The sequence below is a fragment of the Thermobia domestica genome, chromosome 1 (genome assembly GCF_964235325.1).
Source record: "Thermobia domestica chromosome 1, izTheDome1.hap1.1, whole genome shotgun sequence".
NCBI classification, from domain to species: domain Eukaryota; kingdom Metazoa; phylum Arthropoda; class Insecta; order Zygentoma; family Lepismatidae; genus Thermobia; species Thermobia domestica.
Window position 1 is genome coordinate 372,413,924 of NC_137454.1, and position 123,448 is coordinate 372,537,371.

The 123,448-nt window shown below is 36.5% G+C and overlaps 2 protein-coding genes across 3 annotated transcripts; one reads left to right on the forward strand and one right to left on the reverse strand.

The window, feature by feature from the left end:
- Positions 1–19,597: 19,597 nt before the first annotated feature.
- LOC145664377 (uncharacterized) lies at positions 19,598–121,632 on the forward strand (the record flags this gene model as incomplete). 2 transcript variants are annotated; one of them, XM_081731031.1, is given in 16 exon segments in its annotated part: positions 19,598–20,117; positions 27,814–27,987; positions 30,111–30,312; positions 32,059–32,237; positions 35,617–35,715; positions 39,661–39,876; positions 41,933–42,751; positions 45,681–47,152; positions 95,645–95,703; positions 96,801–97,036; positions 101,034–101,321; positions 108,621–108,785; positions 111,701–111,897; positions 115,004–115,211; positions 118,618–119,103; positions 121,366–121,632. In XM_081731031.1, coding segments are annotated over 16 exon segments (5,484 nt in total), but the record flags the coding sequence as incomplete, so codon positions are not given.
- LOC145664371 (peptidyl-prolyl cis-trans isomerase E-like) lies at positions 55,041–86,158 on the reverse strand. Its single transcript, XM_081731019.1, has 8 exons — positions 85,945–86,158; positions 78,244–78,345; positions 75,147–75,308; positions 73,464–73,592; positions 71,689–71,816; positions 67,821–68,074; positions 64,227–64,363; positions 55,041–55,216 (listed from the first exon to the last, which is right to left on the reverse strand). Exons 2-8 carry the CDS (start codon positions 78,286–78,288, stop codon positions 55,121–55,123), a joined length of 951 nt encoding a protein of 316 aa, XP_081587145.1. The 5' UTR covers positions 78,289–78,345; positions 85,945–86,158; the 3' UTR covers positions 55,041–55,120.
- Positions 121,633–123,448: the final 1,816 nt, after the last annotated feature.

The window sequence follows — 123,448 nt, forward strand, 5'->3', positions numbered from 1 at the left end:
GTTATAATGTTAAACAACAAAGAAAAAATCCGAATATCGCATTTCATAGTTTTCAGTTTTGGGCCATTCCATCGTCACGGGCAGGACATTTACAATACATTTTTGATGCTTTAAAGTTGTATATTTCTAAAAGTACAACATAAATTATGCTAATTGTATGATATATGAGCAGTACAGACTTAGGAGTATATGTAGCTGATGTTTTCAGTATTTTTTTCCGTTTAGAGTAAAAATTATTAATCCCTAAACGTCTGTCACGGGCGGGGACAAAAAAGAGAAGTGACTTTCGACACACCAAGTGAATGTTACAAAACTCTGTGAATTCTTAGCTCAAAATGTTTTTATTTTAACGGAAATGTATAAATGATGAAATTTTTAAACAAACTTCACATATAGTGCGTGGAGTTAGCGTAAAAATATTTCACTTCCGGCTACCAGTCTGCAATTTTACACAGTTCTTACATGTATACCAAAGAACAGAAAACCGCCGGGAGACACTCGATCCAATGTCCAGAACTCGTATGATGTCATCAAAATGGCGGACAGCTCGATTCATAAAATAAACCATATCTCCGTTATTTATGAACCGATTTTCTTCAAACTTGGCTCATTTTAAAGAAAATTAAATTTGCAATAAAACATGTTACCAAAATATTTTCTCTAAAATTAACCATTTCGAAGTTATTTAAGAATTTAATAAATTAATGAGTATTTATTGAAGAAAAATACAAAATAACTCCGAAACCCTTAGTTTTAGACGAAACACTTACGTAACGTGTTATTTTGTTAATTTCATTACCTTTAAAATGAGCTATTAACGAAGAAAATCGGCACATAAATAACTGATATATCACATATAACGTGCTAATTACATTATTAAAATGGCAGTCACGACTTCTAACAGATAGCGACAAATTCAGCCAAAATACTTCACTTCCATATACCAGCCCCAAATTTTACACGACATCTATATACATAATAAATAATTTTAAAATACTTGGGAGGCACTTGATTTAACACGCTGAACTCCTATGTTGACGTCATCGAAATGGCCGCCGGGATTAAAAACATAAGTTTGCTTAAATACACTTAACACCGTTACCAATCATTTTATTGAGTCTTCCAATTGTTCCATTTGAAAGAGCATGAAATGAGCTACAAAAATTTTATTCGATTTTAAATGGTTTATGGCGATGATAGCGTGGAAGGGGGTAAAAAATGAATGTTTTGAAATGGTTGCTGTTGGCTTACTATATTTTGCAATGACATTTCTGTTATTATAAGGGGCGTTCACTCAAGTAAATACACATTACATCCATTGCAATGTTGCATGCTTGTATAATTTTTTTATAAGCGATTCATGTTTAATTATAAATTATACCACAAAAGAGTGAACATGAAAATAAAAATAGTTATTTACATCTTTTAGTGGATCCAATGCTCTCTTTTTACTGATTGGCAAAAATAAAAAAAAATACTTTTCTTTTTTGCGAAGGGTAACAGATATTTACAAGTTTCTCACAATGAAAACATGCACAGTCCACATGGATTATTAATGCTGAAGGCACAACTGCTGAAAATAATGTAAACTTTAAACAAAGTGACAAGTTTGTAAGATTAAACTTAATTTCTGCATTGACCCTCACAACTACAAAGTAAAGTTCAAAGTATTTTTACACATCTACAGCGCGTGCAAATCTGTTTGCACTTGGATGCTATCAACTCTTTTAGCTTTTCAATGGTGAAATTTGGGCTTGTCGACCAGAGGGGCTCATAGTTATCTGCGAACTTCTTCCATCCCCACTCACAAGGATCCATGCGTTGACTGTTTTGTTGAAGATAGTTTGTCCACAAAGAACACTGTAGAATGGCTCTCTTCAAGTGTTGCAACAGAGCGTTGCTGGTTGGTGGGATATTTTCAATAGGTCTGTTTTGCTGGGTAAAGAGAATCCGCCTGGTTTCATTGACGGTCTCTGCAGAACTTGATGAATGGTACATAAGAAGTACAAAGCGTTGAATGAGTGAAAACGTGTCGTCATCTTCAGAGATGTTGTCCAAAACTTGAGAATATGCCAAAAAAGCTTTGTCTAGGTCTTGGAAAGTCATCCACGTTTTCCATGCAGTTGTTTTACCAATATTTGCAAAACTTGACACAGTGTCAGGCCCCGTAAATGCATGGAAGAAAGGCAAAAGATCTGGAACTTCTCGTGGAACTTTGTTGTGTAACTCGTGGATCGGAAGGTATTGGATGTGCTTTTCACTGTCGTACTCCATCCAAAATTCTTTCAGTGTATTGAGTCTAGAAAAGGCATACATAGCAATTACTACCACGTCACTATCAACAGTTTTCACAATGACCTTAGAACAACCCGAGTATTTCATGGCATGCCATATATGAAGTAGGAGAGGGGCATCGGCTTCTTCATGGAATTCGGAAAATATAGCTTCAAATGTCGCCTCCATTTGCGATCCAATTACCGTGTCTCTGTGGGTGCAAATGACTTTTTTTCTCGCCGGGGAGATCCATTATGACCAGGTTTTCAGCTGAAAATTCAAAGAGTTCTTTGTTTTTACTGTGAGCAAGGAACTTGCTGAAAGATTTGAGGATGACAACATTATATTTTACATTTATTCTGAGCCCAGCCCCTCTCGACTGTCTTACGTCATTTTTTAATCTTCCTTCTAGGTAGCGGTCAAAAACTAGGGCAACTCTTTCCACAGATCTTAATCTCATTATAATGTATGGTTTAACAATCTGGTTGCAGTACTCTTGAAATATCCGGCTGGATTTAGGGGCAAGCATATGGATCAAGGCTGCTGCATCGATTATGAGCAAAGAAACTTCGGGCTCATGAGCAGTGGTCACTCAAACTCCACTTGACTCGACGATACAGGACACCACGTCGAATTTTTTATTGGTTTTCTGAGCTTACCGCAGTCAGATATGGAAGGTGGACATGAGCTATTTTTATGGGCAAAGAACTTTTTGACGTCAATTCCCCTTGATTGACTAGTAACGTACAACTTGGCAAAAAGAGTACTGTCTTTTCTCAGGTCTACTATATTCTGCTTGTCTTTGGACTTAACTGTAACTTTCTTAGCACTCATCAAGGAAAGGTTGTTTCTTTTGATGACTTCATTGGTGGAAACTTTTCTAAGGATCAACCGATCTTCGACAAACATATCAAATTGACTTTTCCCTGTAGCATTTGCCGACATGACACTCATCGCATTTTCTTCTGGGAGAATGATTCTACTGCTGTTGAATGTAGTTAACAGGTTATCTACGAATGGGTTGCCGTGTGAGCCAAACACTTCAACAAGGGCAGAAACAAGGTTTTTGAATTTCTTATGAAAACTTGGAGTATTCTCACGATCCTCCTCGGAAGTGATGTTAGATTTCAGGTTCCGATCCTTTTCGAACTCTCCAATCATGCGAACAACTTCGGGTCCTGCAACCATCCATTGCAATAGCCCCTCCCCTTGACTTAGACAGGATAGGTTAATTGAAGAATTTTTAATTAGTTTGTTGTTCTGCTCATGTAACTGGTCATGCACCATCCTGGAAAATATTATTTTAGTTTTGCAGCCAGATATATTTCCGTTTTGGAACTCACGGAACATTGTTGGATGCATCTTTGACAGTTGCTTTAAGTTGTACAAAAACACTAGCAGCCATCGCGCATAGTTAGTATGATCGAGAGCAAACATCCATGTACAAATTTTCTCCAGAGTAGAAATAAAGTCTATCAAACTGCCCTGTCGAATGCTGCGGACCAAATCTAAAAGGAGACATTCTAGCACCATGGTGGTCTTCCAGTACATTGTGTGATAGAATATTTGTTTCTTTTCTAATAATTCGGTAAGCAACAGAAGTTACCACTAGCAAAAACAAAATAAATGTTTTTGCGTTTTCTTCAAGTAGAGACTTCTGCCATCTACTAGAAGAAAATGTACAGAACTTCTTTTCATCCACTTCCAAGTTGTCATTGCCATATATAGTTCATAAACCATTTACCTATAAACTAAATCTATTAACATTTTTGTAGCTTATTTCATGCTCTTTCAAATGGAAGAATTGGAAGACTCAATAAAATGATCGGTAACGGTGTTAAGTGTATTTAAGCAAACTTATGTTTTTAATCCCGGCGGCCATTTTGATGACGTCAACATAGGAGTTCAGCGTGTTAAATCAAGTGTTTTCCAGGTATTTTAAAATTATTTATTATGTATATAAATACTGTGTAAAATTTGGGACTGGTGTATAGAAGTAAAGTATTTTGGCTGAATTTGTCGTTATCTGTTAGCAGTCGTGACCGCCATTTTAATAATGTAATTAATACGTTATGTGTGATATATCAGTTATTTATGGACCGATTTTCTTCGTTAATAGCTCATTTTAAAGGTAATGAAATTAATAATATAACACGTTACGTAAGTGTTTCGTCTAAACTAAGGGTTTCGGAGTTATTTTGTATTTTTCTTCAATAAATACTCATTAATTTATTAAATTCTTAAATAACTTCGAAATGGTTAATTTTAGAGAAAATATTTTGGTAACATGTTTTATTGCAAATTTAATTTTCTTTAAAATGAGCCAAGTTTGAAGAAAATCGGTTCATAAATAACGGAGATATGGCTTATTTTATGAATCGAGCTGACCACCATTTTGATGACGTCATCATACGAGTTCTGGACATTGGATCGAGTGTCTCCCGGCGGTTTTCTGTTCTTTGGTATACATGTAAGAACTGTGTAAAATTGCAGACTGGTAGCCGGAAGTGAAATATTTTGGTGGTTTCTGACACTAACTCCATGCACTAATAAGAGAAATTTGTCAAATATTTATATTAATAAATAAACTAAACTTTACTGTGTCACGGGCAGGACACATCGTTGTCACGGGCAGGACACCGTGTGAATCAATACACAAAATCTCAATAAGAATGATTTCAAAAATGAAATAAAATCGAAAATAAGTCAATTTCTGCTGTTCTGTTATAGCATTGTACACAAATAATTCTATTTACTTTACTTGAGGCTCGATTTTATCACATAAAAATAATAATATGTCGTACACTTATTTCTCACCACCTACACTTTAGGAAATGGTTTTATTTGCCCATTAACACCCACCTTGAGGGAAATTCGTACAAAACACTGTCTAACAGTACATAAAATAGGTGCTGGTATCCAGTGCCCGTGCCGAGGGAAATCAGCGCCCGGGGCGAGAGTATACGACGGTCGCGACGGCGCCCCGTAAATATGAGTGAGGTCGACAGACCAGCCGCAAAGCGTCACCATGGTTGGCGCGACGCGTAAGAAAATTTTCAAAAATAAACCCTGCTTTTCCTTGATTTTGAGCACTTTTTAATACTTTTTTCCTTCCATTTTATATCTTTTATTTTTTCCTACTGAATTTTGCACCCCCTTACTTTGACGCCCGGGGTCGTCACCCCGCTCGCCCCTTCCCAAACGGCACGACACTGCTAGTATCACATGTACTATTTGATCGAAACGCACGTAAGACACATCTTCAACAGTCTTGAAAATTTTTACCGCAATCGCTTACGGTCTTCATACGAATTTCCTTGCTTCTTCATCCTCTTCCACTGGGCTTTGTGCGATAGTTGCATGTCTTTTTTTTCTTTTTCTATCCACTAGAGAAAAATTCCATCAACAAAAATGTTCCTTGTGTTATATTTTCAACAGCTGGTCTAACACAAGCCTTGTTAACATGCACACTTAAGTCGTCCCTCAGGATAGCTTCATGGCTTTCGGAATCATCATTTTCAGAATCTGAATAGAAGTGTGTTAGAAACTTAAAGATTTTACACGGATGAAGCTCTGATTTAAAAGTTCGACGAACTACCAAATTTTCGCTTTCAAATTCCAGGGAAAAACTGTTTTGATTGGAGACATTCAATTGACAAGAGCATTTTCCCGTCGTTTATTCAAAGCGTCTTTTTTTTTTTTTCAATTTCTGTTGATGATAAAACAGTTAGTAGTAAAACAGATATATTTTGAAACGAAGAGCTTAAAGCTACTACGAAATCAGCAGCACATTCTACAATTACTTTGTTTTGTTTCACAAAGTTCCATACTGGCCTTTTTGTACGTACTCCAATCCCATCCACTTCTCCCTTGAAACGAACAAAAAGGTGACGCTGATGATAATATTTATATGACACTTATTTTAAGTTAAAACATCATACTGACAGTAATAGATAATACTCTATTTAAGTAAATAATGTTCATGCTTAGAAAACTTTATTTTAGTGCACATGGAATCATTTTCTATAATGAATAACCAATGTCCACAAACTATCCCACCAGTGGCATGCCCACTGTCACGGGCAGGACAAGTTTTCAAATTGAAATAAATCGAAATACATTATATGCATTAGTTCAAAATTTGCTAAGTGTGAAGTACACGTGCAAATTGTTACTTCTACTAAGTACGAACCATATTCCCAAATTTAGTAATTCAGTACAATAATTTTTGGTAGTTTTCTGTCACGGGCAGGACACTCAAGTTGACGTTTATATCTTTAATGATATTATAAACAATTTTTATCCTATAAACACTTTTTCAACTGCAGCTTGTATAAAAAAAAAGCATCTTGAATAGCTCGAAGTTACTTCAGCCAAACATGCACAATATACCGTAAAATGTTGCCGATTACAAGAATAAAAAATTTCCTCGCAGCTGACATGTTACAAATGCACAACTTAGACTTAAAATTTTACGTGAATTCTAAGTATAAATAAGTTTTTCTTTGTGAAAAAGTAAATTTCGTTCTATTTACTTCATATATACGTAAAAATGCATTGGTTTTGACAGTTTTCGAAAATTTGGGTTCAAGCTCACTTTCGCGTGGAATGGCCCTTTTATAGACTAGTCATGCCACAGTTTTACAGACTACTCTAGTTTTCCGTAGATGCCACATTTTTTAAAAAACCTCCCGATGTATTCAGGTTATATGAGGTAATCATACCGAAATCAACTGATTAGCTGACCTCTAATTACCAAAAAGTACACCCTTCTTAGTACAGAGCTAATGCGGGTCTAAGTAATAGCGTGACGGACGCTTGATTTCGCTTGAGCTAAAAGTCCTTTTAAATGAAGGCACTCAATTACAAACGAAGATTCCTCGATGTCACCTGCATGCACTTCCAACAGAGAAGTCGCTGCTGTGGTGATTTCTTCGGCACTCAAGTTGTAAAGATTTGTTAAGAAGGAAAATCTACTGAGAAATTCATTGTAGACCACGATTCTCTTGTTCAATTCGGAAAGAAGCTTGTCAATGACCACAACAAAGGTTTCTTGAAGACGATGGTCTGGATTTTCTATCTCCTTTTTCTCTTCTGATTCACCAAATAATTTCATTTTTTCTTAATCTTTTAGACCTGTTTTCTATGCATTCACCATTAGTTTCAAGAACAGTCTGGACAGTTTTTAGTTTTTTCCCCTCACAGCCAACTTATAGAACTTAAATATACCTTTTACTTCAACCACAAATGTAATGAGAGATGTGTACAGACTCAACTGTTGCTACAGTCATATTATGGGGTTGTATCTTTTTACTCATAGAATTAAATCGACTCCCCATAAGGCTGCCATAAACGAAGTTTCAGGAGAAACAAGTTTTCTTAAAAGCCCTTTAGTTTTTTTTTTCTTTCATTCTAATCTTGGGTGAGAATCATACACTTGAGAGTCAATGCCTCAAAATCTCTGTTGAAGCTTTTGCATGCATCTTTCTCAGCGGACCATCTTGTTATGCTCACAAGTAAAGGGTCCCAAATGGATGAATCGAGTTGCGGGATGAGACATAGTATGTCTGATAGAGGATGTGAAAATATGTATATGTGCAAAGTTATAGCGGCTGAGCGCCATAAGAAACAGAGAGGGAGGGGGTCAAAGTTGATGGGGAAGGCCTATGCGATGTTATAGAAATACAGCAAATAAAGTATTGAGTCGTAAAAATAGTGAAAGATAGACAATAAAAACAGTAATAGTTTCACATATTGGCAAAAGAAGAATGGGCAGAGTAGATCATGCACCTCCGCCGCCATATTGAAATCCGCCATTTTGAAATATGTGATATTGTTTGAAATAGAAAGGTAGTCGTGTGATATATCAATTAGGGTCAGCATGTTCTCAAAAAGACAATTATGAACTTTAGTGATCATTATTTTTACTTATTTGGAAGATTTAGGATCAACTTTATAGCTAGGCCTTTTTACAAAAATCTAGGAGCTTGATACTTGTATGACGAAAGTTCGGATTATCACGAAAACAAATTTAAGTTAAACATATCTACAAGCCAAGAAAACTAACAGTGAAATTTGATATCCAAGGTGTATATTAGTGCATTATTATTTGACATTATTTCTGATTTGCTTCATATAGTGCCGAAGAGAACTGTTCGGAACTGTCTGGAAGAACCGTTTCCGCTTTGTTTTTCGCTTTTGGTTGAAAAGAATGTGGAGTTCATATAGCTACCTTTTGTTAAATGACATACTTACTAATATAGACCATAACACAATAAAATCTGATAGATTGGAATGCAATTATAACGTACTGTATGTAGACCAATATTTTTCACAACTTGCTATATTTTCACTCAACTTTCTTTGTCCACCTTCGTAAGCAAAAGTAACTTGGGACGAGCGTAACATGTGATATCTGGATGAAAACTGGGCAACTGCAGTTGAATGTCAACATATGAGTATCAGACTCCTAAATTTACGTAAATAACTGTAAAGATGATCCTAAATCTTCCAAATAAGTACAGGTAACGATCACTAAAGTTCATAATTGACTTTTTGAGAACATGCTGACCCTAATTGATCTATCACATGACTACCTTTCTATTTCAAACAATATCACAGATTTCAAAATGGCGGCGGAGGTTCATGATCTACTCTGCCCATTCTTCTTTTGCCAATATGTGAAACTACTACTGTTTCTATTATCTATCTTTCACTACTTTTACGACTCAACACTTTATTTGTTGTATTTCTATAACATAGCATAGGCCTTCCCCACCAACTTTGACCCCCTCCCTCTCCGTTTCTTATGGCGCTCAGCCGCTATAATTTTGCACATATACGCAACTCGATTAATCCATTTGGACCTTGTCAGTGATTTGATAGAAATGTTCTTATCATCAGACTTGAAAAATGATTCCAAAATGTTCCATCAATGGGTCGAGAAAGAAAAAATTATAGAATTCTTGTAACAAGTCAAAAAATGATCTAGAGATATTACATTCTGCTGCATCAGATAAATAAATAAGTAAATACACGCCAATTTGTAAAAGTATGAGTATCGAGCTGCCTACTTTGCCCTTTTCAGCAGATCCACCAACAACTGATCAAACCACCATAATAACCAATTGACTTATGACAACATTTGCTATGATTAATCTGCTACAATCTGCTATCTGCTACAAAATGGCTTTCGCTTATTTTATTGAGTCATTGGTGAAATATGTATTTTCAATAGTTTTATCGTTTTTATTTTTATTCTTTTTAAATTACTGCCCCTCAAAATTTGCCGCCCTGGTCCCGGGACCATACGGCCCATGGCTAAATCCGACACTGTGTGCAGGTCTCGATTATTAGCAGGGGTGGACTGGCTATGTAAAAAGGGCGCGGTCACATACTCTGGGAGGGCGCCGTCCATCCGAGGCTTTCGCTTGTGTGGAATACCCCCTCTTAATTAAAGGAAGAGGCGGGGGGCTTCCCCTGGTAGTACACAAAAAACAACAAAAGATTAAGTAGCTATTGCAGTTAATCACGATAGAATTATACTAATTCAATATTTTCATAAACAAAGAGACTTTGAGTACTAAATATATTAGGCCTATATAAATCTAAACACTTAACTGAGACTACAAAAATCACACCAGTTGTTTAAATTCTTCGGCTACATTTGTTAACAGCCTAATTATAACTGAAGATTTGAGTCAAGTTTGGGGCTTATGCTATTTTTCATACTTTTGTCCTTTTAAAGCTATGTTCATCATAAAATTAACTTATTTTTCATCTATTTTTAAAACCGTTGATAAAAAGTATACATGAAACATTTACTACAAATTAACAAAAGTAAATTTAGAATTATACAGAATTATATAGCTGTATACCTACCTAGCAAAAAAAGAAATTCAAAAACAAAACTGGAAAATGAAAGTAAAGTCACTGCTTTATGCTTGAAGGAGCCTTCGCATCTCCTTGCTTTTCTCACACATTTTGTCAATAAGATTGTTGTCTATTTTGGTCAGAATGTCTCTTTCTGAGTTCATCAAAAACAATAAGGATGCGAATTACCGGGGGATGAGGGGGATTTTCCCCCTCAATCATATTTTGTTCACCCCAAAGAAGTCAGCTGAAGTATCCTCACCGGGGATGCTCACTTTCTCCCCCAAACTATGCTCAGTATAAGTTCAAATTTCTTTGGAATGATCGATGTAAACTATTCAGTTTTGGTCATTTCTACTTACCACCCAATTACCCACTATTTTCAACGTTGTTTAGTAGAACTATATTATTATGACTACGGTTGTTACTTGCAACTGTACCTTCGTACCCTTCAGTTCGTCATCGTTTGTGAATTTGAATGTACTAATTGCGTATAACGAAGCCACATATGGATTTATAAATGTTCTTAGTGGTTGGCCAAGAAGAATAAATAAATAGCTTCTTCCACCTACTTGGCGAAGTTCGGACATGTCATATTCATCGCCTACATTTGTATCGATTATCATCTTATTTTAATTTTTGTTATAACATGTTATTTCATTTTCCAGTGTACTCTTTGTTAGCACATGGTCTTCATTCCCTAGTAGGCTGTGTGTATGCAACTCAAAAGTTGCATTTAATTTGTGATAATTAGCATAGTAATCATTGCCTTTTACAGTTTACCGAAATGAACTTTTGAAACTGTACTCAAAATCCGAGAAATAGGTATTCTCTCGTAAGTATATATTAACGTACACGCTGGGGATACGCTCCTAGTAAGCAGAAATGTTAGTGAAGGTGATTTTTAGATGAATAAGCGAATAATTCAAGATTTGTTTCAGTATTTGTTAATACGACCGGTTCTCCGTGTCATTGTTCGTGTCTGTATAAGCATTTCAACTGGAGCGGTATTTTTTTTTTTTTTTAAGTTAATCTTTCATTTTTCCATTTTTCTTTTCGCTGTACAGTTTGCTGTCCAGACTAATAATGTTGTCTGAAAAACTTTATTTGAATAACGTAGCCGATAGTGAATCAACTCATCTGCAAACTATCAGTAAAGTAATTGTAAGTGTTGACTTCCTAAGCCCCATCACGGAATCGATATTTGGAGGGAAAAAGTCGTGAAGAGCGCAGCTTTAGCGGGGAGTAGAAGCACAAGCTCGAAATTTGAATTGAGAGATTTTAAATATTTGGCCTTCGATTTGGCCTTGATGTCAGAAATCGGTACCAGCAACAATCCATTTCTTGTTTGATAGGCTAATATCTAGATTTTCTTTTTTAAAAAAATATGTCCGGTTTAACTGATAATTTTAGTGGTTTTCATAAGACTGAAGTTTTTTTTTTTCTACCTGTATGTAATAACGCAAAGTGGAAGATTTCAATATGAGTGGAAAAATTAACATATGCTTGTGATCATGGCTATCGCTGGAGCCGAATTATTAACTAAATAAACCTTAGAGAGCTACAATAGTGAGCTCATTTAAACACGTTCAGAAAGGTTTGGTGGGGGGTGTGTGTGTATGTCAGACAATATATACGTGCATAGTTATTGTCGGTAGATTTATTAAATTAATAAATCTCTATTTTATTACAGATGTCGCACACACACACACACAAACATACACATATATATATGGGGAGGGGATAAGGCATTATTGTCTCATTTTGAAATTTGCACCTTCAGACTATGTTCTGTTGGCCTAATTTTATCCCCCCCCCCCAATATAGATTATCTAATTCGCACACTGAGAACAATGATTCCAGATCTTTCTTTCCAGATCCAGATCCAGAACAATGATTCCAGATCCAGTTCATCTTTAGTCTTGAACGGAGTCTTGTTTTTATGTATCTGAGCTTTGAAAATGCTTGCTCACAGGACACTTGTGTTGCCGGTAATGTAAGGAGATACTTATAAACTTAGAATAATTCTGTGTAGAGTCTTGAGTACATATTGTACTGCAGAATCACATCGAAGGCGCACTTAAAGCAAGAATTGCACTTCACTCCATCACATTTTATAGACCTTAAATCCACAATATCGTCAGTCGGCCCCAAATATTCCTCCTCATCCTCCATGAAATCTTCAGAAAACTTGTTTTCTTCAATCAAATCTTCAATCGTACGAACCCCAACAGCTTCTTGATTCTTTTCTTGGTTCTTGTAAGGGGATTTTGAAAACTCTTCCCACATTGATGAAAACGAAAAAAAGCTCATCTTTAAGTTTTCCCTTTTCACAATCAGAATTAATTTCAGTGATTATTTTCAGTGACAACGAAGCCAGACTTAAACTCTTGAACTTCTTAGGATCAAAACACTCTAAATCTAAGTATAAGCTTTGATTTTCAGCAAATCGTTCCTGCATGCTGTTAGAAATTTGGTCTAGAACACAGTTGAAAACGGTTACTTCAAATCTGTATTCAATTACTTCATCAGAAGCTGATTCCTCTGCCGTTTTCTTTCTTTTTCTACATCTTATCTCAGGCAATTCTGTTTCTATAATAACTTTTTCTAGACTAGGAACATCTGTAATGAGTCCTGCAATACTATTTGACATTTCTGTTGCAAAGTGTTCTGCTGCTTTGTAGACTTTTTCAAACTGGTCCCTAGCTTCTTTCAATTTATTTTGAGTTGAGGATATCAGGCGCCAAGCTTGGACATAGTCTTGTGTTTTTTGTTTGCAAGTAATCTGATAAAGGTGTGGTATGCTGAAAAATCAATAAAAACATCATAGCCACAATGATAGTCTCAAAGGACCACAACTTTTGAATGAGAGACATTGCATCATGTCTGACTTTGGAATTGAATTCTTGCGAGTTACCAATCACACTTAAAGCTGCTACGAGTTCCACATATACTGGTTTTGATTGTCTTGGTCTGACATGCTTTGAGTCGGGTGCCCAGTAATGAAAGTGTCCAAATATATTTTACTGCAGCGTTGCTTTTACTTCTCCATCGAGTTATCCCAATAGCCTCAAGACGAACGATTGGGTTTTGTTCCAAGTACAGCTCAAGTCGTTTCTGGGATTCTTTCAAAAATATCTGGATTTCCTGGAGAAGCCCAAAGAAAGATACCGGTATACAAACACCCATACTCTGGACGATGTCAATTATCACCAAGTTCAACACATGTGAATAGCACCATATGTGAATGTGTTTCGGATTGATCTCTTTCAGCTTTGCTGTCACACCTTTATATAGTCCGCTCATATTTGACGCTCCATCCAAAGCGTCTGCCACACATTTTTCGATAGGTATTTTTACTTCAGCCAAAGACTGTTCGAGGGTTTGAAAGATGTTCTCTCCTGTTGTTGAAATCACATGTTTGAGAGCAATAATTCTTTCCTGAACAAATCCATTGTACACATACCGAAGCACTATGGAGCACTAGTCATATGAAGAGACATCTATGGTCGTGTCCATCATGACAGAAAAAACTCCAGCTTGGTTAACTTCTTTGGCAATTGCTGTTTTTATTTCAAGTGTATATTCTATATACATTATGTATTTGGGCATCATATAATTTTGTTTATGTATACTTTTTCAATGTGCATATACAGGGTTTGTCCGGGAAGTAATACGACTGATTTTACTCCGCCATGACTGTACTTCGGAGCGTGCGCGCACCGACTGGATCCGGTAGAGGGCGTTCCTAGCTAACAAACGAGCAGCTGGTCAGTTGTCTCCGAGCACACGGAGAGTCAGGACAGGCTTTTTTCGCGCGAGTGTTTCTGTGAGTGGTGCAAGCCGAAAATGCAGCGTTCGTTAGAGCAGAGGTACGCGATTAAATTCTGTGTTAAACTCGGTAAATCTGCGACAGAGACGTTTGATATGATCAAGCAGGCTTACCCAGATGATGCTTTAACAAGAAGTGGTGTGTTTCGGTGGCACAAGGCCTTTTCGGAGGGCCGGGAAGAGGTCGCCGATGAAGACCGTGCTGGAAGACCTTCGACTTCGACAAACACCGACAATGTGACTCGTGTGCGCGAAGTTTTGAACTCAGACCGTCGACTAAGTATTCGTTTAATTGCCCAGATGTTAAATTTACCAAAAACTGTGGTTCATGAAATTGTGACGGAGCATTTGAACATGCGCAAGGTGTGCGCGAAGATTGTCCCAAAAGTGCTCACTGACGACCAGAAATTGCGGCGAGTGGAATTGTGCCAAGAAAATTTGAACATGTGTGAAAGTGATCCCTAATTTTTGAATAACGTAATCACAGGTAACTAATCATGGATCTTTGAGTATGATCCCGAGACAAAGAGGCAATCTTCCGAGTGGCACACGCCGGCGTCTCCTCGCCCAAAAAAGGGAAGAATGAGCAAATCCAAAGTGAAAATGATGCTCATTGTCTTTTTTGACATCAAAGGCATCGTCCACCATGAATTTGTTCCTCCTGGACAAACCGTCAACGCCAAGTTTTACGTGGAAGTGCTCAATATACTCAAACGAAGGGTCAATCGGGTCTGACCAGACATCGGAGCCGACTGGAAGCTGCACCACGACAACGCCCCGGCTCATACCGCCTTTCTTGTGAACAGCTACCTGCCCAAGGTCGGCATCCCAACGCTTCCGCAGCCGCCCTACAGCCCAGATGTGCCCTCCCCCCCGGACTTCTTTTTGTTTCCTCGCCTGAAACGCCCGATGAAAGGCAAGCATTTTGAGACGACAGAGGGGATCCAAGCAGCTTGCACCGCGGCTCTCAAGGCTATTCCGGAGAATGACTTCCGTGACGCCTTCAATGCTTGGAAATCGCGCTGGCAGCGCTGCATCGACGCAGAAGGAGCCTATTTTGAAAGTTTTTAAAGAATTGTAACGATTGGCTCAATATTTTTTTTTTTAATCGACTCAGTCCTATTACTTTCCGGACAAACCCTGTATACGTAAAATAATACTGTATATCTACTACAGGGCCGGCGCGAGAGGGGGTCGAGCCGTGCCACCGCCCAGGGCGGCACGTCTAGTGGGCGGCAAAATTTGAAAAAGAAAAGAATACTATTAAAATATAATGCTTCGTAATAGGCCCACATGGAAAAATAAAATTATGTTCCCTGAGAATGTAATTAAAATTATTTCACTCACATTCAGGAAATTACTCACGAAATTCAGAGCATTACCCCTCATTTTCAATTATCAAACTACAAGCCACAGGTATCTCGTTCAAGATTTCCCTTGCAGCAGCGTAGATAAGATTTTCAGCTAGGGCGGATAAGATTGTCAAGTGTCTTTTATATTTTTTCTATTCAGCAATATTCTAACGCTCCACTCCAAATACGCAAAAGGTACACTCCCATTTGAGAGAGGCCGTTCTAGCCTACAGTACCTAGAGACATTTAGGTTCTAGCAGGAAGTTTTTAACCAATTTACAAATTGTTCATTATCATGTCTTATCAACAATATATATATATATATATAATTGTTTTTATATTTAAGCAATACAAATCATGGCCGAACACATTAAAAGAACCATGGGAGGGCAAAATAAATACCACCATTACTAAGGAAAAATGTCCAAAACTTTTTTATTCCTATTCTTAGTGAGTAAATTGAAAGTAAAATACTGTTTTTGTTGAGAGCTGCAACATATTATACTATAGTGCTAGACAGTACACCAGATATTTCTGGTACAGAGCAAAGGATCGTTCGTTTTGTACAAATTACATACAGTAATGGAGAATAGCTTATAAAAATTTGCGAACACTTTCTTGGTTTCGTACTAGTAAAAGACATCACTGGTCTAGCTAGAACTGACAGAAGTAATAATTAAACAGCTAAAAGAAATGAACTTCTATCGAAGATATGAAGGGCCAAACATATGACAATAGTTCCAATATGAAAAGCAAAAATAAATTCCCAAGCCTTCTATGTTCCTTTACTAAAATTTGTCGTTAATGGTGCAGCCACATCTCAGTCCACCGTTTCATTTTTTTGTATAGCTAAAAGAAAAGTTTATGACTTCTTTTCTGCGTCAGTTCAACGTTGGGCCATACTAAAGGAACATATGTATTAGCAGCCTCACTTTGAAACCATTCAGCACCACGAGATGGGAGAGTCGAGTTAATGCTCTGACTCCACTTAGATATCAAATAGAGGTTTATGATACCTTACTTCAAATAAGTAACGACTATATAGTAGATAGAATGATCGCCCATGATGCTCTGTGTATAGCAAACCAGCTGCGTGGCTTTAGTTTCTTTACTCACTCGTTATGTGGTATGACTTTTCACTCCACATAAACATAGTAAACAAAAGTATCCAAAGCATTGATTCTCATGTGTTTGATGCAGTAAGGTTTCTTTAAAACAAATCTGAGAACTTTCAGAGGAGCAGAAATGATGCAAAGTTTCAATCTTACTTAGTTGATGAGATGGAGTTGTCATCAGCATTAGATATGGATGATCCATGGATAGGTAATACAGTGCAAGCTCGAAGTCGAAAGAAGAGACAGTTTCAATAGAAAGCAGAAGATGAAGCTATTGAAGATCCACAAACAAGATGCAAGATCGATTTTTATCGATTTTAACTTCTAGACGTGATTGTGTTAGATTTAAGAGAAAGGCTTGGGCAACTTAAACATCACAGCGAGTATTTCGATTTTCTTTACGACATAAGTAATCTGAACGATATGCCACCTGAACTTTTGTCTGAAAAGTGCCTGCATTTTAATACGCGAAGAATTGAAAGATATTAACCCCAGTGATTTGAAAGACGAACTGAAACTATTAACCGCTATAATTAAGCCTAAAAGTTCACCAAAAGAGACTAAAATTAATTAAGGAATATTACTTTGCTCCCTATGTCAGTGTTGCAGTTATGATTTTGTTTACCTTACCAATAACCACGGCAAGTAGAGAAAGAAATTTTTCGAAACTTACGGGCTTCGGTGGCTCAGTGGTAGAGCGTTCACCTCTGGTGCTAGGGGTCCCGGGTTCGATCCCAGCCCCGGCCAAGTGAACTTTGTGGTGGACAAACACCGTGTGCGTGGGTTTTCTCGGGGTTCTCCCGTTTCCTCCCACTTTCTTCATTCCACCATTTCAATCATTACTCATCATCACCGTCTCCTTTAGCCTAACTGGCATAAGCGTGGGACGTAAAACTCAAAGATTTCATTTCATTTCATTTTCGAAACTTACTCTAAGCTTATTAAAAGCTATCTACGTTCTTCCATATCTCAAACACGTTTAAGTGGTCTAGTGATGATATCAATGGAACATTAATTGGCTGAAATATTGGACTACGCAAATGTGATAAAGGAATTTGATCATATCAAAGCAAGAAAAGTTTTTTCAATTAAAGTGTGTTAAATTTGAGTATTTCTATTGTGTTTTAGTACATTATAAGTCTTAAGCTAATTATTTACTTTTACCGTAATATTTGATTCACTATATTATCTTTTTGCTCCATACTCTATTGGAAACACCTTTTGATATAAAATAAGCTTAAACATTAAAATTCTTAGTTGGACTAAAGCATATATTTTTTTTAAAAGAAAACTGTATGTTCTGCTGTATATCACGTACAGCGAAATCGAGCATACTGAATATTGTCATATATGGAGTCGTTTAAATACTACGTAAGCATTCGAGAGAGGTAGTTCAATTTTTTGTTTACTTTTCCTTTTCATACAAGTTTTTAAATATGGTATCTTACTTTTCCTTATACCTACCTGGGCGGTCTTCTGTCAAAACAAGGGTTGTGGATTAAAGGGGCGGCATTTGAAAGTACCGCCCAGGGCGGCAAAACTGCTAGCGCCGGCCCTGATCTACTATATTATAAATGCCATTGTATGTTTGTATGTATGTATGAGTATGTTCCACATCTCCTCCTAGACGGTTCAACCGATTTTGAGCAAACTTGGCATAAATATTCTTTGGTACCAGGTAATCAACACTGTCGGGGTTAGCAACCCCCAAGTCTCCCCAACTTTGCAGAGGGGGAGGGGGTAGAAACTTGAACCCAATGGTATTTAAATTGGGGTTATAACAGTAGGAATGGTTTTAATGGTATAACGTAAGAACGAGAAAAATAATTTTAACGAAATTTTGAAAACATATAGCTTATAGTGTGACATAAAACAGCCTTGGTATATAACGCCACTAGCGCCCCTAACGGCGGGAGTGGGAGAGAGAGATATGTAAAAATGATCCAAAATGACCGAGATTAGAGTCAAATCAATATATTTCGAAGTCGCTGAGATCATTAATGGTACCACCAAAGCCTAAAACAGAAAGGGCAAGGCCGTAGGCCGAGTAAAGACGGGATCAGGGGGCGGAGCAGTGGGGGTGGGAGGGTTGATATATAAAAATCATCCAAAATGACCGATATTAGAGTCAAATCTATAAATTTCAGGGTCACTAAGATCATTATAATGACATTCCCAAAGCCAAAGACAGAAAGGGCGAGGCCGCAGGCTGAGCAAATACTGAAATCTAGGGGTAAATCTAATATCATTAATAGCATTCCCACGCCGAAAACAGAAAGAGCGAGGCCGCAGGCCGAACAAATACCAGGGTCTGGGGTGGGGCCCTAGCTGGCCAAAGGCTAGCGAATTTATAAAATAATTATGTAGCTTTGTTTTTTTTAATGTGTTCAGAGAGGAGGCTTCCCGAGGCTAAGACGGGTCTTAGTCCCTCCCGAGGAGGGCGCAAAGGCACTGATGTGAGGAGGGCGCAGCGGCCATCGGGCCGGTCCTTGATTATGGCCAGTCCACCCCTGATTATTAGCGTTTTGATTCAACACCTCAAAGCAAAGACTAAATAATATCAGCGATTTGTTATTTGTTGCTTCTATTCGTTAATCTATGAGTTCGCGCTTACCCATCTCGCAGCCACTCGCGTGGGAACGTTCAACCAAGTTCTTTCTACCTCACTGCGCAATGGCAGCAGACGATCTATCCAACGTACTTTGACATTTATTTACCAAGGAGCTCATATATGATATATGTGGACTGATGTGATACCTACAAATCAACTATTAAATTATCACTCGCGACACTATTACTTCTTTTGTACTTGAAAACATCTAGAGTACTTGAAAACATCTTACATAATGGACCTCATTCTGTGCCTATTTTCGCTAAATTTATGAACCGCAATTAGGATTATGGTACCGATTATCGCAAACCAAAACACAAATTTTGCATTGCGTAGACACAACCTAAAATCTGATTTTTGGTTTGCGATAATAGGCATAATAATTATAATTGATTTTTTTCAAAAGTTTTGCATTCCGTACGCTCCACAGGTTTTGTTAAGGCTGGTATGGAATTACGCCCAAAATATAACATAAATTTACATTTGTGTTTGGCACAGACACAGTTGCGAATCTTAAGCATGGCAACCCTGCTGGACTGTACTACCACAGTTTGGTACTGTAAACAAACAGAAGATGGTGGGATGCGTTTTGACATAGAGTCTGATATTGTTATAATTGGTAGAGCTATAAAGTAAGTTCCTAATATGAAAAAAGTGATTCAGTTTGTGAAAGGAAGACGAGAAGAAAGTAAATGTCGGCGGAGTACAAGTGCAAGTTCGGTTGAATCGCGGAATTCGTGTGGCGGTTTGGGGCTGTTAGATAGCAAACCAAGTAATCAATTACAGCTACATAGTTCCCTAGAGGATGTCAGGGGGTGCAGTATTGATATTAACATTAAGGACAAGACAATTAGCAAATTACATAAAGCTGCCCTGCAGGGAAATATTGACAAGTTAAAATTGAATTCAAAGAAAACAGACTTAAATGTTGTTGATAGGTTCAATAGAACGCCCTTGCATTTGGCAGCTTCCCAAGGAAACCGTAATGTTTTGGTGTTCCTGATAAGTAACAGAGCAAAAGTGAATGTTTGCGATTGTGACGGAAAAACTCCACTTTTAAGAGTAAGTCCTGGTATTTACATTTTAAATAAGAATTTCGGTGAGTTTTAAACTTTTTACCCCTTGGTTATGTGTTGTATCCTAAGGTTCATCGCCACAGGAATAATAGTTCACCGCTGTATTCCATATTGAACCAGTCGGTGTTGTTATAGCTCCACCAGGTTCAGCTGTACTTTATGTACTCAATATGCATAGTCTAAAGGTTCTCTTTCGACTATAGATGTAGATTGACATAGTAGTGACACCAAAATTGGTAATTTTATTATGATTATGATTTTGAGTTTAACGTCCCGTTCAGCAGCGAGGCTATATGAGACGTGGACCTACTGATTAACGTGGAATCCGAACCGCATGAGCTCCCGCCGGGAATCGAACCCGGGTTGGTAATTTTATGGTTCAAATATGGATAGTTAGGAAACTTAATGAAAATTCTAACGAATTAAAATGAAAAATTAAAACTATGTATTAAAATGCTAAGTTCATATATTTGTGGTCAAGAAAAGTTTATATGTTTGTGGCCGATTATTTTGACAGTGAGGTTTCGGAAACGACAAGCTCTAGGAAGGTGCCGTTTTCACTGGTTGATTTCGAATTTTGTGTAGAATTGCCACTTTTCATTGAAAGTTTAGAAAAGATGCCATTATTTTTCTTTTCAACGTTTTAGGGGTCAGTTTGATCCCATAAGATCAGCATTGTTGTTGTGGCGTGGCTAACGTAACGTGTATATCCATGTGTTCAGTAGAAGAGCTATGTATAGTGGGTTGATGGACATTGTAGGCGCTTTGCTTTAATATGAGTGGGAAAATTTATTGCATGCTGGTAACTTCAGAAGCCTGTAGAACCACAATGAGGCGTAATCGGACATGTATTTATAAGAAGAAAAATTCTATTTCACATCATATATCACTTTTCTAAATTTTTCACAAACTCATCCCAACATATGTATATTACAATGCTATGTGTATATGTTTGTCTATAGTAATTCACTTCTTTTGTGTGTCGTCCTGCCCTTCATTTGTGTCTGTAAAGTATAGATATAGTGAGAATTCATGCTGATATAAAAATAATGCACTGTGTAGACAGCGAAGATTCAGCTAGTGAAAAATAATTTGGCTTAAGTTTAGGAATGCCTCTAGGTTAGGGTAAGTTAGGTTACTCGGTAAAACTTTAAACTAGATTAGACCCGGTTCTCATAGTTTCAATTATCACTTGAATTCAGTAATCTGTGGTTTTCATAAAAAAATAATAGATTCTCTTCGTTATTCTTATATAATTCTGTAAAACTCAATGCAAAAATATTAGGGTTAAGTTTAGAGTTTCCCCTCCGCTTTTTATAAAAATCAGGAAAATTTACAAGAGAAATGAGGTAAGAAATGATAATTTGAAGTTTTTATTTGACGTTTAGGAATGTAAGTTCGGCAGGATAGTTATGTTTAGTGCGAGAAAAGATATGTGGAAGTTAGTACTATTTGCCGGATGCGGAAGCATTCGCGGAAGGTTTCAGCAGCATGGTGCTTGTAAAATATGGCGAATATGGCGAACAGGTGTAACGGATGCGCAAGAATAATGAAGAAAACCTTTTAAATTTTTGTGAAGCCCACGGAGTATTGAAGTCAAGTGAAATGTAAAAATTTTTCAAATTCTTTGAGCACTGTTTTTTGTATGTTGCAAAGTCCAAGGGCACCTTCAGACTGGAGGGGCAACTCTAAACTTAAGCCAAATATTACATTCAACGCACCGATTCGCCATCATGTACAACTATCATGTTGTTGAATCATTGAAATCTTCTGCGTCTTGCAAATAGTACCCACTTCTACATATCTTTTCTCGTATTAAACATTACTGCCAAACGTACACACCAAAACGTCACATACAAACTCCAAATCATCATTTCTTACCTCATTTCTCCTGTAAATTTTCCTAATTTTTTTTTTTTATAAAAAACGGAGGACAATCTCGAAAATTAATCCAATAATTTATTATATTAATATCTGGAAAAAGTAACGGTAATGTCAGTTTAAATATGAAGAAAGAAATTATAGAAAATGATCATGTTCTTCCCCTTTAAAAAAAAAAAAAAAAAAAAAATGTCCTCGTATTGACTGTATATACCGAGTTTCAACTTCCTAACTTAATAGGCTCAAGAGATACTGTCCTTTTGGCTGAATTTTTGAACCACTTCTACTTCAATTTGGATTCGCTTCTTAGTCACAGTAACATTAAAAAAAGAAAGAAAAAGATTCGAGGTAGGTACTGTGTTCTAAATTCATTTCAAACTGTTCAACCGATTTGCTGTGATGCAGTCAGAAACAGGCAACATCACTTTCAATGTGAAGAAAGGAATTATAGAAAATCCTCTCTCCCCTTAATACGAAAATTTTCAAACACGCTGAAACGCTTGTCTATTCATTTGTATTGGCGTGGGAGACCCGGGTTCAGTTCCCGGCGGAGCTCATGTGGTTCGGATTCCATGTTGATCAGTAGGAAACTCAAAATCAACTCAATTCATTTATTTGTAATGGGCAGTTTATATACCGAGTTTAGTCTTCCAAACTTGGCCTCGTGACATACTATATTTCTTTACATAAATTTTCAACCTGCTGTACGCCTGCCCCCTAGAATGTGCCCTTGAATCGAAGTAATATGATAAAAACAAAGCTCAAGGTAGTAGATTCTTTTACTATGTTCAAAAGCTCATTTCAAATTTTCAACCATTTCCTTGTAATGCGATCACAAACAGCAAGCAACATTGCTTTCAGTTTATGGAAAATGCCTCCTTTAAAACTTGTATTATCAAATACACTGGAATACGGTCCTCTTTTTTTCATTGAAGTTGTATACCAAGTTTCGTCTTCCTAACTTGACATGATCGTGAAATATTCAATTTTGATAATCCGATAATCTCGACATGACAAAAACTCAAGTTCAAGTAAGTGACAACTACATTCAAAAATTCATTTCATACGGTTTAGCCGTTTTCCTCTGATGCAGTGAAACAAAATCCTTTTTATTTTTATATAATAGATTACAGTTAGACACTATTACAGCGAATTTGATCGAGCACAAACAAAATTCCATGATTTCCGAACTTCTTTTTTTCTTCTTTTTCTTTCTTCAATAGTATTCTGTTTTGTTGATGATTTCTTGATAAATACATAGGCTATTTTAAGCCAATTCCGAAACTATGCGTGTACTAAGAAACACGGCTAAAGAAAGTAATTATGATTACGTTAATCTTATTATTTCAATCCAAGTTTTGAAGTATGTTTTTGGTAAGAGTTTTATTTTTTTATTTTTATTTTTATTTATTTATTTATTTTTTTTTTTTTGAGGAGGGGAAAAAAGAGGGGTTGTAGGTTTAAAAAGTTCTAGACTTCCTGATTTGGCTTGGCTTTAAATTGTAGATTGCCTTTCCGATATATATATATTATGGTCATATGTTCCTTTCAAGGGGGCGCGGTGGCTCAATGGTAGAGCGTTCACCTCCGGTGCTTGGGGTCCCTGGTTCGATCCCAGCTCGCGCCGTGAGGACTTTGTGGTGGACAAACACCGTGCTCATGGGTTTTCTCGGGGTTCTCCCGTTTCCTCCCACTTTCTTCATTCCACCATTTCATTCATTTCTCATCATCACCGTCTCCTTTAGCCTAATCGGCATAACCGTGGGACGTAAAACTTAAAGATTTCATTTTTTTCATTTTATGTTCCTTTCAGACTTTTTTTTTCTTTTTAATTCATACTTTTACAGTTTCTCATTTTTCTCCAGTTCTTACGTTATTTTTAAAATCAGATGATGTCAAATTTAGTAGGTTTTATTGTACTTTCTGAGTTCTGGAACGCTCCTAAGTTTCAATTTTAGAGTTTTATTTTGAAATTCACTAACATTCACCTTTTATATGCCCAGGGAATTCGTATTGGTTATATTCGTGGTAGGATTTCGACAGCCAGTCTTGCTACCATCTACTAAATAAAGAGCTTCGATTTCACAGTAATTTTTACATGTTATTTAAGTTAGTCATTGGGTCGCGGTGGCTCAGTGGTAGAGAGTTCACGTCTCGTCCATGGGGTGCGAGCGGTCCCGGGTTCGATTCCCGGTGGGTTCACTCGGTCGAAAAAGTGTAACAGCTTTTTCAGGCCAGCCACCCTGAATGAGGTTTTCCTGGGTTTTCCTCATTCACTCCAGGCAAATGCCGGGGTGGTACCTAACTTATAGGTCCCAGGCCGCTTCCTTCCTTTCCCAATCCTTTCTTCCTTCCCTTTCCCCGGATTGTGTGCTCGCCGAGGGACGTCATCCCTCAAATCGTGAAGGGCTACATGGCCTTAGATGCCGAAAGCCCAGAAATCCAAATCCTAAATCCTCCTCGTCCATGGGGTCCTAGGTTCGATCCCAACTCGCGCCAAATGAACTTCGTGGTGGACAAAAACCGTGTGTGAGAGTTTTGTCGAGGTTCTCCCGTTTCCTCTCACTTTCTTCATTCCACCATTTCCTTCATTTCTCATCATCGCCGTCTCTCCTTTAGCATAGCCGGTAACCATGGGACGTAAAACAAACTTAAAGATTGCATTTGTTAACTTAGTCAACTCTTGACAGGAAACATATTTTCTTCATTACTGACATTCATCTCATTATTACGGTCTCCCTTAGCCTCGGTAAATAATCTTGGGACATTAAATTTAAAAAATGCATGAAATCGATAGCTGTTCAAGATGTTCTTTATCACTGCACACGCTAACTGACAACTTAGCTTAGCTTTATCAATATAAAAACTAACCAATACGTTACTATTTACATACCTTTATATACATTTTTAAAAATAAGTTATTACTGATTTTGATGTTTTCTATAAAAAAGACTAACTAAATAACGTATAAAAAGCTAAACAAACTGTAGTACCCAGTACTTCTTTTTTTCTTTATGAGTTCAAACGTCAAGATATTTTCTGCTAGCTGGAAAACATTAATTTGACATCCTGTACTGTTTTCTTGTTTTGTAATAGAGCGCTTACTCGTGGCTAAGGGGTTAGCGCATGCAACTTTGGGACGCAAGACCTGGTTTTGATTTCCGTCGAAAGCTCATGTGGTTCGGATCTTACGTTAAACGGTAAGTTCACGTCTCATATAGCCTCGCTGCTAAACGGCTTTATGAGAATGTGCTCCATAGCACCTGTTAGTGATTATAAATAACATGCAGTTGTATTTGTCACGCCAAGTCTCCTGATCTTGTGTCTGGCTGTCGTAGGCAATAGGATTGCATGCCGAAATCATACCAGATAAACAATCGTGAGAAGCTACGCATTCTATAACTTCCATCAGTAAATATTTTCTCGAATGCCTTTTGTTTTGCATTTATCTTGCCCTCTCTTTACTTACAGGATATAATCACTGGTAAATAAACAAAATATTTAATTTACGAGGGACAATTTTTTCTCGCTACAAGTACAGTGAGGTGCCTTCCCAGTGGACGTTGAGAATTTACTTACATTCACCTAGGACCTTCATCTACAAATTAGGAGCGTTACTGGTAACGGGAACGACAGCAGTATCCTGTGCAGACCATTTCTTGATCCCTGTGAGTGTTACTAACGGACAACATGGAAAGTGATTATGGAGGACAGTTTTTCCTGTGGAAAGAGGGCATTACCGCTGCTGAAATCCATAGGCGATTTGTAGCAGTATATGGAGAACATGCATCGTCACGGAAAACAGTGTAAACTGGGTAGAAGGTTGGAAGGTGGGTAGCATGTTGACGAAAAACAGGAGCATTTCAGGAAGGAAAATGACAGTGACAACACCAGCCATTATCGCCATGGTAGAGAGGACTATTCAAGAGAACAAATTTGTCACATTTTCTGAAATGAAGGCTGCCACAGGACCAACAAGAAACAGAGCATCGTGTACAGTCACTTACAGTTTGTGAAGGTCAGTGCAAGATAGGCTCCAAAACTCTTGTCTGCAGAACAAAAACAATGTCTAGTGGACGTGTTGAGAGAACTTTTGCAACGCCATGTCATGATCCCGAAGATTTCATGTATAGGGTTGTGACTGGTGATTAGACCTGGCTCCGTTACCATGAGCCGACGGATATGAAGCCATCAACTCAGTGGAAACATCATGACAGTCCACCGCCAAAGATATTTTGAACAACACCTTCAGCTGGGAAGCGTATGACTACAGTGTTCTGAGATACGAAAGGCATTATCCTGGTCGACTGGCTGGAAGTTGGCGCCACGATTAATAGTGCAGCGTATGTTGAGACATTCAGACGCTTACTTCGTGCCATTCAAAGGTAGCGGCCAGGAAAGTGCATGCCCTCACACCAGCCGGAAAACTAATACTGCTATTGATGGACTAGTGTTTACAGTGCTGTTACACAATCTCTGCTCTCCGAACTTGGCTCGCAGCGATTACGATCTGTTCGAGACAATGAAAAGATCTCAGCTTGGTTGTCGATTTGGTGATTCTCATTAACTTGAACAAGCTGCGTGGGACGTCAAACAGTTGGTTTTAGGAGGTTTTCTGAAGCTAATATACCGCTGACAAAAGTGTATTAAAGGAGAGATTATGTTAAGAAAGTTGATATATCAGTTACTATGTAACGTGTATGCACGTGAAAAAATAAAAATGTAAATCATTTTAGTACGCTCCTCGTAATTTCTTTTCAAGTAAAGAAAGAGTGCGAGTATTCTATAATGTTTCACTTTTTGTGTAGTTGCAGTTCGCTTTCAACACTTGCAAGTATTTCTTCTCACTTGGCGGGAAAATAAAATAAGACATAACAGAAAGTGCTTCTCGTACAAAAACTATCAGTTCGGATTGTTGGGTATGACAGTAAGTTGGAAATTATATTAAGTTTCCCCTGCCAGCTATAGACAGAGATATCTGTGCAAGACAAATAATATGATTCGAGGATAAAAAAACAAAGTTTATTTTATTTTTTCACACAAGAACCAGACATTGATGGATTTGTCATAGAGCCCTACAAGGTTTTAAAAACCTTGCTTAGAAAAAATGCGTGTTGTGCATATATATTGAGAACATTCTTCAATGCTGGAAAAAGGTTGAAGTCTCTGGACATGTGGTCGGGATTGTACAGCGGATCGGCAAGGCGCTCCCAACCGAGGATGGTAAAAAAGTTTTGCATTCTCGCCGAGGACTGTGGTCTCACATTGTCGTCCAAAAGGAGAACGCCTGATGTCAGAAAGCCAGGACGCTTCCTACGAATAACACACTACAATCTTGTCAGTATATGACAATACAGATGAACATTGATTGTTCAGATCTCCATACTTAAGTTCCTGCTAACACTGCAATAGTTCCAGCTGCAGGATCGTGGTCGTAAGTCATCAAATGAAGTATGGATGACTCGCGCATTAAACTATGTCTTGTTTGCTCATTGGTTGACGATTTCTCGGATGGAAAAGGAGAGGAAATTTATTTTCTGACTCCTTCTCGTGTATTCAATGATCTATCCTAAAAAGTTTCCTTAGTACGAAACTGTTCCCTACCACACCCACTCCCGACTTTAAAAAAAAAAAAAAAAAAAGTGTTGAAAGATTTTTGCTTTATTAATACAAACCGCAGAGGTAAACAAATATTTTTTAAGAAAATTAAAATATTTTTGTGCGCGCCAATTACATTACATCGTTCTATAATGCTTTATGAGTAATTTGGTTTGTACTAACATTTTGTTCTCAATTTGCAGGCAATAGAATGTGGACGGAAGGACTGTGTGGCTCCGCTGCTGGAGGCGGGCGCAGATTGCAATATTGTTGATGTAGCTGGTAACAGTTGCATCCATGTTTGCGCGAAACTTGGATTTCATGACATAGCTGCAGAGTTACTGAAAAGAGGGGCTAGCTTTGATACGTCAAACATAGTAAGTATAATTTCATAAATATTATGCAAACCACGTAGTTCTTTAGATGTTATTACCGAAGTAGATACTGGGTTACCCAAGAATAATGAAAACAGACTTGGCAGCGCATTTAATGTAACGATTAGCGCATTGTTCATCAAAAACTCGTTTTCGATTGTTGTGATTATTAAATGTAGAAAATGTAGAAATTAGAGAAATATTGGAGGTTATTTCCAGTACACTGAACAGTAAAACCTTTTCTATCTAGTAACGGTTTTTGCAAAGGAATATTTCAACATTTTTGTCTTACATAACATAAGTTTGAATAAAATTTTATTGACTTTTATTTTATTAAAGTTACGAGATTTTCCAGAGTGAAATGATGCCAAAATACTATACACTGAGGAAGAAGTGAAAGAATGTTTGAAATTGTATTTATTATAATTTGATACAAGAATATTAAGATATAATGTCTTTGTCCTTTTAAATACGATATTTTATCTTAAGAGGCTTCATCCCGGCGAAATTAAAACACCGCTAATTTTACAGTAATTATGTGATATCTTCAAATAGATAAAATATAATCGAAATGTGGAACAAGAGTGTCCTAGACAATATCATTTTACATGAGATATCGTTATCACGTTCCACTTATCTGCTTTCGATTTCTGGCCATTTTGAAAATCGGCATTTATTTTCGCGTTTCTAAACGGTTGGAAACGGAAAGCCACTAGGTGACTTGTAATAACGGTACCTCACGCAAAATAATATTGTCTAGGGCGCTCTTGTTCCATATTTCAATTATCTTTTATCTATTTGAAGATATCACATAATTACTGTAAAATCAGCGGTATTTTAATTTCGCCGGGATGAGGCCTCTTGACGGTTACCCCTTTATACACTTATAATGTACATATGGACATAAACAGGTTAGTGAATAGGTCCTTTAACAAATATGTACCAGATGCCATCTATGTTACCCTATATTGCTGAATCCAAGATGACTCCAAGAAGACCCCTTCCATTTTTTAAACAAAGGATTACAAAAAAACATCTATAGCACATACCGCATATATTTTGGGAACTTAACCGCCTTTGGTGCGAGCAGTACCGCGGTCGATTACCGATGAGGATATTCGGTCGAAAAAGTGTAAAAGCTTTACCGCGGTCGAGTACCGATGGGAATATTCGGTCGAAAAAGTGTAAATGCTTTTACAGGCCAGCCATCCAAAGTGAAGTTTTCCTTATTTGCACCAGGCAAATGTCGGACTGTACCTAACATAATGGTCTCAGGCCGCTTTCTTACTCTCTAATTCCCCGGGTGGTATGATCACCGAGGGACGTCTTTCCTCATATGTAACGGGCTAACATGGCCATAGATGGTGAAAGCCTAGGCATCTAATTCCTAATCCTAACAAAAAAATCAAATGAGGTACATACTTCCCTTAGTCTTTCTCACTGGAAGGGCTACTGAATCTTCACTGTCATTATGGCTTGGTTTTTTTCTCACAGAGGACCGCCTTCAGTCCCACATCATATGTCTCAATAACAAGATGGCCTCATATTTTTCGGTATGAATTTGCGTCAAAAAACATTTCTTCTTGGATTTGGAAATATACGGTACGATGTTCTAAGTTTAGTATTTGGCTGAGATTATTAATTTAAATGTTTTTTTTTTTTTTTTTTTTTTTTTTTTTAATATTATCTTCCATATGAATGTTAATGGAAGAAAGTAGAAACGCTTTCAAAGTCTTGACTGGAAGACCAATCGGAAAACGACCATTAGGAAGACCTAGGCGCAGATGGGAGGACAATATTAAGATGAACCTCGCAGAGATTGGAATATAAAGTAGAAACTGGATGCAGTTAGCTAAGGATAGAAGTCAGTGGAGAGCTTTTGTGAACGCGGCATTGAACCTCCGGGTTCCATAGGCCATAGAGTTAGTTAGTTAGTTATATGGATGTTTCTTGGTTTGCTCAGTCGTCAAACTTGCTTAATGTGTGAAATTATCTATAGTAAGAAAATCCAACTGCAAAACTTTCGAAGATAAGAGATAGCTAATGACGCACATTATAATCTTGAAAATGAAGATTACATGCTGATGTAATTGAATATATTTATATGTATTATGTATATTTTGTAGGCTGGTGAATACCCGATACACATTGCTACCGTATGTGATCATAGAGATTTCGTAGAGCTTCTTTTGAGATATGGCACATCAGTCGGCGTGACCGATTCCCAAGGAAGGACTCCGTTGATGTTAGCTGCCAAAGATGGCAATTTGTACTTAGTGCAGTTATTTATGGAGTACGGTGCTCGAGTGAATGAAAGAGATAACAAAGGTAATTTTAATTTTATTTTATATTAATCTTATATTTCTCTTTCCCTTTAATAACGTATCAATCCCACAAAATTTTTAATCAGTACCGTGATATTTTAGGTGAAGCAGCAAGACTTCTTCTTTTAAGCCTTTTTCTCAGTTAGCTGGGATCGGCTTTTCGGATTGCTGTTGCTATCTTGTATCATATTCATTGTGACACCACACTCCACTGTATCGTTTATAACACACACTTCCTACTTCTGTGGCCGACCTTGGGCTCGTTTTCCACCCACTTCTGTGACATTTACTCGGTGAGCTACATATTCCAAAGGTGGTCTTCTTACATGCCCAAACCATCTCAGTCTACTTTCTTGCAATTTTTCTACTACTGGTCTCAACTTTACTGTTCTCCGGATCAATTCGTTCTTAATTTTATCCTTCTGTATCAATCCAACATCTTCATCTACGCACCATGCAACTTGTTCCTCTCTCTTCTTCGTCGTCCAACATTCCGCTCCGTACAATAAGGCAGGTCTCACTACTATTTTGTAAACTTTTCCTTTTAAGGCGTATTGGTACTCTGCGGTCATACAACATTCCTGCCACTTCTCTCCTTTTCGCCCAACCGCTACTAATTCTCCTGTTTACATCTTCTTCTACTCCTGCATTTTCCTGCAGAATTGATCCCAAGTACTGGAATTTCTTCGCCCTTACCACCTCTTGTCGTCAAATTGTATTCTTGTATTCTCTATCATATTTTTCCTAAAAGGACAGTGTAAGTATTCTGTCATAGTTCTACTAATTCTAAGCCCTTTGCTCTCCAATGCTTCTCTCCAGGCATGTAATTTCTCTTGCAGAACTGCCTTGAAGGAGTATGACTGAGGAATAATATTATTTATAATATATATCGAGATATGATTTTTTGCAATTGATTCAGAGTTCCGGGAATGGGTTCCATCTCCTCCATTAACCCTGTATTCAAACTGGAAGTGGTTTAGATTAACCATTTCTGGTTCCAACATTTATCGTCATAGAACAAAAGCGATACTGTATAGCGACTAACTGTTTTCTGCAATCGATTTTATGGTGTCAAGAGAACCTAGCATCACAACTTGCAACACACTACTACCAAAACCAGGAGTGTTTGAAATTTACCACTACTTTCGATTTCAGTACTGATTTCCGTACAGCAAAAATGGTAAGAGATATCGAGATGCAGTTTTTTTTTTTTTTTTTTTTCAATCGATTCAGCTTCCCAAGAGTTGGTTTTGTCTCATCCTTTAATCATCTGTTCAATCGAGAAGTGGTTCAAATTCACGATTTCAGGTTTCAGTCTCTATTTATGTAGAACAAAAACACTAAGGCAAAGCGAGTAACGGCTTCTTGATATGGATTTCGAAGAACAAGTTCTATCTTTAATCGTATTAATCTATTGTAACAAATAGTTATAGATGTACTACTTCAAATTTAAGTTCGTGTCCGTGGCGTTTTCTCGAGGTATTCCCTTTTCCTCCTATTTTCTCATTCAACCAATGCTTCCATCATCATTCACTTGCTTTAATCATCGTCTCCCTTAGCCTAACAGGCATAATCTTGGGACTTTAAACTCAAAGATTTCATTTATTATTTCTTTTAAAGTTTAAGTATTGAATTCCACAGTTTGGAGGTGTATCGTAGTTTCAGACTGTGAAACGAAATTTTACGTTTAAAAAGCTAATTACTGTGGTGAGATTTTACTTTTACTGAAAATAAATATTGGTTATTCCAGGTTGGCGTGCTGAAGACTATGCGTTAAATGGCAATCATCACGACATCGCAGCTCTCGTGAAACCAGAATCGGATGAAGAGACTCAATTTAGTGAGAGAGCGGTGGATGTTGGTACGATTGAATCTTCTGATTTGATACGTAGGACATCAAATACTTCCATTCCAGTTGAAGACAAAGAGGTGTGTAATGGTACAGTTCTTCAGGATACTAGTAAAACATGCACTGCACTGGAATCCTAAAATGCTTTTAACCCTTTTAAACTCTTTGGCATATACATATTACCACAGAAACATGTCGTCAGTTATCATCCCCTAAATCCAATATGTTTTCTTGAAACTGATTTTCTGTCTCATTTCTAGGGAATACGTATTACGAAATAACAAAACGCATTTTCCGCGCTTGTCGTACGAAAGTATAGGTTGATTAAAGGATTCGAACGGGGGCACGGTGGCTCAGTGGTAGAGCGTTCACCTCTGGTGCTTGGGGTCCCTGGTTCGATCCCAGCTCGTGCCGTGTGGACTGTGGTGGACAAACACCGTGCTCGTGGGTTTTCTCGGGGTTCTCCTGTTTCCTCCCACTTTCTTTATTCCACCATTTCATCCATTTCTCATCATCACCGTGTCCTTTAACCTAACCGGCATAATCGTGGGACGTAAAACTGAAAGATTTAATTTTTTCATTTCATATGTCGTTTCGAGCTTGGCCTTGTTTTGGGGTCGCGTAGCAATATTTGTCTTCGTTTTGCAACAGCGAAAGGAATAAAACATCAGTATTGTTTATCAATACTTTTTAGGTCCACAATCCATATTGAGAAATAAAACATATAGCATTTCCCCCATCCCTCCTGTTCTTGCATTTAGAAAGTTTTATTTATGTAGTTAGTTGTGAGCCAAAGGAAGAAGAGAGTACTGTTTTAGCTGCTCATATGTTGTATTTTTACTAGCGAATGGCAATTGAGTGGGTGATTTGAGTGTTTTGCGTAATGTATTAAAAAGATAAAAAGTGCTGTTACTGGGTTTGTTTCTCTGAAAGTATCATTGAAAGGAATTATGATGTTTCTTTCCCAACCGAAATTCTTGAAGCCGTCGTATATTATGTATATTACGTATAAATCGTAGTATTTTTCAAGATAGATAATATTCGGGTTCTGCTACCGGAGCTGCACCAGACGGAAAAAAACTGAAAACTTGTTTCACTCTGAATAGAATGACATATAAACCATGATAACTTCGATGAATAGTGTGGTGGACAAGCACCATGTGCGTGGGTTTCCTCGGGGTTCTCTCATTCCCTCCACTTCATTTCACCATTTCATTCGTTTTTTATCATCACCGTCTCCTTTAGTCTACCTAGCTTAAGCGTGGGTCGTTAAACTCAAAGATTTCATTTCATTTTTTTGGGATAAATAGTACTGAAACAGTAACTACTTAACTAAAAGTCGAAATTGACGTTAAACTTAAAAATTTAATTTAATTTCATTAAATTCGAAATTTTCTTCTAAAAAATGCAGGGATTTAAAAGTGTTAGGTGTATATGTAGTGCAACTTGATTCATTGCATTTACGTATGGATGCTATAGAATACATATCGAATAAGTGAAAGGTAATAAATTAAATTCATGGATTCTTCGTATGTTTTGCTTTCGATTGACAATATAAAGTCGTGTGATAGTGAAAAAAATCAATTAATAATAATAATAATAATAATAATAATAATAATAGGGGAAGGCGTTGTACCTGTGAACACTTTTAGAGTCTTCGAAATTTTGGTGCTAATATTCAGCACTTTTTCCCCAATTTTTGTCGTATATTTAAAGTGCCATCTCTTTGCTATCAGATAGAATGATTTTTAAACGTGTTACATAATTACACTAGCTTGTATAGAATATAACAAGAGCATATCCGTTTTGTTCACAGGTACATTATGGTCGTGTACCATTGAACAGACCCCCTTGTACCTTTGAACAAAGTGATAATTACAACGTTTCTGAGGCAATAATATGAAAAGAAGCCGTAAATATTAACAGTTATAAATTGCAATAAAAGGTTTAGCTATAAAAATTTCCCCAGAATTGAAATTTTATTAATTAAATTAAAAATTGAAGAGAAGTTCTAAGAAAAACTTGTGACCAATAAAGTTGAGCATATACAACTCTTAACTATATGTTATACAATAAGCGAATATATAGAAACTACTTAAAATTATAATTAATAACTTTATATCCTAACCTAACCTATATAAAATATATCAATTGTTTTAACTACTAACATTGTAGCTTTAAACAGTATTATTTATCATTCAAAGGTACACGATGCATTAATGTTCATAGATACAAGAGGGTCACCATTACGAGAAAAAGTTCTCCACTAGCTTAAATATTGAACAGATGTTAAAACTAAAAATATATTACTGTATTCACCAATGATTCTACCCCAATTTTGGACAAATACATATCACAAGTTGCGAAAACCGAAGAGCACAAAACTCAAAAGGTAACTACAAAAAAATCTTCGTTTTGGGGGTGAAAAAATTAAAAGGAACATTATTCGGCACTACACTCAATAAACAACAGCCAAACGCGTTTGTAGTGCTTTTTTTTTCATTTAATTTTTCAAACGAATTTTAATCACTGTACCTAGATAGCTCTGAATTCGAGAAAAGCACAGGTGTTCAAAGGTACATTGTTTCAAAGGTACAACGGCTTCACCTAATAATAATAATAATAATAATAATAATAATAATAATAATAATAATAATAATAATAATAATAAATTGAAAGCTTTCAGTTTAACGTCCCAAGATTATGCCCTTAGACGAAGGGAGACGATGATTGAAGCAAGTGAATGATGATGGAAGAATTGGTGGAATTAGAAAGTGGGAGGAAACTAGAGTACCTCGAGAAAACCATGGACACGATGTTGTCCACCACAAACTTACTTGGTCAAGGATCGAACCAGGTACCCTATGCACCATAGGTAAGCGTTCTACAGCTGAGTCACCGTGCTTTTGGAGTACAGTTGGGTTATTTAGAATCGATCACCGATGATAAGCCTACTCTACGATCTCTGCGCTAGAAATTCACTGTTCTTGACTGATCTTGAAAAATGACTACTTATTACCTTTGTAATTATGTTAAAACATATTCCAATCATATATCTTTATTAATTGCTTTCAACATTTTACGTAAAGTTGTCGAAGTTGATTGAGTTGAGTTGATTTTGAGTTTAACGTCCTGTTCAGCAGCGAGGCTATATGAGACACTTTAACGTGGAATCCGAACCACATGAGCTCCCGCCGGGAATCGAACGCGGGCCTCCCATGCCAAAGGCGCGTACGCTAACCGCTTAGTCACGGAGGAGCTCTATAAAGTTGTCGAAGTACTCCAGAGTTTGCCCGACATCTTGCTGTGTACTGTGTGTGCCTAAAACTGAATGTGTGTTTACAGGATTATTTTTTTTTCTTTAATTCTAACGTGTGAAATGAAATTGAACTTGTAGGTTAATAATTCCAGATTAACAAGAGTGAAAAAATAAATAATAATGTTTATTCTTTCTCGTAGGTGCAGCCTGATGAAGGAATGTCAGAAACTGATAAAGAAGAGGAGGACGGAAGTGACACGTGGAATGACAGTGCCTCAGACACTAGTTTAAAGAATAAGGTGTGTAACTGTAAAATAACTATTTTAATGGACGTACAGGAACAAGAAATCGTTAGTCGTTGGTGGGTGATGATGGAGTATAAAAACGAATCTTCCCGTAAACATTTTATTTACTGGGGCCGCGGTGGCTCAGTGGTAGAGCGTTCACCTCTGGTACTTGGGGTCCCGGGTTCAAACCCTGCTCCCGCAAAGTGAACTTTGCGGTGGACAAACACCGTGTGCGTGGGTTTTCTCGGGGTTCTCCCGTTTCCCCCCACTTTCTTCATTCCACCATTTCATTCATCTATCATCATCACCGTCTCCTTTAGCCTAACCGGCATAACCGTGGGACGTAAAACTCAAAAATTTCATTTCATTTTCATTTCATTTTATTTACTTACGTTTCTTCCATTCAACCAACTATAATTACCTCCTTCAGGGATATCGTTAGAAAAAAAGAATTTAGATGAAGAGTAGAGAAAATATTCAGGATCACAGCTACTCTACTCATGTTTCAAATCATGCTGGATGATTGAGGAGATATATTGTTTCTAGGTCAAAAAAAAAAAAAAAAAAAAAAAAATCCTTAAGCTATTGTTCGGTGAGCCAATGGTTTATTGTGCAGAAGGAAGCAACGTCAAGTGCAGTATGCCTGTGTTAGACTTCGTAAGAATCTCATAGGGATTCCAGATTACTCAAGTACCAATTAACAGTGACAGTTTGCTCTCAAAAACAAATTCATAATGGATAATTCCTGTGGTGTCATTAAAACGAAACAGCACTGTTTTCACTTTTGATTTGGAGGACAGTTTATCTTGTCTTTTTGTGATAATGGTGACTTCCATTTCAATTTTAGCATTTAATCATCAGGCAAAGAATGTAGCGCAAACTTTGGAAGCATTTTTTTTTTCTTTCTTTTCCAAGTCTTCCAGTAAAGTTGGATTAATTGTCTGCGGGTTAATACCAAACTCTTTCATCATCCTCACAGTCAAAGCGATTTTCCTTTGTCCAATCTTAAGATTTTCGCAATGTATTCGCCATTACGAACAGAAAACAATTATCACCATACACTTGACTTCTCAGAGCTTCCTCCTGGCTGTATGGTTAGCGTGCGCGCTTTCGGTGTAGGAGAGCCGGGTTCGATTCTGGTGGGAGCTCATGTCCGGATCCCATGTTAAGCTCCTGGTTCATATTTCGTATAGCCTCTGTGCTCAAAGGAACGTTAAATACCAAATATCCAATTAACAATGCCCGGAGTAACACTTTTTCCGAGTTTAAACAGAATTTCATGATTTCTGCTCTATGCTTCTTTGAAAAAATGAAATGAAATATTTCGGTTTTACATCCCACGGTTATACCGTGTATGCTACAGGAGATGCGATGTTGAGAAATGAATTAAATGGTGGAATTAAAAATGTGGTAGGAAACGGGAGAATCCCGAGAAAACCCATGTATACGGAGTTTATCCACCGTAAAATCCATAATGGCGCGAGCTGGGATCGAACCACGGACTCCACGCACCAGAGGTGAACACTAATACTGAGAGACCGCGGCCCCTTCCATTCTGCCTTCATAATAATGGTGAATCAATACCTAAACAACACCGTGGCGTATTTCCCATTAAGCGTAGAGAGCGGCGCTGCAGTGTTGCCAGACTGTAGACGTTTAGATAAAATGCATTGTGTCATTTGTATTTTTTTTTTTAAAATCTCGGTCGTAATAAAAATCAGTCTCATCATTTGTCACATGGTATATAAGTCACTTGAAGAACTGCGTTGTATACAAATCATAAACTATTCACATTTCTTATAGCTTAATGAAAGATGAAACAACCTATCTATTTTAACACACCAGATCCTCTGTAGATGTGAATTCTATAACGCACAAAGAATGAACAATTGACTGTCTGAACCGAGACTCGAACCCGGGACTTCCGGCATACCGTGCCGATGCGTTAAGCACTATGTCACCCAGTTCGCTTCCCAGAAGAGCCACTTACTCTCTCACTCTCGATGTCTGTGCTCTCCGTTCGGGCCACGGAGGCTGTACTACAGACCACTGTTGTGCTTGGACAATCCCTGTGTCACCTATGATGGTTGTAATTTCATATAAATATTAATGAAAGCGGAAACAACCTATTTATTTATTTATTTATTTTATTTATTTATTTATATTTATTTATTTTAACGTTCTTCATGGTCCGAGTGGAGAACACTAACCTCGAGAGTGAGAGAATGAGTGGTTGTTCTGGGAAACGGATTGGGTGGCATAGTGGTTAACGCATCGTCACGGTATGGCGGAGGTCCCGGGTTTGAGTTCCGTCCAGTCAGTCACTTTTTCACTCTTTGTGCGTTATATTCACATTTCTATTCTCTGCTGTGTTCGAATTTACACTCTGGCAAACTTTACAGAAAGTCACAAGATGATTTTGTTTGTATGTTGTAATGTGTTAATGCAGCTACTGGGCGCTGGGCTGGAATTTCGATCTTATGCTTGCTGAACGATTGCTCAGTTAACGCTTAGATATTTCTGCGTACATTTCAGGTTCTTGAAGAGCATTTCATAAGTGTGGTGATGGTATTTGTATGTTTTATATTACGTTCATTTATTTAATTTCCATTTATTGTATCCCGTTAATCATTACTTACATTTGTCGAAATAATGATCGTACGGGCGCCAGCGGAAATGCAGTTAATTTTGATTGATTAATAAATTCTGAACATAATAAAGAAAAGCAATGTCGCTGTTTATGTCAATTCATCTCACCTTAATTTACCGTGGGGAGTTCGTTGTTGAGTTTACAGTAGATCGTTTTCTCTCGTCAAGTTCGTGGATTTTTCAGTCTTACAAAACACTAGTTTTGTTCATCTTAAACAGTTCTGTCCGCTTCAGTTGAGTCGAATTGAAGAATTGATTATTCGCGATGGTGAATATTTTTGAATTTTTCTGATTTTTCTTTGTAGTACCTTCTTGTAGCACTTCAGGGTGACTTTACCATCGTTTTACCATTATTGGGGGGAGGAAAGAACAATTTTAGTTATTATTAAGAAGAGGAGGAGAAACTGGTTGGGACATATATCATAAATTATATCTTAATGGACATGGCTAATAAGAAATTATATCATGAGGGACGTGCTAGAGGGTATGGTGGCAGGAAAGAGAGAGAGAGGGCGAAGGAGATTACAGTTAATGGACGATATCAAAACAAAAAGTCGTACGTGAAAACGAAGAGGTTAGCGAAAGACCGTGAAGCATGGAAGCTTTTCAGTTGCGGCAAGTGACCTGCCAGTAATAGCAGAATACCTATGATGATGATTACCATTATTCAAAGTATTATACATTTTTGGGGGGACATATTTAATTTCTCTTATATTTTCAGCATGAAATATTACTGTATAGAAAGAACGTTATGAATAATATAATAAGGAAAGTAGCTGGCACATTATTATGAAATTAATAATAAAAACTAACCTTATTGTTCATTTTTGTTTGATCACGGTAAGATGATTTTAAGAATTCTTGCTGCTTTCTTGCACGGTCAGAGAAACGAGCAAGACTGCAAATGCTCAAAGGTACTCTTACGAGCAACTAGTCTTGGTTAAGTGTAAAGAACAATATTGACTTATTTATGCGAAGTACTTGCTGGATAGTGTGTGCTCTATTATGTTCGTTTCTCACGAGATATCTGTATAATTTGCTGTGTTCATGTTTCAAGACAGAAAGGTGACTGCTTTCTAGTCGATGAATTGTCGTTGTTACCGTAGATGATGTTATAATTTACTGTACGTTTACATGGACTGATAAAGTTGTGAGTTCTTGTCATCAGCAAGATTTCTAGAAATTTATCTCACTGTTATTAAACAAAAATGCACAATAAAGTTAGTTTTACTATTAATGGTACGAATAAATTATTTCTTTGTTGTTAGAACTATGTATTTTATCTCCTCATTACCTGTTGTATTTCAGGCTAAAATAGGGGCAAGGCTAAAGGATTTTCTTGAAAGTTCTAATGAAGAAGTTAACGCAGACTTGAAAGGTACATCAGATGAATATTTGGGAGACAGCGCTATTAGTTTGGAGGAAGTTAAAACATTAGCTTTGCCGGATGGTCTTCCACCTGCCAAACCTCCACGGAGCTATGAATTTAGTCTTAACACTGAGGCAGCTGAAAATGCGGATGAGGTTAGTATTAAGCCACGGGTAATATGATCTGATTTCTGTAGTACTTTCGTGATGAAAAGTCGAATGTCTTGGAGTTATTAGAATTGTGCTTCTGTTATTTAAAATTTGCAAGGTGAGGGTTTTATGTTCAATCATATCAAAAAATACACCAAAGAAACACACGACGAGAAAGGTAATAATACCCTAGGGAACTAATTACCCCCTGCCCTCACGAATTTCCATTTATTTGAAATGATGGAACGGAAAATCATACTGTTTCAAAAGACACATCAAGGAAACACTTAGACAAAGGGGTAATAATATTATTACCCTAGGGAGTTATTAGATCCCTCAAATTCCCATATATTAAAAAAAAAAAAAAAAAACAAACCGACGAGGGGAGTAATACCATAGAGAATTATTACCTCCATCTAATTCCCATTAATTGACATGCTTAAACGGAAAATTATGCATTTCAAGAGATACAGCAAAGAAATACACCGACGAGGGGTTAATAATAATACTCCCACGAATTCCCATTCAATTAAAATGTTTGAACAGAAAATCACTGTTCAGAAAGCTACATCAAAGAAACCAACCAACGAGCGGGGGGAGGGGAAGTAATAATACCCTAGGGAATTATTACCCATTCGAATTCCCATTTATTTGAAATTTTTGAACAGATAATCATGCAATATCAAAAGATACATTAAAAGCACACTCCGACGGAGGGTGGAGGTGGGGTTAAAACTTTTCTAGAAAATTAATACCCCCTGGTCGGGTCTTCGTTACTTCAAAAACAAACTCATATATTTCATTATAAATCGATGTCATTCGGTATTAACCGTTAACAGAAGCATTCATTTGGGCAAGATGACTTTATATCTGATAATTTAATAGGGCGTAATACTTTCCTGGGAATTTAAACCCCCCATCGATTCCTGGTTAGTTCAAAATTAAAGTCAAGTGTAACATTATAAATTGATACAATTCCGTATTTTGTCTTTCTAGATGCACTCACTTTTTGCAAAATGGCTTTATATCCGAAAATTTGATAGGGAATTATTACCCCCCCCCCCTTCCTTCTCAAAGTACAATTTATTTGAAATGCTTTAACGTAAAATCATACTTTATATATATAAAAAAATACATCAAGGAAACACCCCAACGAGGGAAATAACACCGTAGACGGTGTGTTTCCTTGATGTATCTTTTAAATGGTATGATTTTACGTCCAAACATTTCAAATAAATGGGACACCGAGGATAGGTAATAATTCCCTAGGGCATAATTACCCCCTCTTCGCAGTGTTTGCATGATGATCTTTTGAAATAGTATGATTTTGTTCAAACATTTCAAATAAATGGGAATTCGAATGGGCAATAATTCCCTAGGGTATTATTATCCTCCTCGTCGGTGTGTTTCGTTGATATGTCTTGATACGGTATGATTTTCTGTTCAAACATTTCAAATAAATAGAAACTCGAGGGGGTGGGGGAAAATACCCTAGGAAATTACCCCGCTTTGAATTCACATTTGTTCGAAATGACGCATTTGTGCACCGATGTTGGGTCATATATATATCCATTAATTAGTTTTCAGGATTAATTACCCAGTGTTTTGGTAATGTTTTCCAGCAACCTGTATTTATCTAAGTATTAATGTGATCTTCTCTGTTTCATGTAGCTCTGTTAGTAGGAAACTTAAATGTGTTATCAACTAATTTTATTTGAAATATAATCTATATGAACTTAGAAAAACTTGATACGCACATTTGTACAGGCAAACATGTTACGAACTTATAAATTAGATCTATACAAAGATGGCAAAGCATGCTATGTTACTTTTTTGGTCATTTTCTGACTTTTTACTCGGTAGTTGGTCATTGAAATCTATATACTGACAGCGAACTGAAAGTATTTTAAATGTATTTCATAAAGTCGTAATATTCTTGGCTGTACAAATGTACATATATTTTGTCATCCTTGTAGAGTTATATGGCTGTGGAATGAGTAGAAGTAAGTAAACCTTAGTTCGTTACCATATCTTAACTAGTGTGTGTACTTTCATATTTCAGCATTCATCATCTCCTTCACCACCTTTCCGGAAAGGAAAATTTGCTTTATCATCCCTGTCTGACCCAAACATCGCTAGCAAAACAGCCGATGTAGTAGATAACTCAACCGATAGCTGCACGGGTGGTAAAAGTTTCTTGAAAATTCCAGTTAATTTGCTTCAAAATACGAAGAATGAAGCTAGTGATTGCTCTGCGTATGTTCCTGAAAAGAAGTTAGGTTTGAGCAATAATAGTTCTTATGAGCATTCTACAACAAAATTCGAAGGTACGGAGTTGAAAACAATTCATGAAGACTGGAGTCTTAGTAGCAACACAGCAGACAAGGATGATAACTCAGAGAATGAAGAAAGTACGCAGCCTCTGCAGAATCACATTGAAGTGGATAATGCGGAGAAAAAGAAACTTCCTGTAGAAATAGCTGTGACTTCTAGTTCAGAAAGCGATTGGGATAGTGACGATAGTCTTCCGATTGATAATGGTGCTACTGAAGTTGAAAATAATGAAAACGAAATGAAGAATAAAGATATGACAGATAATGTTGTTGCAGATACAGAGGTGAAGGCTCAATGTGAAATGCCGCTTCCTAAACTAATAATACCGAAGATTTCTATTGAATCTCATTGTAGTAGTATTACCACGTCTTTAGATGAAAAGAGAGGTAGATTTTTGATGCGCACGCATTCTATAGAGCTATCTGACGGAGAGCTGGAGGAGGAGACAAAAGAACCCATTGAAGCTGATGAACCAATCCCTGAAGAGATTATTTCGGCTGAAGAGGATAATAGTCCTTTGCCGGAACCGGAGGCGAAGTCAGATGAGGTACTTCTTTGCCTATTTTAATTGCTTCTGTTACTCACACTGCGGAACTTCTTGTTTGTTTCTGGAAAGCTAGTTATTTGTAATTTTAAATATCTACATTAAAATACTGGGTTAGGTTCAATACAGTAAACTCTCCGTTTAGCGGACTAATTGGGACGAAAGGCTGAAAGCTCTTTTGATCACGAATTGTGCAGGGTTCACGCTGACCTTCGAAGTCAGGCAAATTAAAATGAGTCAGGGGAATGCTTTAAAATATGCTGAAAGTCATGGAGTGTTTGTATTTCACAAGGTCAGGGATTTTTGTTGTTGTTTGTTTTTGTAGTTGCCCACAGAAGATACGAAAAATGCCTCAAAAAATCAAAACAGATTCAAAAATATGTTTACAAGAGAGTGAAAAGCTAAAATTTTCTTTAGAAATAAAGAAGTTTGAGGAGCGCCCAAAGGTGTTAAAATCCGGGTTGTGAGAAGCGCACAAAGGGTTGAAAGAAGGACAACAAGTAGGTAAATAAAAAAAATTCAAATGTAGCAAACAAACAAACAAACAAAAAAAAAAGTTAAGTTTGTTGGTCGTAAAGAGATAGACGAAATTATGATGGGCTATGATTTCACTTGTTTATGTTTATGAGTATTCAGAAGGTATTACAAGAGGTATGTTTATGAGGTATTACAAGTTATCATTTATATCGATTGTGTATAATTATTTTTTTGATGCTATCGTTGTATAGGGACTTGAGTCACAATAAGTGTTTGCAGTAAGAAAATAAGCTTATATACTGTATTTTAAAAATTAAAAGGAGAACGTTGGACAGTAATATATTCTAAACCTAACTACAAATGAGTGATAACATTCGCGGTATAACGGGTCAGAAAAAAATTTACTTAACCGATTATGGAAATTCGGGGGAAGGCAATCAAATCAATACCAGAATTTCAATATGAACCCTATTGTGTTATAAACAATGTTTTAAATAGGATATTACACTTAAAATTATTCTAGATAATGTTTTTGTTAAAATATTTAATGGACGTGTCATATTATCGGTAGCTTTTTCTGGCGATAGGAAGTAGTTCAAAGGACCGGCTTTTTTTTTTTTTTTTTGTTTGTTTGTTTGTTTGTTAGGTTTCTTAAGTGCGATTTCTGTAGCCACTTGAAGCCAATCAGAACCACTCATTCGTAGTAGGTACTAGCACCGTGTTTTCCAGAAAAACAGTAACTACATATTAGTAACCTAAAAACTTACAACTGCATATTAGAAGGGTGGAGAAGGGGTGGCACTATTGTTCTGTGCGTGTCCCATACTGCTATATTACAAGCACATCCATCACCACGCCTTTAAAAAATCTGGTCGAAGTTCTAAATACATTTGTGACATTAGTTAGATTCTTCCCTTTAAATTCAAAGTCCATTAAGTCGAGGTCTGTTAAACCTTGTTTATTGTAGTTCGTTATCAAGGACCGTGATAAGTCAGTTGTTCATTGGACGTAGTCCATTTTCCATACCGATAAACATTCAGTCATTCAGACCATGTACCACTCAATCATTCTAAAATATCGAGCGTGACTGGTATGATTGATTGATTGGTTGTGGTATGGACATTATTTGTAGGAAAGACAGTATGAACTGAATTAAATGAACTGAGTGGTAGTTGCTATAATTAGTCGAGAAAGACAACACATAGAAATACATTTACGTGTGTTAGGTTTGGTTGTTTCATTTACTGATTGGAGTTTTACAAACCTTTTCAGCAACGACACTATATGAGATGGGGTCTTTTGATTGAGTTGAGTTGATTTTGAGTTTAACGTCCCTTCAGCAGCGAGGCTATATGAGACGTGGACCTACTGATTAACGTGGAATCCAAACCACATGAGCTCCCGCCGGGAATTGAACCCGGGTCTCCCACGTTAAGGTCTTTTGATTGAATTGGGATCCGAAAGACTAGTTGGGTTTATATATGAGGCAAGCATCTCAATCGCGAATCGAAACTGGGACTACACGACATAGCCACTTGACCATGAAAGGGCATTAGTTTTGATTTATTGGATATAGTTTGTTATGAATTATGTGTTTCTTCGTATGATATATTTAGTTGTAGATAAGTAAGTGAGTTTAGATGTGAAAGGGCCGGTTTGCCATAAGGACCAGACTGTGTCATGTGATCAGCTCAAAGTCACGTTGCGTGCTAAATCGAGTCTAGAGATTCGAAATCAAGACGCGAGATATTTCAAGCACGTAACTTCCGCGTTGGGCTCCCTGGGTAATTCGAAGAAGATGCATATACTTTTATCATTATTGATTTTACTCTAACAATTTGACTTTTGACAATGTTCTATCCATATTTACCTTACGTGCTATACATCGTTCTTAAGCTCTTCATTATGTCTTTGCAAAAGCTTTCAATTAGCCATCTCCTTATAGTTTTTCAGATATGTAGACGACTTCAGTTTTTTCATTGATTTTCCATTGACTTTAATGTGTATGTTTCATGATGTTTTTGATTATGTTCCATCCATTTTAGGACTATTTCTTTTTTGAAAATGTAGAATTTACATAGTCTCTTCTACATTTGAGCTGAATTTCAGCCATCTCCCCCCCAAATCTGTTTATATCATTGCAACTGGAGAGGCCCTTACATATTGAATGTCTATAGTAAACAGGGGATGGGCAATAGACATTGAACAGTCTAAGTATATGCATAATGAAATAAATTATTGGATAAGAGGTTCTTAATTTAATCGTTTGCAGTGGGTGTATCTATTTGCAATGTCGTAATTAATGAGAATTAAAGTACTAAGAACGATTCTATCTATTTTTACCGTTTTACTAAATGTTCTCGTAAAGTTATTTATTTATTAGGATTTTTCAGTGCATATTTATTGTTGTACTGATTAAAAAATAATAATCTTAAAATATCGTTATCATTTCCAGGCTGCACAATCAGTTTTCGGAACATTGGGAAGAGAAGGTACTTTACAAGGTTATGAAGAAGTTTGGGAATCAAATGCCCATCTATCACTGAGCCCCACTGTCTCCAGTCCTTCTTCGACTAAGGGTCCAAACGAGAAAAAAGAAGATAAAGTGGAGATAGGAGAAGTGGAAAAGACAAAACAAAATGATAAAGAGGTGTCTAGTGCTTGTGCTGATGACGACGACGATGATGATGTGTTTACTGCACCTTTTGTAGCAAGTATTTCTTCAGCCAATGAAAACTGTAATACAGTAGAAGAGAGAAAACCTCTTCCAGATGTCGTGGTTAGTAGAGAATCTGAATCAGGGGATAAACATGAGGAGAAAATTTTCGTCGATAGTGAAAAGGTGGATGTCACAACTGAAGCTAATAAAACCAGTCCAGACAGTGTGGAAACGAAATCAGAATCACAGTTACCAGTAGCGAAAGCACCTGAGGAACCATTGACAGTTAAAAAATCTGAGACAGTATCTGTAAAGGGGAAACCGAAAATTGGTGACAAGTCAAAGGTCTATGAAAAATTGGCTCTTCAAGAATCATTAGGTCGGGCAGCTCCAAAGAATGAAAATACGAAGTTAAAGTTGGAAAAGAGTCCAGAACAGAAGGAAAAGACAGTTGCGTTAAAAGCTACAACTGATGTCCAAAATGTGGGTGTGCAAGAGTCCGCCATGCCGAAAGAAGACGTTAAATCAACTACAACAAATACTATTGGACAGTTTTTGGAAGTTATGGTCGGCGAACAGTCTCTTAGTCATATGATTAATTCGGATAAACCAAAACCAAAGGTAATACTTTCTCCAACGTTATCAAGTGAAGCAGTCAGAACTGATATTCCTCCGAAGCCACCACGTCGAAGAAGGAAGTCTTTTACATCAACAAGAGAAACTGAGATTAATGTGATACAATCAGCAGGCGTCAGTTTCAGTAGATCCTCGTCATTTCATCTTACGCACAACAAAAAATTATCCCTATTACAGACTTCAACTGATCAAGCACCGATGAGTTTAGACAGCGGTACAAGTTTTCTGAATACATGTGGTGTAACCGTTGTAAAACCCTTATCTCCTAAGGTTCAGAGTAAGTTGTCTGATCTTCTCAGCGGCGACGAACAGTTAACAAGACCAGAGAGAAGAAAGAAGAAGAAACCGTTTGAATTAGCTGACAAAAGTGAAATTAACTTTAGAACTAGAAAGTCAAAACTGTTGCGAGAAGATTCTGTGAGCAGTCAAGATGAAGCTCTCTTGTCACCGAGGAAATTTGATACGAAGGACATTGTTAGTAGACAAGAAGTATCTCCATTTTCTTCTTTCGATAAAGGTGATTCTAGAAATTTCCTGCGGCAGAAGATGAATTATCCGAGTGAATTGTCACTTCATTCGTACATGCAGAGAGAGGATTTTTCGGTATCACCAGAAAGATGTCTCTTAAGAAGGTAGGTTGTTACATTTTTCCTATTATTTTTATGATATTTTATTAATAATAGATGATTACATTCAAGCAAATTATATCATAGTTATTTAAACGTCTTGCAGCAGTCGGTAAGTTGTTCGAATTATCATCTTTCATAATCAAAATGCAGTTACCGCCATGGTGGAATACTTGAGTGGAATTATATTACTGTGGAGTTCCTCTTCCGTACGTGCGAGCTTAGATAATAATCAGGGTGTCTATCGGTCACGAAAGTCACGACACACAATCATAGTCATACGTCTTGCGAATAAAATCAGAAAAATAAACACACTGCTGAACAAGACTGCACTTATTTAATATAAAAACACATTTACACGTGACGTTTCGATCTTCTAGCCAAGATCCTTATCATGAGTGTACGTCTGATGAGGATCTTGGCTAGAAGATCGAAACGTCACGTGTAAATGTGTTTTTATATTAAATAAGTGCAGTCTTGTTCAGCAGTGTGTTTATTTTTCTCAAAGTCACGAATGTTACGAAAAAGTCACGAAATCAGAAAATGGTCATGAAAGTCACGAAATTTAGCTTTTGGGTCACAATTTTTTTTAACTGTTCAAATGTAAGTACAGGTTGGAAAATTTTGTTCTATAAAAAGTAAAAATGTTCACCACCAAAAATGTCTATGGTCGGCTTTAGACGCTACCAAATCGCAAGCAAAGTACGTTTCTATCGCATGGATGAAAATTCAGCCTACTTCGCACCCAAATTCGCTCTTAAAAATACAGTAAAACCTGCCTTCAACGAACCCTTTATTAAACGGAAAACTGTCTTAAACGGAAATATTTCACGGTCCCATTAATTTTTTAGCACAAAACACGTAAAAGTCCCTTCATTAAGCGGAAACTGTGTTATGCGGACAACGGAAAGCAAAATAAATCTTTAACGGAAAATTCTTAGTTCCGGACTACAGCGTTTAGAAAATGTTTAGACATTCTGTGAGAGACTAAACATATACACACAATCTGTTCTTAAACCCCGCAACTTAATCAAAAATCGTACGGAAAGTCGGAAAGGAGAAGACGAGGTGGAGGAAAAAGAGGAATACAGTTCGAAGAAGAGTGTAGAATAAAGACGTATCAAGATGCTCTCAGAAGTTTAATGGAACTGCAACAATTTGCCTTCCTTTGATTCTGATCTCTTACCGTAGTTTCTCAGGCAAAAGGGTGTGCGGAAAGTCGGCAGCCAAGCACCAATGTATACAGAAACCCTGTTTAACTACTGGAAAAAATAAAGAAAACGTGTGCATAGCATATTTATTATTAATTTTATTTTATTTTATTTTTTGTGTATTAACTCCTAGAAGAAAGAAGTACTGAAATTGAACACGATACGTTCAGTAATATATTTTCTCAGTATGTCCCTTATCAGTGGCGGATCCAGGGGGCGATCGTCCCCCCAGAAGAGGAAACTTTCTTATTTTATATATATAAATAAAACACATCCCAGAGTTTGGAGCTCTTAAAAGTAGCTCTAAGTAGCAGTATTACAACCCACCGCCCCCCCCCCCCAGAAGTCCGTCCTGGATCCGCCCCTGCTCCTTATAAGCATGTAATTTTTTTAAGGCAAGGTCTACCTCCATTAAGCGGAAACCTGACTTTAACGGAAATTTCTGCGAGTTCCTCTCAATTCCGCTAAAGACAGGTTTCATTGTATTAGGAAATTTTATGATTTGGTTAAAAAAAAAAGTCACGAAATTTCATTTTGGAATTTTAGTAGACACCCTGATAATACTTTATATTTGGGAAGCTGCAAGTGCGTACTAAAAACTATATATTCTGTTTCCTGTTGAAGAAAATAGGAACGTTGATAAGTAAGATCACCCTAAAAACTCCTGGGTGTTCCTCGTTTTTTATTACCATTTGAATGTACGTTTATAAACTAGAATGTGTTTCGTATCTCCAAGAAAATTAAGCATCAAAACTCAAACTGAACATGGTGCTGATTGCTCAATTATTTCGGGCAGCCACCTAATGAGCAGGGGATCAATATTGGAGTCTCTCCACCAGCACATCGTCCTGATGATTTTTCTGTATAATATCACAGGGTGTCTATCGGTCACGAAAGTCACGAAATCAGAAAATGGTCATGAAAGTCACGAAAAAGTCACGAAATTTAGCTTTTGGGTCACGATTTTTTTTTAACTGTAGAAATGTAAGTACAGATTGGAAAATTTTGTTCTATAAAACGTCAAAATTCACAACCAAAAATGTCTATGGTCGGGTTAAGACGCTACCAAATCGCAAGCAAAGAAAGTTTCTATCGCATGGATGAAAATTCGGCCTAATTCGCACCCAAATTCACTCTTCAAAATGTTAGAAAATTGTATGATTTGGTAAAGAAAAGGTCACGAAAAAGTCATGAAATTTCATTTTGGAATTTTAGTAGACACCCTGTATCAGTTTCGTACAGGAACAAGACTAGAGTAAGTTATTGATAAACCAAAAAGTCATTCATACAAAAATTGAAGAGGTCATCTTAAGAAGGACATATAATTGAACGTGAAGTTCTGAGAAAAATAAATTCTGAATTTTCATTGGGTTTCTAGTTATAATGATGATTCAGTTTATATGTATGTACGGTAAAATATATCTCTGTCAGGGAATCGAAATATAATCGCAAACAAGACTTCTATTATGTTAACATGTGCATCTTAAGCTCGTTCTGTGTAATATAAGTAAAATTGAAATTTGTGTTCGTAATGAGTCAATTTGTTGCTTCTTCAGCAGTATTTATTCTACGAAGATTGTTAGAATTGTTTCTTGTTTCTATAAGTTTGTTGAATACTTCTTATTCCATTCTGTTTTATGTCTTCCTAACTTGATTTGTAAAATGTGCTTTTCTTTTTGTGGTTCGTACCATAGTTAAAGAATCAGAAGTTGTGACATGAAAACACTTTTACTCTATAATTGTTTGCACTGACTGGCTTCATATTTAATTGACATTTGTGTTCATAAGTCCCAATGAGATGGATGGTAATGGTGGAATGAAGAAAGTGGGAAATCACGGGAAAATCCCGAGAAAACTCATGCATATGCGTTTGTCCACCTCAAAATCCACTTGGCGCGAGTTGGGTTCGAACGAAAGACCAGAAATGAGCGCTCTATCATTGGGCCGCTTTTAGATCGAGTTAATAAGGGACATAAATAAGGGAGTATTCAACAAACCTTCTAGAAACAGCAAAAAGAAGTCTACAGAAGTTTCGGAAACAATAGTAATCACGCCATTAAGGCAACAAATTTCAGTTTTACTTATAAGGTTCCTAGTAGAGATAAAGTATTTAATCTCTTCACAATACCTATGCCTTTCATTATTTTATGAATATCAATGAGTGAATGATATTTAGATAAGTAGTAATTTATGTTTAAAGAGATCAATGAATCCATACTTCAGTAATAATCAAAAACTTAAAATTTGTATCAATATAGCCGAAAATAAATGCATTTCTTTTCTTTAGCACATAGTTCTCTTAAAGGTGAACGTTTCTGTTGTATGTGAAGTCAATTGCCATCCACCATTGTTTTTATATTCTTAATGTTTATTTTCATCCTGTATTCACAATGGCTGTTTCTGATTTTTTTTTTTAACATCACGTTTTCAGTATCTGGAAAAAAGCAATATCATCTGCAAACTACCGAGAGGCATACCGAAAGTTTTTAGATACTTTTTGAAAAAAAATATGTAAAATCCTGTACAATCTCTTAAAAATAGGTCTCACCAGCATCATTGCACTTTTGCATTCTTAAAAACCACGAATTAGGTATTTTATAAAACACTTTTTTTGGGGGGGGGGGGATATAAGAAATTTCATTCTTATACGCTGCGATAACCTCTTTACTTTTTGAAAGTAGCGTTCTCGAAGCTTTTTCTTGCGTTTTGGGAAGAAGACAAAGTCACACGAAACTAAATTTAGAGAATAAGACGGGTGCTGCAGAATACGGACTCCACTATCTTGTAGAAACTCCAAAATTTTTGCTGCTATGTGTAGCCGTACATTGTAGTGATGAAGAAAAAGTGAAACAGTGGAAATTTTCGGTGAGCAGATCTTCATGCTTCAAAGATACTCGGAAGGCAATAAGTAACGTATCATCTGCTGTTATCATACGTCGATCATCTAACCGTATAGTTGCTACATGGTTAGTCGTAGAGAAAAAAAAAAGATGCCACTATAACTTTACCCACGCTCCGTTCTCGTTTAACTTTCGAAGATGGAATGTCATTTTGAAAACACCATATTGTCAACTGCTATGTTTTGGGGTCATCCGTGTTTATTCACCTCTAACGATGTTATAAATGTCTTTACTTGACCTTGCGAAAGTCTTTTAAGTAAAGAGCGGCACCACTCCACACGGTCATCGTTTTGCTCAGGCGTAAGTACATGTGGGACCCAGCGACTGTAACGCTTCGAAAGGCCGAGATCATCTTTTTATTATAGACTGAGTTGCAGTTGATCCAATCTTCAAGTTTGACTGAATTTCCTCGTATGTGATATGGCGATCCTCTTTCACAAGATTTCTTACTGCTGCGACATTTTCGTGGGACCGCGGTGTCTCAGTGGTAAAACGTTCACCTCTGGTGCATGGGGTCTCTGGTTCGATCCCAGCTCGCGCCAAGTGAACTTTGTGGTGGACAAATACTGTGTGTGTGGGTTTCTTGGGGTTCTCCCGTTTGCTTCCACTTATTTCATTCCACCACTTCATTCATTTTTCATCATCATCACCGTCTCCTTTAGACTAGGAGCATAATCGTGGGATGTAAATGTCAAAGATTTTAATTTCATGTTTTTGCTGCAACATTTTCATCCGTAACTGCAGTGCTAGAGCGCCCAGAGCAAGACTCATCTGTCAGGCTTTGTCGGCCGCGTTTAAGTTCAGCAACTCGATTAAAAACGTTTGCGCGTGATGGTAGAGTCCCCGAAACACCAAACGATCATGGAACTGCCCTTGCATAAAACCGTACTTAAAATCATAAAAGATCATTGCACGAAAATCACGTTACGGGAGCTTCAGCATTGTTGTTGACTGACGGCGATCCTAACTAAGCCACACTTCTAGCCCTCTAATTTTCAAACAAACTTGCAATCTTGCGGTATACCTTTCACTACTAGAAAGCATCGTTTATAAACGTGATACGTGTCAGTACGGTAACGCTGTTTGAATTTTAATATCTAAAAACTTTCAGAATGCCCCTCGTACATACATTGAATTTTATACTTTAGTGCCTATGTTAATCCATATTCACTGCTTCTTATGAAGGCTCGCTTGTAGCTATATGGTTAGCGTACAAACTATCGGCACGGGAGACCCGGGTTCGATTCCCGGCGGAAGCTCATATAGTTTGGATTCCACGTTAAACTGTAGATCCACGTCTCATGTGGTCTGGCTGCTGAAAGAGACTGAACTCTAATGCAAGCTACTGTTTCTAATGAAAGATATTGAGTAATGTTGGTGAGGATCAACATTTCTGCGAAATTCCATCTTTAATTACACTTTCTGTTCTAATTCTTACTCATTAATTAATTATAAGTTACGATGGCCGTTCAATAAAGACTTTCCCAACAACGTAAGTTGGCTCAGCAATTGCCAGCCAGAGGTACAGACTTCTCTCATCATTCGGATACCATTTTGTAACACTCATCACATTAGAACAGAAGTCATGACTGCGCCTTAAGAGTCTTCATCCCGGCGAAATTAAAATACCGCTAATTTTACAGTAATTATGTGATATCTTCAAATAGATAAAAGATAATTGAAATATGGAACAAATGCGCCCTAGACAATATTATTTTGCGTGAGGTACCGTTATCACAAGTCACCTAGTGGCTTTTCGTTTTCAGCTGTTTAGAAACGCGAAAATAAATGCCGATTTTCAAAATGGCTCGAAATCGAAAGCAGATAAGTGAGTCGTGATAACGGTTTCTAATGTAAAATAATATTGTCTAGAGCGCTCTTGTTCCACATTTCGATTATATTTTATCTATTTGCAGATATCACATAATTACTGTAAAATTAGCGGTATTTTAATGTCGCCGGGATGAAGACTCTTAACAATGAACGTGTCGTTATACTGAAAATATCAGAACTGTAGGAAGGGAAAGAGGTAGATGTCAGTTAGACATACCATAGTGTATAGTTAGTCTGACGGAAACAAGTACTGAGTGTGTGTGTATGTCTAAAAATTCATGGGAGTAGGTGACATTTGTTTTCCTGAAAAAGCGAAAGTAAGCGAGGAGCCCGTCGTGATCTACAAATATGGATCATGTAGCTGATTTTTATTTCTATAGACCCTACACTAACCCTGACCAGTGAGCTATTTTCGTAATTGTTATTTGACGATTTGATGTTCGCAGATATTTAAGTTAACTTGTTAGTGCTTTTTAATGTGCGACAATGCATCTGGTCCATTACACGCCATTTCATGGGAAAATTATTACGGAGTGTTACATTTCAAAAATAGGAACTTAACCGTGTGTATATTTCCGTTTTTTATTTCATTCCTTGCAATCCCTGGCCAAGTGGGTTTGTGGTGGACGAATCGTCCGTGGGTTTTCCAGGGTTATATTGTTTCCTCCGACATCGTTATTCCACTAATTTTGTCATTATCGCTCATTTTCATTAATCATCGTCTCAATCATGGGGCGTAAAACTAGAAATTTCATTTCATTTCTATATTAAATATGTAAAAAACTGTCAGGGGGAAGCTTTTTAACAAACGCCTATAGCGCTTCTGTATCTCTAATCCTTCCAATTCTGTATAAACTTTTGTTCTAGTACTCCATTTAAAATTTCACAATCCATCGTTCATTTTTTTTTTCTAGATCAGTAAATTACTAGATTCATCCCGTATACTCTGTCAAACTTTTACATTGTCTTAAGAAGTCAGACAGCATACAGTATATCATACCCTTACACCTCTGAAATTATTCTTCGCTTCAACCATACCATGCAGCCTTGCGTTCCGTTGTTGAAGAATATTTTTGGATGCAGACAGAATGAGGAAAGTGCTTTCGTAGACTTCACGTCTTTCTGGATTCGATTTCGTAATTAATACGAGGTGTGTTCAAAAAGTATTGAACCTTTGGTTGTCAAAAATACATTTATTGATTTGGAAACCCGAAACACTAATCCCCTTCAAAGTAGTCTCCTTGGTAATGCACACACTTCTTCCAGCGCTCTCGCCATTGTTGGAAACACTTCTGAAACGCAGTTTTTGTAATGGTGAGCAATCGCGCTGTTGCACTCCGCATGATGTTTTCTCTTGACTTATTTCGGGTCCTTTTTAGTGGCATTTTCAGCTTGGGAAATAACCAAAAGTCACACGGAGCTATGTCAGGTGAGTAGGGAGTCTGACGACACACAGGAATGTTGTGTTTGGCGATGAAAACCTGAATCAAATTTCGCGGACAATCTCCTCATGCCCAAATTTCCATTAAAAATTGAATGTACCGATTCGATTGAGTGCTTTCTGCTTGGGTATCGCCAGGTTTTTGGCAAAATTTGATACAATATCGCTGCTCAAGTTTTTTTCAAAAACTAAAATCCGACGACCGCTCACTACACGTCTTCACTCATTGGCCGACTGCCAGCGACTGACGCGCTTTCTGCGGGCGGGAAAAGAATTAACGATTGCGCGTGAGTGTCCCCTCTACATCTGCATTGAAGAAAGTGTCCCACGCTTCATTGGTTTACGCGGGAAAAAATAAGGTTCAATACTCTTTGAACACATCCCGTAGTATCGTCTTTTCCGGGCAGCGTTGTCTTTAAGACAATTCTCAGTCACTCTCAGGGATCGTGAGGGCCGTTGAATATTATCTATAAAATACGAATTCCATTCGTGAGATTGAATACATTTAATATTTGCGAAGAATTTATTCACTGTAAAGGAGATGAAAAAAGGGAAGATTATCTTTCGCGGAACATTGTTGAACGTCTATTCAATGTTGTTCTTGATTCAGTCTTCGAAATACACCACATTTTTGGATCACAACTGCTTTCTTAGGTAGGCCATATTTGTAGCCCATAACTTCAATCTGTAATAGAGTAGAATTGAGTTAAACTATTAGTCACAAATCTTTGGTGTATGTTTGTATATATATATATATATATATATATATATATATACAGGGTTTTCATAAAGTCTGGACGGATTTAATTTGCTTATAATTTTAATAAAAATGCTCATAATGAAATCAAATAAAGTGCAAACGGTAGCGGAAGGATTAAATTTTTAGTTGGCAACACTGTTAGATAAGCGGCAACTCTGAACACGTTGAGAGAGGGAGAGGGAGGGCAAGGGTCAGTTTCTTATGTTCTGTGGTACGCAATGTGTTCTGTGGTACGCAGAGCTAAAATCACCAATTCTGGTGAGTCGAAATTTCACCAAAGAGCTCAAAAAGCCGGCACCGACTGAGAGTGCAATCCGAAAGTGGCATGCTAAGTTCTTGGAGACGGGAAGCATCCTGGACCGTCCTCGAAGTGGCAGGCCGCCAACATTCCAGCGCCGCCTACGCGAATGTGTGGACGTAAATGGCGCCCAGTTGGAGGTGTGGCGGTGAATGAACTGAGCTGGTGCAGATTATAGGTAAAAATTTAATCTTTCCGCTACCCTTTGCACTTTATTTGATTTCAATATGAACATTTTTATGTAAATTATAAGCGAATTAAATCCGTCCATACTTTATGAAAACCCTGTATATACGTGACATGTTCGGAAAGTAACCTCCGATTGGGTACTGTGCATGAAGTAGTAGGGGGCAGTGCTACCATCTTTGCACAGACGTGCGCGGTAAATCAGTTTGCATCCAGCCATGTTAGAGCGAAGGTTGTCTGATCACTAGTTCCACTTGTGTAGCGTCTCAAAATGTGTGCTGCAATAGAAAACCACTGCAAGTGCGAGCTGTTATACATTTTCTCAGGGCAAAACAATATACGGCAGCAGCTATTCATCAGGAGTTTTGTGCCGCGTATGAACCAAGTGTGATGAGTGAAGAAGTTGTTCGTGAATGGGTCCGTCCATTTAAAAGCGAACGCACAAACATTTATAACGAAGAAAGGAGTGGCAGGCCATCAGAGGTCACTGATGAACTCGTTTAGAAAATTGAGAAAAAGTTTGTAAAAATCAACGTTTCACAATCTCGGAACTTTCCGATGAATTTCCACAAATTTCCAGGGCTGTGTTATATGAGGAGCTGAAAGATGCGATCACAGACTAGCTCAAGGCACAGCCGGGAGATTTTTATGCGGATGGAATTTCTTAAGCTAGTGCAGATATATGATAAGTACTTGAATGTTAATGGAAACTGTGTTGGAAAATAGAACAAAGAAGTAGTTTTCAGATGTATATGGTAAATTCTTCTTATTTACTTTGGTATTTCTTTTTAAACCAATCAGAGGTTACTTTCCGAACGGCCCTCGTTTATACGGTGGGTGAAAAATAATTAGGTATTAAAAAACTGTTTTATATTCTGTACTATTGATTCTTATTTATGAGAAAAAACGTACATGCCATTCGTTAGAGAAGAAAAGGAAAGAATATGTTAAAACTCAACACAGGCACTTGTATTATTAACCAGCTTCCTCAAACGGCAATGGATACCATTAATACTTTTCTAAAGGAAGTCAATTGTAATGTTGGCAATAACCTCTTGAATACGTACCTACAATTCGTCTACTGTGAGAGGATTTGGACTTGTACACCTCCTCCTTTGCGTGGTTCCACAATCACGGAGTGAGATTTGGATTTCTTGTTGGGCAATCGTAAGGTCGAGCACAGCGATCTGAGCACGCTCATAAACAGATAAGCGGTCCGCTATGTATTTACATTGCACGTGCTGGAGCTGGATCCAGCACTCAACGATTGAACAAAGTGAAGCAGGCAGTGAAAAATCGTAATAAATACCTCGTATTATGGGCTTGTTTTCAACATAAAATCAATAATATAATTTCTAAAGTGGGTTCCTGTCACCACGGCATGGCGCGTCCTCAGGTTGCGGATCGAGGAGAAGACCTCTAGATATAGAGGTTAGTTGTGAATATACTGAATAAGCAGTCGCGGACAGACTGCCTGGGGGTTTAGGTAAGGCTAACAACCTCATCCTGTAAAAAAAAAAGACACTTGTTCAGAAACAATCACAAAAGCCTCAGACAAGAACTGATAACTTGGCACGACTTCAGCAAAAGAAAATGGACATGAAATTTGGAACATGAAATATTAGAAGTCTTTATAGGGCAGCCGCATTAAAACCCGTAACAAGTGAGTTAGAGAAATACAGGATGGACCTAGTAGGAGTTCAGGAAGTTAGGTGGGAAGAAAATGGATCTGTGAATTCCGGAAATTTTACGTTGTTTTACGGGGAAGGAAATAAAAATCACCAGTTAGAAACAGGGTTTTTCGTTCACAAACGAATATTACCAGCAATTAAACGGGTTGAATTTGTTACTGACAGACCTTCCTTTATTACTCTTAAGGGACAGTGGTGTGATATTATTGTTTTAAATGTACATGCCCCAACTGAAAATAAGAATGACGATATAAAAGACAGTTTTTACGAAGAAGTGGAACGGATATTTGACCAACTCCCGCCATACCACATGAAAATTCTATTAGGGGATTTCAATGCGAAGGTAGAACGAGAGGATATTTTCAAACCGACTATAGGGAACGAAAGTCTGCATAAGGAAAGTAATGACAACGGTGTTAGACTCGTGAACTTTGCAACACCCAAAAACCTAATCGTGAAGAGTACAAAATTCCCACATCGCGACGTTCATAAATACACTTGGACATCACCAGACGGAAAAACACATAATCAAATTGATCACGTTTTAGTAGATAGAAGAAGGCAATCTAGCATAATTGATGTCCGGTCGTTTAGAGGGGCTGATTGTAACACTGATCACTACCTGGTAGCAGCAGTAATACGAGAGAGATTATCGTTGAATAAAGGTAATATTCAATGTCCGAAAACAGAGAGATTCAATTTAAAGAAATTAGAAGAGAGCCAGGTAAGAGAATAATACCAGATTGAAGTTTCGAATAAATTCTCGGTTTTAGAAGATTCGGAGTGCACTAGTATTGGGGATACTTGGATTGAAATTAGAGATAGCATTAAAAGTTCAGCAAAAGAAAAATTAGGACACGCGGAAATACGTAGGAACAAACTATGGTTCGACCAGGAATGCATTAAACTAGCAGAGAAGAGAAAACAGGCAAAATCACGCTGGCTACAAGATCCGAATGAAATACAGGGTTCATTATGAAAGTAATGAGCATTGCTTTAGAAAAACTGTTTTATTGTTCCGATTGTTACCAATCTTTAAAATTCCTCAAAATACGCTCCTTCTGCATCGATACACTTCTGGAGACGTGTTTTCCACGCCTGGAAAGCATCTTTAAAGTCTTCGGCTGGAGTGGCTTTTAAAAACCTTGTAACATGGGCTTGAATGTTCTGCACGGAGTCCCAATGTTTTCCTTTGAGGAGTCTCTTCAAACGGGAAAAAAAAGTCACTAAAAGCCAGGTCAGGACTATAGCGGGTTGGGGGGCCACTGGGGTTCTGCTCTGGGCCAGGAAGTCGACGACGGTGAAGGCGGTGTGACTTGGTGCATTGTCGTGGTGGAGTTTCATTGAGTCTTTCATGTCACTTCGAACGCGGACGACCCTGCGTTTCAGTATCTTGAGCACTTCTAGATAAAATCCTGCGTTAACAGGTTGTCCCGGTGGCACAAACTCGAAATGGATGATTCCTCAAACGTCGAAGAAGACAATGAGCATGGTTTTGATTCGGGATTTGCTCATGCGCGACTTTTTGGGTGAGGATGAGGTGTGCCATTCCGCACTCTGCCTTTTGGATTCTGGATTGTATTCGAACATCCAGGATTCGTCTCCAGTTACGACCGAGTCTAAAAAGTCCGGATCACTTTCACACAATGCCAACAACTCCTTGCAGCGCAAAACTCAAAGTTCTTTTTGTTCGTTCGTCAACACCTTCGGCACAAGCTTCGCAAAGACCTTTCGCATTTGCAGGTCCTCGGTCACTATCCCATGTACCGCAAATGTTGACATGTTTAGGGTGTCCGCGATTTGTTGAATGCTCACACGCCGGTCTGAGCGCAACACTTCACGCACACGGTTAACGTTGTCGTCGGTCCTGGCCGTTGTTGGGCGTCCAGAACGGGGCTCGTCGACGACCTCCTCCCGACCCTCCTTGAACGACTTGTGCCATTTTCCGACCTGGGATCTTGACAAACACTCCTGCTTGTAGGCCTCTTTCAGCATCTGGTAAGTTTCCGTAGCATTCTTACCCAACTTGACGCAAAATTTTATGGCGTAGCGTTTTTCGAGTGAACCCCCCATCGCGCCGTGTTACAACTTGTAAAAACGTGCTTCAGGCGGATCGACATCCACACGCTGCCATTGCTCGCAGCAGACTGACTCCGGGCGCGTTTGGAAGGGCAGATCACCCACTACTTTTTCCGCGCCGGCAGCGCGCGTTGTGGTGGATTGTTAAGTCAGGGTAGCATCATGCTCATTACTTTCATAATGAACCCTGTAACTACACAAAATTTCTCAGATATCAGTCGGGAAACTTCCAAAACTTTTAGAACAAAGAAACGCGAATTTTTGAAAGCTAAAATTAAGGAACTTGAAGATAATAGTAAAAATAAAAATATTCGGGACATGTATAAGGGGATGAGCGAATTTAAGAAAGGCTATCAACCTCGTGCTTATATATTAAGGAAAGCTGACGGAACAGTTCTCACTGATACGGATGGAAAGATTTCTTTGACGATTTACTGAACACGCAGCCAAAAACTAATGTGCGTGGAGAAAAGGAGATACACGCCGCAGAACCGTATATTCCAGAACCCAACCGAATAGAAGTAGAAACCACTATAAAGAAATTAAAGAAACACAAATCTCCGGGTGTAGATGAAATTCCGGCTGAGTTAATTTTAGCTGGAGACGAAAAATTGTGGAACAAGATACACAAACTCATTCTGCTTATCTAGAACAAGGAAGAATTGCCACAAGAGTGGAAAGAATCAATCATTGTCCCAATTCACAAGAAAGGCGACAAAACTGACTGTAATAATTATCGAGGCATTTGTCTTCTGTCAACATCCTATAAAATCCTTTCAAATATTCTATTAGCAAGATTGACCCCATACGCAGATGAAATTATTGGAGATTATCAGTGCGGATTTAGACGAAATCGATCAACTATCGACCAAATATTTACCATTCGCCAAATACTCGAAAAGAAGTGGGAATACAATGCCCCTGTACATCAACTATTTATTGATTTTAGAAAGGCGTACGACTCGGTTTGGAGAGAAACATTATACAACGTTCTTACAGAACTTGGAATACCGAGAAAGCTAATTAGATTAATTAAGATATGTTTAAATGAATCCCAAAGTAAAGTCCGGGTAGGAAAATTTTTGTCCACGAGCTTTCACGTCGAAAATGGCCTGAAACAAGGAGATGCGTTGTCGCCATTATTATTTAACTTTGTGCTGGAATACGCTATAAGGAAAATCAAAAATAACAACCAGGGCCTAGAGTTGAACGGTATTCACCAGGTTATGGCATATGCTGATGACGTAAATTTAATAGGTGATGATAGGAGAACAATAGAAAGAAATGCAGAGATCTTATTAAACGCTTGCAGGGAAATGGGTTTAGAAGTAAATGCAGAGAAAACTAAATACATGGAAGTGCGTCGGGACCGTAATACGGCAATTATGGATGCGTTAAAATATGAAATAATTCTTTTGATAAAGTGGATACTTTCACATATTTAGGACCAGTATTAACAGACGAAAATCATATTCACGAAGAAATTAAATGTCGACCAAAAGCAGGGAATTCGTGTTACTATTCAATTCAAAATCTCTTGTCGTCGTGAATTCTGTCGAGGAATTTGAAGCTTAAAATATATAAAACGATAATCACGCCTGTTGTTCTGGATAGTTGCGAAACAGGGTCGCTTACTCTGAGGGAAGAACATAGACTGAAAGTATTCGAGAACAAGATCCTGAGACGAATATTCGGACCCAAAAGGAACGGGAATGGTTAATGGCGGACACTTCATAACGAGGAGCTAGAATGGAAGAAAGTAAAAACGCTTTCAAAGTCCTGACTGGAAGACCAATCTTAAAACGACCATTAGGAAGACTAGGCGCAGATGGGAGAACAATATTAAGATGGATCTCGCAGAGATAGGAATACAAAGTAGAAACTGGATCCAATTGGCTAAGGATAGAAGTCAGTGGAGAGCTTTTGTGAACGCGGCATTGAACCTCCGGGTTCCATAGGCCATAGAGTTAGTTAGAGGATTAAAAATACATGGCTATTTTTCACCCATCATGTATATATACCAGGGTACATCGCTAAAGATTTCATTTCATTTTAACATACCACTATCATCTATTCCTGCAGCATCTTATTCCCATCATTAGTCTTTCTTCTGCCACTTTTCCTCGTCTCTAATTTGTTAGTTTTTTTTTTTTTTTTAAATATTGTTTTAATCCAAGAAAGAGAAATAGTCTGTAGTTGCCTTTAATATTCTTTTTGATATTTTTATCACTTCCCTCTATGTTTTCTGATGGTATATTTTTTGTGTGAATTATCTGCTATAATTCGAGGAAAGCTTTCTTTTCTGGTAGCGACAAAACATAGCATAAAATAGTTCATATATATACAGGATACCAAAAAAAAAAAAAAAAAAAAAAACCGGGGGATACCAAAACATTATGAGAACGCGAGTTGTCAGTCCTATACTTTGTGGGCATACGGTTAGCGTACTAGAGGTCCTGAGTTCGATTCTTGCGTAGAATAACATTTTTATGTGTATTTTTGTAACCAAATAATAAATTCATATATTTTAACTTTGATAAAAATAATGTATTTGTCCATAATTTATTAACTTGCAAGAAAATACAAATTGCGACAAAAATTGTTTGTGTTTGTCGTAAATAGCCCTATGAACTCTTGTCTTAAATAACCCTAATAACACTATTACTAAGAACCACTTCATAAAGCTAGTTTGCAAAACAATTATCAAAATTTGTATAGAATGTAACATGAATAAAGTATTAATTGAAGTTAAAACGTATGGACTTATTATTTGGGGAAAAACAAAAGGAAAAAAAGCTTGCTTTGAGCGGGAGTCGAATTCAGGACCTCTGACTCCGCAGTCCACAACGCTAACTGTATGGCCACAGAGTACGGGACTGAGAATTCACATTTTCATAATGGTTTGGCACTCCCCCCTCCTTTTTTGTGTGGCGATTCAAGCGTCATCTGTGAAGGCACGATTTTCAATTCTGTATCAAATCACTGTCCCCTTTTCTGGAGAATTCAAGTGTACAATAAGAAATGGGAGTTCTCATTTAAAATTTTAAAGTTAGCCCCGTACCTTCAAAAAGGGGTGATAATAGGGGGTTGCGTTGATATTATTGGATAGCTTTTTCAAAACTATTTAACATAGGATTTTGTTTATTTTGCTAACCTGTATATTTCGCGAGATATTGGACTTTTCCCGCACCCTGTATATATATATACAGTGAAACCTGTTTTCAGCGGAATCGAGCGGGACCCGCAAAAATTTCCGTTAAAGTCAGGTTTCCGCTTAATAGAGGTAGACCTTTCCTTAAAAAAAATTGCTTATAACGGACATACTGAGAATATATATAGGTGTACGTAACTTGTTCACTTACAGTACTTCTTCCTTCTACGGATTAATACACAATAAACGTTTTGTTTATTTTTCCTAGTAGTCAAGCAGGATTTTCTGTATACATTGCTGCTTGGCTGCGGTATAGTTCAGGATACAGAAAAGCTTTCTCTGGAATTTTGATAGTCCTCTGAACTCTTTCCTACTTATTTTTACGCTTTGTTGCGTGAATTCCTATTTTTCAGAACCTTGTTTTATCAGTTTTCTCCTCATTTTTGTCGGCTGCCCCTAGTCGCTACACAAGCGGAATTGAAGTACGCTGACACAAAGAAGACTGACTACTGACATGCTCCGAAGGATCAGCCGAAACTTGTGGGGGTCAAATCCCAGTGAATATAAATAGTGGTTGACAAAGGTCAACATTATCCATAAAGATTTAAGAAAAGAATGAAGAATTTATCGCAGACAGTTTAATGTATATGTTAGCCCTCTCACATGATGTCTAAAAATATTTCTAATCCGTGTAGTCCAAACTCAGAATTTTCCGTTAAAGTTTTATTTTGCTTTCCGTTGTCCGCATAACACAGTTTCCGTTTAATGAAGGGCCTTTTACACGGTTTTTACTCCAAAATTCATGGGACCGTGAAATATTTCCGTTTAAGACAGTTTTCCGTTTAATAAAGGGTCCGTTGAAGGCAGGTTTTACTGTATATATATATATATATATATATATATATATATATATATATATATTGTTCTAAGCAGCGTTGGCTTGTCAACCAGAGAATACATCGACTGCTTAGTAGTAGTTTCTTCGACTTTATTTATATTTTTTTTCGTGCAATCAAATCATAACATACATTCAGATATTTTTCCTTATAACTGCTAGATATCTCAGTTAGTAACTTGTACGATGGCATGCAAATCTAGTAACAGTAAATAAAAATTCTCATTCTTTAAAACATTCAAAATACATGAAATCTGCATACGGTTTCGAGGAACCCGTCACCTCTTCTTCAGCGTACTTAAAGAAAAGTTGTTACTACATAACAGGCATGATGTGTGAAATTTTTTATTGTCCATCCTGTAAAATAAAATGATGGAGAAAGCTTGTAGTTCTAGTAGTAAGACTTCCTTCACTTGGTAATTTATGGGTAACGAAAAAATCTTTGGTATGTACTTCTGCGGAAGATCACAAATATGAAACACTCATTTCACGGTCGTGAATTGATTTCATATCTTTTGGATGTTTTATGATATGAGAATTTCTATTTACTGCTTGGACATATTGTTTAAATTATCAATTTGAAATCTTTAAGAGGCCAACTTATTTTTTTTTTACGGGAAAACATAATACTTAACCCTTTTAACATATTCTATTCCTTTGATGACTTTTCCAAATACAACATTTTTACCATCTAGTGAAGGCATTGGCTTGAAGATAATCTGAAACTGTGTGTTGTTTGTGTCCGGTCCTGTGTTTACCATGGATAAGATGCCTATAAAGAACAAAAAATTAGTTATTACATTCAGATTTTTTTGAAAGGTATATCATCACTCTTTCTCCTTTGTATTTCATTTTTTTTAAAGTATTCATCGTTATGCAATTCGATATATCTATATGAGGTGTTTCCTAAAAGGATCCAGCCTTATTTTTTCTGTATATATTTCATTTCAAATAGCAGTACAAATTTGCATTTTCGATCGTGCTAAAACTTTGAATAATTGTGGGCTGAAGTGAAATTGTAAAATATTTCTCGATCATACAACAACCGGAACGATCTCTGCATATCGGTTTGCGTTATGTACCGAACAATTGATGTCACAGTCCTTTAGATGTCTTGAACATTTTCAAAGTCGCCCTTCCGACGGTAACTTCAATTTTGGATAAATAAAATAGTCACAGGGGGATAAATCAGGCGAATAGAGAAAGTGGTTGAATACAAACACTTGCTTTCGGGTCAGAAATTCCTCTACAGTCACTATCAAGTGAAGGGGCGCATTGCCATGAAATAGGAACCAACTTCTTGATGTTGAGCGCTTGGGCTGCATGCGTCGAATCGTTTTCCATAGATGTTTTAAAACACATACAAAATTTTGCAGTTACGGTCCATTAGTGAGAAATTCATAGTGAATAATTCCTTTACTGTTATAAAAACTATAGCATTGTCTTCATTTTTCGACTTCTGCAAACGAACTTTTTTCCTTTTGGTAAAGGTGATGACTTTCATTTAACACTTAGGTTGGATCATAGCAACAACGGAATTTACGAGATTTCTATTTGCGAGCAATTTCAAGGATGTCTCTTGCATAATGCTACGATCAAGGTTTTGATTCTCAGACAACGAATGAAGCACAAACGAATGAAGATTTTTCTGGAATAAATCTTGCACTAAGATGTGACGAATTGTTTTCCAGCTTACACCCAACTCATCTGACAACAGTCTTACATTCACACAACGATCTTTTGTAACTCACTTTTATGATGAAATTTTCCTTACGCACTGAAATTGACGACCAGGTTTTAAGGACGACGGTTTTATTTCATCTTCAATTGATTCAACCTCACTTTTAAATCTGTCATACCATCTGAATATCGTGCACGAGACAAGTAATAATTCTCATACATTTGTCGGATCAATTCAACGATCTGGGTCAACTTTTGCGCAGTTTCAAACAATTTAATGTTCGCGCGCTGCTCCATGACGCTAACTTCCACTACTACTGACGTAATATGACGTCATAGTGTACGTCATGTTTGACGTGAAGCAATGCCGTATTGCTAGTTTACAGACATATTTCGTTGGCGTATAGTCATTTGTTATTAACATTTTTATTTTCCCTACAATAAAACCAGTCTCATTGTTTAATTGTCAGAAGCAAACTAAAAGTTGGTGATGATCGTTTAAAACAAAGATACTTAAAGAAAAAAAAACGTATTTACAGGAGAAAATACTGGACAATTTTTTCTAGTAACAGTTTCTAGGTGAAAATTCAGGAAATACTTAGAATAGGGGAGAAATGCGTAGCATTTTCCTTAAACAGGTATGTTAGATGGAGGTAATATCCATGCCTCAGTTTCTTTGATAAATGTGATTGCAAAATTAATTGAATGTGGATCGCAAATAATAAGAAACGTAATAAAGGATACTAGCAGGATGTGGATATTGTCCTACGTAAATAGTTTGGGTCAATTCATATGTATATTATGTATTATGAACAAAGAATTAATCTATCTAGAAGTAATAAATATTCATAATTGCATGTTATGTTGGGGTTGGACATTAATGCCAAAATTACCTTACCCTCAGTTAGAAAACTTAAGAATTGTACTTCAATTGCTAAGTATACAGCATATGTATAGGATACATATGTTCTTGATTTTTTTTTTCTTGGTTATTATAGAGAGAAAGCTTTCGTAATTATTACTGTCAAATTGCATTTTTAAAAGTGGCATCAAAACAGGAACTATTTTATGTTAGCCTTACCTCTAAACGGAGACAAATAACAATATTCGTATCCTCCCTCTGTTCAAAAATACGAGTGACTAGTGATGCATCACTCCCATTTCCGCACAGGGAGAAGCAAATTATACACGTGTTTTGTTGTGCGGGTTATTTCCAGCAGAAGTAGCAGAACACACATACACAGTTGAATTGGCACCACAATCACTGCGTATGCTTAAATGTAATATTTTCTATTACTTTATTAAACATACTCAATTGCAATGCTGTTAGATAATCTGTATTATACAGGGCTGTTATAAAGTCTTTTCTATAAAACAAATGCTTATAACTTTTTTTTTTTTTTTTTTTTTTTAATAATGATATTGCAGTGAAATCTTTATGGTGACTTACATTTTGGATCATTATCCATAGATACACCGCCACCATCATCGTCACACCTGCAGCTGGATTCCATTGACATCTATACATTCCTGCAGTCTCCGGCGAAATCCGTGAATGCTATTCCGTCTGGCGTCGTCCGAAATGTTATGAATCACTTCACTGGTTTTAGCTTTCAGGTCCTGCAAGTCCTTCGGTTTTTCCACATACACTTGTGTCTTAACGCGACCCCGTAACCAAAATTCACAGGGTGTAAATTCGGAGGACCTGGGGGGCCAAGCGGTGGGGCCTCCGCACCCAATCCACCTGCCAGGTATCTCACGGTCAAGGTAGTCAGTCCCTGACGTTTTATGCAAAATGTGTGTGTCGGGGGGGAAGGGGGGAGGGGAAGCGCTCCGTCTTGCTGGTAGTGGATGCGATCCTTGATTCCCAACCTAGCCAATTTGGGCATCAGGAAATTTGCAAGCATTTGAAAGTATGCCTCCCCTATCCCAGCGTTTTCATCGAAGAAGAGCGGACCTATGAGATGGTCCATTGATACGGCACAACACACATTTACTTTCGGGGATGTCTCTTTCGTGCGTTTCATGTTCATGAGGGTTTTCATTTCCTCAAACAACACGGTTGTGCCTGTTTACCCTCTCTGAAACATGGAAAGTTGCCACATCTGAGAACATGAGTAACTGCTGAAGTTCCCAGTCATCATCCAGTCGTTTCAGCATCAATTGACTGACAACTCCAGTCTTGTGTCTTGATCTTCTGTCAATTCATGCACAAATATAATCTTGTGATAGTGTTGAAAAAATCGCATAATTTAAAATGTATTTCACTGCGATATCATTATTTTTTTTAAAAAAAAGTTATAAACATTTGTTTTATAGCAAGGACTTTGTAACAGCCCTGTACTTTTGTCGTTTATAATAATACCATAGCTTTGTATGGTTGTTTCAGAGTAAAAATAACAATTAAAACAGTGCACTATTTTGCGGAGGAGTACAATTGTTGCTAGGTCAACAACAAATCAAAGTACTTAAGTTATACGTAGCTTTGTTTATCGTGATTTAGAGGTAATGCGGAACATAATAGAAAACTAGATCAAAGTTTAATTTACCTATACTGTCATGTTTCAATTCAAAATTTTCGTCTGGGAATGTTTCTCCATAAATAGAAGTTCCGCCAGCACCCAATTGACAGTACAAACCAGGTATAATACGATAGAATGGGCAATAGGTGTAGCCATTTACTTTCCTTAGGCAAATCTTACGGAAGTTTTTCGCTGTTTTTGGTACAATATCATCGTATAACTCTATTATCATTCTTCCAACTTCTCTTCCTTCTGCAGGAATGTATATATCCATGTAGCACCTGCCAATACAAGTAGACAATGGAGTAAGATGATCTAAAAACTTGCGAAAATATGCTTGCATTTATGCCCTAAAATATAACCTAGAAAACAAAGGCTTCTTTGCAGCTGCAGGAGTGGAGGCATTTCCCCCAAGTTTATATATATATATATATATATATATGTGTGTGTGTGTGTGTGTAATTTCATTGTTTACTAGGAACATCTTTGTTACTTTGAATTGATTGGGTGGACACAATGACTAAATTGTGTAGCATTTATCTCTACTGCTATGGTTCCCTAATTCGGTCCAGTATCATTACCACTACCACAACTAAAATGTTCATGACTGAGTTACATAACTAGATCCTCGCATTAGGGTAAATGTCTCGATTTAAAATTTTGTGCACTTTGGCACTGTATCAAGATCTTTGTCCAAGAGTGTAATTTTTTTCCCCTTAGTGTTCTAACTCTTAACTCGGTTCGATATACCGCGGATTCGGTTATAGTGCGGGAGAAAATGTGCCCCCAATAAGAAATGCTGTAGTTTTTTTTCTTTTAAATAAAAAGTTACTTTTTGAAAGTTAAGTTAAGAAATCACAAATTCTGCAAAAGGAATTTCTACAGTGGAGTTTTACCCTTAGACTAGCTTTCATTGCACTCCCTGCTTGATTATGATCCTTGCATATCAAATGATCTCGCAGCAGAAGAAACGAGACAGATTGATGTTTGTCACTTCTGTAATCACATTTCGATATATCGCGATAATGCTGTAACGTGGGGATAAAACATGTCCCTCAGCAATCGATTTATGTCGGGCTTCTCTATACATGCAAATTATCTCCTGATTACAAATAATTATCGAATATTTATTGATTAAAGCTTTAGGGTACTTAAGTACTAAGTACAGCAGACTTTTGTGCCTCGGAGAGCATGTAATCTCCGAAGTACAAAGGTAGGTCTACTGTACTTGTCTTCAGTTACTTACTTCTGCACTTTCCTACCAAGGATACATATAGAAAGGTAAGCAAGTCCAGAGACTAGTATATTACCATATACAGCATTTAAGATATTATTTTTAAAATCTTGTCTAAGAAGAATTCAGAGTTTATACTACATAGAATAGTGTATCCGCATAAGCTGCATGTTCAAGGGTTTTCGTTAGCCTCATCTAGACTGTTTAGTAATTTTAGTAAACTACGTAAAGATAAGGAAGAACACTAAGATTAGTATTTTCAAAGTGCTGTTACATGAACAAATAGTTACGTTTACTGTCGTATAGTGAAGTAAAGAAGAAAAAAGAAAAGAAAAATAGAATGCCTGTCAATTATGACGTTATAAACTACGGATCAGGTTTCTGGTCTGTTATTAGTTTATTTAATAGCAGAAGGAGTCTAGAAACAGTTATTAGTTTATTTAATAGAAGAAGGAATCTGGAAACAGTTACTAGTTTATTTAATAGCGAGAATCTGAAAACATAGTTTATTTCATAGCAGAAGGAGTCTGTAAACAGTTATTAGTTTATTTAATGGTAGAAGGTATCTGGGAAAGAGTTATTAGTTTATTTACTAGTAAGAGTCTGGCAACAGTTTATTTAATAGCAGAAGGAGTCTAGAAACAGTTATTAGTTTATTTAATAGAAAAAGAAATCTGGAAACAGTCACTATTATATTTAATAGCGGGAATCTAAAAACATAGTTTATTTAATAGCAGAAGGAGTCTGTAAACATTTATTAGTTTTAATAGGAGAAGGAATCTGGAAACAGTTATTAGTTTATTTAATGGGAGAAGGAATCGGGAAACAGTTATTAGTTTATTTAATAGCAGGAGTCTGAAAACAGTTTATTTAATAGCAGAAGGAGTCTGGAAACAGTTATTAGTTTATTTAATGGGGAAGAAATCTGGAAAGAGTTATTAGTTTATTTACTAGTAAGAGTCTGAAAACACAGTTTATTTAATAGCAGAAGGAGTCGAGAAACAGTTATTAGTTTATTTAATAGAAGGAGGAATCTGGAAACAGTTACTAGTTTATTTAATAGCGTGAGTCTGAAAACAGTTTATTTAATAGCAGAAGGAGTCTGTAAACAGTTATTAGTTTATTTAATAGAAGGAATCTGGAAACAGTTATTATTTTATTTAATGGGAGAAGGAATCTGGAAACAGTTATTAGTTTATTTAATGGGAGAAGGAATCTGGAAACAGTTATTAGTTTATTTACTAGTAAGAGTTTGAAAACATAGTTTATTTAATAGCAGAAGGAGTCTGTAAACAGTTATTAGTTTATTTAATAGAAAGAGTTTTAAAACATAGTTTAGTTAGTAGCAGAAGAAGTTTGGAAACAGTTATTAGTTTATTTAATAGCAAAAGGAGTCTGGAAACAGTATTTAGTTTACTTAATAACATTATAGAGTTACAATTTGGCTTGCTTCCTAAATTTTTGATGTTCTTCATTCTCTTTAAGATATTCAATAAAATTTTAGAAAAACTGAGGTGATAGTAGCAATAATCTGTAATTTTTATACATCTTTTGCACAGTAAACACTTTCTGTCATTTATCAAAAAAAAATAAATAAATAAATGAAACAAAAATAATAACATAAAAATACATAAAACAAAATAATTTTAAGAAAACTAAAACAAAAAGGCTCTTCGAACTAATTATTGGCATAGTCCGTAATTATTAATAGTATATTGGAGTCATCACTTTGATCGAGTTTTGTATACCAAAGCTCCTTTATATTTTTACTCTGTCCGTCCGGGAGAGAGAGAAAAAAAAACTCAGGAACTACATTGTGAATAGCTATTTTTTTTTTTTTTTTTTTTTTAAGCAAAAATGTAGCGGGTCAGAAGTTAGGAATCAAAGTCGGTGATGGTGATTATATTCAGATCGAAAGAGGTTGAAAATCAACCATTTCCGGATTTTATATTAATCAGTATAGAAATGGTATAGATAGCGAGAAGTGAACTCCTGCAATCGATTAAGCATACCAAGAGTACATTTCATCTGCATCCTTAAATCTCTACTAAAACCAGAAGTAGTAGAAATCCATTAGAACTCTAGGAGTCAATATTGATCTATATAGAGCAAAAACCTTAAGAGATAGTGACAAGCGTTTTTTTTTTTAAAAAAAAAAATCGTTTTAGCGCTCTAAGAATGGGTACGTACTATATTCTCTCCTGACCCTTTACTTACGGTTTCAGTAGTGAGAAGATATAAACCAAATTCTTTCACATGGTGTACACATGACACTTCTAACTGTTTATTATTATACACCCTACTCATAATCATTAGTTTTTATTGTTTTGCCAGTTAAATATTACTGTGCTATTACTATTAATTATATACAGTATATATATATATAAGCATCTTGGCATGTACTGTATTCTGTATTCCACTCCAAATCAACCGTCACTTCTCTTAGCACGCACGCAAATCACTTTTTTTTCCGTCGTTGTAGAAATTTTCTTCCTTTCCTTATACTTTAAATTTATTACTATTTTAGTTTTTTAATAAAAAAAAATATTATGAAAATCTCGTATGCTATCCAAAATTTAGAAAAATCTACAACGTCAAGAATTTTAGTACGAAAGGAACGGCGTAATTGTGCGGAAAACAAAAAAAGTGTGCTCTGTTTACCAAGTACGATCTGGTCTGCGTTTCGGTTCCTCTTGTCTCCAGATTATTGGATACTTTGCACTGTTTTCCATATTGCTGACTATCTCCTTCCATCTCTTCCTGAGCTCTTCGTTACTATATACAGGTTCCTGAAAAATAATGTCTTCATTTACTTAATTCCTTTACAGTTTTATGATCTACTTTCATACTTCGTTGGTTGCAAAACCATGTTTCGCTTACTTTGAGGGAAGAACATAGCCTGAAAGTATTGGAAAATAAAATCCTGGGGTTAATATTCGGATCCAAGAGGGACGGGAATGGCGGAAACTTCGTAACGAAGAATTGCATAGTTTATGTCGTTTACATAACACTGTAAGGAGCATTCAGTAAATTGCCGTAGGCATTGACTCAGGAGGCTCAGGTTGACAAGTCATATAGTCAGAATGGAAGAAAGAAGAAATGTTTTTCCAAATTTTAACTTGAAACGTAATCGGAGGAATACTTTTAGGAAATAGCCTCTATACTAATGTATTCAGTGTATGGGGAGAAGTAGACACTATACCAGTGTATTCAGTGTATGTGGAGAAATAGCCTCTTTCCCAATATATTTGAAGAATTAGCCTTTATACCAGTGTATTCAATGTGTGTGGAGAAATAGCTTCTATACCAGTGTATTCAGTGTAGCTTCCTTTGCGTCCAATACATTTCTTCTTTATGTTATTTTTCGTTTGTATCTTTTCTTGCCTGACAACCCTCGTACTTTTAAGTTTCTAAAATATGTACTACCAGGTTTGCTATTCTGAAGCCCTTTAAAAATATTTTCACCGTATTTCCCTAGATTAATAATATAACTATTGCATGTAGAAAAATCAGTATTTATTAATTGCTTATCATATTGAAGATAAAAATTACTCAAACTTATTACATACTATTTATACGTGTGTTAAGATAAGTCAATTGAAAAAAAAAAAACTTTGAGTTTTACGTCCCACAGTTATGCCGGTTAGCTAAAGGAGACGGTGATTATGAGAAATGAATGAAATGGTGGAATGAAGATAGTGGGAGGAAACGGGAGAACCCCGAGAAAACCCACGAGCACGGTGTTTGTCCACCACAAAGTTCACACGGCGCGGGCTGGAATTGAACCAGGGACATAAGTCAATTGCATATGAGTGAAATGTCAATAGTTTGTTTTTGGGCAATATGTCTATACTATACAATCTTAAAATATTAAATGGTTTATGATATTTTGTTCTTTATTACAAGTATCTTTATGTATCAGTTTCCTTCCTGATCACTTTTCCTTAACTTCGAATCTCGGAGGAAAAAGCAAGAATATAGCTGAGTTTTGTCCGTTTTCTCCCAAAGCACGCCATATGTTAATTATTCCATGAGGTCAGTTGGTCCTCAATAGAGCAAACACCGTAATTTATTAGTCACTATTTGCATGTTCGCCCAAGCGTCTTCATCAAATGGGAAAGGAAAAGTAGGAGGAAAAGAAAAATCATAGAACGGAGACAAATGAGAAGCTCTACAATCGAAAAATCTTCATCAGATGGGGAGGGAAAAAGTAGGAAAAAAGGAAAAATATAGAACAAATACAGAGCTGATCAGTAGTACAGTGTAAAGCGCTTGAAAACATGATCGGGATGGACTTTGGAGCAGTAACAGCTGGGTTGCCGTATTATTATAAGTAAATTCAGAAATCGTTAATCTCTTGTAACAAATTTTAATGTGAATGATTTCACACACTTTAACTACTCGATTCAAATTATGTATGTGTATGATTTACTTACCCTGGTTTCGATTCGCTTCATAATGTCTAGATTATCCTTGGTTAGTCTAATGAGTCTAGTTTGCCGTACTTCATTCTTAGCAGTGGTTAAATCGGGTATTTCGCCCATTGAAGCTGGATTTAAGGGACCCTATAAAATAATGTGCATATATTAAAAAATACAGAGAAAATATCGTCGAATGAGAACTAGAGAAACGTAACTCCATTTTCGTAGGTTTACAGGAAAAAAGTTTTTTTTTTTTTTTTTTTTTTTTTTCAAACAAATGTTTAAATAAGATGGTAAACACATGATTGCATAGCAGACAATTCATGACAAAGTCAGACTTAATAACACTCAAATGACACCGAGTAGGGCTTTCAGAATTACGTTCATAATCCAAGCAACCAAAAATCCTATTCTTGGAGTTACGTTTCTCTGGTTCTCATACGACGATATATTTTCTTAATTACATTAACAAGAAAATGTATTTTGTTTGAAAGCATGTAAATTACAATCGACATATCATCAATGCATTAATTGGATCTAGTAAAGGAAATTTTATAAAGGAGAGGATAAAGGTAACTACTGGTATTAGAATACGACTCTTTTTATTGGATCAAAAGATCCAACATATTTCAATCAAAAATTTTGTTGTAGACCTTATATCTGGAGAACTACATACAGTGTAGCCAAACCCAAACTACTACTCAACTCAGTATGATGTGCTTATTCCGTAGAAGATAAGAAAACTCGATTTAGAGACCGTTAAAAAAATTTGTGGCCCCTGTTGGATCATTGGCTCAAAAGATCCAATATATTTCAATCCAAAATTTTCTTGTAGGCCTTATCTCTGGAGAACTACATATAGTATAGTCAAATCGAAACTATCCCTTAACTCAGTATGATGTGCTTATTCCGGAGAAAATACGATAACTCGATTTAGGGGCCATTCAAAAATTTTGTGGCCCCTGATTCAAAAAATAATTATTGGCCAAGATCGCAATCTTTTGATTCATCTTTTTTTATCATTCCTAAAATTCTTGTACTACAATATATAAAATAATTCCATTTTATATCACCGTGTAAGTTTCAAGATTTTGAAAAAGGGAATATGGTTCCCTAGTTTCCTTCTTCTTTGCGTATATATTTACATATATGTAAACTTTGTCGTGGAATTCTTTTGTACAAATTTTCCAATTATCAAAGAGCAAATAGTGACATCGTGTTTTATTCATGAGTTGTTCTGGAATTAGGTTCTATACAAGGCCACGGTGGCTCAGTGAAGAGCGCTCACCTCTGGTGCATAGGCTTCATGGTTCGATCCCAGCTCGCGTCAAATAAACTTCGGTGCATGGGTTTCCGAGGTTCTTCCATTTCTTCTTATTTTCCGAGGTTCTCGCAGACGAAACGGATGAGATGAAACGTATTCTTGAGACGCTGAATCGATTGTAGAAAAGCACTTGTCAATATCTCTTACCGTTGTTCTCTGATATCGATTGACAGACAGACGGACCGCAACTTAATTTGCAGAGCATAATTGGGAAGTCTAATAAAAACGTCATAATTTCTTCGTTCTAGAATAGGAAAGTAAGAGTAGTTTAGATATTCTCTTTGTTAAAGGCTAGAATAAGAAAATAATGATAGTTCAGATACTCTCTTAAGTCATGTAAGCAGTACGTCTGAATTGTGAATTACAATACTTACCCTTGATCGGAGAACCACATTTAATCGCTTAATTATATCTCTGTTTTGTGCTTCTAACACCGCAGCTTGTCGTAGTACTAGATATATTCTTTTCGTGCTGGTCTCAGCAGGTGGAATTGCATGCGGTGCTGTACTGTCAACTGCGGGTTTTACATTTTTTAACTGAAAACATAAAATCATATATAATATCTAGATAAATAAGTGAGAAAATTAAAATGTAAATGTAGATGAAACAGAATGAAATAAAGTATGTTTAGTTGCCTGGTACGACGGATCAGAAAGACTATGGCCGATTAGATTAGAAACGTTCAACTGACCGACGCTATTATTTAGTTCGACCTTGAACGTTATGATTTGTCTTAAAATAGAGAATAGCACTGGAATTTGGAAGTTAATTAATTTTTTATCATCACGTTAATCGACATGTTTGATGTCATCTTAGATGATATAATAATAATAATAATAATAATAATAATAATAATAATAATAATAATAATAATAATAATAACAACAACAACAACAACAACAACAACAACAACAACAACAACAACAACAACAACAACAACAACAACAACAACAACAACAACAACAACAACAACAACAACTACTACTACTACTACTACTACTACTACTACTACTACTACTACTACTACTACTACTACTACTACTACTACTACTACTACTACTACTACTACTACTACTACTACTACTACTACTACTACTACTACTACTACTACTACTACTACTACTACTACTACTACTACTACTACTACTACTACTACTACTACTACTACTACTACTACTACTACTACTACTACTACTACTACTACTACTACTACTACTACTACTACTACTACTACTACGACGACGACGACGACGACGACGACGACGTCAGAGTGTGATATACGGTAATATTGGTATATAAGTATAAATGAATAATAATCTATAACTAAATTAATAATGAAATGACATAATAAAATGCATGACAATAACGGTATGCATAGATTACATACTGGCTCAACACGAAATCAGGAAATACGTTACATTTCTATTGAACATTTAAAATATTCCTGTAAAGAATAAAAGAACGTTGCAACCAGTGCCGTGCCGGGGGGGGGGGGAGCAGCGAGAGGGTCGATGGCTTTTGGCACCGAAGTAAGGGGGCGAAAAATTCGGGAGGAAAAATGAAACGATATATATAAAATGGAAGGAAAAAATAATAAAAACTGCTCAAAATCAAGGAAAAGCAGGATTTATTTCTGAATTTTTTTTTACGCTTCGCGCCAACCATGGTGGCGCTCCGCGCCTGGTCTCGCCCCGGGCGCTGATTTTCCACGGCTTGGCATTAGTTATAACTAACCAGTTGCACAAATTACTTTTCAATCTATCTGTATGTTTATTTTTTAGTGTTGCGGGCAACTTGTTATACGGTTTTATTCCAAATGTCTCATAACTATTTAACGATTTGGACAGTCGTTGATATGGGCACATTTATGAGTTTATCACTTCTAGTAGTGTACAATTGGATATCTTGTCTGAGTTGTAAATTTTGATGATTATTTTTTATATAGAGAAGTACCATGTAGATGTATAGATTGATTATTGTCATAATTTCAAGACTGATAATCAAAGGTCTGCAATGAGCTAATTTGTCTGCGTTTGAAATAATTCTGATGGCCTTTTTCAGTATTATAAGAATGTTATTCACATGACAATTGTTGCCCCAGAATAACATAGCGTACAAAATTATACTCCGAAGAAAGCAGAATAAGCTGATTTCACATAGTTATCAGGAACACAATTTTTAGATGCATTAACAGATATATATCAGGGTTTCTATTGGTCAGGGAAGTCAGGGGAAAAGATTGGAAATCAGGGAAAGTGAATGAAATTTTATAAATTGTCTGTATAGAATAGATGTTCTTATATATAAATATTCACCGTTATTTATTATTTATGTGTCAGCGTCATCCGACACCTGTCATGGAAGCCATGGAATTTCCTGCCAAAGGTGAGGGAAATAGATTTCTCCAGATCAGTAGGAACCCTATCTATTACCCTTGAGAGTCTACCAGAAATATAATTTATATGCTGTTCCCATGATAACCTGTTGTCAATATTCATAATTCCTTTGTACATTTTTATAAAACATTTTTGAATATGACATGTATACAAAAGCTGACGTGCAGCCGAATCGGACAGTCAGGTCAATTATTTCTCAATAATAAATCTTGCCTATTTTTCTGTAAAACCCCAGCAAAAATGCTCTTCAGTTTTCTATATTGAAGAAAAACTTCAGTATAACTAGGTATGCTAACTGTAGCTTTATTCTTCTTGGGATTTTACTAATTTTTGACACACAGAAAACTGACTAATAACCTTTATGAACACACGAAATCTTTTTGGAGTAAATCTGAATCAAATCAGAAGCTAATCTTGTGGCCCCGCATAGCGTGGTTGCTAATGCTCTCACTTTCGGTGCGAGCGGTCCTGGGTTCGATTCCCGGTGGGGGGCACTCGGTTGAAAAAGAGTAAAAAGCTTTTTCAGGACAGCCATCCTGAATGAGGTTTTTCTGGGTTTTCCTCATTTGCACTAGGCAAATGCCGGGGTGGTATTTAACTTATAGGTCCCAGGCCGCTTCCTTCCTTCCTTCCCCAACCTTCTTCCTTCCCTTTCCCCAGATAGTGTGATCACCGAGGGACGACATCCCTCATACGTGACGGGCTGAATGGCCATAAATGTCGAAAGCCCAGAAATCTAAATCCTAAAAATTCTAGAAACTAATCTTGTCATTTTCGTTTCCTTTAAACAACAAATTGTCTTTTTGTAACTTTTACTTCACTTATAAGATCACTTGCATCCTAATCCAGTCTCAGTTTTTCATTCCATCAGCTTACAGAATGTAATCATAGAATGTTGAATTAAATACTAAACTGGCATTCTATGAGATACCAATGTCACGTGCGTTCTGCTTAAACCTTTTAAACTGGTTTGGTTGTTCTTACGATTGTTTGATGCTAATTCAAATTTTATTTTGTGCAATAGCGTTGACAAAACTAAAACTTTGCTGTGCAAAGTTAGAAATACAATACTTACTCGTTTCTTGTATGCCTCGAGGGCACGTTTCTCAAATTGGTTCATGTTAACCTTGTCGTTTCTTTTATAACGTTGCAAAAAGTTGCGAGATTTTCAGATGATCTTTGGAAAATAAAGTAAAAAACAAAAATTAACACTTTCTACCATTTATAGCTTTACTTAACTTTATATATATATATATATAAAGTATAATATAAAATATAATATAAATTCAGGAGGGTCACTAGAAAAGTTTCGAGACATGCAGCTCTGGGTACACATAATTTTGTTTCAGCTATTACCAATACATGAAGCACTTGTGGGACTAGATTTCAAGCACTTCACCTAACTGTTCTTTGTAGGCATTCACAGCATCTTCAGGGGGTGGAAAACTGATGGGCACGAAGTTTCTCCTTCAACACAGGGAACAGAAAAAAGTCACACGGTACCAGATCGCGGTTGCAGGGAGATGCGATAAAAGTTTAACAGGGTTATGGCCAATGAAATCAATTGTGTGATTGGCAGAATGGGCTGAAGCATTGTTATAGTTCAGCAGGGTTCTTGGTTGTCTGAACGCTTCAGGTAGACAAACACTTGTGTATCACTTGACAGTAATAGTGCGTTGATCTTCTAGAGTAACCGTAGCCACATATCCACTTTTGCAAAAAAAAAAAAAAAAAAAAAAAAAAAAAAAAAAAAAAAAAAAAAAAAAAAAGACATCATTTTTTTCTCTACATTCCATGGCCTATTGACTTTCATTAGTGGTGCTTCACCAGAAAACACCCAAACAGATCACTGATGCTTTGTCTCTGGGTCAAACTGATAGATCCAGTTTTTATCGTCCTTCATAATGTCTGGAAACTCTTCTAAAGTCCCCACTTTGAAGTTTCTGAAGCATGTCTTGACACCATTCCGCTCTTGTGTGCTTTTGATTTTCAGTCAAGTTGTGTGGTAACTACCGAGAAAAAACTTTTCTTCTAACACGCAATGTTTATGCAGGATGATTGAAATACTCGGAGCACTAACCCCAAAGGCACACTCGATGTCACTGAATGCCACTCGCTGATTATCCCTAATCATCTGCTGCACGCCATTAATGTTTTTCTGTCACTGCTGTTGATGGCCTTCCACGCACCCCTCGTCTTCTAATGAGGTCTGGCCCCGTTTAAATTCTGAAATTCAACGAAATACTGTTGCACGCGATGATGATGCACTCTCCCCAAAGGCTAGTGTCAGCCTTTCCAGGGACTCTTGATTCATTTAAACCACATTTAAAGTCATACGAAATCATGGCTTGCAAATTCCTTCTTTCTAACTTCATGAGTGTGGTCCAAATGGTGGTAACTCCGGCCGCTTAGTAACACCACTCACCACGTCATATGGCATGACCGTAAGAGACTCGGCGAATTCATCCCAAAGGAGGAATGCTTCTTATGCAAGCAAAATTTTATTTCTGTAGTGTCCCATTTGGCTGTATCTCAAAACTTTCGTAGTCACTCCTCAGTATATTTTACTCAATATATATTTTATGTACATATATATTTCGCTCAATAGTTCTCACTTGAGCAAACATTTTGAAAGTGAAGATAATTTTCCTTTATATGATAGGCAGGTAAGCAGTGAATATCGAGATTATTAGATTTAAGAGGAATCCATATTTAATGGGGTCACATGTGGATAAAGAATATCAATAACAGTAACTTTTGTGTATAATATTCAAGTGTGTCTTTTTTTATGTTTTCACTTTTCCAAAATTTTTGCTTGCGAGAATGGTTGTAAAATAAATAAGTAAAACTGTTCTAAAATGTCCTTAACTCATGGATATTATAAGTAAGTGTATACAAACACTGCAAACATTAGAATCAATGTTATATGACATGCTGTAATCCTAAGTATTTAATAATTACACTCTGATCTTTTCAGATCTTTCAGAATGTTGAAACATTTAAAAAAGAAATCAATTAAATATAGAACACATGCAGGAATTTGTAATAATTTTGCTAATAATTTTATTTATATTTTGTTGTAATTGGCTTATAAAATCAGTGTTTAGTAAAATAGTTCCTGTGAGTGTTTCCAAGAAACACTTCAAATCGACTATGAGTCATTTGTTTAGTCATCTATATCTTGACACAGACAATTCCAGGTAAACAACGTAACGTTCCATATAATGATATGCAAAATTAATATTATTGTGTACTACAATGTGTAATCAAACAAAATATTTAATTGAATTTTTAAATGTGTATAAAATAGGCAATGTATGAAGTGGAGGCAGTTTGAATATTCTTTAGGATTCCTAATCCAATGGAAAATTTAGAGTGCCTTGATTTCTACAATACAAATGACCGGCTATGACTTCTAGAACTAGGAAGACTCAGAAAGAATGTGCAAGAATGTTGACATGACGGAAAGATTATATAAATACTACTGGATTCTCTTCCAGGTATTGGAAGTTCTATTTTGACGTCGAAACTCTGCGAGTCAGTTTATTCATTATTAGTTTTTCTACTCTGTCATTCTGTCCATCAGAGGTTCTGATTTTCACCAGTCTTTAAGTCATACCAGTCCATACCATGCTCTGTGATTATTTAATTATTCAGCATCAGATCATTAAGTTCTTATTCTAAATTATTTCTGTGTTATCGAATTTTATCTTTGAATTTCTACTCCCATGTTTCTAATCACTTCTGAGCTACGTTTTTCTACTCCCCCAAGACTTGCATTAATTTAAATTACTTCTTGGAGGAACTGGGTGGATGTTAAGGCCATTCAGTAATGTCATGTATGAGAATTGTTTGGGGTTCGCAACCCAGACAAAAAATCTCCTTTCGACATGCCCCCGGAAGTTTCTGCCTTTTACGTCACAAAACCGGTCACGTGTAAGGTATATTGCGAACCTATTTTAAGGTGTTAGCATGGTGGAGGCGCCGGGTACAATGTTTTACAGAATTGTCGTACAGGTGACACTAATAATAATAATAAAAAAACATACACTGGTAGTAATTCATTTTGAAACAATCCCGTACATATTCGGACGAACGAAATTCGCACCAAGTTAATGCGTGTTTATAACAATATACTGATCTTAGTTTGCAAGTCTCAGGATATTGTCCACCATAGTTTAAAAGTCGTATGACTTCACGACGATTATATATTGTGTGTGTCAACCAGTTGTCTGTGTCTTCAATGCCAGGACGACGAGAGCCAACTAACGCACACAGTGCAGTTTAGTGACTTCGAACGTAGCTGTATTATTACAATTGCCATTCATGTGGGTCAGTGATTAGTGGGTGATTTGCATGATGTGACACAGAGAAATCTCACAACAGAAATGCCTTAAGGGGGCAGACTATTAATTAAATATTTTTCAAAAGCTAACAATTTTCCTTTTGCTCGTTTCTCGTAAGTGAAAAGAGATAATGAAATGTAACTTACCACAATACTAGATAATGTTATTTTAAACCCGAAAATACGAATCGGAAGAATTTTCAGTGTTGCCATCCATAGAAATTACTGTGTGACCAGAATTTGAATTAACCAAAAATCTAAGTTAAGGCAGCGATTAGAAAAATGAACTAGACAGTAATTGATAACTTATCATATTGTCTTTGTTCCTAGTTAACTACTTTTTAAGTGATATTTGTATTTATTTTGTAATAACTTATTTATTCTGCAATAACTTATGTCAATCCTGTTTTCCCCACTTTATATGTTTACTTTACGGTACTCTATCTTCCAGTACGATGACGACTACCGGCTACCATCTCATTCAGCATCTTGATCACATTTTGGGAGGGAACACCTCCCCTAATGATCGGGTGGTGCAACGTTTGTACATTTCAATTTTTGGCCTTTGGAAATGACTCACTTGGAAGGGGGGATATTTCATTCGCACCAACCTAATACTATCGGACTCCTCATTTTGTTCTCTTGTCTAGAAAGAAGAATAGTTTTCCTTTAACGTTTTCAGGACCGACAGTAATTTCAAGAAAATCGTAGAGCTTAACGTTGGCGGCCCTAGTACCCCTTCTAATTGTCACAGGGATATGAATCATATCTCGTTGTAAAACTTACGGAACATAGATTCCAATAAGCCCGCGGTGCCTTTTGTGCCCCCGGTGCCAAACCCATAGAAGAAGAAGAAGATTTTTTTTTTAATGAGATTTTGTTTTTGTTTTTGGAAGTTTGTCGGGGGCTGCCAATACTGTTACTTGTCGTACGCAGGAAAAAATATTTTTCACGTGTACGCCAGACATTGGGTACAATCATGAAGGGCGAAAGTTCAATACCGAGTGAGAAAAAATTCCGAACGTGTTTCTTAAGAGAATCACCCTGCAGATATTTTTCGAAATATTTTGGTCTACCCTGACGTTGGCAGCCCTAGCGACGCCCCTAATTGTCACAAAGATATAATCCATACCTCATTGGAAAGCTTATGGGATACAGATTCCATTGAGGTAACTTTTGTGCCCCCTGTACGATAACAAATAACAATGTTGCCAGAACCCACAAACATCGAAAAAGTGTATTTTTCTCGACCTTTTTTGATTTTTTCTTTTTTTGCGAGTTACACTCAGGAGGCACAGAAGTTACCTTGTTGTAATCTGTGTCCCATAAGCTTTTCAACGAGGTATTGTTCATGTCTCTGTAACAATCAGGGGCGTCACTAGGGCTGCCAACGTCGGGGTAGACGACAATATATATATCCTAGGTACGATGTCCGAATTTTTCTCCCTTCTTATTATCTCTTCGCCTTTCATGTTACATTATTTTTTCGGCGTACGACAAGTAACACTGTTGCCAGTATCCCGTAGTTTTCAGGTAATGTTTTCTTTTATTAAAAAAATATACACTGAAAAAAAGGGAAAATTCAATACCCTTCCCATTCACCCCTCGCAAACCCAATAGCCATACACAGGGTATCACTAGTTAGTATGTTCGTTTATCTTTATTGGTGCCACTCTTTACGCTTGTAGCTCCTTTGGGGGGAGAGTTCTCCCAAATGCTGAGGGTTAGGGGAACTAAAAAACATCCAACCCTCCGCTGCGGGACACCCAATGTGGATGAAATGCACACCGTTGCAAATTTTCATCCTTCCTAAAGAGATAGACACCTAAATCATCTTTCTCTACATTAATTAGGAGCCAGGCTACTTAGGTTTAAACTGCTGGCTCAGCCTTTGAGCCTTTGGTCCTGAAAACGTTAATGTAGCTCCGCACAAAGAGAAGAACTCAGACAAGGTGCAAAAACGATTGGTTATTGCAGCCAGAATATCGTTCCACTACATTCATCCGTGGCATTCACTTTGCGATTGAGGTTAGTTATAATCGTACTGTAATGGTGGTGGGAATATCTTGAACTAACGGACTAAGCGGGAGTAAAACTTGAGGATCAATGAAATTTCACAAACTTGTGTAAGTTTTGTTTCTTTTACTTTTCTATACGATACTTTTGCGTAACGAATTAATAAGGTTCCTTTATTTTTTTTTAAAAAAATATGATAATTAAAATAGAGGAACTTCTAAGAATAAGTTTGAAAAAAAATGTTCTGCAAGTATTACAACTTTTATATTAATATTTTAAATTTCAATGAGATAGGTTTCTCTACTCTACTTATTTATCAAATTTCTGATTTTTCTTTCGTTGTTTTCTTTAATTTTTTTAATATGGAGTTTTTTTTTTCGAGGAACTAGGGGCGAACAAGAGCATGTACTTAATATAGACAGTTACTAGATTGTCTTCAGCAATTCCAGAATTTCAGTTTTTGTAAGCAGAGGGAATAAGTTCAGTAAGAAAGCGTCATTTTGGATTAAAAATCCAATATATTTCAGTCAAAAATTTTCTTGTAGGCCTTACAACTGGAGAACTACATATCGTGTAGTCAAATCCAAACTATCACTTAACTCAGTATGATGTGCTTCTTCCGTAAAAAATACGAAAACTTGATTTAGGGGCCATTCAAAAATTTTGTGTCTCCAGATCCAATTTTGCATCAAAAGATCCATTATATTTCAATCAGAAACCGTCTTGTAAGCCTGATATCTGGAGAACTACATATAGTATAGCCAAACCCAAACTATCACTTACAGCTTCTTACTATCACTTAGAGTTCCTTTGTGGCTAAGTAGTTTGCGTACGCGTGTTTGACGTGGAGACCCGAGTTTGATTCCCGGCGGGAGCTCGTGGTCCGGATTCCATATTATCAGGTTGACTGCCATGAGCATCATATGTGGTGTTGACCTTATTTTTCTGTAGGGCCATGAGCACCATATATGATGCTTATGCTCGATATCACAAATTACTAACCTATTCAGGTTCTTGAGCATCGTATATGATGCTCATTGTCACAAATTACTGTGAGACCATGAGCATGACATATGGTGCTCGGCTCCCATCGGTACATTTTCGGAAGAAGCAAAATATCGCGACAAAAATGTGACATGACTATCCATAATTGAGCCAAAGCTAAGAAGAAATTTATGGCCTCCTGGGAGCAGTACCCTCAAATCATCTTGGCAGTCAATATGTTAATCAAGGTACACGTCTCATATAGCCTTGCTGCTGAATGGGACGTTAAACTCAAAATCAACGCAACCCAAACTATCACTTAACTCAGTATGATGTGATTATTCCGTTAAGAAACAAAACAAAACAAACGAAAACTCGATTTAGGGACCGTTCAAAAATTTTGTGTCACCTGATCTACAAACTAATTATTCTCCAAGATAGCAAATTTTTAATGTATTTTTTTGGATCATTCCTAAAATTCTTGGCCAAGATCACAATCTTTTGATCCATTTTTTTAATCATTTCTAAAATTCTTATTCTTTCAAAAATCAATACGAATAAATTTACAAGCCTTTTTAATTCTTGGTAGAAAGGTTGAACTCATGATTGTAAATTAGTTAATATAGAACTGGTAGGATCTTAAAAACCTTAGTGGGTGGTAATCGGAACTGTCCGAATAATCATATCCTCTTACTAGTGACATTGTAACTTAACTTATGTTCAACGACATTGCCATAGCTTTGGTCCCCATTACACTGTGATTAATGGCTTACACATGTGGGTTCTTTCTTTCTATATAGAGAAGGGGGGAAATAAACAAACACTGACCAATTTGCCTGCATATATAGATCATTCCTTCTCAATGGAAAAAGAAATATTCTGTTGAAAGCAGGTTGAAAGTGTCAAATAACAAAGCAACATCAAGCACTCGGAGTTTCCAGACTACTTTTTTCTTCGCCAAAACATTTGAGACATTCCATTCCATATTCATATGACGGAGATCAGCTTTTGCTCACCCCCTATTTTTTCTGAGAGCTGCCGTCCAGTTCGAATTTTGTTCCTCTCCAAAGGAAGGAGGAAGATTCTTCCACTCAAAGTGTCAAATAACAAAACAACACAAACCATTCGGAGTTTCTACGCTACTTTTTTTTTCTTTTTCGCCAAAACCTTTCTCAAGTGACGCAGAAGAATACTCACCCCTCTGGTCGAAAATTGTCAGCTAGCTTGAATTTCTTGGCAACATCGGATTTCGGAGAAAATATCGGTTTCAGTCCATGTAGTAGGAGGAGAAGGTTAATAGGTCAATTTTCTATACCTCCCCCCAAGGTTTTTAAGAAGTTTCTAAAAGTTTATACTTATCTACCAACGAGCTATGATTCAACTTAAGTACACAAGCAATAATGAAAGCAAATAAAATACACCATACTGCACCTTTTAGTGATATAATTTTTCCTTTCTGCTGGAAGAATGATTGTAGAACTTTTTAAATAATTTTCTTCCTTTTCATCCAAAATTTTGAAGTTCTATTTCCGAAATTTCAAACCAAAGAAATTTGAATTTCTACCACCTAAAATTTTGAACTTCACATTTTAACGGATTAATAAATAAAATAGATAAGGAAAGGTTTAATCATCGTTCAGTAAATTTTGTCTGGTAGCATTGTCACAATTTTATGGTGCCTAGCAATATTAGTAAAGTATTGTCAGTGAGTGAAATTAAATTTTATTTTTTCTTACATTTTTGGATATGCGATTTGAACATCTTTATAGGTGTTAAACTTGATTGCTAAAATATTGTTTTTCGTTTAGTACATTTATAGGGATGAACAAAATACTTTTGTCCTGTTGTTTTTGTTTTTGTTTGTTTGTTTGTTAACGAACTTAGCTTACGGGTACTTGATAAATTCTATTAAGTTGGCTTCGGAATATGTAAAATATAGAGAAAAATATTTTTATGTGACACGAATGGTGTTTATTTCAACTTTAAAACAAATAGCTCTGTAATATAGTGGTGAAAGTTGTGAGACGCTTATTTTTATTTAATTAAAATCAATAAACAAAAAAAAAAAATTAAATCTGAATATTTACACAGTTTATGAAAATGAATAACTAAAAAAAATAAATAAAATAAAGAAAAACTAACTCCTGGCGCTATAGCCTTCAGGGAGCCAGGACCTACCAATCACCTTGTAACACTGATGCATTTGGGGTGATGTGTGGTGAGCACCTTGGTTCCCCTTGCATGTAATAGCGGCTTCCTATACTAGAGTTTGCTACTACTTTTTTCAAGTAACTCCGCAATTGTCCTCACTACGTTGGCTGTTCGCCGCAAGACCGATACCATCTGGTGAGTGTGAACAATTATCCATCTTTCCAATGACAAGACCCAGCACTGCTTGACTTTGGTGGTCTCACGAGAAGCTGTATTTCAGTGAGGCCAGGGCTGGCATGAAAATGAATAATAACATTCTTATTTACTTCGGCAGTCACTATTTTCTTACCATATGGCAGTCACTGTTGGCGGATAATCTAGAAACTTTTATTAAGTTTGATACTTAATCTATGGCCTATGAAACCCGGAGACTTAATGCCGCGGTCACAAAAGCTTTCCATTGACTTCTATCCGTAGCAAAATGGATCTTTGTACTTTGTGTTCTTATTTCTGCGAGATTCTTCTTAATATTGTCCTTCCATCTGCGCCGAGGTCTTCCTAATGGTCGTTTTCCGATTGGACTTCCAGTTAAAACTTTGAAAGCGTTTCATTATGGCTGCATGACCTGCCCACGTGAGCCTCCTACACTTGATGTCACTATAACAATTTTTGATGTTCCTATAACAATTTTTGATAAACAGTATAAAGTTCTTCTTGAATCTGAATATTCATCTCAAGGTATTATTCTCAAATACTTTCAGTGTTCTTTCCTTAGAGTAAGTGATCATGTTTCACAACCATATAGCACAACAGGCATGAATATCGTTTTATATACTTTAAGCTCCAAATTCCTCGACAGACTTCGCAACGACAAAATATTTTGAACTGAATAATAACGAATTCCCTGCTTTTAATCGACATTTAATTTCTTCGTAAATATGATTTTGGTCTGTTTATATTGATCCTAAACTATATAATTACTCTTTGTATCTTAAGTATAAATAATATTACGCATCAAATCAAATAGAAATATAATTATCCATTTTCTAAAATTTTATTGCATTATGGACACCCCACAATTTTATAATTAAGTCTACAATGAAGAATGAATAAGTAAAAGCGTACAAGATGTTATTGTCTCGACCTGCTTACAAATGGCATAGAGATATGTTTCTTTTATCACTTTTTCGTGTAACCTTCCTGACGTCATCGCAACTTTGTCATGTCTTATGTAGTACCAACTGAATGCCTGTAGCGAAAAATGATATTTCTTGCTCTTGTAATAATTAACCTGCAAAATACATGACGTCCTCTCACTGGAAAATTTACTGCTATGAAGATGTTCATTGAATTTTTGAAACAAATAATGTTCAAAGCCAGGTAAATACGGTGGGAGCCTTAGTACTTGAAACTCTGCATTCTGTATGGCAGCTTGCGCTACGTCAGATGTGCAGCTTGATTTGAAGAAGCAAAATACCATGTTATAAATGTCCACGTCTCTGAAAATTGGTGTTCTTATGCACTTCTTATGTAGTATTGGTTGTTACTGCAGAACTACGTGTTGGATTATCAACAAACAGAACATCATTAACATCCGAGATTATTGAAACAATCACCTTCTCGGCGGAGACCTGTAGACTTTTTTTTTTTTTTTTTTTCATGGGTGAGATTAGACATTTTCACACCGTAGACATTTATTCCTTACAAAATTGACAGTTGCTGTTTTTTTTTTCTTTCTTTCTTTTCTTTCATACCAGTTTCAACATTCAATGATATCTCACCTTTCAAGACTCCAAATATTCAGCTCAAATGAAATCGTTGCTGCCACGTAATATGCTAGCAATTTTTGCTAAGTCTATATTTGTGTATTGCTTACGAGATCTTTCGCATGCTGGATGTTTTTCATACTAATGGAAGTTAGTTCAGTGTGTCCACATTCTAAAAAGTAAGTAAAAGTCAGGAAAAAGTGAGGGAAGTAAAAATATATCAGGGAAATGGCAAATTGGTCAGGGAAAGTCCGTGAGAATGGGTGGATCATCAGAATTAACAATTACAAGAGGTATTGTGAGAAGTTCAGTCAGACGTTCAAGGAGACAATATCAGTGTATTTGGAAAAGAAAAGAGAAATGAATGCTGGAGAGAGAAACGGAAGACTCAGCAACAACTAAAGGAGCTGGAGGAAGGAGAGAAGAAAATTAAACTGCGGAGAAAACAAGAGGATATTCAGATTAATGAGAAAGAGAGTATGCTAGAAAGGATGAAAACAAGTTGTTAAATGGGTTACACGTAACATTATCTCGCCACCAAGAGGGCTAAATTAATGAACCATGTCACCGATCCCAGCTCAAGACAGGTCTTAGTAAAAACTGTTTTATTTATTTATTTATTTATTTATTTATTATTTACAAAGACCGGATATAGCTGGGACAGCAATTTTAGACTGACATAAGTAAAAGAAGGGAAAAGAAACACTAAGTATACGTAAACATAAATAACATAAATAATATAGCATGTATTACATCTAAGTAGTAAGATTCAGAAACATTGATTAACGTACAACATGGTAAACGATAGATTGGAAATAGAAGCACAAATAGAATTTGTTCTTTATTAATCGAGCACAGGAGTAGAAATGATGTTTGTTGGCAACAGCGATTATAACCCTACGATCACCCCTGTAACCAGTCAGTCGAAAGTTTCTGTTTGCGTTCATCTACGTTGTCCCATTTCAGCAGCGACTGCAGAAGCAACTTTTTTTTTTTTTTTTTTTTTTTTTTTGTACGACGTTGAAGCCTTGAAGGGTTTTGAAGGCTGTTCCTGAGGAACGAGCAAATACTTATTCTTACAGGCTGACCAGTACTCTTCTAAACCTCTGGCGTGTGGATGATTAATAAGAGTTGTTTTTGGCAGTAATTTTGATATGGTTGTTTATGAGGAACTCTTGCCTTGGGGAAGGAGGGGGAGGGGATAGTGCGTGGTAGCCAAACGAAAAGACAATGCAATTCAAATTACGATGGTTACTAACAGAGGAAACCAATTGAATAAAGGAGCTTTCAGATATTATTTTAGATGACCCAGTTCATGCAGACACTTCAGAAACATTCCCCAAAGTTTCTGGGTAAACTTTTATATTCGATTAAATTTGTTCTAATATTTTAGTTGTGTATGGTCTTCTTCGTGTACAAACTTACAGCTAAGCTATTTGGAAATATTAATGACAATATACGTTTGATTTGCCGAAGAAGATGAAGCTCTTGCACGGTCTTTCTGCGGTACACTGTACGACACGTTATCTTTACGTGCTCTTCATCGTCTTCGCGGAGGTTTCATCCTTTCTGTGGAAGTGATTCCATGTTTGTGCTTTGACCGTGGAAATATTGTTGATTGCCTTACTGTCAGATTTTTGGCGATACGGTTGGTGGTTGCGTCTGTACTATATTGTTTAACTTAACATTTAATTCTCCTTGAAGACGGCATGGATTGTGGTGATACTTAATGCCACGTTGCTCAGACCATTGAAGGGCTTTTCCCTTCTTGCTTGTTTAGTGACCAGAGCGCGCACCTTTGGAGTATGGAATCCCAGGTTTCTTTCTTGGTGAGAGTGCCTTGAAATTTGAATGCATTACAGTGGTTCGGGTTCCACCACTTTGAATAATTTCTATATGTTATTGACTTTTGTATCTAACAATGCTAATATCCCACATACCACTGTACACAGCGGTCACAATTTAATATCACCAATCCAGATAGTGCTGCCAGAAAACTTTTTCAAAGTTTTGATCAATTTTTTGGGAAACGCTTCATATATGTATTACATACAGCGAGCGTAATGATGCAGAAATTGACATATTAAGTTAGCAGGACCTTTTGGGTAACGAAGTTATTGCTGAAATAATACTGTTGATTTAGTAAAGAGACTTCTCAAAAAAGTTTAATTTCTTGATTTATATACATTAAATTTATGTCTGCATCATAATCACATTTTATTTCAGCCTCTTTCGAGGAACCTTCTTCATGAGACGAGATGGTAAATTCAGATTGCCTATGCCCTTAATATGTAGCTTATTCTTTGATTATTTCTTCTTAGCACTTGTCTTGGGAGCCAAGAGTGAATGACGTTGTCAAATCAATTGTTTAAAAGAAGATATTTTCATATTAAAGTTGCTCTTGGCGTGAATATGTGTCTCTCCTCATTAGTTGCGAACCGTTGGATCCATCTTTTAAATTCTTATATTTAAAATTGTTTATAAATGCACCTGTAATAATAATAATAATTATTATTATTATATATGATAAGATTATTTTCCTGTATAAAGTTAATTAAAATTTTAAAGAGATGTATATTTTTGGACGCTAAGATAAATTTGAGATTGACTGGTCCATTGGTAAATTTTGAAAGGCTGATTGCTTAGTAACTTACGGATCAATTGTTAACCATTAAAATGCTAATTATGGTGTGTCTTTACCATATTGTTACTTTGCTGGAGCTTGTACTTTTCATTCCTTTCTCCGTTTAACAACATAGAAGCCGCAGAGGAAATGTTGATAGTAAATTCTACAAAGTGTATTTTGTAATGAATGTATATCATCATATTTGGATTTGTTATCATGTAGTAGTAAGTGAGAAACTTGTGAGAAAGACCTTTAGGGCCAAATAAGAAGATAAGATGTTATAAAGACGAAGCTTAGGAAGTTAATATAAGAATGCTGACTAAATTTTCTTGTTTATCACGAGATCCAATGCTTAGTTTGTGTTCCTGCTGTGAACAACTTACAGGTTTCTTATATTATAGTTATGAAAACCATAAACATATAGTTAATTAAGGGACCTAAACTCCAATAGAGATAGATAGTTGTAATTCTTACGTATGATTAGGATTTTATGTTTATAGGTAGCTGGTAGGTGGGATCATGATTAGTGGTTAACGTTCTCACCTTGTATGCCAAGAGCAGGCTAAGAGTATCTGTAGTGTGATTCGGATTTCACATTTCATTGTAGATTTTTGACTCATATAATATCGCTCCTGAAAGGAGATTTTAAAGTACAAAGAAAGAAAATGGAACGAATATGTAAACATTATTTTAAAAATATCGCAGAGTTGTGTAAACAAAGTAATGATTACTGTTTTTTTAGAGGGGAGAAGGGGATTATGGCGTGCTTATCTTAGTGGATTACCAAAAAGCCATGATTTTTCATTTTTTTTTTAAAAAATATTTAGATCTACGTAGTTATGAAGAATTTAGTATTATCTCTAGCTACCAAGAATAATAATGAAAAGAATGCTTCAATTTTACTATTATCTCAGTTCTGTCTAATTAAGCTCAGTACTTTTGTTGTGTCGTATTAAGCCCAAAACTTCAATTTCCTTGATTTTGATTGAACTTACATTCGATTTTGAAACTTCTAGCCAGAGGTGGTGTAGCTGCAAGAGAGTATTTGTCTGCTGGATCTCCTAAATGAAGTTCATGCTCCCATCCGAAAATACTTTCACAGGCTATACTCTTATTTAGACTATGCGCTCTCACTGGCAAGCGGATTGGGACCAGGCGACTGCAAATAAACTCCACGTTTTCAAGCCACTTCATGGGGCCTGGCAGACGTCATCGCAGTTTAGGCGTCGAGATGAAGTGCTCCTGACGCGTTTGCGTATAGGCCACTCCCATTTGATGCATTGCTACTTACTGCGGGAATTGAACCGTTCGTATTGTAGAGTGTATTGTCCCTCTGAGTATTCAGCACATTCTTGTTGAATGTCCTGAATACTCAGATCTCAGAGAACGTCTTGGACTGCCTTGTCTACTTACCCGTGCCTTGGGGGATCATAGTGATGATGTTCGCCGGGTACTTAAGTTCATTTATGATCCTGGAGTTGCTCACGTTCTCTGAGCTTTTTTAAATTGTAGTTATCGTTTATTGCTGCAAAATTTTTATATATTCCTTCAGCTTTTAGTGTTTTTTTCCATATATTGTTATTGTTATATATTTTATCTTATTTATTCTTTTATCTTCTACTTTAGCTTTTATTTTTCTCCTTTTTTATTTAGCAGCGCCTTTGTTCATTCGAACACTATTCGTTTTAACCTTTTTCTCTTTTACTCTTGCAGTCATGAGCGGCCAAGTCAGTCGTAACGGAGACTTATAGCCTCGATGCTGAAGTCCCCATTTTCCCCCAATCATTCACTCGTCAACCACTAGCGTCAATTAGCTGCTTCGCTGAGTTAAAATAAGAAAAAAATAGTAATATGTTCCGTTAGTCGTCAGTCACTTTTTTCTATTACAGAAACGCTCTCTGATATCGGTCAGTTTCAGTCATTTTTATATATATTTCCTTCCTCCCTCTCCCCTAAGTTGCAGGGCTGAATTTGGATTTAAACGGCAAAGGATGTATCACTGTTCATCTCAGCGACCCCCTAAAACTATGGGTTCATCACAAATATCCATCATTTTTGATCACACACACACACACACACACACACATATATATATATATATATATATATATATATATATATATATATAAGGCCCCAACCTAATCTATATTGAAAATTTGATCGAGATCAGTCGGGTGGTTCAAAAGTGAGTAAGTCACAAACATAGTCACTTTCATTTTTATGTATATAAATAGATGAAGTAAATACTTTAAGGGCATCTATGTTTCTGAAAGTTTTCCCAATTCTTATAATCCAACCTACATTTTTAAACATTTAAATCCCTGTGGACTAGGTGTGTGTTGTAAACGTTAGATGACTATCGAAAATAACACTTTAATCTTTCAACATTTCTATTTTGATTGGTAGAATTGTCTTTAACTACTAGCAGTAATAACTTTTTATACATCACGTAAAGAAAAGATATGTACATTTATTGATATTTATGCAATAGTTTGTAATAATAATAATTATTGACGTGTTTAGAGGGCTATCAGGCTCAAGCCCCCCCTCCCCCCGAAATAAATTTGTTAGTTTTTAGCATTCCATATACAATAATAATCCTTCTTACCATTTCTAAGAATTTCATTGACTTTTCATTTTCTTATGCTCTTTGTTCAGAAATAATACTGTATTTGTAAAATTTCATACCATGTAAGAACTGATTTTTTTTTTTGTCCATTCCACTTTTCTGTTTCTTTTTCTTAGTTGTTACTTTCTTTCGTTTTTCTTATCGTACTTTTGACCGTTGTTAGTTGTGATTCAAGTCGGCCGTCGTCAGTAACACCAAAACTAAGAGGAGCTGATAAGCGAAACTAGTGTTCCACACCAACTTGCACGGATATCAACATAACGGGACTTTATTTATATAGCAAAAGAATATTTACATCATTTAGTTATAAAGAAAAGTAAATGTTTGAATTAAAGAAAATCAAGAGGGGGAAGAGGAATAAGTAGCCCCGAAAATTAGGTAGGCCAAGAGGATACTTCCTTTTTCAATGAATAGGATAAAAGGTTAGATTCACTGCTAAATTTTTGTGTGTAATCATATCACATAAGATTCACCAGTCTGCAATTCTTGCCATTAAAACTTCAATTTATTCATAAATTAAAATATATCTAATTCTTAAATTCAGGTGGACGATTGCCCCTCTGCTTCTCCGTGTTGCGCATAGCCCCCCGAAACAAAATCCTAAATACGCCACTTAATAATAATAATAATAATAATAATAATAATAATAATAATAATAATAATAATAATAATAATAATAATGTTAAGCTTATCTTTTCTTAGAAAGCACATGAGAGTTTAGAAGCTAGCCTGACAAATATCACTTCACATGGTGAATGAATTCCAAAGGTTCAGTGGAATTTCATATGTATAGATATTTTTGCATTAAAATGTAGCAAATGACAAAAACCTTTAGAAAATAATAAAAAAATGAAATTAAATTTTTAAGTTTTACGTCCCACGGTTATGCCGGTTAGGCTAAAGAAGACGGTGATGATGAGAAATGAGTGAAATGGTGGAATGAAGAAAGTGGGAGAAAACGGGAGAACCCCGAGAAAACCCACGAGCACGGTGTTCGTCCACCACAAAGTCCACACGGCGCGAGCTGGGATCGAATAGAAAATAATAAATCCTTATTGTAAATAACTAAAAAAGGATGAACCATTGTTGGAGACCTCTCGAAATCAGCTGACGAATTTTACCTTTTTCTCAGATGTCATATTCAAATTTATTTATTTATTTATCACCACATCAGGCATTACTGCCCATTGCAGTGGCTACATATAATACATAATTTTAAATTATAATGATAATAGAACTTAAATTAAAATACATTTTCCTTGGATTTTTTAAATACAAAATACTCAGTATTACTTTTTTGAACGTCCTTTCACAACTATTAAATATTTCTACATCTTTATAACCCTTACTGATTTTCTTGTATTTAGCACGAATTCTCCATGTATGACATACGCAGTGCATTTGTACGTCCCTTCCTGCAATAGAATAGGCTACTATTTCCCTTGCATGTTTTGAGGAATGGAACCTGGATCATTACTTTTGCAATTATGTCTATACAGTCTATTTTGTTGTGCAAAAGTCCGAGTAAGAAAATCACTTCCTTCAACGTCCGTTTTTGTTCAAGTGTCTGAAATGAAAAATTTCCAGGTAAATTATCATATGGTTCATATTTTGGGTAAAATCTTGTCCTTTTGTATGTGAGAAAACGTATGAATTTGCTTGTAACTGCTCAATTTTTTTGACTACGTGTTTTCACAGCAGTGTTCCAAACAAGTGAGGCATATTCAAGTTTGGATCTTACGTAAGAAAAGTACGGTAAAGCGTTTTCAAAGAGTTAACATTCATAAATTCTTTGGTTGTTCTAATAAGAAACCCAAGATTTCTATATGCATCATCGGTAATATTTGGCACATGATGCGAAAAGGTTAATTTTTTGTCAAATATTTCTAGTCTAATACCTCCCTCATGTGTCCTAACATTTCAATATCATTAATAATTGTACTTTTGTGTTCTTTCTAGTACCGACGATGAAGATCGAGGATCGTACAGTTACGAAGAGTCTAAAGGGGAAGCTGATGGTACGTTAAATTTGTTTTTAAAATAAACTTGGATGTAGAAACGTTTATTGCTTGTTTTGCTGACTTAATATGAAAATCTTAATTTTTTAGGAATTGAAGTAATTTTCCAGTCATTTTTTCATACTTTCTACAGAGTGCATAATAATCTGAAGAACAATGCACTCAAGTGTTTGTAAAATTATTATATATAATAATATGTGCAAAGCTGCCTTGCTGAGAGTGATGACGTCACTATTATATAGAATATTGTCATCCTTATGTTAGTGAATTGCAGGAGCCGCCGAAGACGCTACTTTTGTCCTAGTATCATATTGTACATGTCACACATGAAGCAAGCTGTTATCTGTAAGCAAGGAGAAATTAAGGGTATTTGCGTTCATCATGCCTCCAAAAGTGCATCCGTTGTGGAAGGGGGGGGGGGCTACATAGTAACACTTTCCAACATGGGATGTAGCTATAGCTAAATTAAAAGGCAGTGTAGGTGCAAATGTTTCATAGTGTCTGATAAAGGGATTACATGCATTATTCATTCATTCTTGAAGGACACAACACCCTGTCAGAAACCGCAGAGGAATCAACCAGCTCCAGAACGCCAACCAATCAAAGTAGAAAAGAATTTTAATATTCCGATAATAATAATAATAATAATAATAATAATAATAATAATAATAATAATAATAATAATAATAATAATAATAATAATAAAGCCTTGGTCTAGCGTGTATTTTTTGGCTGCTGCAGTTATGTGATTGCATCGCGTTATTGTGTGTATTTAAATATATTGATAATAATAATAATAATAATAATAATAATAATAATAATAATAATAATAATAATAATAATAATAATAATAATAATAATAATTGAAAAATACTAACGACGGAATAAGAAGGTTAGGAACCTTGGGGATCTGTTTTATTCTTAAAGGGAAAATATGGATTTATTGTGTCAAACCGTTATTGTTCCGTAGCATTATTTTGTTACTTAACTGATGGGTGAGAAGAATAGGATGGGAAGTACATTCTTTTAGTAGTAGCGTACATATGTATTCAGTGTAAATTTCTCGGTAAGAATGTTATCTTTATGTATTCCAACAGATAGAGGAAGGCTGCTCATGATGGAGAGACGTCTTAGTCCAGCACTTCCGTTTGCAAGTAATAAAGACCAGAAGAGCATAGACAACTTGCAAGTTGCTTATGAGAGAAGAACTGAAGAAAGTATAGAACGTCCATTGTCAGCCAAAAGTTCTTCTACAAGCCATGTTGGGTTAGTGTCAGCGAGAGCAGCAACACCAGAAGAAGACACCTTGTCTTATCCTGATCGCAGCTCTGAGGTATTGTTGTTAATAGTATTAAATTCAAGTTATAGTGTCATTATTGACGAAAAAATTAGAAAAATGAAATGAAATGAAATCGTTAAGTTTAACGTCCCACGATTATGCCGGTTAGGCTAAAGGAGACGGTGATAATGAGAAATGAGTGAAATGGTGGAATGAAGAAAGTGGAAGGAAACGGGAGAACCCCGAGAAAATCCACGAGCACAAGTGCTGGTCCACCACAAGGTCCACGCGGCGCGACCTGGGATCGAACCAGGGACCCCAAGCACCGGAGGTGAACGCTCTACCACTGAGCAGTACGGTGGTTCAGTGATAGAATGGTGTGATGCTAGGGGTACCTTGTTCGATTCTTGTCTGAGTTTCTGTTGGGATACCATTCTATTTCCCTGGATTTTCTCTTGGGTTCTCTAATTTTTCAAACTTTCTAATTGTACCAATTCATTAATTACCCGTCTCCTTTAGCTTAAGGGTATAACCGAGGGACGTTAAACTAGAATTTCATTTCATATACGAAAAGAAGATCCGATGTTTTCCGATTGACATAAAAAGGGAACAATAACACATTATTGAAGTAAATGTCTTGTTTTAGGAACAGGAAAGTAAAACATAAAAATGGCATTGTTTTAAAATTGAAACTACAAAATAACATTTCATAGTTACGAGGTGTAATCAAAAAATAGGTGAATAATTTTATTAGAAACAAAGTAACAAGCTTACGTGGATTTGATTTAATCCTTCAAAGTACTGTCCGTGGCTAGCAATCAACTTATCCCAACGATGAATCCATGACTGGAAGGATTTTTAGAAGGGCGTTCAGCTGCTCTTTCATGGCCCTCTCAGTTTCAGGAATGGTGTCAAAAGTTTTCCTTTAAGCACGGTTTTAATTTTTGGGAAGAGCCAGAAGTTACATGGTGCTATATCTGGTGAGTAAGGTGGATGTTGACAGACGAGTAACTTTTAGGCCAAAAACTCGCGGATGAAAAGCAGTGTGTGGCACGATGCGTTTTCGTGATGAAGGAAGAAGTCATTTGCCTGTTTCATCGGCGCTTGAAATTCTTTTCACGGACCCATACCAGATGTTTAGTACTTCAGAAGGCTCTCGTATAGTCATTCGGCTGTTTGAACGCATCATTTGTGCCACTTTTTAATGCACGTTTTCATCTGTTCTTGACTCGGAGGACATCCCGACCGTTGCTCGTTTTCAACCGACTCCTTGTCACTTTTGAATCGCTCATACTATTTGTAAACAGTCTTCAATGCCAGTGCTTCACCGCCATACACCAATTTTAACATTTTGCGAGCTTCTTTGGAATTTTTTTTGCAACTTAAAACAAAACCTTAATGTTGACGTGCGGGAGACACTCTTAACACGTCCTCACTGTTCAGCCTCTAGGAGCCAACTGACAGAGTGGGGGCCGTGGTGGCTCAGTGGTAGAGCGTTCACCTCTGGTGTTTGGGGTTCCGGGTTTAAACCCTGCTCCCGCCAAGTGAACTTTGTGGTGGACAAACACCGTGTGCGTGGGTTTCCTCGGGGTTCTCCCGTTTCCTCCCGCTTTCTTCATTCCACCATTTCATTCATTTCTCATCATCACCGTCTCCTTCAGCCTAGCCGGCTTAACCGTGGGACTCCCGTGGAATGAAACTGACTATCTCAAAGGTTCAGGTTATCGGCCTTACTTGTTGAAATGATAAAGAGTCGATAGGTGGCGCTGTGCAACTACATTCACCGTACTTTTTGATCACACCTTGTTCATGTATGTAAAAAAAAAAAAAAAAAAAAAAAATAGTGTTAACTTCCCATATTCAAGTGGTAAAGGGAAAACTTATAAATATGTATAAAATTCAAATACAAATCAGTAAAAGAAATAATCTTTTTGTCAATGCAGAAACAAATGTGTGGATATAATAATAATAATATAATAATAATAATAATAATAATAATAATAATAATAATAATAATAATAATAATAATAATAATAATAATAATAATCTTCAGTAAAGTTTATTGTTCTCACTCAGCACAGAGAATAGTTCAAGATGGAATCTAAACCACCGTAGCGCGTTTAGTGCTTTTTTTATTATGAATCGAACGTGGAACCTATTGCACTAAAATCGCATTAGCCTCTAGACCAAGCAGAGGGCTTTAAACCTTTATTTTGGGTATCTAATAGATGTAAGATCGTATATGATAAAACTCTTTCCATGTGATCGTTACTCCAAGCAAGTAAACGTTTGTCTAGCAGTCATCTGATGAACTGTGCATAAACCATGGAAAAACATGGAGTTAGGATAATCAAGCCGCAAATTTCGAATTCAGAATATTCTGATTGTTTATCAACATAACATCTACTATGTGGCATTTCGAGAAAATTGAGGCAAGAGTCTTTATGATCGCATTTATTAGTGGATCAGTACAATATTACAAAGGGTTTATCCAGTTGCAATGATGTGAACAGATTTCAGGGAAAATGGCTGAATTTCAGTTTAAATATAGAAGGGATTATGTAGATTCTATATTCCAAAAGCAAAGTGTCCTAAAATGGATGGAGCATAGTGTTAAAAACAGAAAAAAAAAGCATAAAACATTAACATTAATGTCAATAGTGGGGGCGCGGTGGCTCTGTGGTAGAGCGTTCCCATCCGGTGCTTGGGGTCCCTGGTTCGATCCCAGCTCGCGCCGTGTGGACTTTTGTGGTGGACAAACACCGTGCTCGTGGGTTTTCTCGGGGTTCTCCCGTTTCCTCCCACTTTCTTCATTCCACCATTTCACTCATTTCTCATTATCACCGTCTCCTTTAGCCTAACCGGCATAACCGTGGGACGTTAAACTTAAAGATTTCATTTCATGTCATTTTAATGTGAATAGAAAATCAATGAAAAACAAATGATTCCTCCAGTTATCTCAAAAACCAAAAGAGGAAGATAACTGAAATTCAGCTTAAATATGGAAGAGACTATGTAGAGTGTATTTTCCAAAAGCAAATTATCCTAAAATGGATGAAACATAGTAAAAAAATCACGAAACATGAACATTAAAGTTAGTGGAAAATCAATGAAAAAATGAAGTCGTTCACATATCTCAGAAGCTATAATAAAGAAATGGCTAATTGAAAGCTTATTGCAAAGACATAGTGAAGAGCTTAAAAACAATGTATAACACGTAAGCTAAATATGGCTGGAACATTGTCAGAAGTCGAGTAAAATCAATGATAATGATAAAGTATATGCATCTTCTTCGAATTACCCAGGACTTCCCACGCGGAGCTTGCATGCTTGAAATATCACATCTGGATTTCGAATCTCCAGACTTGATATAGCACGCAACGTGACTTTTGACCTGATCACTTGACATAGTATGGTCCTTATGGCAAACTGGATGAGCCCTTTCTGTCTCTTCATCCAGAGGAGGAATCACTTAAATGAGGTGTTGTGTAATACAAATAGCACATAACACTTTCGTCCACTACCAGAACTCATCTTGTTGAAAAATGTAACATAATACCATCCTCTAACCCCTTGAACTTAAAATATTTAACTTCAGTTAGGGTATTTTTATGGTTTCTTATTTAAGTGCTAAATTGTGATTTTTTTTTTTTTTTTTTTTTTTTTTTTGTATGTGTGATTTTTGTGCTTCCATCCATTTTTATGAATAGATTAAGTTAAATAACATGTAAAAATCATTGTGAAACCTAAGTTCTTCGTTTAGTGTCTGGCAGTCGAAGACGACAGAATTGTTTGCCATAGTCGTTCCAGAAAAGTAATACAATTAGGATTCCCATGGCACAGAAAAGATGAGCGGCTCTTAATATTAACAAAAGTTACTTATTTATCCTGTGTTTGGTTTGACTTTAGAAGGAGAAGGCGATATATTAGTCAGTCTACTTCTGTTCCGTAAACTTCTGTTTAACGCTATCTTTACGGTTTAAACTGTTTCTTTGTCAGATTCAGAATTCTATGAACTTATGAGTATATCTCATTCTTTGTTTTTTTGAAGACTCATTTGGCAGTGCTGAAACGTAACCTGCAGACATCAAACGTGGAGAGAGGGAATCTGGAAGAAAGTGCAGCGGAATTGGAGGATCTGGTCCAGCGTTTACAGTATGAACTGGAGGATTCCAAAGAAATGACCAAAAGCCGTGAGGAAGTCATTTGTATCATGCAGAAGCAAATCAATCGACTGGAAGAAATGTATTCTCGAAGTATGGAGGAATGTCAGAGATTAAAACTACGAATCAGTAATCTCGACCAAGAAGTTGTGCACTTACAAACTTTACTTCGAAAAGTACGTAATATTTTAGTGGTAATTTCTATAGTTCTATAACGATCGTTATATCAAGCAAGCACTCAATAAGATTCTATTTTGCTGTTAAATTACGCTATATTGACTTGTTTTATGATGTGTGCATAGAAAGTTAACATTTCTCTAAAGCTGTTGCATGTATTAATGTCGATTCAACTGTTGATGTGAGAAGTAATGTTTATAGAAGTCACCAGCACAGAAATAGTACCTAAATTTTGTGAAAGGACATGAAGTAGTGGCAGTTCTTTTTAATTCTAAGGAACAGGGTTTCCCCACTTTTTGCTAGAAAATCAGCTTGCTCAACTGAATAGATTGTATAGATTTTATTTTTGTTAGAAAATCAGCTTGCTCAACTGCATAGATTTTATGGATTTTATTTTTGTTAGAAAATCAGATTGCTCAACTGAATAAATTTTATGGATTTTACCTTAGAGAATCAGCTTGCTCAACTGAATAGATTCTATGGATTGCTCAAGTGAATAGATTCTATGGATTTTATTTTTGTTAGAAAGTCAGTTTGCTCAACTGAATAGATTCTATGGGTTTTATGGTTACGATTTTGTTTTATGTGCTGTTGAGTTGATACAGATACAATATGGAAATGAAAGTCAAAATAATAGATACTTTTATAATAGCTATGGACAAAATCATTCCGAAGTAATTAGATAGGTGCATTCTAAATTTTCAAGACAATTCTATTGAGGTACCTACTCAGACTTCAAGCTAATACGTGCATTCTTCCATCGTAACGTCCGATTATTACTTCAAATATGGCTGTCCGCTATTTACAAACAAATATTATTTTCCTTTATACCCTCCCTTTATGTTCTGACACTAAAGCTTATAGTGCCTATGGCTTAGAAAATGCCTATATTTTCTTCTGAGCGTTTTTGTCTATAATATCGTGCAGGTATATATATTTTATATATGATGTATGATGATTGCGAAGTTCTTCAGAATGATGGTTTATGGATACTGTAAACAAAAACGTACTATTCTTGCTACGTTTCAGGAAAGTAACAGTACCTTCATCAAACTGGATCCCATTCTGAAGACTTGTTAATGATCTTCCTTTTTTTTTTTTTTTTTTTTTACACTATTCGAAAATCCTTTTATTTTCTGTGCTGCTTTGTCTTTTCTTTTATTTCTACTCGTCTCGCTTTTGTGCATACGTGTGTTCATCTGCTGTCTCTTCTTTTCCTGTTTTGATGACTCTTTCGTACTTCCTTTTCTTATCATTCCTCTCTTTTCACTCTACTATCTTCAGAATTCTTCCCCTTCCTTTGCTCTTTCATTCCTATTCATCCTTGATACTTCCATGTATTCTTCTTGTTGCCTTCCATTTTCTTTCCATCGTCGTACCTTTTTGTTCTAGTACTAGCTGAACCTACGCTCTCTACACAGCACATCATTCACATATGAGCATGAATCTCCTTGTCATTCCTCACATCTATACATGTCTCTTTCCATACACAAGTGAAAGACGTCTTGATAAAAATCGGCAAGGGATACCATAAAGGGGAGATTTTTTCGATTATTTTCTCAATATCTCGCACCGTTTGCAAGATTTGAGCTTACTTCCGGTTGGAGTTTCTAATTCATGTATGATCAGTGTTTCTTCTTGCATGCAGTATGTAATAAGCAAATACATTACACACACACAATTAATTATAATTTCAGTGATATATGGTGTTCATGGGGCAAAACACTCCAAACAATGAAGAATCATCTTAGACTGGAGAAATGGTTATCCTTCGTTTTTCATTATTATTTGGCCATAAAACAAACGCCTGAGAGATGCACAACTCCTGTATAGAAATATGTGGTGTTGGAATTTATAACTCTTAGGATATGATGCTTTACTTTTCTAAAATTTCAACACTTCCAGTGTACCCCTAAAAAATGCAATAAAGAAATAACAGCCATGTTTTTTTTTTCTTTAATAAATATTCAATTAGAACTGAACAATCTACACAACATTTGCAATCGATCAGTGAAAACGGCATCTTTCTAGAGCCTATGGTTCCCCCCAAGAACTCACTGTCAAAAAAGGATTGGCCATAAACATATAAACATTCACAAACGTATAAACTTTTCTTGACCACAAACATATAAACCTAGTATTTTAGTATATAGATTCATATATCGACTTCCCTGTCACTATAGTGTTTATGCATTGCATTGTTTTTCTTTAACCTGCTGTCATTATTACGTTGTTTGATTCTGCATTTTACCTTTATTTTACCTTTGTTTCCCTTACACACGTATATTTCATTCCGCATTCTCAGTACATGGCCTTACATAGATTACTCCTTCATCTTTCTGTATATTTTTCTTTCCTTCTTGTCACTGTTTCCAGTGCTTTGTCCCGCCTTTTCAATACGTTTTTACTACTACTTTCCGAATAAGTCTTCTCTTGTTTTCCTTTGTTGCATCATACATGTTTTTATTCCATGCCTTTTTTCGTCAATTTTCACCTGACCATTACTTCTTATCCATTATATTGTTCCCGGAGTGTTTATTTTCTTCGTTTTCTTCCCTGTTTCATAGTTACTTTTTTTTTTTTTGACGGTCTGATGGGAAGTAAAGCATCGTTTCTGATCCACTTCTACTGTTTCGCGTTGAAAAAAACATATTCTTAAAAAAAAAAAAAAAAAAAGTCTGCAGCGATACATTCTTGCTTATAGTCCACAGGTCTGTCAGTCCCATTGAATTGAGGCTCATTTTTGTGACAGCGTGTCAAGTTAGTGTAGGTATTTCCAGCAGTTAGTGATTCTTACTCAGTTCCTGCTAAAACTTTTTTTTTTACTTTCCATATTTGGTGTAGATGGTGGAAATAGCGACATTGAACTGGGTCAGTTTTCCTTACGGTAGTCTCCAGAATTGCCTCTACATATGCTTCTAAACCGTAGTTATCCATCTTGACGAGCATATTCTTGCATCCTTACTTTTGACCTTCTGATCCTACGTACGAACATTTTTATATTAATGGCATATTCTTCGCGCTAAAGTTGAGTTTGCGCCCCATGCTCTCACCACAGTACGATGTGTTTCTTCCCCATTATGTTGTAGTTAAAGCTTGGGAGTTACCCGTAACTCAGTTTGATGGTTCAGATACACAGATCACGGTACCACATTTTAATGACACGTGCAACTATAGGGGTTGGACAAAAAAATTAAAACGTTTGCAAAAGTGTGAAAATCATACCTAGTATGGTGTTGGGCCTCCTTTTGCGTCCAAAACAGCTTGGATCTGACGTGGAATGAACGTATACAGCTCCTGAATCGTGGTGTGTGGAATTTTGTACCATTGTTCCTCCAAAACATGCTCCAGTTCCTTAAGGGATGCTGGTGGAGTGTAATGAGACCGAACACGCCTTTCTAACTCACACCACAATGGCTCAATGATATTCAGATCTGGTGATTGTGGGACCCAGGGGAGGTGTGATAGCTCCTGGTCATGCTCCTCAAACCATGATTTCACCGTTTTTGCAGCGTGACAGGATGCCAAATCATCTTGGTAGATGCCATCACCATCAGGGAACAATATTTGGCCCATGGGTAGAACCTGGTCCCCCAAAATGGCCTCGTACGCCTTAGCATTCATCATTCCATGCAGGGCTATGATGTGACCAGCAGAAAACCAAGATAGCACTGTCCATACTGTAACAGAACCACCCCCATGCTTTACAGTTGGGAGCAAACAGTCTGTATCATAGGCCTACAACGGTGTTCTCCATACGTAAACACGACCGGTTGTTGGAAACAAGGTGAAGGACGATTCATCGGACCACATTACGTGCTCCACTGCTCATGAGTCCACGCCTTGTGGTCCTTGCACCACTGGATACGCCTCTTCGCATTTACTACTGTGACCAGGGATTTGACGATAGCGGCCCTGCCATGAATTTTGATTTTATGCAGTTCCCGTCGCACTGTTTTCGATGAAACCGGGCTTTGTAGGCCGGAATTGAGTTCAGACGTAATTTTCATTGCAGTGGTCTTCTTTTTAGCTGCTACAATCCGTTTTAGTGCCCTCCGGTCCCTATCTAACAGTATTGTCTTTCTACCACTGTTGTGCTTTGCAGACGTCGTTTGCCCATGACTTGTGTATGCCCTCGTGACATCGGACACAGGGTCTTTCGATACCCCGACAATGTTCGCCACTGTTGCCACTGAAGCTCCAACCAGACGGGCACCAACGATCATGCCTTTTTGGAAGTCTGTCAGGTCGCCCATTTTACCGCACCACTTTCACACCGCGACACTCACAGGTGAACTGGTTACTGCTGACGGAAGAGGAAGGTCCACATGACACATTGAAAACAAAAAAAGATCGGCAACCGCAACACGTGTTGTACAGTGGAGGGCCAAACTTACGTGTCCTGTATGAAGTGTTTCTTAGATTTTTGCCATCCCCTGTATATATCTAGTGTAGATGTATCTGTTGAGGTGACCTTCAAGAGGCGTTACGGTTCCATCGCTACAGTACATTCGAAATTGAGGAGGATTGAATATAAACATTGTGCATTTCAGTCATATTTTGGAAAAACGTGGTGCCGTATTTCCTTCTACCCTTCTAATAAAATTAAATGGTTGATCTTAGTGTTTCCTCACTGTTTGTAAATTTTGGTGTACATCCTCTTTGCAATCATTTCGTTTTGAATTTTCTTTTCTGTCTTTTTTTATTTTTAAATTTAAATAATGATATCAAAGTTTTTCCATGTTTTTCTCCACTTTCGGTTTTATACCTTTTCCTTCAGCATTCGTCATGGACTTCTTCAATTGAATTCTAATTTTTTCAGAATTTTAGACAATTATCTACATACCTACAGAATAGTGTTAACTAACTAACTAACTCTATGGCGTATGGAACCCGGAGGTTCAGTGCCGCGTTCACAAAAACTCTCCACTGACTTCTATCCTTAGCCAATTGCATCCAGTTTCTACTTTGTATTCCTATCTCTGCGAGATCCATCTTAATATTATCCTCCCATCTGCGCCTAGGTCTTCCTAATGGTCGTTTTCCTATGGGTCTACCAGTCAAGACTTTGAAAGCGTTTCTACTTTCTTCCATTCTAGCTACATGACCTGCCCACCTAAGCCTCCTCGACTTGACGACCCTAACAATTGGGTTCTGAATGCTATTTCACATTAATTTGTTACTATTCCTGTTAGAACAAGACTCAATGTTGAGTCCTCCTTCTATTCTCAAAATTTTATTTTCTGTTGAGCACCTGTATTCCCATATAATCTCAGAACCTTGACGACCTTCCACTATTTTATTTTTTTCTCTTCCATTTTAAACACTTTTTGCTTCTTAGGAGGGCACAGTAGCGCAGTGATTCGTGCATCGCTTACTTCTGGTGTAAAGGATCTTCGGTTGGATCCCAGGTCATGTGAGTTCGTGGTGAACAACAACATGTTCATGTATTTTTGAGTTGTTTCCTCCCATATTCACATTCCACTTTTTTCACAGTTGTTCACTTTCATTAATTGTCTGTCTTCTTTAGCCTAAAGCAATGGTTCCCAACCTTGTTAAGCTGGCGCCCCTCTTCGTGAACCCTCTATACTTCACGCTCCTCCCTCCCTTGCCGCTCCTTTTTTATTTCTTTATTTATTTTATTTCAAATGTAGCATTGTATTTCCAGCAAAATTTCCGCATACCATTATAGTAGTATGTTTTTTACCAACTTTGTTTTTAATACAGCCACAGTTGAAGCTCAATAGTTATTTTGTGTTTATACGATATTCAATTTAACGCTTCTTTGTTATAATATTCGTAATATTTGTAACTATAATTATAGTTTATTTCTGTCAGTAGTTTACGCCCTCTTTCTTGCTCTTCACCTCCCCTCCCTTCCTCAGAGGGGGCGCGGTGGCTCAGTGGTAGAGCGTTCACCTCTGGTGCTTGTGGTCCCGGGTTCGATCCCAGACCCCGCCAAGTGAACTTTGTGGTGGACAAACATCGTGCTCGTGGGTTTTCTCGGGGTTCTCCCGTTCCCTCCCACTGTCTTCATTCCACCATTTCACTCATCTCTCATCATCACCGTCTCCTTTAGCCTAACCGGCATAACTGTGGGACGTAAAACTCAAAGATTTCAAAGATTTCCCTTCCTCAGAGGGCACCTATCATGTTGGGACCCACTAACCTAAAGGGTATAGCGTGCGACGTTGAATAAATATAATTCTTGCTTCTGATACTTAGGAACATATCATTTACATCTAGCCTGAACATTAACTGCTTTCTCTTCTCACTTCTAACCTCTTCTCTCAATCGCTTTTTTCACTTTTTCCGATCCTGCTTTAATGGTGAATTTGATTTGTATATATTGCAATGTTCTGTTTGCTAGGGTCTTAAATAATGGACTCGGGATTTAAACACCTTTTATTATCAAAAATAAACTTTTATAAAATTTTTTACAAAGTTCTTGTATGTTTCTAAATGTTTTCAGAGTTCCATAAAATCCTTGGCACGCGAAAATGGCCTCTGAATGAAGGGTCAGTTGTCTTTAGGGTGTAGTCAGGTATCGATGATAACTCCTTCGCTTATTGCAACCTCAAGTGTGGTTGGTTAAATGATATTTATTTTGCTCATACCAGCCTCGGAAAATAGCTAAAGGAATTCTCCGTAGCTCATTGCAGTCCCGGGAGAAGGTGATTAAAGGGAATTTTCTTTGCTCATAGAAGCCTCGGGAGATAGCTAAAGGAATTCTCCGTAGCTCATTGCAGTCCCGGGAAAAGGTGATTAAAGGGAATTTTCTTTGCTCATAGAAGTCTCGGGAGATAGTTAAAGGAATTCTCCGTAGCTCATTGCAGTCCCGGAAGAAGATGATTCAAGGGAATTTTCTTTGCTCATAGCATCGGGAGATAGCTAAAGGAATTCTCCGTAGCTCATTGCGGTCCCGGGAGAAGGTGATTAAAGGGAATTTTCTTTGTTCATAGCAGTCTAAGGAGATGGGTTTTAAAGGAATTTTCCATAGCCCATGGCGGCCGCAGAAAGTGTTGATAGGTAAGTGATCAGCTATCAGCTGATGATTTAGTCTTGTTTTCGACTTCTTTTATAGGCGTTTTCTTGAAGGAGATACCATGTAGGGACAATCGGCCTTCTTCGTATTTTGTCCAAATCCTTCGTGTCTTCTTGGAGGTGTGTTTACGACACTTACTATTGTTCATTTATGAGCATAAAACCATGTGTTCGTTAGTGAAGGCATCTGATTACCGTGTGTGCGGGAAGGGAACCTTACAATACTAATCAATTAAATTGTCTTTTCCTTTTAGCATGAAGAAGAAAAAATAAGTTTGCAGGAAATAATTAAGTTGAAGGAAATTGAGAAGAGTAATCTGGATAAATTAATCGCCGATAAAGAAGAAGAAAGGAAACTCGTGCTTACGATTAAAGAAAAGGAGAAGGAGAGCACTCAAAAGGAATTGAATATACACAAGGTAGGAGGAGTTACCGTAGAATTTTATGTAGCTTAAACAACCTTGCGACATTCAATAATAATAATAATAATAATAATAATAATAATAATAATAATAATAATAATAATAATAATAATAATAATAATAATAATAATAATAATAATAATAATAATAATAATAATAATAATAATAATAATAATAATAATAATAATAATAATAATAATAATAATAATAATATTATTATTATTATTATTATTATTATTATTATTATTATTATTATTATTATTATTATTATTATTATTATTATTATTATTATTATTATTATTATTATTAAAAACGTGTATACGTACGTAATGGTTTACATATCGTGTAAGCTTGTGCTGATTAACAGTATCATGTCGTGTTCTCAATGTTCTCCAACTTTGTTTCCTTTATCGATTACATTGACGATTCATGAGGGAAGTCACATTAGTAAAAATTACAATTTTTATCGCTACAAGCTGAAGAAAGAAAATACCTTATATTCTTATATTCTAATTTTCGTACACATAATTTGCCGTATAAAAGAATTAGAATGTTAGATAAAGTTTTTTCTGTGCTTGTAGCGATAAAATTGTAATTTTTATAGATGTGTTTTCCCTCAAGATCCGCTCCTGTCTACGAATTCTTCTTTCGTCATTCACTTGCAACATTTACTATTCATCTCGTGTAGCTCACATGTAAAATACAATTGGGTGCAATAATTTATTTCTTTTTTTTTACAATTATATAAATATACAATAAGTGATATGATTAAATTATTATCATACGAAGATTTTTGCACAAAAGCAACTATAATTAGCAAATAAATGAAACAATTTCTTTCTCTTGACGAGCAAGATATAAAAGGATAACATTATTCATAAGACGAGCCATTCTGTCGCCTGTGTACATCCTAGTTACAATGCAAATGGCTAACCGTTCGTAACAGTGGCAGCATTCAGCTCAGACATTTGTGCCTTCTAATAAATAGCCTTTTAACAGTTTTACTACTGATAAGGGAAGTTGATTTATTTTATAATTCAACTGTACTTCTCCATTTACAGAGAATTAATTAATTTAAACATGAGTATCATCTGTATGTGTAATCTAGCCTAGGTTTTATAGTAGAATCAGTGCGGACCGCGTTTTCATGACATGTACTGTTGACGCATGATGATGTTTTTACACGATACTGAGTATTTAATGTCCTCAGTGCACATGTATGGGAAAATACCAATCAGACGATCATCACATTATTGCCGCAATGACTTGATTGTCTCCTGTGAGAACATCTGTAGGGCCTTGTGTGTCCTATTATCGCCTCTGAAGATCTGATCGCCAAAGTTTATGTCGCTATTGGAACTGCACAAGAAATACTTGACATGTACGAGAATATACACCGGTCACTACGTCAAAGTTGGAGACATTAATTACTATGAAGTACTTCAAGTGAGCATTTATTGTACTATATTGCAATAAAAATGTAGTGCACACAGTCTTCTTTTCGAATTATTGTACCGTGAAGTAAAGAGAAATTTTCTTAGCAACTTGTATATTAGAGCTTAAATGCTTCAGTTACAAACGTACATTGTATTACAAATAAGGATTTGTTTCGGTATGTCCTGTCACCCCTCAAAGTTTATTCTATAAATTTAGTATTACCTTGTATAATGGTTTTCTAATTCATTAATTCTTGAATTGTGTATAAACTCAAAAGGAGTTCACCTAGCTCTTCTAAATTATTTTCATTTTTCAGAAAGTCATATTAAACTTCACTGACATCTGCCAGCATTGTTAGAAAAGACAAGCAAGAAGTGCTTTTATTTTTCTGAGGATAGGATGTGGTAAGAAGTTTTTATTTACTATTGTAAACATTTGATTTCCATCATACAGGGTGATTCAAAGAAACGGGAAATTTTGAAAGTTGTGTTGGCAACAGTAGGCGTTTGGCAACACTGAATAACGTACGCCAGCCTGTCAGTGACACCCTGTCAATTTGTTATCGTGAATGCTTGGAGTGGTGCGTGATCAAAGCATTTTACAAGAACAGTGACTGTGTGGGAGGGGCACGTAGTGTATTCCGCCGTCATTTTAATTTAGGACGCCACGGGCATAAGACAATCCTATTGAGCTACACCAGCGTCCATTGCACAACAGAGGTACTGTGTTATGTGCTATGTCATCATACAGGGTGATGGGCCTTTATTTTTTATTTTTTTGTATTTTATTTTATTTATTTATTTTTCTTTATTTTATTTTATTTTTTGAGGACGAGAATAACCATGCGATTACAGTCACATCGAATCGTTACGTCGCGATGCATGAAACCTTTGTTGTGCAACAACTACAGAGATTTCTACAAATTATTGACACATCCTAGTTTCAACAAGGTGGATAAACGTCCCACACAGCGCGAATATCGATGGCTGCTGTGCGCCAGTAGTCTGGGAAGCGCGTAATTTCGAAAAATGGTGACATTCAATGGCCTCCCAGCTCCCCTGATTTGTCAGCTTGTGATTTCTTTTCGTGTATTCTAAAGTAGCGTTATTTTTACTATTAAATGAGATAATTTTTTAAAAGCAATTTGTTTTCATGAAATTATTTAATTTTCAAAATACCCGTTTTTTTAATCACCCTGTACTATCCTCAATAAATTCTTTGTTTCAGCGAATATTCGATATTTAATATGATTTTGTGAAGAATCTATAATAATTTAGAAGAGCTGGGTGAGTACCTTCTGAGTTTACCAATAGGATTTCTTATCAGGCGGTTTACGTTATTAGCATTCGAAAAATATTCACAACGAGAAATTTAAATTACACAAATCGGTACTTTGTATTAACCAGATTACCTGAGCATGCTGTTAGCTTGCCTTGTTTTAATTTTGCTTTTTTTTCTTTCTTTTGTGTTTTTAGCAATACTTAGAGAGTGAAAGGAAAAGACAGCAAGAGGATAATGTGAAACTCGAAAGAAGTCAAGAAGAACTTCAGCAAAAATTATCATCCCTGCTTGCAAGTAATCAAGAACTTCGTGAGGATAAAGCGGTCCTCAACGCAAAACATTCAGCCGAAATAACCGTTTTAAAACAAGAAGCACAAAAATGGAGAGATTTGTAAGTTGTGCTTAAATCAGTTTCATTTTGATCTTGATATTTACCGTATTTCTGATTGTACAGTCCGCAGCAAAAAACCTGCAAAAAATGAGCATGTAAGTTTATTGTGAAACTACGCCCAACAACACAAGGAATCAACATATCGTCTAAGTGGCACGAATCACGTCAGGAGAAACCTCGACATCCTTCCCTGCATACTTATTTTGGAGCAAAAGACTTCGTCGTTTTTCACAATAAACTTACATGCTCATGTTGCAGGTTTTTTGCTGCGGACTGTACGTAAATGTTGAACTAGATATTAAAGTTGAAGATAAAAACAGTCTTACCTCAATAAGAAAATAGTAAAGTAGAGCGTAAATAATGAAGTGAATAATAAATTCAAACATGAAAACAATCTTACCTCACTAAATAAATACTATAGTAGAAGGTAATTAATGAAGTGGCTAATAATAAATTGAAAGGTTGAATCAATCTTATCGTAATAAATAAGTAGTGAAGTAGAGCGTAAATAATGAAGTGGATAATAAATTCAAACATGAAAACAATCTTACCTCACTAAATAAATACTATAGTAGAAGGTAATTAATGAAGTGGCTAATAATAAATTGAAAGGTTGAAACAATCTTATCTTAATAAATAAGTAGTGAAGTAGAGCGTAAATAATGAAGTGGATAATAAATTCAAACATGAAAACAATCTTACCTCACTAAATAAATACTATAGTAGAAGGTAATTAATGAAGTGGCTAATAATAAATTGAAAGGTTGAATCAATCTTATCGTAATAAATAAGTAGTGAAGTAGAGCGTAAATAATGAAGTGGATAATAAATTCAAACATGAAAACAATCTTACCTCACTAAATAAATACTATAGTAGAAGGTAATTAATGAAGTGGCTAATAATAAATTGAAAGGTTGAAACAATCTTATCTTAATAAATAAGTAGTGAAGTAGAGCGTAAATACGAGGCACGTCCAGAAAATAAGTGTACTAGATTTTTGTAGGTTTCAAAATATTTATTTAAAACAAAACCTAAACATCGTTACATCAGTACATATGTGAACTACTTTTCCACGTAGTCACCATCCCTCTCGATGCACTTAGTGAGACGAGGGATCAATTTTTTTGTGCCTTGGTCAAAGAAGTCTACCACCACCTCTTTTGCCCAATTCTTCACCACATCTTCACTTCCTCGTCAGTTGAAAATTTTTTTTCCACCCATGTACATTTTCAGGAAGGTGAAGAGAGGATAGTCTGAAGGCGGGTAACCCAAGTTTCATCTCTGTTACAATAGAGTGCAGAAAATCATCATCATAAAGTTCATAACGCCCCAAAAACTCTTTGGAGGTTGCAGTTCGAGTCAATTTGTGCTGCTTTTGGAACCCACCTTGCACATAGTTTATGAAATCTGAGTGTTTGTGATTGTTTCATGCAGCAGAGATCTGGAGATTTGTGGAAACATCGGCAACAGTTCATCGAAAGTCAATCTGCGGTCACCACGAACAACTTTCTAAATTTTTTCAACAAGCGAATCAGTCAAAATCGACGGTCTTCAACTTCTTTGCTCATCGCATCAGTACGGCCGTTTTTAAATTCACGACACCATTTAAACATACTCATACGATTCATAACTCCTTCGCCGTAAACTGATTTGATCTCGTTATAAACTTCAGACGAAGATTTTCCCTTCACAACGAGATAACGCTGCGAATCTGCGGCAGATTTTATCGACATCTTTCACAAGGGACGTTACTGTGGCCACAGTGTGATAAACTTATTTGTGAATTATTTTTGGTGTATCCAGTTCAGACAATTTATTTACCTTTTGTTTTAAAAAGACTACTACATTCACAACAGCGCTATGCATCCTCGCACGGATAGCGACGTCCTGCAGACGATATGACTATCTTGGCAACCAATGGCAGCCAATCACAGCTTTACCTGTGATTACGTCATCTAGTAGGCGGAGCTCGCGCAAACTGCGAGAGCATGAGAGAATCCGCGGGAAGCAATCTCAATTGGCGCCACGGAACTACGCATTTAACAGGATGTGATCAACGCTGCACCACTAAATTGATTTGATAATCTATAAAATTAATATCAACGTTTATCTGAGATAATTTAGCTTAACAATACATTTTATTAGTTTATAAATGTATGTGCCCATCTGAAGGAATATGTAAGTATGTTAGTTTATTAAATATTAGACTCAATTCGTGCGTATTATTCGCTATAGTTGCGTCTTTGAAATTCTGCCTCATGTTCTTTGCCTTGTGTGCACGGTGCAGTGTATTGATACGAATGCAATTTTAGAATGTTTAATTGAATGTTCGATGATGCTGTTTCTTGTCTTAATTTAAGGTCATTACTTGAATTTTCTTCTATGTGTAGTTAGCGGTGGAAGGAGGTATCATTTGTGATAATTTATTTCTTCGTTAACGCTCGGAAGAAAAATTCAATTAATGGCTATTTCACGCGCTGTTTGCTCTATTTGGATTGCCATCCTATGGAGTAAATGGTGACAACAGTTATGGTCGTACGGAGGCGTGATTGGGCTCGCTGAATAGAGTAGGAGCTCGGTTATACGGCAGTGTAGCCAACGTAGCAATAACAAATTTCTTCTACCTGCGGGGCCCTGATATACTTATTTTGTGGACGTACTTCGTACTAAAATGGATTATAAATTCAGATATGAAAACAGTCTTACCTCAGTAAATAAATAATGAAGCAGAGCGTAAATAAAGAAGTAATAGATTTAAGTAAAAACAGTCTTATCTTCCTAGCCGCTCTGCATGTGAGTAAATAATGCCATTAATATTTCGGCTAACCAGCTTTGATCACGAAGGCACGATGAGTTTGTTTTAAAGGTTTAGAGCAGAGAAATAGTCAATGAAATTTTGTAAAGGTCACTGCAAAAATTGTAATCCAGATAAACGCTATTCGATGAAGTTGTCTTAACGTAAGGTCGTTTAGTATCCACGTATCCAATCATGTATCCACGTTTTGTCAAATATTTTGTAGTAGTTAGAATTTAAATTTTAGATTTTAGTCGCCTAATATTCTTACCAATCAATTTTGATTCTGTTGTATATGCATGTATCTCCAGGCAGGAAGCAGCTCTGAAGCGTGTGAGTGAGTTGGAGCAAGAAACGCAAGATTTAAAAGCAATAATAAATTTCAAGCTGTCAGAATCTGAGTTGAATAAGGAAGTATTATCAGAAGCCCAGCAATATAGAGAGGAGTTAAAAAGCGTTATTCAGAAGCTGGAAGGAGAAAAAGAGAGAGAGTGCTCACTTTTGCAGAATAAAATTCAGGTAAGACTAAATTGTGTCTGATAACATGAAATTGTGGGTTTATTATTTAACAGTAATCTCCAAATGTGCAGCATGTTCTGATTCAGGTACGTACGTACATATATGAACGATGTGTCTGATAATCTTCTGAAAGACAGTGTTAGTAAACAGTAGAACACAAAATTTATCTACCGTTCCGCAAGCATTATCAATAATCATAAGTTCAAGTTAACCATACTAATAGAAAGACGAATTTCAAGGAAGTTGATAAACGAGGAAAGACTATTTACTTTTTTGTTAGTATATTTCTCAGTTAACTCTCTTTGTCAGTTCCTCAGGTATTCACTTTTCTGTTAATATATTTCTTAGTTAACTCTCGCTGTCAGTTCCTGTGGTATTCATTTTTCTGTTAGTATATTTCTCAATCAACTTACTCGTTATTACCAAGTTTTTCTTGAGTAAGTGAAAATTTAGTGTGTATTAAGACTGTTTCTTAGATGTTTGTCAATATGTTTTTCATATCTTATTATGTTGATCATCTGGGTTAAACACAAAAGTGGTCATGCGTACGTTTCTGGTCACATATTACTAAATGGATTAACACAACTTGAGTGTATCATAGGAAATAGATAAACTTTACCCAATAATTTTAGTAGCTGTCTATGGCTTCTGTCTGTATCCCATAATTGCAAGATAAAAATTGTATAGAAAAATAAATTAAAACAACAACTGGGATATCAAAAGTTTTACGGAAAACAGTTTCCTATTCACGTTTTAAGAATTAGAAAAAAAAAATTCGAAAAGATTTTTTCAGAAGTCTTTTTTAAAAGTATTTCTGCACTTAATACTAATCATTTTTAAACCTATTTTTCGTATTATTTTATTTCTGGATATAATAACCGAAGTCAGCTGCTGAAATTGATGTTTTTATGCAGAGGTGTAGGTATTAACTTGTTACCTTAGATCACGAGTTACACTGTTTCAAATATAGTTTTGCAATTCTTCCATAGTATTGTTAATTGAAATTACCAAAATTTATTGGATGGTGGTTATTGTTGAAACAGTTTGTCACTTAATACTAACTATCTTATAAAGGGCTCAGCCAATTTGTCATAAGGACCAGACTGTGTCACGTGATCAGGTCAGAAGTCACGTTGCATGCTAAATCGAATCTGGAGAGTCCAAATCCAGATGTGAGAGATTTCAAACACGTACCCTCCGCGTGGGTCGCCCTGGGCAAGTCGAAGAAGATGCATATACTTTATCATTATTAACGATGTTACTCAAACAACTTGACTTTTGACAATGTTCTATTCATATTTACCTTACGTGCTATACATCGTTTTTAAGCACTTCATTATGTCTGCGATAAACTTTCAATTAGCCATCTCCTTATTATAGTTTTTGAGATATGTAAACGACTTCGATTTTTTTCATTGATTTTACATTGACTGTATTGGTCATGTTTCATGATGTTATACTATGTTTCATCCATTATTTTAGGACAATTTGCTTTTGGAATATAGAATCTACATGTTTTTTTCTATATTTAAGCTGAATTTCAGCCATCTCCCTGTTTTGGTTTTGGAGATAAGTGGTGGAATTATTTGTTTTTCATTGATTTTCCATTGACATTGATGTTTCGTACATTTTGACTATGTTTCATCCATTATTTTTAGGACAATTTGCTTTTGGAATATAGAATCTACATAATATCTTCTACATTTGAGCTAAATTTCAGTCATCTCTCCCAAAGTCAAATCATTGCAACCCGATAGGCCCTTTATTAACAATGCAAGAGAGATTAAAAACTTCCATAAATTGGTTGTTAAGCTTATTATATTCTTGTAGTAGTAGAAAGTACTTGTAGTTGTAAAATCTTATTTTCTTTTGTATTAAAAAAATTTAGAAAAAAAGCTAATAATAAGAATAAGTTGAGACTAGAAATGCTTAAATAAAGATGTTCATCTTTTATTTATCTTCTATGACAAAAATTGAGCGAGTGTAAACTAGTGGTTAGCTTTTGTGTTTAGTGGTTTAGAGGTACAGGGTTCGAATCTAGTGGCTGACTATCCTGATTCAGGTTTGTTCATAAGTTTGCTCAGTCTCGTCAGGCAAATGCCAAGATGGTACCATAAAATGTAGATCTTGATCGACTTCCTTTCATTTTTCACCATTGTTGTTGCTATTGAAATTGGTCACACAATTTGTACATCTGTCTCGTTGTTTGTTTGATAAAAAAGTAAGTTAGGAAAGATGATTGACCCAAGGAATTTAGATCGGGAATTTCTGAATACGAAGCCAGTATGCTAATATTTGCACAATACAGTTTTTAACCCCAGAAACAGAGAAATTTTCTGTACCGCATTACACATGGATAGGGTACTGGTGAACTCCATTACTTACTTCATATTTTTGTGACTACATTTAGCAGAAAGATTTTTATTTCCTAAATTTAGAATTCATATTTTTGTGACTACATTTAGCAGAAAGATTTTTATTTCCTAAATTTAGAATTCATATTTTTGTGACTACATTTAGCAGAAAGAGTTTTATTTCATAAATTTAGAATTCATATTTTTGTAACTACATTTAGCAGAAAGAGTTTTATTTCATAAATTTAGCAAAACGGTTTTTATTTCAATTCTAATATGACGTTTGGAAATGACTGAGATTGTTAGTACAGCACAATTGCAACATGGCCGACTAAATTTTGATGTTATCCTCCAGCTGTCTTCAAAACTACCAAAAGCTACCATAGTCATTTATTTTATTAATAATATTTTGTACAAGATCTTGTAAGTCACTATAATTTGGATTCAAGCAATTCATAGTGCCTTAATTTTAAAAAAAATAAAATAAAATAAACAATTATTACAGAACTTAAAATAAATAAATAAATAAGATATACGCAGTTGAGGCACCCCAAAGTAAATATAATCCGTGGACAACCAACTTAAAATTCAATTTAACACAAAACATGTCAGCACATTAGTAGATTAAGAATACGAAAAAGCACAGCAAGCCAGAACGGGTAGGGTGACTTCTGTAGGTAAACAAAAGACTAGTGATGTGCCATAGCACCCTTCTCTGTATTCTAGAGTTAAGTAAAACTTATTTTAAATTGAGCATCCAGTCGTTATTTTTGTTATTCTAAATAAAACAAATTACAAACACAATTGGATGATTATGAAATCATTAATAAGATCGTACAATAGGAGGAAGTTGATCACCTCGAGATCACAAAAGTTAGCCCACAAAGAACCGTCATGGTGTTGCTAGAATTCGAACACAGAAATCTCAGTCTAGAGGAATGCACTTTTCCGCTCCACTGAGCCAAATTTTACACAGAGTATATCTCATAATAGAAACATCTAATGACAATATAAACAGTATATTTTTTCTAAATGCATTTTTACACTTACAGGAAGAAGTTAGTAATGCAGTGGATACGTTAAAAGAAGAATATTCGAAAGTGGAGAGCTCGCTTAGAAAACATAACGAGAAGTTAGAAACGTTGGTGAATAATTTGCAACAGGATCTGGAAAACTCTTCCAAGAGGCAAGTCATGTTGGAAGCTCAGCTAAGAGAAACACAGGCAGAGCTAGCGGAAGCTCTTAGAATTCGATCAGAGAAGGAATCAGCTCTACAGCTGTCATCGGAGACTGTAAGGCATCTGGAGTTAGAAAACAGGAAATTGAAAGCAGAACTAGAGAATAAAGAAAAAGAATTACAGAGGAAGGAAGAACAGATAGTAGAACTCTTAGATCAAAATTCGGACCTTCAGGATAAACTGTTGAAAGCTATTAATAGTAATCCTTGTGTTGAACAAACAAAGGCAATTGAGGTGGAGGATATTTCCTATCCGCCAGAGTTGGCTCAGAAAAACTCAGCTCCTTGCAACTATTCACAGGTAAGAGAAAGTCTTTAACGTTACAGTACCTCAGTAGTGGGTCGTGGCCTGTAAAATCAGTGGTTGCAGTATTCAAAGTGTGTGCGCATACGCGGGCGCGCTTCATGTTCCGGAATGTTAGTCTTAATATTTTGAAAACACGAGCAGGAAATATCTTTCCTATTTCATAATTATTGATTTAAGTTTATATGCGCTATTACTACTATAATCAGTCGCTATTGAAAGGTAATGGACTGGTTTTGGTTAACGTAAGTTGAAAAGTTAGTTATATACAAAACTTCTCCTTCGTCTTATTAATTGAATTAAATATAGCATGTACTGGAAGGCATAAAGTATATTTTAATAATTATATGTACGTATGTTCCATTTGATGTATGAACTTAAAGCATTCTGCAGACATACTTGTAATAAAATTAGACAACAATGTATTGCACCTAACTTTTTTGTAGCAGAATTCAAAACAGACTCAGAACATTTTAATCCAATAGTTCCTCTGTTCTCGTGAAAGAAATTCGAATTCAATTGTATGCACCACTACCACACTCGTACAAGATTATTTCTGCGAATGTTTGTCTTTTTCTTTCGTCTTTTCTTTCTTTCTTCGTTTGTGGTCATACATTATGCTTTATATATATATATATATTATATATATATCGTACTTCTCCGCTACTTACCCACAAGAAATAGAGAGAAGTCCAGTCATGCGCTGCTAAGTAAAGACATTGGTAACTATTATAGATGGAGGCTGCTTGTCGTTGTCAAATGACCGCAAACACTTGTCGACAATATGAGAAGATAGGAGCGATGCAAGTATTAACGCGCTTGTCTTTCTGGTTGTCTAAAGAGTTTTGAGCCTTTGGAGGTCAAAATTGATGTTACATTTATTGTTGTTGGAAAACAAGATGATGAAATTATATATACAGCACTTTGTTCAGTGACCTGCCACTTTACGTCGACACTATAATCCCGTCACTATAGAACTTACTCAGTTCTAGGAAAAAAAAAAAAAAAAAAAAAAAAAAAAAAAAAAAAAAAAAAAAAAAAAAGGCGTGGTTTACACAGACGTCCTTTGAAACTAACTTAGCACCATTCAGATAGTTCTGGAGAGACGGAAACAAATAATAGTCTGACGATACCAGTCCGGGCTATACAGTGGATGTATTAATACTTTCAAGACAAATTCTCTCAATTTTTGACGGGCCGTTAAAGTTGTATACGATCTGGCGTTGTCAGCGTGGTATACGACACCCTTCCTGTTGACCAATGCTGGCTGTTTTTTTTTTTTTTTTTTAATTGCTAGGTGAACTCAGAATAAAACTATGGAAACAGATGGCATTAGTGTCTCAATGAAATCTTTCAGTTTACGTGCCACGATTATGGCGGTCAGGCTAAAGGAGACGGTGATGATGAGAAATTAATGCAATGGTGGAATGAATAAGGTGGGTGAAAACGAGAGAGAGCCCCGAGAAAACCCACGCACACGTTGTTTGTCCATCACAGTCCACTTGGCGCGAGCTGGGATCGAACCAGAGACCCCACGCGCCAAAGGTGAACTGGATGCAGGTTTGAATTTACTGGAGTTACATAAACACTCAATCCTCTTTCTCCCCTACATGATGATGTAAGTGGTTTAAAACTATTACAAAGATGTTATCAGTTACTACGGTTTGTTCTTTATTTATTTTATTTTTGGCGTATTGTACTGTACATTTATCAATATAAAAATCATAATTTTGGCTTGACAGATGATAAAATTTACGAAACAAGATGATCAATGTCTACGAAATAGTGTTAATGGCGTAATCATGTATAATCTGGTTAATGCATGATCATAATTTTCTTCGTATTGTCTTCTTTCCGTTTTTTCTCCACTTATGTGGGGTCGACGTTTCTGATGGGTTTCCTCCTTGTCTAAATTCTTTCCCTGATAGACCTTTCTCCCTAAAGGAATTTTTTAACCGTATCTATCCATTTTCTTCTTGATCTCTCTCTACCTCTCTTTCTATCCACTTCCATTACCATTACCTTTCTGATCACGTAGTCATTTGTTTTTCTCCTTAGATAGCCATTCTATTGCTGATTTCTTTCTTCGTATGTAATTATTATTATTATTATTATTATTATTATTATTATTATTATTATTATTATTATTATTATTATTATTATTATTATTATTATTATTATTATTAAATTAATTAGAGTGGCCATGTAGTCATAAACTTTCATGGAAAACAACACTTCTTTTTTTTTTGTATGTTACAGGATGTAGAGTTCAATAAGGTGGCTAATGTACAGAACTCCGATGCTCAAAAGGAACTGCAGATGGAAAGAGACAAGTTAAAGAAGTACCAGCAAGCCGTAAAGAAGCTTCGAAATGAAGTGGAGTTATTAAAGAACAGACTTACGGAACAGGAAGTAAGGAATGAAAAGTATAAGAGTACCCCAAAAACAGTTAATAGTTTGCGTCGTGTTGAGTCAGAAGGAGGAAGGAGGTATATGGATGAAGATATTGTTGAATTGAAGAAGCAGGTAAGATTAAATTATGAGATTGGGTTAGAATTTAGATTTCTGGGCTTTCGGCATCTATGGCCATTTAGCCCGTCACGTTTGAGGGATGACGTCACTTGGCGAGTACACTGTCCGGGGAAATGGAAGGAAGGAAGCGGCCTGAGACCTACACGTTAGGTACCACTCCGGCATTTGCTTGTGTGAATGAGAAAACCGAGGAAAACCTCATTAAGAGTGCTTGGCCTGAAAAAGCGTTTTACAGTTTTTCTACCGGGAATCGAACCCGCGACCGCTCGCACCGAAGGCTTAAATTATGAGAGTATGCAAGTTGTAATTTAAGTAGGGAGAATGGAATTGATAAGTTTTCGTCCAGCCATAAGATAATTACATAGTAGTAAAGCTACAGAGGTTGTGTTCGATCTAGGTGACGAAATTACATACCTTGTGCAGCAACATCAAGTGGGAGAAGAAGGAAGCTGCCAGTCGTGTGGGCACCTTGGTCCATTGACTTTGCGTGACAGATGTGGTAAGTGCATATCGAGACAAATGCCTCCGAAAATAAGTGCTTATTGGGAAGGCTACATAACAGCCCTTTTCGACGTGAACTACAGTTATAGTGCCATTATCAAACTGTGCAAGGAGCATGGTTTCAGTGTGTCCAAAAATGACATATCACGGGTGTTGAAAATGGCAGGTAAGGCAAGGTGTGGGATGATTCCTGTGGGGCAGAAACAGGCCAACCCCCGATCTGCTACTAGCCGCACACGAGGTAGAATTCCGGAAGTCGAGGCTCTGGTAACAAGGGAGAATCCACCCACACAGAGGAGTATCGCGAACCGGCAACAGACATCAGTGAAGACAGTGCACAGCGTCATTCACCGCGATTTGATGTTGGTAAAGCGACGGAAGGGGCATGTTCATAAGCTCTTGCCAAAACACATCGAGGAACGTCGCACCTATTGTCGAAAGCTGCATGTGCAGTACCTGGCCGGTGAAAAGTGGAAGTTGTTGTAACACTGGACGAGGCATATGTTTATCTGGACGACTGTCGCAAGCCACCTGCAATTTTTTTTATTGATCGACAGGTGCGAGGGACTTCCAAAGATGGTTCACTGAATGCAAGGAAATTTTGGCACTGGTTTCATGATCATTGCTGGATACTCGTACCAGGGCAAGATTACCATACATCGTGTAGCCTAAACTACGAAGGTGAATTCGGAATATTATCAGGCTAACATCCTGACATCCGTTTATCGCCATGACATTCCCCATCTCTACGGAAAAACAAGAATCGTGTGTGGGTGCATCAAGACAAGGCGTAAGTCACACATCTCGCTCTATCCGTCTCTTCCTCCAACGAATGGCAGCAGAATTGCCATTCCATTCACAGACATTCCAGTGAATTCCCTCTGCTGTGTCTCCGATGGACTTTTGCGCCTTCGACCTCCTCAAACGACCCTTGTCTCACAGGAGACCCCGCACCGTTGAAGGGTTATGGAAAGCCTGTCAGGATGAGTGGTTGCGGCTTGACATGACTACATTGCGTGCCATTCTCCTACAGTGGAAACTTCGCTGTTGGGCAATTATCCGGATTCAGGGCCACCAAATAGAGCATTCTCGATGGTGGCGACATGGTTTCTCTTAAGGTAAGTGCAGGTTGAAATCGTCACCATAGATCGGAAACAACCTCTATAAGATGTATATTTCTTACGCTAACATAAAGTTAGTGCTGAAGTTTTCGCTTCCGGGAAAAAAATATCTCAAAGAACGTTGCTTCTGTTTTTACAGTAGAATCAGATAATAAAGGGTTGTAAGTAAGTAAGTAAGTCAGATGGAG

Coding starts and splice junctions, on each gene's coding strand:
- LOC145664371 (XM_081731019.1), bottom strand. CDS start 78,288: ATGAACCAATTTGAGAAACGTGCCCTCGAGGCATACAAGAAACGA. Junction 68,075..71,688: donor CGCAGACCAGATCGTACTTG/GTAAACAGAGCA, acceptor TTGTATTGGCAG/GTGCTACATGGATATATACA. Junction 64,364..67,820: donor ATTGAAACATGACAGTATAG/GTAAATTAAACT, acceptor TGTTCTTTATAG/GCATCTTATCCATGGTAAAC.